The sequence below is a fragment of the Mustelus asterias genome, chromosome 7 (genome assembly GCF_964213995.1).
Source record: "Mustelus asterias chromosome 7, sMusAst1.hap1.1, whole genome shotgun sequence".
NCBI lineage: Eukaryota > Metazoa > Chordata > Chondrichthyes > Carcharhiniformes > Triakidae > Mustelus > Mustelus asterias.
Genome location: NC_135807.1, coordinates 95,360,610 through 95,504,788, shown reverse-complemented (window position 1 = coordinate 95,504,788; position 144,179 = coordinate 95,360,610). Strand labels below are relative to the sequence as shown.

At 42.5% G+C, this 144,179-nt stretch overlaps 1 protein-coding gene across 1 annotated transcript; it reads left to right on the top strand.

Moving 5' to 3' along the window:
• Window positions 1-42,884: 42,884 nt before the first annotated feature.
• enpp2 (ectonucleotide pyrophosphatase/phosphodiesterase 2) lies at window positions 42,885-131,836 on the top strand. Its single transcript, XM_078216508.1, has 26 exons — window positions 42,885-43,454; window positions 43,732-43,828; window positions 47,051-47,206; window positions 47,571-47,612; window positions 51,471-51,596; window positions 54,431-54,491; window positions 58,370-58,467; window positions 62,311-62,390; window positions 64,913-65,032; window positions 71,138-71,193; window positions 72,009-72,074; window positions 79,185-79,257; window positions 81,944-82,052; window positions 88,089-88,214; window positions 88,960-88,991; window positions 93,250-93,377; window positions 97,352-97,439; window positions 100,292-100,379; window positions 107,986-108,155; window positions 109,299-109,347; window positions 109,554-109,693; window positions 111,492-111,627; window positions 120,012-120,089; window positions 121,596-121,728; window positions 128,553-128,706; window positions 131,039-131,836. Exons 1-26 carry the CDS (start codon window positions 43,422-43,424, stop codon window positions 131,207-131,209), a joined length of 2,610 nt encoding a protein of 869 aa, XP_078072634.1. The 5' UTR covers window positions 42,885-43,421; the 3' UTR covers window positions 131,210-131,836.
• Window positions 131,837-144,179: the final 12,343 nt, after the last annotated feature.

Here is a 144,179-nt window from a genome sequence, read left to right as displayed (position 1 = left end):
ATTTATGATGTATTTGGATACAGTGAAAAGTATTGTTTCTTGTGCACTTCACAAAGCATACTGTACATAGAGAAGGAAGGGAGAGAGTGCAGAATGTAGTGTTAGTCATAGCTAGAGTTGTGCTAAAATGACCTGGAGTGAAGGCAAAGTGCTGTGTGAGGAGAGAGCTGATTTTCTTCATACTATTCCCATCAGATAAACTGGATTTTTTTGTGTGTAGTGTGTTTTTGGTCATTTAAATGTTGTTACTCACTTGTAGCATAAAAGCCCAAAGTGACTGAATGTTTTTACATCTATTATCTGAATTTAACTCTTTTCTTAATTATTAACCATACCCTGAGTTGTTTTACAATATTTAAATATTAAGTATTTAAATACTTCTATTGAGTTCTGTGTTTTATAAATAAATGTGTTTATTTGGATGTTGAATATCATTAAGAGATTTAAAAAAAATTTTGTTTAACCACAATTTTAAAGGGAGTTAGTGGGTGGGATATATGATATGTCCTGTTGAGGTTTACAAAATCCCATGATTTGTAAATGCTCATGTTAGTAAAACAAAGCTGTTACATATACTGCATAAATCAATGGTTTTTTTTAAAGAAAAGACCTAATGTGTATTAGAGCCTCAAAATACATCTGCTTTATTGGCCTTCAAATTAATCCCCAAATTTGGATACAAGGTGGAAGTGAATATGTTAGGGACCATTGCCTATGAGATTAATGCCCTGTTCTTGCTCATAATCTGAGGTCAGAGTGCAGTCAACATCTGCTGAATCCTGAGTGTAGTTGGCTTCGGTGGTAATCCTGTAATAAAATGCAAATGCCAGAAGGGCAGTTTTAATGACAGGAGTACATTTCATGGCAATTCAGTGTAAACTGCAAATAGGCTGACTTCTGAAACAATCCTCCAGTTCGCTTTAGTTAAAGTTGTTGTTTTATGATGCCCAATGTAATCACCATATGTTTATAGAGTCATAGAGTAATACAGCACGTAAATGACAAAAGTTAAACATCAATTCCTATCAAGGTGTTTCAGTTTTTAAAAATTCATTCATGGGACATGGGCATTGCTGGCTGGCCAGCATTTATTGCCCATCCCTATTTACCTGAGGACAGTTGAGAGTCAACCACATTGCTGTGGCTTTGGGGTCACATGTAGTCAGCTGAGGAAAGAAATTCTGAATTGTGTAAATGTGAGTTTAATTCAATTTATTCTGGGTTGTGAAAACTCTGCATAAACAAAGTATTGCGCAGCAACAAAATGTCAACAGAGTATACTTTGCTCCTCTTTCCTCTCAGCTTGAAGTGGGACAGAAGTGTTAATAAATTGCATGAGTTATCAAATAGTGAGACAACATGTAGTTTTTTTCTGGAGAGAAACATGACAATATGTACTTTTAAATCATTGTCTGCAGTCAATTTCTTGTTTAGCTGAACTTCACAACTTTGTCCCCTATTTTGAATTGATCTCCATTCAGTGAACCTGCATGTAATAATTTCAGGACATATCTTTCAATGCACTGAAACCCCACAATGCAGAAAAGGGATGTTGTTCATTTAGGTTAAGTGATTTGGATGTGGAATGCATCCACATACCTTGCTGACTGAAATCATAGCATGAAACCAAAGTTGCAAATGGCCTTTGGGACTGTGACCATTGTAAACTATAAATCTATCTCCTTCTCAACCTCTCTGCAGCTTGTGTGATGCTTGACTACACTATCCTCCTCCAAAACTCTCATCTAGCTGGGTGGAACTACCCTCACCTGATTCAACTGCTTTCTATCCAGTCATAAGCAAAGGATCATCTGAAATGGAAAAATCCAGCTCCTCAACCCATCACCTCAGGAGCCCTCCAAAAATCTAAAATTGTCCCCTTCTCTTTCTTATCTGCCCCTTGTCAGGTACACTGACAATATCCAGCTCTACATTAATGTCACCGCTCTTGACCCCTTCACTATCTCTTACTTATCAAGCCGCTTGCTTAACATCCAATATTTGATGTGCAGAGGTTTGCTCCAATTAACTATTGAAGTCATTGTTTTCAGTCTCCACCACCAGCTCTGTTCCCTCTTCACTAACTCTATCCCTCTACCTGGCTACTATCTGACTCTAAACCAGACGGTTCATAACCATGGTGTCCTGTTTTGAGCCTGATCTTGGTCTCCAGCCCCATAGCTTCTCCATCACCAAGATTGCCTATTTTCAACTCCACAATATTGCCCATCTACACTCTGCCTTAGCTTACCTTCTGAAACCCTCATCCATGTCTTTGTTGCCTCCAAATACAAATATTTCTGCTCTCCTCTGGCTGGCCTCCCATTTGCACCTTCTGTGAACTTGAGGTCATCCAAAGTTCTGCTGCCTGTATTTTACCTTGCACTAAATCCTGTTCACTAATTGCCTGTATATGCTGACCCTACATTGGCTCTCTATTCTGTACTCGACCATGACTTGGCCATCCAGCAATGTTGTGCATAATTATTTACTGACGCTCAGATTGAATTCTGTCAGAATCATTTGAATCCAGATCTCACTGCAGCCTTGGACTAAGCAAAGACAAAAGAGTTGAATTGCAAAGGTGTGAGTGACTGTCCTTGGCATCAAGACAGCATTTGACCAAATGTGACATCAAGAAGTCCAAGTAAAATTGGAATCAATGGGAATCAGGGGAAAAGTCACCAAGGCTGGGGTCATATTTGGCACAAAGAAAGATGATTGTGGTTGCTGCTGGCCAATAATCTCAGCCTCAGGTCATTGCTGCAGGAGTTTCTCAGGGCAGTCTTCAGCTGCTCCATCAGCAGGTCAGAAATAGGGATGTGTGATGATTGCACAATGCTCAGTGCCATTCCTGACTCCTTAGATACTGAAGCTGCTCATGCCCACATGCAGTGAGACCTGGACAGCTGACAACCTTGGGCTGATAAGTGGCAAGTAACAAAAACAACACAGGTTCCAGGTAATGACCACAATAGAGAATCTAACCACCTCCCCTTAATTGCACAAGCCATAACAATACTAGTGGCTGCAAGAATCAGTCAAAGGCCAAGAATTCAGTGGCAAGTAACTGACTCCTGACTTCCTAAAGTCTGTCCACTATCTGCACGGCACATGTCAGGGGTTTGGTGGAATTCTCCCTGGTTTCCTGGATGAGTGCAGCTCTAACAACCCTCAAGAAGCTCAACACCATCAAGGACACAGCAGCCTGTTTGCTTGCCATACCATCCATAACATTAAAGGCTTAATTCTTCCACCAATGGTGTTCTGTAGTGTGTACCATCGATAAGATGCATAGCTGTATTTGGTCAAAGTTTCTTCAACAGAACTTTCCAAATTTACCACCTTTAACACCTGGACAAATAAGGATAGTAGGTACATAGATGTATCACCGTCTCCAAGTCATGCACCATCATGGCTTGGAAATATATCACTGTCCCTTCACTGCCACTAGCTCATATTCAGGAATTCCTTCCCTAACAGCATTGTGGATATACTTACACCACACGGACTGCAGATATTCAAGAGGCAACACACTGCTACCTTCTCAAGGTTGATTAGAAATCCCCTTTAAATGCTGGCCTCGTCAGGGATGCCCACATCCCATGAGGGAATAGAAAAAAAGCTCGTAAGATAGTTTACATTCATGTCAACATCAATATTGTGCCATCCCTACATAAATGACAGTAGATGCTGCTTTCAACAGCAGTAAGCTCACAATGACTCAAATCACTGACGTTGGTACATCAGGGACATTGTAGATTTAGCTAGAAGTCTTCCAAATGTTTTACTGTTCACCATTTGACTAAGCAACAACTGCTACAGCCCCTGTCCTAGGGGACCAGTTAGAAACAGCGCACATAAAGGAGACTTATGCAGATATTTATGGCTGGAAATGAGTAAATTCAGTAGTAAAACTCATTGAGCAGAACAACGAGATATTAACCAGCTATACATGATGCGGGTTCAGGGTAAATATTGGCTAAGTTGGGGATGAGGGCTCCCTTGCTCTTCCTTGACATAATCACGACCTCAGGCTAGACAGGTGGCATCATAATGGTGCAGAAATCTTTCAATACTACACTGGAGTACTGCCCTAAACTTCTCACTCTTGTTTCTGGAATGGCATTTGACACACAACTTTCTAACTCAGGTTTATGAATGTCACCACTTTGCGTAGGCTGACACAAGTCATGTCATGAAGTACTTAATGTGCAAATAGATATGTGAATGGAATCTTACGTTAATAACATGTTGGAAAAATAGAACATCTGATAATACAATGTATGTAGGTGTGGAGTTTGAACCCATAGTCTTCTGAGTCAGTGGCAAGAGCATTGCTAACTGAGGCAAGCAGCAAGGACCAAGATATAACTAGGAGATATTTGGTAGAAGTCTGATACTTGATTTTGTTTTTATTGTTGCTTTGCTACAGAATCTGTTTTTAATTTATTTATTTCCCTTCCAATTTGCTGCTCTGCTCATTAATCTTGGTAACGTTTGCAGACAAATTTGAACCTGCCTTTATGCACCGACCATAAACCAGCATTTCCAGTAAGTTTTGCTGGCTGATGATCTAGACTCAGAACCCTGTCCAATTTTTAATCTCCCTAAACCAAGGATGCAAAGCCCAATTGTAACACCCTCCATGTGGCTGCAACCAATTAGTTACAGACAATCTGCTTTTAATTTCATTGCATAAATAAAAAGCTCTGTATTTTCAATTTGAATGTTTTGATGTATTGGTGCCAAGTAATTACATGACTTTCCCCTTGCTTAGAGCCAGCTGGCTATTGCATAAATGGAATGGAGTGTCTTTAGCTCTGAAATTTGGACTTGTTTTTTAGCAGACCAGTCATCTTTCAAAGGGCCACCCCCACTCCTGCAAAAAAAGTAGTGTTGCAAAAAGGAATATGAAAAAAACTATTTAACATGAAGGTAAATATTCTTACACATGGCTTGGGGAGATGTGTGCCTATTAAAGACAGACACACATGTAATAGACAACAAGGTACTGGAAGATTTGTTAAGCATATATCTTAAAATTTGGTTTCAATGGAGAGGAAGAGGATAAAATACTAGTGAAAGAGGGAAACAGAAATAAATCGAAGGGAAGTAATTATTGGATCGAGTATAAATAAGATAATAGTAATGAATATAAAATGGGATTTAAAATAAAGATGTTTAAAGTTTTGAAAGTTTAAAGTCTATTTACTAGTGTCACAAGTCAGTTTACATTAACACTGCAATGAATATACTGTGAAAATCCCCTAGTTGCCACACTCTGGCGCCTGTTCGGGTACACTGAGGGAGAATTTAACATAGCCAATGCACCTAACCAGCACATCTTTCGGACTGTGGGAGGAAACTGGAACACCTGGAGGAAACCCATGCAGACACGGGGAGAATGTGCAGACTCCACACACACAGTGGCCCAAGCCGGGAATCGAACCCAGGTCCCTGGCGCTGTGAGGCAGCAGTACTGACTACTGTGTCACCATGCCGCTCCCTAGATGTCTCCTAGAGTTGATGGTTTCTGCCCAGGATATTGAAAGAAGTAGGTGAGAGAATTGCAGGAATGTTAGTTATAAACTTTCAAAGTCCTATTGATTTGGGAATTGTGTCATTAGATTGGGAAATTGCTACTGCCACCTCATTATTTAACAAAAATGGGAGCGGAGCCAGGTAACTACAGGCCTGTCAGTTAAATGTCAGTTATGAGGGAAGTTACTAGAGCTTGTCATTAAAGATTGAATAACTGTGTGCTGGAACAGTATGAGCAAAACAAAGAAAACCAACAATGCTTTGTTCAGCATAAATCATATCTGACCAATACAGTTGATTTTTTGAGTAAGTCACTAGTTAAATAGTTAAGAGACTGTCTATGGATGTTATCTACATTGACTTCCTGAAGGAATTTAGTAAGGTTCTTTACAAATGATTATTAGTAACGCTGAGAACATGTGAAATTGAAGATAAGCTTTTGGCTTGGGTTGGTGATTAATCAGGATGAAGAGTAGGAATAAAGGGTGACTACACCGATTGGTGGGTTGTGACAAGTGATGTCTGTCAGGGACCTCTACTGCATCTTCTACTTTTCAGCATATATATTAACTTAGATTAAGGAAGAGAGAATTATTTCTCCAAGTTTTATAACTGCAGAGTTAGGAGGGACAGTAAGTATTGCAAATGGGAGTTGGAAGTTGCGAAGGAACATAAGTTAAGTGGATGGGCAAATCAACACCAAATGTTGTTCACTGTGGACAGCATCATGAACGCTGAACTTTACTGAATGTAAAACAGAATTCTGGATCAATACATCCGCTCAGAGACATGCTTATGCGATCCAGTTGCAATGGGAAAGAAATTCAAACAGAAACCTGTTGATGGTGGGGTTCCAGTTGTAACACCTTTCACAGTATTTCACAATAAAAGACACCTAACATGCAGAACACACGGAAAGCAGGCTGAATTGCTTTCTGTTAAAGACCAAGCAGGATGCTTGTAAGAGTTAGGTTTCTGTTCAAAAGAAAGGAAACAAAGCAGATGGGGCTCTTGAATATTTAAGAAACAGGGAGTTGCCAAGTTATGCCTTGCTAATGATAATTGTATCTGGGAAAACTTGGGCTGCATGGAACGATAGCTGAAGGACACTGAAAGTTTCAACCTGGCATGGGGGGGGGGGGGAGTGAGTGAACCTCTGCTGGAGAGCTGGGAGTGTCTGTGGTACTGTTCTATAATGCCACATATCTGCCAGAAGTGCGGGGCAGTGAAATGCTTTTTTAAGACATATTTCAGGTATGTTAGTTGATGTGAAAACACCTTTTCTTTAGTTTGATCAATTAGTTCCTTGTAAATTAATGTTTGATCTTTGTTGATTTTGGTTTGTTTGTTACAGTAACTCTTAAGACGTGGGACCTTGCCCTTCAGCAGTTTCTGACAGTTGCTGAGAAATTCATGGCCTTTTAAAGGTAATTGCTGTCTACTGAGATTGTAATAAATTGGGAGTCCTTGCAGAATCAAATCCAGGGGCTGGAAAACAGATGCATGGAATTCTTCGAGTTTTCACATTGATTTTGCGTTGACTTTTGCTGGATTTAATAGGAAATCAACATGTCTAATAGTCAGGTTTTTATGGAGAGAGGGGGCTTGTCTCTTTGTGCCTTGAAATACTTGACAAAAGGTCATTTGTAGGCTGTGGCAGGGAAATTATGGGTTAGCATGAAAGTAGAAGCTACCAAGGCAGAGATTGTTGTCAGCACTTGAAGCTTGAGGAGAAAGGGGTGATACCAATAACACTCGTTGAGTTAGCTAGAATTTAATTACAAATGAAACAACCTGAATTTGAGAAACAAAGGGGAAAAAAGAGAAATGCAAAGACTTAAATTAAAATTCCAAAAAGAAAGGGAAATGAAAGCACTTGAATTGGAATTCTAAGAGAGAGCAAAGGAAAATTGGATTCCAGATAGAAAAGCAGGGAAGAAAATTGTAACTGGACAGAGGAAAGCTTATGTTACTCAAATAGGGAGTGATGGTAAAACTCGAGGCTGACTCTGAATTTACTCCTGGTTTTGATTTGGCAAGAAATATTTGCTTAATTCAGTAAGGAAAGAGTTGAAATACACTTTGTCATTTGAGAAAATTGCCACAAAGCTGCAGTGGCCTAAAGAAAATTGGGCTATTTTTTTGCAGAATGTATTTGTAGGAAAATATTTGGATGTGTACTCATCTATTTCAGACAAACAGATTGGTGACTATGATATGGCAAAAACAAGTGTTTTCAATGCCTATGAATTAGTGCTGTAGCATACAAACAAAAATTTAGAAATTTAAGGAAGAAATAGTCCAACTTTGGCATTATTTGCTAGAGAAAGATAAATGGTGTTCGATAGGTGATGTAGGTCAATGAAAATAGAACAGCATTTTGAGAACCTTAGAGAGGTGGTCCTAATGGAAGAATAGCGTCCCTTTGGCAATAAGGTCCCACTAGGAAGACCACAAGGTTTCAAAGATCAGGAAAGCTTCAGGACTGGCAGAGAGTTACGGGTTGTCCCATGAACATGTTAGCAACCAATTTTTGGGAACTCAGCAAAAATGGAGAGGTAAGAATACAAATCATAGTGAAGAAAACGGTCAGGGGGAAGAAACAGGCACTCCTCATAGTAGTAAGAGAGAGAGCCCGGAAGATCCTCAAAGGGACCGACCCGACCTGTTATATTTCTCATGACCATGGACATCTGAAGGCTGAATGTTGGAAATTAAATCGGGTTACACAGTGCTCCACTAGAAAATACTGTCCAGTAAGTAAAACTTATGACAAGTTAGAATCCCTAGGAGGCCATTTAGCCCATCGAGTATGCACCAACCACAATCCCACCCAGGCCCTATCCCCATAACTCCACTTATTTACCCTGCTAGTCCCCCTGTCATTAAGGGTCAATTTAGCATGGCCAATCAATCTAACCCACACATCTTTGGACTGTGGAAGGAAACCGGAGTACCTGGAGGAAACCCATGTAGCCACGGGGAGAACGTGCAAACTCCACACAGACAGTCACCTGGGGCCGGAACTGAACCCAGGTCCTTGGCGCTGTGAGGCAACAATGCTAACCACTGTGCCACTGAAGGATGCGGGAAATTATGGAAGCTTTCTGTTTAAAGTTGAATTGCCCTCAGTTTTGTCCGGTGAGGTGGGGAAGTCTATTGTAATTCTTAGAGATACAGGATCAGTCAGTCACTGATATGGGTTGGTGACAGGAACTTCTCTCCAGAAAATTCGCTAAATAAAAAACAAACTGACGTGGATTACTAATGGAAATTGTTTACCCATTCCAAGAATTAATTTAAAATGTGACTTAATTAATTACCAGTTAGTGTTTATAATTTGCCAATAGATGGTGTTGGTTTCTTATTTGGAAATGAGTTGGCTGGTGATAATATGTTGCCATCTCTATTGGTTTCAGAAAAGCCTACTGAGGTTGTTGAAACTGAAGTTGTATTGGAAAAGCTGAGTGACTTAAAATAATCAATGTTTTGACCAAGATCTGTCCATAGAGTCAGAAACTGAGCCTACTAATTTAAAAAGGACACTGGAGCATTCGGCTGAGAAAGGGAGGTTGATGGCAGTTAGAGATTATGTAAAGCTATCTGAATGAAAAATGCAGAAAGAACTTGAGCAAAGTGTGATAAAGCAGATAGCAACAATTCACAAAGCTAATGCTGAAACAAAGGAAAGGGATACTTTGAAAGACAATGGGAAAGCTGAATCCAGTGCTGACACAATAGAGCTGCAAGAAAGGATGCATGCTCGCAAATGTAAATTAGAGTCATAGAGGTTTACAGCATGGAAACAGGCCCTTCGGCCCAACTTGTCCATGCCGCCCTTTTATTTTAAAACCCCTAAGCTAATCCCAATTGCCCGCATTTGGCCCATATCTCTCTAAACCCATTTTATCCATGTAACTATCTAAATGCTTTTTAAAAGACAAAATTGTACCCACCTCTACTACTACCTCTGGCAGCTTGTTCCAGACATTCACCACCCTCTGTGTGAATAAATTGCCCTTCTGGACACTTTTGTATCTCTCCCCCCTCACCTTAAACCTATGCCCTCTAGTTTTAGACTCCCCTACCTTTGGGAAAAGATATTGACTATCTAGCTGATCTGTGCCCCTCATCATTTTATAGACCTCTATAAGATCACCCCTCAGCCTTCTACGCTCCAGCGAAAAAAGTCCCAGTCTATCCAGCCTCTCCTTATAACTCAATCCATCAAGTCCCGGTAGCATCCTAGTAAATCTTTTCTGCACTCTTTCTAGTTTAATAATATCCTTTCTATAATACGGTGACCAGAATTGCACACAATACTCCAAGTGTGACCTTACCAATGTCTTGTACAACTTCAACAAGACATTCCAACTCCTGTATTCAATTAAAACCTCAAAATTAAGATCCAGTCGCTCTTGCTAGAACTAAATTCAACAAAGTTCTAACTCAGTGGGAGGATGAAAATTAAAATTAAATTGCAAAGATCCGTGAACTGAATGAAACTATGTTAGGTGTATCAAGCTTTCTTAGCTGAATATCGAAATAACATTAATGAAGTTCTTAAGGCACTAAGGGGGATTTTACTCAACAAAAAAATGAATCATTTGCACAAAAGGGGGCAGTTTTAAATATATCTCCTGGAAAAGAAAGCCAAACAGACTATGAAAAAGAACTTAAAGTTAGAAGTGATTCTGAATTTAAACAGGATGAGGTTAATTCAATTGTTCTTCACAATAATTATGATGTTTGGTTGATTGAAACTTTTTTTCAAAGACTTGGACATTTAAAAACGTGTAGACACAGAAGAGATGGCAATCTCTTAGGCATTAGAACATCAAAATGGTTTGGAGTCTGTCTTAAAAAGTGAAACCTCTGATGAAGATTTAGGTTGGGCTTTAAGGATAAACAAAGGAAATTACTTAATCATGAGGGTAAGAAGTGGTATTACATGGGATTTCCCCTTGTATTTCAATTCACAGCTGCCAGTACCCAGATGGTTTTCAAACATTTAACCACTTGTCTTTTGAAAATAATTATTAACAGTGGCATTGAGTACAAGAGTAAGGAGGTTATGTTGAACTTGTATAAGACACTAGTTCGACCTCAGCTGGAATATTGCATCCAGTTCTGGGCACCACACTCTAGGAAGGATGTGAAGGCATTGAATAGAGTACAAAAAAGATTCAGGAGAACAGTTCCAGGGATGAGGAACTCCAGTTATGAAGATAGATGTAAAAAGTTAGGACTGTTTTCCATGGAGAGAAGATGGTTGAGAGGAGGTTTAATCGAGGTATTCAAACTCATGGGGGACGCGGGCACAGTAGATTGGGAGAAATTGTTTCCACTTGTGAAAGAATGGAGAAAGAGGAGGGCACAGATTTAAAGTTCTTGGCACAAAATATATGTAAAATCAAAAGTTCCCTACCTTTCCCTCTGGATCTTTTGTCAATTTTCTTAGATCTGTATCCTCTTGTTACCAACCATCCTGCAAATGGAAGCAGTTGCCTCTATCTACTCCTTCAAATCCCCATATAATTTTGAGATACTAAATCTATCTTAACTTTCTCAGCTCTAAGGAGAACAATTCTGGCTCCCCTCATCTCTCTGAATGACTGAAGAATCTGGTACTATTTCAGTAAATCTTCTCTGTGCCTTCTTCAAAGCCTTGATATCTTCCTAAAATATTCTGGCTCAAACCTAACCAGTGATTTGTAAAGGTTTACCAAAACTTCCTTAGTTTTATACTCCATGACTCTATTTAGGCTGTATGCATATCCTATCTGCTTTTGTAACAGTTTTAATAACTTGTCCTGCCACTTTCAAATATTTATGTATAAATGTTAGCCTTTGTCTCAAGGGAGCTGGTATACAAAGGGGAGAAAATTATGTTTCAATTGGTCAGACCTCAACTAGAATATCATATTCAATTTTGGACACACAGTATTTATATATCAGACTTGGCAGGAAGCAGTGCAGATTCACAGGAATTATACTGCTGCTTATAATAAGTTACAAAAACAGGTTGCATAAACTTGGCTTATCTTCCCCTGTAAACTTTCTGTTTCTACAATTATAGCCCCTTGTGCATCCCTGACATCCTTCAGCCCAACACTGACGGCTGTGCCTTCAATTGTCTTGGCCCCAAAGCTCTCGAATTAAAGCTTGAGAATTTCCTTCCTAAACCTGTCCACCTCTCTCCTCCTTTAAGATGCTCCTTAGAACCTATTACTTTAACCAAACTTTTGATCACCTATCCTAATATCACCTTTAGCTTGGTGTTCATTTTCGTCAGATTACGCTTCTGTAAAGGATCTTTTATTACGTCAAAGGTGCTCCAGTCATAACCAGAGAATCACTTGCAATAGCTTCTCTTCCTGATCGCACACTGTAACCTCTGCTTTCTCCTAAGATCTGTCTCTGGCCGCCTCTTATTTCTCATCTACTTGCTGCACCTCAGCAGCATCGTCTGAAAATAGAGCATCCATTTCCACGTGTACGCTGACAGCAGCCAGCTACCTCCCCACCACCTCTCTGGAACTCCTCCACTGTCTGTAAATTGTCAGACTGCTTATCCGATATCAATTGTTGGGTAAGCAGAAATTTCCTTCAACTAGATATTAGGATGAACAAAACTACTGTTTTCAGTCCCCGACACAAACCACACACATGCACGTACACGTTACATACACATGCAAATAGATTACAGAGTGGGGAGAAATAGGTTAGTCAAATTAAAGTCCATAAAAGTTAAAGTAATATACAGTATGTGATTTGATGACCCAACTGGCTTCAGGCTGAATTTGGTGGCCTTTCCTTCAGTGGTCCCAATGCTTTTGATTTAAAGGCGTAGATGGTTGATTTGGCTGTTTTCCTGAGATGATAGTGCTGGGATGAATTCTTTGAAGAAGTTTCTGTCTGCAGTAGTGGTATCCTTGGATGGTCTCAAAACCCGGAGTTCTGCGCTTCAATACATGCTGTTGAGTTTTTAACATTTTAACAGCATGAGAGTTCTGGCTTTGGCAGGTTGCTGGTAAATAATCAACCCGATTGATAGAATTGGCTTCTAGTTGGGCATGGAGCACATTGGTATGGACCCCAGGTTCAGGTAGGTCTGATTCGTGACCCTGGAAGACCTGAAGGAGTTCTAATCCCAGGAGGATCCCATCTCCAACACTAGGGTGTGTCCAATCCTCAGCTCCGAGGGGTTGTGGGGGGGGGGGGGGGGGGGGGGGTGGATTTTGCAGCCTTTGACCCAGATTGGCAGGTCTGATCCTTCTGAAGTAGAGGGGATAGACCGTGGCTTGGGGGGGAGGGGGGTGTTTGCTACAAATGGCACGGAGAGATCATGCAATACAAGAAAGTGTCTGATCCCCAATCTTGAGGATGTCTATTGCGGGTTAGAGTTATTTGGATTGGGGAATAGTTCTAATGGTTGGCCAATAGGAAGCACTTCTGATCCCCCTGCCCACATGGAGTGTGGTGACTCCATTTGTTTTTGCTCCAAGACTGCCCTCACTTGCTGTAGTTGCCAGGTTTCCTGAGGCCTGAGAAAGAAGGCCAGCCACAGTTAAGCCTGCAAAACTGGTCATATCATTGCAGAATTAAAATGCCAACCCACTTCCTGGAAACATGTTTGTGATGCACCCCTTGTTCTTCCTTGGTAAAATCTGAAAGTTGACAAGTTGTAGCCAGCTTTCCAACATGCTTGGAATTTTTGCCCATTTAATCCCAATCCCCACTTAATCTCACCCACTCACCTATGTTAAAATGCCCTGCTGTGTTATTGATATATGCCGAGGAGATCACTAGTCTCCACTTTGATAGACTTTGGCATGCCTCCTCCCATTGAGTCAGGAGACTTGCCTTAGCTTTCTAAGGCTCAGATCATTTAGCCATTTGCCAAATTTAAAAATTATGATTTCAGTATGTGACACCAAAGTGTGATGTGGAAAGTTTGATGGCCAGAATTTAGCAGACAAAAAGAACTTCCAGTTGTACGAAATTTATAAGATAGCTAAGTGAGTCTTGACCGGTTCCAAACTGACCAGAAAAGATTGCTGTTCCTTTAGCTTGCCAGCTTGCCATCATTTTCCAAGAGCATAAATGCAATTGAAAAAGTTTGGCACAGCAATTCTAAGCATAAAAACTTGAATGAGGCAACTTTCCCCCTGAATTTCTCTTCCTCTTTGTGTAACTGATTGTTGGGTGTAGTCCCATAGCTGCTACCAGTCATAAAATCATAGAATAAATGATAACCAAATGGTGACAACTCGCTCATCATGCTTGTGGTCAGCACTTTGAAAATGCTATCTATTAACTCTAACTCCTGAATTTTCCCCATAGTAATCCAACTGTTTCCACTTTGAATGTTTATCCTATTATCTTTTGAAAATTATTATTGAATCTGCTTCCAGGCAGCGCATTCCCTCATAACTCACCAGATAAAAATAATTCTCATTGTTTTGCCTCTGATTGTTTTTCCAAATGCATTTAAATCTGTGTCCTCAGTTTACTGACTCTATCCTACTGAACACTCTCTCCTTACTCACTGTAACAGAACTCTATTAAATTTCACCTTCTTCTCGGCTCTAGGAAAACCAGCTCCAGTTACTACAATCTTTCAACATACTGAAGTCCCACCCAACTGATACCACAACAGTAAACCTTCTCTGCACTATCTCCAGGACCTGACATCCTTCCTTAAGTGTGGTGCCCCAAATTGGCCACAATACTCTAACTGAGGCCCAATCAATGTTTTGTAAAGATTTAAAATAACTTCCTTGCTTTTATACTCAGTCCTTTGATATCCAGTACATGTCCTCATGTATTAGCTTAAATGTAAGTTGTTCATCCACAGTGGGTGTACATAACCAAATCCCAATTTGTCATTATTTCACATACACATACTTATTAGCAAGTGGTCCTCAAATAATGCTCCAGACAGGAGTACTGGCTTATTTTTGTTATTGTGCTCAATTATGGCTACTCCCCAGGCACCTAGTCTAAAAATCACATCCGTTTGCTCAGTATCAAACTACATGATGCAATTACTCATATGCAATAGACAGCTGAATTACTGCGAGTATTATCATGGACTTCACCGTGATATTCCTTTAGTTGATGTGAAGGAACAGTTATGATGCATTTAAAAATGAGCAAGAGCTAAATAATTATTGTGACACCATTTTCCCAGCGGAAGTCAATGGCTAGATTGTTAGTGCATTGGAGATGGAAATCACTATTTTTGCTCGAGCTGAAAGTAATATTTAGACGTTTTAAACTGGCAAAGTAGTGGTAATGCCCATTTATGAAGCATTGAATGATTTAATCAACAATTTTCTTATTATCATTTAAAAAAGGAATACTGTTGCAATGAATGGACTTCTGAAACCGTACCAAACTTGAAGCTACCCAATAACCTTTCACAAACATGTTATCTGTTCTCAGTTCTGTTCCTGTCCATTATTGGTTCTTCGTTCTGGGTTCTAAAGGTCAAGGTATATCGTGCTAGTTCATGCTAAACATCCTGTTCTGTTTGTTGCCCACCAGAACCTTTCTAAACAGTTTGTATTGGAAAGCACTATATCTGATTCAGTTTTACTAAACGCTCAATGGTAGAAATGTTTTCAAAGAAATATTTTTAATGAATGTATACTCAAACACAAACCAAGACGACAGCAAAACGCTTAGATGTGATCACTGTTGTTGCTGATCCTGGTTATGTAAGGCAGGAACAGTTGAGTATTGATAAAATAATGTAACAGGCAAGTGGTTTATAACCGAAATGAAAATAAATGTGCTTAATGCAGTTTAAGATCCTTTAACAGTCCCCAGTCTGTCTCTGTAGCCTCATAGAAAATGTTCAATATTAAATTTGGGTTGTGTTTTAAAGCAAAATTAGTTATAAATTTTGGATAAGTTTAAAGTTACATTGACACATGCAGAGAGGAAGGAAACATGCAGTTAGGGGCTTATGACACTATTTACCAGTGTGTCAGGCACAAACTGCGAGACTGAACTGCCAACTTGGCTTACTCTGTGCCTGTCAGTAATTAAGTAATTCCTGTTTTTGTATCAAGAGGAGAAAGATGATCGGTCTAGTGAAACAAGACCACTCCAAATAAGTTACTTTTAGCCAAAAGGGCAGACATGAATAATCTCCTACTGGACAAAACGAGAAGTTGGAGATTTGATATCTCCCTCTGGTGTTCTTAATTTTGATTATAGGAAAACATTTGTAACTACCTGATAATGTAGATTAAATGTTATACTGACGTCATGCTCAGCTGGATACTTTTAGTCTTCTGAAATTTATTTCACAAAATATTTGTTTTGTTATCAATTAACCTTGAAACTTGCAATTTAATATTCAACTCTTCCCAATTATCAACATTAACTTTCTGTTCTGTTTACTACCAAAAGTAATTCTTTGCTTTAACAATGTATGCTTAATGCCATCCTTGTAGTTGGGAAACTCTAAAAATTGTGCATATGACCTGATATTCAGGACAGTATAAAACAACTGAAACATGTACTATGTGAAGTGTGCAAAAATATTCAAATACCTGAAATTCAAACACATGCATGTTAATTTAATAGCTAAAAACTGTCTGTGATGGTGATATTGCAGAAACAACCTCTTTATATGTACATTTTTCATGTGATGTTCCATAATTTTAAAGTTCATAATGCAAAATTGATAGTATATGAACACATATATCTTACCAACTTGACTGAGTAAAGGGTCACAATTTTGCTGTTATAGTGATGTTTTTATTTATTATTTCTAATATGATATTTAATTAAACATTTGGACATTTTAAAACCTGCTATGAAAATGCTGGATACATATTTATTTTCACCATGATAGTATTAATTTGAATTATTTTTGGGCATATGCCACATTGTCCTGTAATCTTGCTGAATCGTCCTTGTTTGGCTATCTATTTCCGAAAGGAGACAATTTGAACTTTTCTCACCTCCAACAAATACTTGGAACTCTTTCACTGAAATATTCAGAAACTCTTTCTATCTTTTGTCAGTAACAGAGTTCTAGACAATTAACTAACTGCTGCCATCAAACTCATTCTCAATGTAATTATGCATATTTATTATGCATAGATGTTAAGCATTCCAAAAAAGCCAATATTATAATTCTACATTAAGATGGGTAAAATATCATCTAAAATGGTGAGCAGATATTATTTATTAAGGTACTTCACCTGCTTTTGAGGGAGGCACTTTAAGGTCTCAAGATGTTTGAGTTACAGAAATGTTAAGTAACACCCTTTAGAATTCAAGGGATGGGAGAGTCACAGCTCAGGGATACAGCTTAAAAGCAGCAATATTCTGTTTAGCAACAGTATGAACAGATCAGCAACTACTACTTTTATAGTGCCATTAAGGTAATAAAACCTTCCAAGGCACTTCATTGGAGCATTATGAAAAACATAGTATGACACCAAGCCATATCAGGAGATATTTGATCAGATAACCTAAAGCTTGATCAGAGGTAGGTTGTAAGGAGTATTTTAAAGGAGGAAAGCAAGGTTTTGATTTGATTTATTATTGTCACATGTATTAGTACAGTGTGGCCCCGTCATAACGCGATGGTTGGGATCCATAAAATATTATCGTGAAAAAAGCAGGGTTGCGCTAAATCGGGGTTCAAGAAAATCAGCGTTCAAACTTACCCAATGTTGACCTAACATCCTAAAACACCCCTATTATCACCCTATTTGGCCTGTTTTTTGCACGTTTATCATCTGGCAAGTAAATTACTTTTTAATTAAAGAATTCCGCGAATAAATCATTGTTGTTACAGTAGAAATTAAAACAAATTAATTTTTAGTAAAGCTTTTTAATAAACAAAACAACAAGTTTATTTCTTAAAAAAGTGATCGAGTGTTCCTTGCTTGAACGTAGCATTTCGCTGGCTGCGAGCCGGTGCTATAGTTACGTTACGGACGATCTCGGCGTCCGTCAGATGCTCATATGTTGGGCATTTGTCGTCGGCAGAGTGCCACTGCTGTAGCTCCTCTTTGCTGCATTCAGACAGCTTCTCTGCCTCACGCACATCTTCCTCTGTGAAGCCGTACAAATCTGACTCGTCATCATCTTCCATGGTGGATTGGCATGATGAAAAGACTGGCTGCAGACCCTTTTCCCAGAATTCCTCTACACATGACGAGCTGACTGGTGGAGCATGATGGAAACAGCGGGGCGAGTGAGATTTGCCAATCATGAGCGGGAAAAAAAAGGGGTTCAATGATTCATCGCGTTATATCTGAATTTGCGCTAAATCGGGGTGTGCAAAATCAGGGTTCCACTGTATACAGTGAGAAGTATTGTTTCTTGCACGCTATACAGACAAAACATACCGTTCATAGAGAAGGAAACGAGAGAATGCAGAATGTAGTGTTACAATTATAGCTAGATTGTAGAGAAAGATCAACTTAATGAAAGGTAGGTCCATTCAAAAGTCTGACAGCAGCAAGGAAGAAGCTGTTCTTGAGTCGGTTGGGACGTGACCTCAGAGTTTTGTATCTTTTTCCTGATGGAAGAAGGTGGAAGAGAGAATGTCTGGGGTGCATAGGGTCCTTAATTATGCTGGCTGCTTTGCCGAGGCAGCGGGAAGTGTAGGCAGAGTCAATGGATGGGAGGCTGGTTTGCGTGATGGATTGGGCTACATTCGGGACCTTTTGTAGTTCCTTGCGGTCTTGGGCAGAGCAGGAGCCATACCAAGCTGTGATACAGCCAGAAAGAATGCTTTCTATGGTGCATCTGTAAAAGTTGGTGAGAGTCGTAGCTGACATGCCATAGTTCCCTAGTCTTCTGAGAAAGTAGAGGCGTTGGTGGACTTTCTTAACTATAGTGTCAGCATAGGTGTATGCTGTGGAGTGATTGTCCACAGAGTCTCTGTGGGTGGAAGTTCGGAGTGGGAAGGGGTCGATCACTTTGCTGGGAGTTTTCTATAGGCCGCCCAATAGTAACAGGGAGGTGGAGGAGCAGATAGGGAAACAGATCCTGGAGAGATGCAGTAATAGCAGAGTTGTTGTGATGGGAGACTTTAATTTCCCAAACATAGATTGGAATATCCCGAGGGAAAGAGGATTGGATGGGGAGGAGTTCATTAGGTGTGTTCAGGAGGGTTTCCTGACACAGTATGTGGACAAGCCTACAAGAGGAGAGGCTGTACTTGATCTGATACTGACCAATGAACCTGGACAGGTGTCAGATCTCTCAGTGGGAGCATCTTGGGGATAGCGATCATAACCCTATCTCCTTTATGCTTGCATTGGAAAAAGAGAGGATCAGGCAAGCTAGGAAACCGTTTATATGGAGTAAGGGGAAATATGAAAACATAAGGCAGCAAATTAGAGGAGTAAATTGGAAGGAGGTATTCTCAGAGAAGTGTACTGAAGAGAGGTGGCAGTTTTTCAAGGAATGTCTGTCTAGAGTTCTACAGGACAACGTTCCGAGCAGACAGGGAGGTGTTGGTAGGTTAAAGGAACCGTGGTGCACGAAAGCTGTGCAGGACCTCGTCGAGAAGAAAAGGAAAGCATACAAAAGGCTCAGAGAGCTTGGCGAAGATAGGGATCTAGATGGGTATCCAGCTTGTAGGAAGGAAATTAGGAGAGCCAGAAGGGGCCACGAGAAGGCCTTGGCAGGTAGAATGATAGAATCCCTACAGTACAGAAAGAGGCCATTCGGTCCATCGCGTCTGCACCGACCACAATCCCACCCAGGCCCTACCCCCATATCCCTACATATTTTACCCACTAATCCCTCTAACCTACGCATCTCAGGGGCAATTTTAGCATGGCCAATCGACCTAAGCCGGTAGGATTAAGGAAAACTCTAAGGCGTTCTATAAATATGTGAAGAGTAAAAGGATGAGACGTGAAGGAATAGGGCCTATAAAAGGTGAAGGCGGGAAAGTCTGTACGGAACCAGTAGAAATGGCAGAGGTGCTTAATGAGTATTTTGCCTCGGTTTTCACAGAGGAGAAGGACCTGGGTGGATGTACTGCAGGCTTGCGGTGGACTGAAAAGATTGAGTATGTGGACTTTAACAAAGAGGTTGTGCTGGAATCTTTGAATGGCATCAAGATAGAAAAGTCGCCGGGTCCGGATGGGATGTACCCCAGGTTACTGTGGGAGGCGAGGGAAGAGATTGCAGAGCCTCTGGCGATGACCTTTGCTTCGTCGATGGAGACGGGAAAGGTGTCGGAGGATTGCGGATGTGGTTCCTATTTTCAAGAAGGGGAATAGGGATAGCCCAGGAAATTACCGACCGGTGAGTCTAACCTCAGTGGTTGGTAAGCTGATGGAGAAGATCCTGAGGGACAAGATTTATGAGCATTTAGGGAAGTTTAGTATCCTCAAGAATACTCAGCATGGCTTTGTCAAAGGCAGATCATGCCTTACGAGCCTGGTGGAGTTCTTCGAAAATGTGACTAAACACATTGACGAAGGGAAAGCGGTAGATGTGGTTTATATAAATTTTAGCAAGGCGTTCGATAAGGTCCCCCATGCAAGGCTTCTAGAAAAAGTGAGAGGGCATGGGATCCAAGGGGCTGCTGCCCTGTGGATCCAGAACTGGCTTGCCCAAAGGAGGCAGAGAGTGGGTATAGATGGGTCTTTTTCTAAATGGAGGTCGGTCACCAGTGGTGTGCCCCAGGGATCTGTTCTGGGACCCTTGCTGTTTGTCATTTTCATAAATGACCTGGATGAGGAAGTGGAGGGATGGGTTGGTAAGTTTGCCGACGACACGAAGGTTGGTGGGGTTGTGGATAGTCTGGAGGGATGTCAGAAGTTACAGAGGGACATAGATAGGATGCAAGACTGGGCGGAGAAGTGGCAGATGGACTTCAACCCAAATAAATGCGTAGTGGTCCATTTTGACAAGTCAAATGGGATGACGGAGTACAATATAAAGGGAAAGACTCTTAGTACTGTAGAGGATCAGAAGGACCTTGGGGTCCGGGTCCATAGGACTCTAAAATCGGCCCCGCAGGTGGAGGAGGTGGTTAAGAAGGCATATGGTGTGCTGGCCTTTATCAATCGAGGGATTGAGTTTAGGAGTCCGGGGATAATGATGCAGCTATATAAGACCCGCGTCAGACCCCACTTGGAGTACTGTGCTCAGTTCTGGTCACCTCATTACAAGAAGGATGTGGAAAAGATTGAAAGGGTGCAGAGGAGATTTACAAGGATGTTGCCTGGATTGAGTGGCATGCCTTATGAGGATAGGCTGAGGGAGCTCGGTCTTTTCTCCTTGGAGAGACGTAGGATGAGAGGAGACCTAATAGAGGTATATAAGATGTTGCAAGGCATAGATCGGGTGGACTCTCAGAGGCTTTTTCCCAGGGTGGAAATGGCTGCTATGAGAGGACACAGGTTTAAGGTGCTGGGGGGTAGGTACAGGGGAAATGTTGGGGGGAAGTTTTTCACACAGAGGGTGGTGGGCGAGTGGAATCGGCTGCCGTCAGTGGTGGTGGAGACAAACTCAATAGGGTCTTTTAAGAGCCTCCTGGATGAGTGCATGGGACTTAATAGGATGGAGGGTTATAGGTAGGCCTAAAAGGTAGGGATATGTTCGGGACAACTTGTGGGGCCGAAGGGCCTGTTTTGCGCTGTAGTTTTCTATGTTCTATGTTTCATGGGGTACCAGGGCAGGCTGTTGGTGATTTGGGCACCTTAGAGAGGCAGAGGGGTGTAGGTAAGTTACTCCAGAGCTTGCAACCTTGGCACTAATAAAGTAATTAAAATTGGGGATGCATAAGAAGACTGAATTAGAGGAGGTTGTGGGATTGGAGAAGATTGCTGAGACAGGGTGTGGCGAGGGCATGACGGGGTTTGAAAACAAGGATGAGAATCTTAAAAATCAAGCTGTTGTTTGACTGAGAGTAAATGTCAGTCAATGAACCCATGTGTGATGGGGGAACAGAACTTGATGTGAATTAAGACATGGGCGGATTATCTCAAGTTAATGGAGGCTAGAATATCAGAGGCCAGCCAGGAGTATGTTAGAATGATCAAAGCTAGAGGTAGTGAAAACAAGAATGAGAGTTTCAGCAGCAAATCAGCTGAGATGGGTGAAGTTTGATTACATGGAGATGGCAATAGACAGTCTTAGTCATGGCACAGATATATGGTCAGAAGCTGATATCAGCGTTAAATATGACACCAAGGTTACAAACAGACTGGCTTAATCCTACTAGACTGTTGCCAGGGAGATAGCTGGAGTCATTAGCTAGAGGAGCGTTTGGAACAGGGACATAAAGCAATGGCTTATTCTTTCCAATACAGTAAACTTGGTGTTATCCAGCATTCTGCCAACTGGAATTCTCTACTAACTGGAATTTCAGATGTTCCCCTAATATCAATTATCATTTTACAAACTGGAAACTGTGACAGACTTACCCACATCTCAAACCAGTATACTCTATTATTTTGTACTTTGTTTTAATGTAGGGTTGAAGATTTTGAAGTAAAATTAATGCTGTTCTTTGCTTTCCTACATTGCATCATGTTACCAGTATTGTGCTGTACACCATTGGTAAATATTCAGCATTTGGGATTAACCATTCCCCTTGCATGCCAGATAATAACGATTTTGCTGGATTTAATTGGAGAAAATTTCTGCTCATTCCGTGCTGGATGTCAGATAAGCAATCTGATAATTTCGCAACAGAGAAAGCTGAGAGAGGAGGTGCTGAAGTAAAACTGGGCATGGTCAGCATTGATGCTTTCGGATGATGTCACTGAAGGGCAGCTTGTAGGTGAGAAATAGGAGGGGCCAAGGATAGATCTTTGGGGGACACCAGAGGAGGAAAAGAAACTATTGCAAGTGATTCTCTGATTATGATTTGATGGATAAAAATGGAACTGGGTGAGAGCAGTCTCACCTAACTGAACAACAGTGAAGAGGTGTTGGAGGAGGATGACGTGGTCAGTCATTGGAATCAAAGGCTGCAGACAGGCCAAGAAGGGAAAGATTACCTTTGTCACAGTCACATCACATTGGATCTCATTTCTGATTTTGATAAGAGCTGTTTTGAGACTGTGGCAGAGGTGAAAGTCTGATTTGAGTATAGAACATAGAACATAGAACATTACAGCGCAGAACAGGCCCTTCGGCCCACGATGTTGCACCGACCAGTTAAAAAAAAAAACTGTGACCCTCCAACCTAAACCAATTTCTTTTCGTCCATGAACCTATCTACGGATCTCTTAAACGCCCCCAAACTAGGCGCATTTACTACTGATGCTGGCAGGGCATTCCAATCCCTCACCACCCTCTGGGTAAAGAACCTACCCCTGACATCGGTTCTATAACTACCCCCCCTCAATTTAAAGCCATGCCCCCTCGTGCTGGATTTCTCCATCAGAGGAAAAAGGCTATCACTATCCACCCTATCTAAACCTCTAATCATCTTATATGTTTCAATAAGATCCCCTCTTAGCCGCCGCCTTTCCAGCGAAAACAATCCCAAATCCCTCAGCCTCTCCTCATAGGATCTCCCCTCCATACCAGGCAACATCCTGGTAAACCTCCTCTGCACCCTCTCCAAAGCCTCCACATCCTTCCTGTAATGTGGGGACCAGAACTGCACACAGTACTCCAAGTGCGGCCGCACCAGAGTTGTGTACAGTTGCAACATAACGCTACGACTCCTAAATTCAATCCCCCTACCAATAAACGCCAAGACACCATATGCCTTCTTAACAACCTTATCTACTTGATTCCCAACTTTCAGGGATCTATGCACACATACACCTAGATCCCTCTGCTCCTCCACACTATTCAAAGTCCTCCCGTTAGCCCTATACTCAACACATCTGTTATTCCTACCAAAGTGAATTACCTCACACTTCTCCGCATTAAACTCCATCCGCCACCTCTCGGCCCAACTTTGCAACCTGTCTAAGTCTTCCTGCAAACTACGACACCCTTCCTCACTGTCTACCACACCACCGACTTTGGTGTCATCAGCAAATTTGCTAATCCACCCAACTATACCCTCATCCAGATCATTAATAAATATTACAAACAGCAGTGGCCCCAAAACAGATCCCTGAGGTACACCACTTGTAACCGCACTCCATGATGAATATTTACTATCAACCACCACCCTCTGTTTCCTATCCGCTAGCCAATTCCTGATCCAATTTCCTAGATCACCCCCAATCCCATACATCTGCATTTTCTGCAGAAGCCTACCATGGTGAACCTTATCAAACGCCTTACTAAAATCCATATATACCACGTCCACTGCCTTGCCCCCATCCACCTCCTTGGTCACTTTCTCAAAAAACTCAATTAGGTTAGTAAGGCACGACCTACCTGCCACAAAACCATGCTGACTATCACCTATCAATTCATTACTCTCCAAATAACTATAAATCCTATCCCTTATAATTTTTTCCAACATCTTGCCGACAACAGAAGTGAGACTCACCGGTCTATAATTCCCGGGGAAGTCTCTGTTCCCCTTCTTAAACAATGGGACAACATTCGCTAACCTCCAATCTTCTGGTACTATACCAGAGGCCAAACATGAAGATCTGGGAAAGTTTAGAGTAGATGTAAGCAACAATATGTTCAAGGACTTGAAAGAGGAAAGGGAGGTTGGGGAAAGGAGTGTCTGGTCTTCTCGATTATAACTACCATCCCCTATCAGTGTCTCCTGGTCACACTTTAATTATTAAAGGTCTATTGCAAAATCTGATTATGTTTATCTATGATATGCACCTATCCATGAATTCAATCGTTTTCAAAGTTATAACAGTAGCGACCAACTCTCGTGTTTAACTCTATAGCTTCAATTTGCCTGCCACTGATTCTAAACACGTGAATAAATCGGATTTGGTAAAAATGCGGAAAATATCTCCCCTTAAGTAAGCAAAACAAGGTCTGTGAAACACGGTAGCAAACAAGTGTAACCAGTAAGTAATTTATTTCCTTAACTATTCGCTGCTGCTCCTTCTCCAAGTTACCGATTGGGAAGAGTTAGCAGTTCACTTCCCTTCAGAATCTTTTATGTCGTTCCTCTACCCCGTCAGAAACTTGAGCAAGAGCTGTGCCCAAGTATCGGTTCCAGCATTAGAAAGGCACTGGGATTTTACACAGCTCACAACGCAAACATAAACACAGCAGTTATTTCAAATGCTTCTGTGTTAATTTGGGGCATTATTACAAATGTTCTACCAACGCAACTGCACAAATAAGATTTTAAGACAGTATAATACATAGATTATTTATAAATAATTACATAATTTAGAATTGTTTACATGAACGGGAGCAACATTTATTCAAGTTGAGCAGCAGCTGGGATGAATGTCGGTTGTGGGCTTTCAGGGAAGTTGTCGAGGTGAGGGGCAAGAGGCGCAGAAGAAATGCTCAGATTGTGTCAGAAGTGAGATATCTTAATCATCAGGAGAGGCTGGAGAACCTCTGACTTGTTTTGGTGCAGGGAGCAGTTTTCAAGGATATCTGGCAGAGGTGTTGAAAATCAGAAGGGATTTTGATAGCTGCGAAAATAAATCGGGGGTCATCATTCTTAGTCATTCTCAGAAGTTTAGATACTTTTGTGTGGTGATTGTTAGGATATATAATGTCAAAATCCATGGTAGAGACAGGATCCCTCTTAACTTCTAAAAGGGAACTCGATAATAATTCGAAGAGAAAGCTGGGCAGTGGAACTCAGTAGATAGATCTAGGAGAGAGGGATATACAGCATAACTTTTACTGGCGACTTTGAATCAATGGCCTCCCACTAATTTCAGGGAAATTGTTTATGCAAAAGCTCAACCCAGACGATTAATGGTAAATTGTAGGATTTAACAATATCTAGTGAGCTGAATGATGTTTGAAGACCAGCAATTATTCATTCAGTTCACCTTCGCAACCTTCTTGATAAGTTTAGGTGGTTGGCCGGACTAGTCAGTTCAAATTCGGTGTGGAAAAGCAGAATGAGATTTGAACAACATTCAAAGTAGGGGATAATAATCTAAAGATATTCGCTGCTCATAAGTGTGCGAGCATTAACCGTTTCCTACCCTTTAGTATCTGTCCATAAAACTAACCAATGCATCCGCGGTTCTTGTGCTCAGATTGTCAAATTGATAACTTATCCAATTGGCATTGCCTGCATGCATGGTGATTCTCAGGCTTGTCAAAGGGTTAAAGAGCAGCTCCCATCTCCAGCACATGCCAACAAGCTGTCAATGAGAAAATCAGAATAAACGAGAGTTCTGCTAGGGGTTCAGTCACACAGCTTGAAAGAATTGTTGTATTTACATTGAAAGTGTACAAATTGGAGTATAACACAAACAATAATCGCCTTTGTATCGAATGTACGTCAGGGATTAACTCCAAAGCATTGATACAGATATTTAAAATGTATTTATTTATATGACTGGTGCTGTTCTAATCTTTTGTAAACACGAACAATCACAAAACTCTTTGCAGCTTGAATTTATTGCATTATTATTGTGCGTATTAAAGCTTTATGAAATGAAGATGTGTTTTTATTCCTTTTCTTAAAATGAAGTGTCAGATTTTGGACACAGGATTCTTGGATGTTAAAGATCAGCGCAGTCACAGGCGTGGGAGTTTGTGAGGTAGCAGCCTAGTTTGAAGGTCATATCTCTAGTGCAGCCATTGTCCTGAATGCATGCTGCCACTATTCACTCTTCTGCTGTGAAGATAAAGCCAGAAAGAGAAAAAAAGAGCAAACGTCATCGAACAAATAAGCACAGAATGTGCGAGGTTTTGAACCGGTGCCCGGGATGATAGCTGGAGCGAACTGGTATTAACAAATTACTGTATCCAAACAACTCTAATTCAACAGGCAGAACAAAGACGAGTCAACTCAACATTTCTGAAGAACAATGGTTATTTGGAGAGAGCTGGTACGGTAGGCCCTCTCCTAATCCTGTGCTTTTAATTGGATTTTCTTCTCAATAGTGGAGTTCTGCTGCTTTGGTCGTTTGATAATACTGAGTTTTGTGTCTTGCCCTTAAATATGTTTAGGTGCAGCTTTTTTTTATTTCAGACCACCACTGTCACGAAATATTCAAATTCATCTATCGAATGAAAATATTGCCAGTACATCAACCTTTTTCATCTAAGTTATCTAATGTGTTAATTTGATGACAGCAAGGAAGCATTTTTGTTCAAAATAAGAAAAATAATGCAAATTTTCAAAAATATTTACATGATATCACTTTGACCAGCGCTCAGCGATGTCAATGTATGAAATTCTTTGATATGTCCTTTTTTTAAATCAAAGTGGATGTTGATTAGGAATAGTGATGTAATCGGACACCACAAGGCAGGAGAGCAAAGCAAATCCAGATGCGGTTTAGTGACTCAACTTTGTGAATAGGACTTTGGTCCAACAGTGCTGTGGTCTTTCCGCACATCGCCAGAGGACGACATTATCCGAACAAGTTATTCGTTTTTAATGACCTTCAGTTCACTCCTGATCAATTACAAGGGCATTGGAGGCGGATGTGGTTTGTAATGTGATAAACTGAGCGGTTCAGTGTGTGAACGGTCACTGGTGCGTCCTCCGGGCGGGGGGTGGTGGGAAACAGATGTCCTTCAGGGTAAACCATTCGAGCCCAGGGACGGCCGTGTGCGCACCGAATGAAGTTTATTGCAGGGCAGTTTCATAAATTGTTTACACAGTCTAAGGCATCAAGTTTTAAAGCAGAAAATTGCAGTCCAATTTATTTTCAAAGAATTGCTTTTATTTACCGATGAAAAAGACCATTTGCATCTTCCATTTCTTTTTCAAATATTATGGGAAAGCTTGTTGTATGTAATTATCAACAATTATCAACAATCCGAATAGTATTTGGATAAAGCGGGGCCTGCAGTAAGATAACTTTGCAGTTATTTGAAATCTGCAGGAACAGTAGCTTGGTCGGCATAACAATGAGGGGGGGAAAAAATCTCAAACCGGAGGAATAAAGATCACCTGGAGCATGAGGAGGAGATTTTATTAAGGTTATTTTGAAATTTGTACGTAATAATGAACCTTATTGCAGTTCCTGTCAGATGGCCAATCAGTGCTGTAAATCTTACAGACTTGTCTTAATGGGCCGTTCCTAGAAATATTGGCACTCCTGGAACCCTCTCCAAATATCCATATTTCCCAAGTGATGCCCTGCAAATATTGATACACTTCAGGGACCCACTATCTTAATGCCGAGATGACGGTGCTTGTTTTAATTTTAGCATTAGATTAGTTTACTTGTGTACAGTAATAGAACCAGCTACTTAGTATTCAACGACTAGGAAAAGTCAAATAATGTCAGAAATACACTTGATTGCGCGCCGTTTGCCGACCATATGGAAAGTCATGAATTGATAACCTGACAGTGTCTCCGAATTTGAAAAGCTGCTTCCTGTACCAGGCAGTGACACATTTGAAAGTTTCTCTTTAAGGTCAGGATTATTTATCAACGGGACCATAAAGCTTCAATTGTAATCAGAGCGCAGCTAACTTTACCACCACATTATCAACAATAAATAGCAAATTTAAAAGAATACTCCAACCCAAGGATTCAGTTCCCTGCTTGTGGTTGGCGACACCATTCCCACCTTCCAGATGGCCTATTGGCTTCCAATCCATATTTCTAGCTGCGCACTAATCCTGTTCAAAGGGAAATCCGGCACTCGCTGCAAATTCAATTCTGTGAGAATATCATAGAATCCCTACAGCACAGAAAGAGGCCATTCGGCCCATCGAGTCTGCACCGACCACAATCCCACCCAGGCCCTACCCCCATATCCCTACATATTTTACCCTCTAATCCCTCTAACCTACTCATCTCAGGACCCTAAGGGCAATTTTAGCATAGCCAATCAACCTAACTCGCACATCTTTGGACTGTGGGAGGAAACCGGAGCACCCGGAGGAAACCCATGCAGACACGAGGAGAATGTGCAAACTCCACACAGACAGTGACCCAAGCCGGGAATCGAACCCAGGTCCCTGGAGCTGTGGAGCAGCAGTGCTAACCACTATGCTACCGTGCCACCCACTGAGATTTCCCGTGGCCAATTTGTTGGAGTACAAATTGCTGGTTATCTTGAGCGGGGTATTTAAGAACTGAATCAAACCAGTAAGAGTGAATTAAAAATAGGAAGTAATAAGATTATTTATTTTTATTCTCAGAAGTAGGCTTATGTTAACACCGCAATGAAGTTACTGTGAAAACCCTCTAGTCACCACACTCCGGCACCTGTTCAGGTGCATTGAGGGAGAATTTAGCATGGCCAATGCATCTAACCAGCACATCTTTCGGACTGTGGGAGGAAACCAGAGCACCCGGAAGAAACCCACGCAGACTCCGTGCAGACTCTGCACAGACCAAGATAGGAATCGAACCCCGTCCCTGGTGCTGTGAGGCAGCAGCGCTAACTACTGTGCCACCTTGCTGCCTGCACAGTCCAAAGATGTGCAGGATAGGTGGATTGGCCATGCTAAATTACCCCTTAGTGTCCAAAGATGTGAAGGCCATGGTAAATGCGCAGGGTTATGGGATAGGTAGAGGGAGGACCTGGGTGAGATGCTGTTTCAGAGAGTCGCTGCAGACCCGATGGGCTGAATGGCTTCTTTTTGCACTGTAGGGATTCTATTTAAAAGATGAAGCAACCAATGAAAAGGAAAGATATGATTGCACTAGAGGAGATTCACCGGGATGTTGCCTGGGTTGCAGTGGTTCAGCTATGAAGAGACCCTGGATAGGCTGGGGATGTTTTCCTTAGAGCAGATAAGGCTGAAGGGGACCTGATTTAAGGTATATAAATTTATGAAGGACAGAGATAGAGTAGGTAGGAAGAAATTTTACCAGTTAGTAGAGGGGTCAATAACTAGGGGCAAAGATTTAAGGGGCAGGAGATGTAGAGGGGATTTGAGGAAAAACCTTTTGGTGGAAATCTGGAACTCACTGCTTGAAAGAATGGTAGAGACGGGAACCCTCACAACATTTAAGAAGCATTTAGTTGAGCACTTGAAACACCATAGCATATAAGGCTACAGACCAAGTGCTGGAAAATGGGATTAAAATAGCTAGGTGTTTGATGGCTGCCACAGATACAATGGGCCGAAGGGCTGCTTTTTGTGCTGGAAAATTCTACAACAATGAAAAGTGAAATGAAAAAAGGACATTGTAACCATAATAATCAGTTTATTGTTTTCTTAATGCCCATAACTGAGAACACAAAACCTGAAAACAGATGCCTTTTTCTGGTGCACTCTCTATGCACAATGAATAGAATCGAATAATGTACAGATCAATGTGACCTGGACACGGCTTCATGTTTATTATCATATGGATGGATTAAATATTATCCAACTTCTGCAAAATGTCTCAGGGCCGTAACTGATAAACATCTCTCCATATCCAACCCACTGCAGCCACATCTTGTTGGACAAATCTGTAATTTTGATTAATTCACTATTGTTGGTAGGTGTTTTTATTTTTAAAAATGCTCACTAACAGGTAAATTCCTACGATAACAAACCTCGACTTTAAAAGTTAAACGAGTTGCTGGTACTAATTCTTCCCGTGGTTAAATGAATGGCGATTATCTCCTGACACACACGCTTACTAACAATAAAGGGATAGACACGGCGGGTCGGCCCATTAGAATCAGTGTTTGATACTCAATCCCATCGACTTCAATAGAACCGACGAAAGTTCATCCCGACTCGAAACATTGGCTCCATTCTCTCTCCACAGATGCTACCAGACCTGTTGAGATTTTCCAGCATTTTCTCTTTTGGTTACTGAATATCGGACGCTGCATAAAACCCAATCCCATATCGCCCATCACCAGGCCAATTTATTTTACAAACGCAAATTAACCCAGTGATGTTGGCACACAGATGCTAGTCTGGTCTTCTGCTTTAGACTTACTGACCATCAGTGATATCACAATACACTGAGCGGGTAGCTCTGGCCGAGTCCCTCATTCCACTCACGGTCAAAGGTTGTGAAATGAGCTGGCTCTCATTTCACGCGAGAAATGGTATTTCTGTGACGCTGGGTCAAATTGCAATGGTGGCAATAGGACATATGAAAACTATTCTGATCATTTTGGGATTTTTTCCCTATATCCGGAAGTCATTATCCAGATCTTCAGTTTATTTAAATGCAAATTGCATAAGTTATCACGAGCAATATCTCGTACCTTAAATTTCCTAGCAATTTACTAATAATTGTACCTGAATATTTGAATGTTGATGAATATTCACGTCCTTGAATGGCTGGTCCCTGCTGCCTTTGTCAAGGGATCGATGCTTTTGAACTTGGCATTACTATTGTCATCTAATGCTACAACAGATTTAGACTTGGCTGGATGGGAATGGTGAACTGTAGCTGTGCCTAAGCTCCGATGAAAGCTAGAATACCCTTCTTCCGACATTTAATAGTATTATATAGTAATGGGGCGGGGGGGTTGCGGGACGAGAATTTGTTTCCTTAATGCAACATATGCGGTCTCCGGAGCTTGGATTCTAATTAGCTGAAAGTGTCATTGTATTTCTGGATAGGAAATAAGGTAAAGCAGCAGGCTTATCGCTGGGACTGGTTGTGGGCGCATTATACAAGATTTTGGCACAGAACTGGATTTTCATAGTGTTGAGAGCATTGCACTCCCACTGATAACCTACTTGTCTGCCCCGTTGGGCGCTTATTGAGTAATCAACCTTCTAACATTCTCAGCACACTTGGAAGCAAACTTTAAGAAGGCTTAGACATAATTATTTTTAATTAAAATACACAATAAATAGCCACAGAATTCCAGGATATTCTAGCAATCATTTCTGATCAAATCAAGCAAACTTTCTTTGGAGTTAAATCAAATATTAAGCTGGTTGCAAAAGTTTATTTCTACTTCTTTAGAAATCTGGCAAACAATGGTGTAAAATTGAACAGAGAAACTTGATTTAATCTGATTTATTATTGTCACATGTATTGGTATACATTGAAAAGTATTGTTTCTTATGAGCTATGCAGACAAAGCATTCCGTACATAGAGGAGAAGGAAAGGATAGGATGCAGAATGTCATAGAAGAATCATAGAATCCCTGCAGTGCAGAAGGAGGCCATTTGGCCCATTAAGTCTGCACTGAACACAATCCCACCCAGACCCTATCCCTGTGACCCCAGATATCAACCCTGCTTGCCTCCCTGACACTAAGGGGCAATTTACCCTGGCCAATCAACCTAACCTGCAAGTCTTTGGAGTGTGGGAAGAAACCAGAGCACCTGGAGGAAACCCATGCAGACACGGGGAGAATGTGCAAACTCCACACAGAGTGACCCAAGGCCGGAATTGAACTCGGGTCCCTGACGCTGTGAGGCAACAGTACTAACCACTGTGCCACCTGCCATCCCAATATAGTGTTACAATTACTGATAGGGTGAGAAGAAAGATCAGAAAAGAGTTCGAGCACAGTTTTAAGAGCATAGAACGAGAGTAAAAGATAGAATTAGAAGGTATGCAGGGGACAGCTCGTAAGAAGTCGCCACGCTCCGGCGGCTCCTTGATTTCATTTGGTTTTTAGAATAGAGCTCCCACTTTGTGGAAATGTAATGATCACCATTGACCATCAGTATGAGTAGCATTAGTTAATGATTCTATTAAAGATGTAGAACAGAGTTTATGTTTGAGTGCCTTGTATTGAAATAGACAATATTGTTAACCTGAATAATAGGCTCAGAGAAAGCAGCATGTATGAACCAAAAATAAGTACGGGACAATTAATGATAATATTGTGGTAACCTGAGACCACAATAAAGGTAATTGAATGCTTTGTTTCAAAAAGAAGGAACTTCTTTATGCAATAAAATAATGAAGTTTAACAATAACAGTAACTCAGCAGAACAGTAACAACAGTAATAACTATAAAACAGGAGCATCAGTAAAACAGGTCTTGCTTGCCGAATATTCACTTGCAGACTGAAAAGTCCTCCAAAACCCGCACATGCTCAGAACCCTTAATAGACAAGGGCAAAACAATTTAGTGCGGCATGGTTGCACAGTGGTTAGCACAGCTCCAGGGACCCAGGTTCAATTCCAGTCTTGGGTGACTGTGTGTGTGGAGTTTGCATGTTCTCCCTGTATATGCGTGGGTTTCCTCTGGGTGCTCCGGTCTCCTCCCACAGTCCAAGGATGTGCGGGTTAGGTTGATTGACCATGGTAAATGTGTGGGGGGTTAAGGGCAGGAGAGAAGGCCTAGGTAAGATATTCTGTTAGATAGTCGGGTTCAATTCCTGCATGGGCCGAGATTATTCTTGAAGACCTTGCCTAAGGTGTGGTGATCCTTGGGTTAAATCACCACCAGCCAGCTCTCACCCTCTAAGGGGAGAGCAACCTATGGTCATCTGAGACTATGGTGACTTTACCTTGGTAACTGTCATACAATAGAAAATGTAGCATCTCATTGTGCAAATTCCACAATAATTAGATTAGATAATCTGTTTTAATGATATGTGTTGAGGGATAAATAATGACCAGAACATTGGTGGTTGACCTTCCTCCAATAGTGTCATGGGATCTTTTACATGTTGGGAGGTGGTAATGTCACTGGACTAGTAATCCAGCCTAATGCTCTGAGGACACAGGTTCAAATCCCAGAGCAGCTTTAAATTCAAATCTGAAATTAATCTGGAAGAAACAAAATAGCCCGTCTGGTTCACTAATGTCCTTAAGGGAAGAAAATCCACACTCCTTACCTGCTTTGGATTACATTACACATTCCTTACCTGCTTTGGATTACATTACACACTCTTACCTGCTTTGGACGCCAGACCCACAGCAATGTGGTTGACTCTTGCTCTTCTCTGCAAGCCATTCAGTTTAAAAGCAATTAGGGATGGACAACAAATGCTGGCCTTCACAGAGAAACCCTCATTCCTTGAATGAAAAAAAGCAGCCAACTGGGAGGGGACCTTGGTTTTGCATCTCACCTAAAGGAAAAACATTTCCCTGTGTCCTCTGATAGTATCACTACATCAGCACTGTATTAAAATGTCAGCCTGCGTTTCGTGCTCAAAGCTCTGACACGGTACTTGAACCCATGATTTCTGACTCAGACACAAGAGCCCAGCTAAAGGCAATGGCCTGATTGAATTTTCGGGCCACTGCCATCCCATTACAGCAGACAGAGATGCTTTAAATTGGCCTCTCAGGGTTGATGGGGGATAAAATGACCTTTAATATTCTCAGATTGCTCTTTTCAGATTGGGTTTGTAGTTTCTCTCTGCTTCCACAAACCAAATCATCAAGTTGTTCTGTTCATTTTTCCACCTTTTCTAACCACATTTCTGAAACAAAATGTTCTTGTTGAGAAAAATAAACCTTTGGAACCAGCTTAATGTTTGGTTTACTGCAAGGAAAGTTAGCTTGATTGATCAATAATGATGACTAAAACAAATCCTGGAATCCTGTGCCATGTTTATCATATTTCTTAATCAGACAAATTATATGTGAAGTCATCATAATTTTTAAAGCTTGCTTCAAAGTGTGTTCAGAATTCTGAAAGGTTGCAGGGTTACCCAATTAATGATCACTTCAATGAAACACTTATTAAGCTTTAATTAATTCTGGGCATTAATTCCATAAATGAAAGACTTTAGCTCAGCACCAATTAAAAAGATTTACATACCATACCCTGCATGACTTAGAATCATAGAATCATAAATTGGTTCCAGCACAGAAGGAGGCCATTCAGTCTGTCATCTCTTTGCTGGTTCTCAACAAGAGCAACTCAGCTAAGTGCCAGTCTCTGATCTTTCTCCGTAGCCCATTATTTTCTTTTCTGTTTAGATAATTACCCAACTGTCTGTTGAAAGCCATGATTGAAACTTCCTCCAGCACTCTCCCAGGCAGTGCATTCCAGATCCTAACCACATGCTACATAAAGAAGATTTTCCTCATGTCACCTCTAGTTGTTTTGCCTTAAATCAGCATTTGCCTTAAATTACCTTAAATCAGCATTCTGTGGTTTTCAACGTTTCCACTAACGGGAATAGTTTCTCTCTGTCTATTCTATCGAGACCCCACATGGCTTTGAACACCTCCATCAAGTCTCTCTCAGCTTCCCTTCTCTAAGGAGAAAACCCCTAGCTTCTCTGATCTATCCACTTAATTGAGGTCCCTTATCCATAGAACTATTCTTGTAATTATTTCCTGGGCTCCCTCTAAAGTGTTTACATTCTTCCTAGGTTGTGGTGTCCAGACTTGGACTCAATAATTGAGGCTGACATAGTCTTCTGTAAACGTTCGTCATTACTTCCTCGCTTTTGTATTCTGTGCCTCTGTTTTTTCAGCCTTGGATCTCTAATGCCTTTTGAGCTACTTTCTCAACATCCCTCGCCACTTTCAATGATTTGTACACATGTACCTCCAAGGTTCCCTGTTCTTGCATCCACTTTAGAATTCTACCCTTTATTCAATATTGCCTCCCCTCGTTCTTCCTACCAGATTCTCTTGCTTCACATTTCTCTGCCTTAAATTCATCTGTCAAGTGGCTGCACATTCCACAAGCTTTCTCTGTCCACTTGGAAGTCCATCACTAATCTCACAGTTCACACTACTTCCAAATTTTGTATCATCTGCAAATTTTGAAAATTTCCCTGTGCACCCAAGTCTCGGTCATAAATACAGATCGATAAAAGTGACCCTATAAATCACTCCAGGGGAGCTGGTAAAACCTTCCTCCAGTCCGAAGAACAACCGTTCACTATTATCTACTGTTTCTTGTCACTCTGCCAACTTCATTTTCATGCTGCCACTGTTCCTTTTATTCCATGAGTTTCAACTTTACTGGCAAGCCTAATGTGTGACTCTCCTTATCAAATGCCTTTTGGAAATCCATGTATACATCAACCATATTGCGCTCTTCAACCCTCTCTGTCATCTCATCAAAGAACTCAACCAAGTTTGTTAAATACCATTTTTTAAAATCAAATCCATGTTGGCTTTTCCTATTTAGTACACATTTATCCAAGTGTCTGTTAATTCTGTCATGAAACATTATTCTCCAAAAGTTAAACTTATTGGTTTATAGTTGCTGGATTTCTCCTTACATCCATTTTGATCAAAGTTGTTACATTTGCAATTCTCCAATTCTCTGGCACCAACCTTTATCTAAGAAGGATTGAATGATTCTGGCCAGTATCTTTTCAATTTCCACGCTTACTTCTCCCAGCATCCTTAGATGCAACCCACCTAGTCCTGGTGACTTATTAGCTTTAAGTGCAGCCTTTCCATTACATCATTTCTGTTTCAATTTTGAGCTCATCCAGTATCTCAATAACTCCCTCTTTCACTATAATTTTTTCAGCATCTTCTTTCTTCATAAAGGTAAAGGTAAAGCACTCAAAATAACCATGCCACCTGATTCCATGTCTAATTCCCTTTATGGCCCCTAATTGGCTCCACACCTCTTATTTCCTTTTATGGTTTATGTGCCTATAGTCAATTTTTGGATTCTCCTTTACGCTAGCTGCCAGTCTCTTATATTCTCTCTTTGCCTCGCTTATTTTCTTTTGCACTTTTCCTCTGAACTTTCTAAATTCAGCCTGGTTCTCATTCGCATTGTCAACCTAATATTTGCCACATGCACCCTTTTACTTCTTCATCTTACTCTCTATCTCTTTTGTTATCTAGGGAACTCTGGCTTTGGTTGCCCTACCTTTCCCCTCTTGAGAATATATCTTGACTTATACTTGGTCATCTCCTCTTTAAGGACTGCCCAATGTTGTTACAGTTTTGCCTAATCTTTGATTCAGATTTACCTGGGTCACATATGTTCTCACCCAACTGAAATTGGCCTTCCTCCCGTTAAGTATTTTTACACTAGATCACTTCTTGCCCTTTTCCATGGCTAACCTAAATCTTATGATATTATGATCACTGTTCCCTTCCTTACACTTGATCCACCTCATTCCCCAGAACCAAATCCAGGAATGCCTCTTTCTTGTCAGGCCAGAAACATACTGATCAAGAAAATTATTTTGAACACACTTCAAAAACTCATCCTCCTTGCTCCTTTTACAATATTACTATTATTATCCCATTAGTGTTATAGTAGTCTCCCATTATTACTACAGCATAGTTTTTGCACACTCTGTAATCTCCTTGAAGTTATTCCTTTATATTTTTGATTTGTGGCCAACTTACTGTTTATATATTTTTTCCTTCACCATCACTTTTACATGTTGGTTACCATAGTACTGAAGGATATAATACAGAAAGTCCCAGGTTCAATTCCCCTTCTGTGCTGAGTAACCTCATCTCAGTCTAAGCTGTGATCAGGACGCTACAACTGACCTCAACCAGGAAGGGATAAGATCCATTCCACGGATCTGGATCCTAAATTCTATGCAGTAACTCCAGCTAGGAAATTGAACATGGTTTCATGCATCTAACCTAGGCAATCCCTGATGTTTACAGACCAGTGCCTTGAAAATAAATTTTTAAAAATGCATTAATGTGTAACACATTAGCATGAAATTCTTTTGCCCCTTATTTTAACAGCATTATTAACTCATTTAAAATTAATACAGCAATGGCTCTGTTAAAACAATGGTTAAAGGAGCTTCATGTAAATGTTTATATGTATCTCTGCACTCCATCAATTCTGGCCTCTTGATCATCCCTGATTTTATTAGCTCTGCCTTCAATTACCAAGGCCCTAAGTTCTAGAATTCCCTCTGTAAACCTTTCCATTCTGTTCCTCCTCTTTCCTTTAAGAAAAGCTTATCTCTTTGATCGAGCTTTTGATCATCTGTAGTGTTAAATTTTGCTTTGTAACACTCCTGCCAAGTGCCTTGCAACATTTTATTACGTTAAAGGAACAATATAAATACAATTCATTGTTGTTCTGTTCTTTCAGTTTAATTTTAAGTAATTTTGATTTACATTTTCCATACCACTATCTTTTAGATCTCTAAAATGTCACAAACAGGCTCTAAAACACAAACTTTTAATGTCTTTTCTCATAACTCAGACTTTTTAAGACCAGAAAATGAACCTTTTGGCTCCTTTTGGCATTAATTCCAGTACTCTCCCCGGGCCTTATGACCAGATTGAATATAATGCTTAAGTTACATTCTGAAGTAAGAATGCAGTTTTAACACACCTTCCTATGATTTGTACTCTACTGTGTTGGCTTTATAGTTCAGAATTCTGTTGACATTGTTGCTTGCTATCTTCATTGGTTGGACATTTTGAGTCCAGTAAAACTTTCATTTAATTATTTGTTATTTCAAAACCAACATGGAATATATGTGTCACTCTCATGAGCCCGATATATTCTGCTTTCTATTTTCCTGCATTAGATTTTCACTGCTGTTCTGCCTATTTCGATATTTTGATCTGCACATTTAATCATTTCTAAGTTGCACCCTCTCAATGTCATAGAGTCAAAGAGGTTTACAGCATGGAAACAGGCCCTTCAGCCCAATTTGTCCATGCTGTCCTTTTTTTAGCCACTAAGCTAGTCCCAATTGCCTGCGTTTAACCCATATCCCTCGATAGCCACCTTATTCATGTAACTGTCTAAATGCTTTTTAAAAGACAAAATTGTATCCTGCCTGTCTACACTCAATGGTTTGATATTGATGTATGTTCATATACATTCTCAGATGGAATATGTGTAAAAATTGTGGACAACCTTTCCTGAAAGAACTGTATGAGTGTGAGAGTGTGTGTAAGAGTGTGAATGTGATGTGTCATAGAGGTATACAGCATGGAAACAGGCTCTTCAGCCCAACTTGTACATGTGATCCAGTTTTTACCACTAAGCTAGTCCCAATTGCCCACATTTGGCCCATATCCTTCTATACCCATCTTACCCATGTAACTGTCTAAATGCTTTTTAAAATACAAAATTGTACCCGCCTCTACTACTGCCTCTGGCAGCTCGTTCCAGACACTCACCACCCTCTGTGTGAAAATATTGCCCCTCCGGACTCTTTTGTATCTCTCCCCTCTCACCTTAAACCTATGCCCTCTAGTTTTAGACTCTCCTACTTTTGGGAAAAGATATTGACTGTCTAGCTGATCTATGCCCCTCATTATTTTAGAGCCCTCTATAAGATCACCCCTAAGTCTCCTACGCTCCATCCTAGTATGATGTCTGAACATTTAAACAATTTTCATTGAGTTGCATAATCCAAGTCATTGATGTAAATCAGAAGCTCTACTGATTCCAACATTGATCCCTGCGGCATCCTTTTCAGTATTTCTCCCCATCCAACGTATCTCCTCCATCAAATGCTCATTGCTTTCTGTTCTTAAGCCAATTTCTTGTTCACTTACAATATTTATCCCAAATCCCCCCAGATTTGTAATAGTTCTTTGAGTGAAACAATATCAAGTGCCCTTTGCAGATCTATTGTGGGGATTTCCACTGTACACATGTGATGGCACATTCTCAAAACATTCATGGAAATTGACTCCTTTTCTGAATCCATAACTGCTGTTTTGTTAGATGATTGTATAGGCAATACTCAGATTGAACTCCTGATAATCAATTCCATTACTTAACATGGGAATTAAGATTAAAGGGTCTGTGGTTGCCTGTGTCTCCTTTGCCATTCTCTTTGAAAATAGGAACCATGTTAGTGCGTTTTCAATCTCTTCGTACACCCCAGTTTCTAATGACTCTCTCATAATGATCATCATTATCTCACAAATCTCTTTAATCTCTTAGTACTCTGAAAAAGTTGCCAACTATCCCTGGGGTATTACTTGCTTTGAATCCTTTAAACCTGTCAAGGACTCTCAGCAAATGTATTTATAAGTAATAAATGCTGTTCTGTTATTTATGGTTGGGGAGAGCACATTGCTCATGTCTTTAATTTTTAATACTTGAAGCAAATAATTCAAAATATTAACTATCTTGAGCTCATTCCTTATTTCAAGCCTGCTTTCATCTTTTATAATTCTCACCTCTTCTCTGAGCATCCTATTACTGCTGAAATACTGGGGGAATTTATTGCCCTTGCACTTTGCCCCACACCACAGATAGGCCTTTTCGAGGATATTCTTTGCTTCCCTGACGCTTTTAATGTGGTTTTGAATGTTCCTGCATTCATTCTATTCAACCCATTCTTGTTCCTCCTTGCAGAATTTGTGCAGGGTGTTTCCTTCAATATATCCTTTCTGATTAATGTACTAATCCATTTAGTGTTATACTTGTTTAGTCGGTATTGATTTAAAATTCATAGAATCTCTACAGTGCAGAAGAAGGCCATTCGGTCCATTGAGTCTGCACTGATTCTCTGACAGAGCATCTTACCCATCTACCCCTGTAGCCCCCATATATTTACCCCGCTAATCCCCCAAACCTACGTACCTTTGGACACTGAGGGGCAATTTAGCATGGCCAATCCACCTAACCTGCACATCTTTGGACTGTGGGAGGAAACCAGAGCACCCGGAGGAAACCTATGCAGATCATGGGTGAATGTGCAAACTCCACACAAGGTTGGAATTGAACCCAGGTCCCTGGCACTGTGAGGCATCAGTGCCAACCACTTGTCTGCTACTGAAATGTTATTGAAACACCTCTTCCAGTCAATTTGCTTAAACAGATTCTGCCATTGTTGTTCTCCCTTTTAATAATGGCAAACCTGATTCCAAAGGCCCTATTTTACCATTTTGATTCTGCTGGGCGGACTTGAAATTGGGAGTGTTTCAGATCCGACTTTTAAACCCATTCTCTGGTGCTCCCATATGCACTCTGCCTGCAAAAATATCAGCGAGTCCGAATCGCGCCGCACAAGCCTTTGGGCGGTTCTTAAAACACCCAAAATCCTGCAGTTCTGATCGGCACCTCCAACTGCCCAGAAAAAAAAGATAGACTGCAGCTCCCCTGCCACATCCCTCCCGGGCAGGATAATGCCTCCTCCTGGCCCCCCCAACATTACTGACTCCATTAACCCCCACCCCCTCCACCACCCAGACTGATCATGCCCCCCCCCTTCCCCTCACCGATCTCAAGCATGACCCACCCTCCCCCTTCCCCCCCACTGACATCAGGCAGAGTGGCAGCGGACCCACTTTCACCCCCACTGATCTCAGACAGAGTGGCAGCGGAACCCCCCCCTTCCTCCACATTGATCTCAGGCAGAGTGGCAACGGACCCCTTTTCATCCCCACAGATCTCAGGCAGAGTGGCAGCGGATCCCCCTTCCTCCACATTGATCTCAGGCAGAGTGGCAGCGGATCCCCCTTCCTCCACATTGATCTCAGGCAGAGTGGCAGCGGATCCCCCTTCCTCCACATTGATCTCAGGCAGAGTGGCAGCGGATCCCCCCTCCTCCACATTGATCTCAGGCAGAGTGGCAATGGACCCCCCTTCGTCCACATTGATCTCAGGCAGAGTGGCAGCAGACCCCCCTTCCTCCACATTGATCTCAGGCAGAGTGGCAATGGACCCCCCTTCGTCCACATTGATCTCAGGCAGAGTGGCAATGGACCCCCCTTCGTCCACATTGATCTCAGGCAGAGTGGCAGCAGACCCCTTTTCATCCCCACTGATCTTAGGCAGAGTGACAATGGACCTCCCTTCCCTCCCACTGATCTCAGGCAGAATGAAAGCGGACCCACCTCCCCCCCCACCCCTCAACTGATCTCAAGCAGATAGCCGTCGGACACGAGGCACTTACCTCCTCACAAACCCTCACTGATGGAGCGCCTGAATCGGACTTATATGAAGCATGTCTGTTTCACGCCGATTCTGGATGGGCGAACATGATGATAAAGGTGGAAGTGCCGGTAAGGTTGGGCGTGCAGCCCATTAAGTCAATTTAAAAGCATGCAAATGCATTTGAAAATGTTGGAAACACTCCATAACTAAGGCAACATCTGTAGAAAGGAAATATGCTGCTGTTCTTGCATAGCACTTCAAGAGTACATTAGGTAAAGGACTATGCCTGTGATGTCAGTATTTGTCCTTTCTTTGTAGATTCTGCCTGTCCTGCTGAGTGTGTCCTGTACAAAGAACAAAAGAACAAAGAACAATACAGCACAGGAACAGGCCCTTCGGCCCTCCAAGCCCGCGCCGCCCCCTGGTCCAAACTAGACCATTCTTTTGTATCCCTCCATTCCCACTCCGTTCATATGGCTTTCTGCTTCAGATTTCTGCAATATTTGCTTCCATGTGCCTGGCTGTACATTTTGAAATATAAGCTCATTTATGCTGGAATTAGGTAAGAATACTGGTAATGGTGGTGTTTCACCATCTATTATCACCTGATGAAGGAGCAGCACTCAGAAAGCTCGTGATTCCAAATGAACCTGTTAGACTTTAACCTGGTGTTGTGAGACTTCTTACCCCAGTCCAACGCCGGCATCTCCACATCATTATTATCAGAAATGATAGAATTGTTAGTTCCTGGGATTGTTACAGGTCTTCAAAATTAACAGCCATTGATGTAAAGATGATGATTGCAACTTTATTGGGCTAACTCTACTTATGTCATGGCTTGCACCAAAAAACCCAGAATGCTTAGTTACACATTTTAACTTGAGGCCTCTCTTCAGTGGGGGTGGCATGCAGACACAGAGCCCTTGCGCTATCTCTGTCAGTCCTGGACACAACTGATTCAAACTCTGTGGAGCCCACCCATAGTTGCAGAAATTCACATTGATCCCATTCTGCCAGGAACTAAACTATTAAAAAAAGGGACAGCAAAAGTGAGCTTTTCTTGATATATAATGTACTTTTTTCTGGTTTTGAACTTCCACAGCTTTTGCCACTGCTTGTTTTTAGTTTTACTCTGTGCTGCCTTTCCTGTACGACCATCAACGGGTACCAATGCGTGTTCTTGTCGTTAAACCATCCAACTGTCTGTTCAATACAATCTGTGACAAATCTCTTCTGAAAATACTTTGCTCTCCTTTGTCCTTTTATTGAGAGTCACACAGTCACTCTTGCCTTTCTTCCTCAAGTATAAACTTCCTCTTCACAGAACTGTAGGAGAGAGGAGTGAAATGAAGCTTTATGCATAACTTTGTAGCTTTAAAGATGTTCTTATCACTCAGGTAACCAGGAAAGGTCGTGACTTGTTTCGACAGAGGGCGTTAGAAAAGGAAGCAGGCTTTCTCTTGTAACTGCGCTGGGCTGAAGTGGATTCACAGTTTAAGTTGATGTTTACTAACCAGCCTTGGGTTTTTTTCTCTCTCTGTTTGTTGACGGACGCTCTCAGCCCCAACGATTGCGACAGCCTCTATTTTTTCATCTTTACAATCTGTGAGCACGGCAGGCAGGGAGGGAGGGAGGGAGGGACAGAGAGAGGGGCGGGGGAATGGAGAAATCTGCCAGACAGGAAGCTGGTACAAACGCACTCCTACTAAACAAGCGCTGTTTTAAAGAGAGATCTGCTAACGGGGGCAGCTGTGCATCACACAGCTCGCCTTGCCTCTTCCCCAGACAAAGACTCCACTATCTGGTGCTGAAACAAGATGTCTTTGAAAAACAACAGTGAGGACGTTTAGCTGCCTCCACAGCTCAGATCCTCTCCAGCTCAAAAATACACAAAAGACAGGGGGAATCCACGTGCTGTTTCTCTCTTTTTGACAAAGAGAGAAAAACGTGTCAAGTTTTCTTGTTTTTGTTAGCAAGGTGTAATCTTTTTTTGTTTTAAAACAAAAATAAACGAAAACCCCATCTGCTGCTCGATGTGAAACATGTTGAAGTGGAGCCAGTGAGAGAGGGGATTGACAACCTGAACAGGTGGGATCTTAGTTTGGGCGGGTGGGGGGAGTGAAGCCAGTTGCGAGGAAGGAATCCTCTTCACTTGGACTGAAGCACCGCGTTCACAACCATGCTGAAAATCTGTGACCTGAAGTTGTCCCAGGTATGTGCAATGTGGTGTTAGCGGGCCTTTTAAAAAAAAAACAGTAGACTCCCCAGCAGAACCGGTATTTGTTCTCCAGTCGATCTGCCCGGGATTTGGAATTGTGTTTCTGGGAATAGCACCATGTATGCTGTGGGCTGCCACTACACGGGGTCCTGTCTGGGAACATTTGCTGCCGCTTAACAGTCAAAGCTGTGAAATATATAAAAATAGAAGTGTCCCAGCCCTGCTCAGGGTGCTAATCATTACTCTTTTTGATATAAATCTTTGTTTGCAGATCATTTCACTATTGACATTCATAGTCGGGGTAAATGTTTGCCAAGGAATTAGCTTGCGCCGCTTGCAAAGATCAGGAGACACGAGCAATCGTGAAGGTACTTCATTAATTTTATTTTGCATTGTCTATCTATAGTCGGCGTTACAAGGTTTGTAGAGGGGATATTGGACTGGATAGAGTTTGGGTTGTGCTGTGATTTATTCCATGTCCAGTATAAGGAGTTCTACACTCCCTGTATTGCAAATCGTCCACTTCCAAAGTGAGTTGACACAAATACAACTAATATCTGAACCATGCATTAGACTGCAGATGAAGAAAAAACAATATTCTGATGGTCTGGGTATCTGTTTCAGTACCTTTCAGCATTTTCCTGATCATCGCAGGAACTCCAGCCGCAATTTGACACTAAACGGTGCGGAGACCTAGAGGATAGCTTTAGAAACATGTTAGCACATCAAGGTCCATGTTAGCAGTGCGTGCCGCAGAAGTTAAACACAGTGATAACCTTAGTGAAAAATATTACCAAGTTTACACCTATAACCACGATAAATTTAATCATGTTATAGAACCTGGATGCAATGGGAAGTTTCAGTCGATGCAGTGGAACTGTGTGTTCATTTAATTTGTGAAAAGAACTCAAATCACGAGAAGAGTATATGTAAACTGCGAGTAATTTACAATGACACCAAACTGGGTTCATTAAAAGAGAGTTTCATTGCTGTTCCCTTTAATTTTAAGGTGCCTATATATTGTTTCAGACTGGAGTGTTGTCGGGTTGACACTGACCGCTATGCCTATTTCCAAAGAAGCTGTTTCTCACTGAGGTGGCTGGGCATTCAATTATCTTTCTCTACCTGATTCCTGAATGCTCGAGCGAAGAACAACCTAACAGTGACATGAATTTGAATAGGAACTATTGCAACAGAAGGAACTAGAAACATATCTTCCAACACCAACCGTAATGCTGAGGGAAATGACAACAGTGTGTTAATGTACCTAGCATGAGGACCTAGATCATCGTTTAAAGTGTAGACAGATTTTTAAAAATTAGAAGTGTAGGCAAACTTTTAAAAATGAGAAGTGTAGACAGATTTTTTTTAAATATAGGTGTAATTTGGAAATATTTATATATTGAAAACATAGATGTGTCAATTTCCTCAACTGGCTCCTGCACTTGGAGTTTGTGTGTGTGAATTATTGCTCTTTTTCATATGGTAATAAATTCAAGTTAAGAACAAAAAATCTTAGTTTACACACATCCTGGTGATCTAATATATCATCTCTCCTTGTGTCTTACACACTTTATGTAGCCAACTACTCTCTGTATGCTTCAGCTTTTCAAATGCTGGACACTGCACTGTGTTCAACCTACAGATTACTCATCCCCAAACTTCAGTGATACTTCAGTGAACTTTTTGCCATTATGCATAACATTTGGACAGATCAATAATAATGTAAATATAAATCTTGATAAAAGTAATTTTGTACAAAAATGTGCATGCTCCTTTGATGAATAAGTGATATGCTTTCAAATAAAAAGTATATTTTGAAAAATGTTGTGAATATGAAAATTGATGAATTGATGACCAAACAGTTATAATCAGTGAACCACGTGCTAACAGAGTTCAGGTTCATTAAAAATAATTTTAGAAATCTATAGTTTGGAAAGGAAACTGATTTGATTTCCATTTTTCACTTAACTATCAGTTCAGAAAAAAAATCAATAAGTAACTGGAATTAAATTCCTCTTGCATGAAAATGGGCAACATTTGTATATCGACATTTATTGAACCAATTAAATTGACGTTTTGACATTTGCTCATTTTAAAATCAAAAGCAAATTAAGTACATTACTGGGGAAATAGTTCTGAGAAATAATGTAAAAAGTTCTGAATCCGTTTGGAAATGATGACCATCAAACTGTTAAAATAGGGTAACGTATACAGTTTTTGTGGTGTTACTGGTAATCAGATCATTTCTCAATCAGCTTTCAGGCATTGCATCACTGTTGTTAATCATTCATCATACACCAGTTACATGGAACTTCCCAGCCAGTTATGACTGTCATAATGTCCATTACCGGATAAAAGAGAAATGAACTATAACTGCCCCATTAATTTAGTAGCGTAGCTTCAAAAATGCAATTGTGTGCCAATAATATTAATTATTCACATGTTAAAAACAGCCCAACATCCACTTTGTAGATGTCATTTTGTCTGAGGCTCTCAAAGAGAGAATTCCTACATAATCACTATTTTCATTTACTCACTATTTTCACTTATTTCATTAATGCCACAAATGTACATTATATTGATTGCTATTCAGATGAAACTAACTACTGAAATGTATTATTTTTATAAATTACTACTTTATCACAAATACAGATTTCTTAATACCTGACATTAAAAATATATTTAAAAGATAATGAAAATCAAATAGCAAAGACATTTACAGTGTTACTATCACTCAGAGGATACAAAAAGGATGCAGGAGGCACCAACTTGTTCACAGATATTGTGCTGTGTATCTCTGCATGGATGCTTCAAGCTGCCTTCAAGATTAGATTTTCTTATTGTTTTTAAAAAAGTCGTTCTGCTTCCTTACAGGATAGATTAAAGTTTTCCTAAACAGACCATCTGCTCTGTCTCTTCATTCTGTGGTGATAAGCTATACCTCTTTCCAAGAGTCCAAATTGGAAGCAATATTGCCGGTTTCCTTCAAGTATTTGTTTTTGTTCTTGTGGACAGGGAGTACATGACCCTGATGGAGTTTGTTATCGTCCCAAAGGGGATGGACCTTTAAAAAAGAGGTTTTTTTTCTCCTCTTTCAACATTTTAAGCACATCTGAGGCAGAACAGCCTTTTGAATGAACCTAGAACATATGTTATTGATATCTGCTCTGGCCAAAATCTTCTCTTGTTTGGATAATTTTGTTATAATCAAAACCATTTTTGGCCTTGCGTTATGGCTACAGTTTAGTTTCCTAGCATCTGTGAGATCAGTTAATGCCTCATCCCAAGTTTTATGATAACTACCTCCTGCCTGCAGCTGCAACTTAATTTTAGCTACCATCGCCCAGTGTTTGTTGTAGAGGATGTGTAATGTAATTGAATAATACACCACTTAGAATTTTAATCTTTCTTGTTGATGAAGAATTCAACATCACAGCAAAGAGGAACATATTTAATTAGAATTCAGAACTCATTTTGTTGACTATATATGAAGAACACTTTCTTTGTTAGAGAGTTAAATTCTCAGTGATGTTCTGGCTGACTACAGAGTGCTCTCTAACTGATATTTATGTTCTTGCTTTACACAGTTCTTTCAGATTCAGCCCGAGGTCCTACTCCTGGGTCATGCAGGGGCAGATGTTTTGAACTGCAAGAGGCGACCCCACCCAACTGTCGCTGTGACAATTTGTGCAAAAGTTATAACAGCTGCTGTTTAGATTTTGATCAACTTTGTTTGAAGACAGGTACTAAATGGAAGATCAAACGTGCTTTTCACAGTATGTTCAAAACCTTTTGTTTCTAAGGGGACTTACCCTCCAATTATTTTTCCTTGCATCCTTTATTCCGTTATGCCATGCACCATCTGTGGTTGAGAGAATGCTCTGGGGTCTGTCATGGCTTTTCCTTTAGCCCCTCCACTCCATGTGTGGTGATGTGGTTTTACCAACTCCCCATTTTTCCATTTCTGCCCAAGAAAACCAAAATATTTGAACACAAGTTCAGAAGATCGATCTAATTTTGACTCAAGATATCCAAAGGAAAACTTAGAGACCTGTGCATTTTTATTTACTCCTCCATTTCTGTAAGTCTGTTGTCTTCCTTCTTTAGGTCACTCAACACGTCACAATTTTCAAGCAAGAGGTCTGGCAAGTAAGTTAGTTTGATTGAAACTATTTAACCATCGTATAGTGCTGGTGTACTGTGATGTATTACACTGTAAAGTCATACACTTAAAAATGGCTCATTTGAAGGGGCTAACACTTTTAGCAGCAGCATTGTGGTCTTCCAATTAGGTCATAGTTAATAAGATGCAGGTCTGACCATGCCTATTTTACACTTGCCTGCCCTCTTCAGGTGAGTTTAACAAGTTCTCGTGTGAAACTGCAGCAGACCACAGTCATCAGCTTCTCATTCAGGTCAAGTCCAGCTCTGCACAACTGACTGATACCTTCAGTCACTCAGCTGATGATAATTCTGCAAAGGTTTCTGCACCAGATTGCAATGCCCCTGTGGCTGACGGAACATGCCTGTTGATGATTTGATTTGATTTATTATTGTCACATGTATTAGTATACAGTGAAAAGTATTGTTTCTTGCGCGCTATACAGACAAAGTGTCCCGTACATAGAGCAGGAAGTGATGGGCATGTTTGCTTGATTCCCTCTTTAAATGAAACAGTTGTGGGCGTCCAATAGATGGTCACTGACTTGACTTCCAATGAACAGATTAGAAGCCTGTAGGTCTTTATTACTGGAGCTTGTTTTTCAAGTTGGGTCAGCATTGCTGGTTCCTCTTGTGCCATTGATAATGGCATGGGACAATTTACACATTTTATCCACCAAATATTTGTGGTATGATTGAAAGCAACAACATTTCAGATTTTTCTAACAAAATATAACTGTGGTTTGGAACATTTAAGATTGTGATATGGTAGAGTGGTGGAGCATCACTGTGGTATGATATGGTGCTGTGGTACCAATATGGTATGGTGGAATGGTATAGTACCAATGTGCTTTGGTAGCTTGGTATGATACTGAAATGATATGGTGGAATGGTGTGGTACCAATGTGGTATGGTAGGGTGGTTTTGATTTGATTTGATTTATTATTGTCACATGTATTGGGATACAGTGTAAAGTATTGTTTCTTGTGCGTTATACAGAACAAGCATACTGTTCATAGAATACATGGGGAAAGAAGGAGAGGATGCAGAATATAGCGTTGCAGTCATAGCTAGGGTGTAGAGAAAGATCACCTTGATATATTGTAGGTCCATTCAAAAGTCTAACAGCAGCAGGGAAGAAGCTGTTCTTGAGTCGGTTGATACGTGATCTCAGACTTTTGTATCTTTTTCCTGACAGATGAAGGTGGAAGAGAGAATGTCTGGGGTGCATGGGGTCCTTGATTATACTGCTGCTTTGCTGAGGCAGCGGAAAGTGTAGACAGAGTAAATGGATGGGAGGCTGGTTTGTGTGATGGACTGGGCTACGTTCACAACGCTTTGTAGCCTCTTGTGGTCTTGGTCAGAGCAGGAGCCTTACCAAGCTGTGATGCATATGGAAAGGATGGTTTCTATGGTGCATCTGTAAAAATTGGTGAGATTCACAGTGTACATGCCAAATTGCCTTAGCCTCCTGAGAAAGTGGTTGGTTTTCTTAACTATAATGTCGGCGTGGAAGGACCAGGATAAGTTGTTGGTGATCTGAACACCTAGAAACTTGAAGTTCTCGACCATTTCCACTTCATCACCATTGATGTAGACAGGGGAATATCAATGTGCCCCTGTAATACCATTGGTCTGGTACCAACGTGGTATGGTAGGGTGGTGTGGTACCGCTATGGTTTGTTAGTGTGGTATGGTACCAATGTGGTATGGTAGAGTGATTGGTACTAATGTGGCATAGCAGAGTGATAGGTAGTGAGTCCATGTCAGAGGTTCCCCAAACAGAAAACATCTGGGGCCAGATTGTGGGTGAGGAGGCTGGATTTGGGAAGCGGGTTAGTTTCCAGGTTTCTAACCCACCACGATAGGAAGAAGATAAAGTTTAGTGGAGGTGAGGGGTTAGAACTGGCAGCTTGTTAGTGGGTGGGGATGTGGATGGGGAGATGGGCCACCAGGGAAGCAGCAATATTCTGACTAGATTTGACAGCTCCATGTGTGGTTTTTAAAAAGAAAGCATCAGAGTCTTCAAATTGGCCAGGGCAATTGGAGAGCCAGAGCCTCGGAGGGAAATGTTTGTGTATCACAGATTTATTACTGTAGAATAGATTTACTTCAAAACTTCCATTTTTTTTTCCATCAAATAAAACTTGATCAAAGCTGCCAAGCCTATACATTGACAGGCTGGAGCTGTTTAGCTTTACAGTTTCCAGCACCTCCCCCAGAGTTTTGAGACTTTAGAAGGAATACTGTGAAACGGCTGGTTAAATGACCTAGATGTGCCCAGTTAATGCAGGCAATTTCACTCTCCCCCCTTCATCCCTCTGCCCCCCCATGCTCCTCCTGCCCTGGTGAAAATTTGGGGTTGGCGGGGGGGGGGGGGGGGGGGGGAGGGGGGGAGGGGGGGAGGGGGGGAGGGGGGGGAGGGGGGGAGGGGGGGGGGCGGCATCTCCAGTTTAGTCTATGTAGGATTAACCTGTTCCCATTCAGAGGCTTGGGAGCAGCTCACTGAATTACTTTGTCTACAAATATAATGTACTTGATGGGATTGTGGGTTGGAGATGTGTTTTTATGTTTGATGCATATTTAAATAGTTGATAATTAAAGTTGGAAATTTACTGGACTGTTGTCTATTAGCTGATGACGCAATATTTTTAAAGCATTTGCTTTAATTCTAGCCATAAGGAATAAAGCAATTTGTTTAAAAGTCAGTAATATTGTTCATAAGTTCATAAGGTACTCAATACATTTGCCTTATTATCCACATATTCTAAATAATTATTTTTTCTGTCATCATTTTATATTTTTAAACATAGTAGATAGGTCACAGAATTCCATGTAATGCTGGTTATGTATGTAGGTGAAACTGTTGGTGAATTGTATCAATACCTTTACAAGTTGTCAAATTACCCACAATAAAATGCTGAATATTTTAATTGTGCTTTTAACACAGAGGCTATTAGGTGGATTTACATGGATGATCCTATAGCATTCCAAAGGGTTTGTAGGTAGATTGAAATCCTTGGAATTGGAAAAGTTAATTGAAAATTAACCGGAAATTGTCTCAGCAGTTTACCTGATTATCCGTCAGGGATCTCTTACCACGTAGGCACTTTGGCTCATTCTCATCATTCCCTGTAACTCTCCCCATCTCACCTCTGCTCTGCTCAAGACAATGTAACACATTCTCTGTTTATTCTCAAATCTTCTTGCTGGCCAACTTAGGGGGATGTTTCAATTTACCATTCCCTACTACTAGACACAAGGGAAGGTAATGGCCGAACTAAACTTCCTTAAACGAGAGCCGAATTTTAACTCAGCGATGAAAGGGTTTGCATTCCTCAGGGGTTCATTTGCCCATGTTACATTGCCAAAGTGAAAACCCTAGTTGCAGAGTTATGGGGAATAGTGAGAATGAGCCAATATGCATGTGCGGACAGAGATTCTTGACAGATAGTCAGGTATGCTATTGAGACCAACTGCAGGTTAATTTTCAAACAACTTTTCCAATTCCAAGGATTTCAATCCATGTACAGTCCAGGAATGCTGTGGGATCATAACTGAGAAGCCACTTGATGGCCACAGAGTTGAAACCCCTGAAAACTAGAATATTCAGTCGTTGAGAATGTTCTCTGATGCCAGTGTACTATTAAAATAAAACTTTTTGTAAAAGGGAAATAGAGTAACGATTATCGCTTATGTAGTGTGTTATTGACTCATGAAATATATCAGTGCGAAATGAAAATGCTGTTAAAAAACAAGGAAAACAATGGTAATTTGAAAACCCTGGTCTGAATACCTACTGGGTACTCATTTATCTAATGATGTCGCTACTGCCATGTGTTCTAGGTCGAGCATGGGAGTGCAACAAAGAGCGTTGTGGGGAAGCACGGAATGAGGACTTTATTTGTCAGTGTTCTGAAGACTGCATGACGAGGGGAGATTGCTGCACCAACTATCAAGCTGCATGCAAAGGTAATTTCAGACTATTCCATACTTTTTAGGGACTCCAAACACAGTGGGAATCTCGCTCCATGGGCTGAATAATATGTGCTGGCGCATGGGCCATGCACCTGGAAGTGGCTGATGTTCAGATCTCTGAGCCCGCCACTCAAAGATGCTGAATAAGTGCCAATTGGGCCAGTTAGGAGTGCTGCGTGGGTTCTGGGCCTCAGACTGAGAGTATTCCCTCCCCGATCGGGGTAGTAGAGTGAGACATCCGGAGTTGGAGCTCGTCGGCTGTGACTCTCAACTCCTCATTTAAAGGACCACTTTGTCCTCTTTAACAACTCGCTGCAGAAGTGCACTTCTCTGCATGAGGTCTTAGAACAAAGAACAAAGAATAGTACAGCACAGGAAACAGGCCCTTCGGCCCTCCAAGCCTGTGCCGCTCCTTGGTCCAACTAGGCCAATCGTTTGTATCCCTCCATTCCCAGGCTGCTCATGTGACTATCCAGGTAAGTCTTAAACGATGTCAGCGTGCCTGCCTCCACCACCCTTCTGGTAGTGCGGCGACCAGAACTGGACGCAGTACTCCAAATGTGGCCTAACCAGCGTTCTATACAGCTGCATCATCAGACTCCAGCTTTTATACTCTATACCCCGTCCCATAAAGGCAAGCATACCATATGCCTTCTTCACCACCCTCTCCACCTGTGTTGCCACCTTCAAGGATTTGTGGACTTGCACACCTAGGTACCTCTGTGTTTCTATACTCCTGATGACTCTGCCATTTATTGTATAATTCCTCCCTACATTATTTCTTCCAAAATGCATCACCTCGCATTTATCCGGATTAAACTCCATCTGCCACCTCTCCGCCCAATTTTCCAGCCTATCTACATCCTGCTGTATTGCCCGACAATGCTCTTCGCTATCCGCAAGTCCAGCCATCTTCGTGTCATCCGCAAACCTGCTGATTACACCAGTTACACCTTCTTCCAAATCATTTATATATATCACAAATAGCAGAGGTCCCAGTACAGAGCCCTGCGGAACACCACTGGTCACTGGTCTTAGATTCTTAAATCATGAACTGAAGTCAGCGTATGTCTACTTCTTACACGAAGCACTTCCAGCGGCCAAAGAACACTGAACAGCCAAGATTTAACTCTGCCGTCAGACAGCCTACTGGTACAGCCTGCCTTGTGGAAAAACAGGAAATATGGCTGGCGGAAATCCCACTCTGAAAGTGTTTTATTCCATTCTGCAAATATTATGCCAGTCGATTGCCTTTTGAATGAGTACAACTGGTCTATTACCTTCAATAGCGCATGAGGACTCCCGATTTCCAGGTCCTCCCACTAACCATATTATCCCAGACTACATTATGATACCGAGGACATTATCCAACATCTTCAGGCCCAATAATGCATTGGCACGGATGTATTTGCTCCCATTTTCAGAGCGTATTATTATGGCCCACGGGAGCACTGATTGGAGAAGTGGTTGCTATGGTCAGGGCACACAATTTCTGGTTCTAAAGTTTAGTGGACGGAAAATTTGAGCAATTTGATGAGGACTGAATATGAGAAAACCTGCTGTGTAATATGTTCCCTCTTGAAGTTGGCAGAAGTGAAGAAGGTTGAAGACTAGAACTGATTAGGTGGTGTAAACGGACAGCACAAGTGACCAGAATTTCTGCCAGGTCTGTTTTGTGATTGGCAATGTCTCTCATCCCTCAGAAGTTGGCGTTAACACTCATTTCCTGTTCGTCCCACTCTCACAATATTGCCAAAAACCTTTCAATCCAGGACTGGTTTTTATCTGCAGCCTGTCCCCGCTGTGGTCTCAGGCTCCCCCACTGTTTTGCAGTACCATGTTCCCTCAGTGTCGCTCACTAGATCTAAACGCTCCCACACCTTTTGTGAGTTCCCAATACCCACATCACCACAAGATCACCCAGGGAGCTTTCTGATTGATTGAAAGCGTGGAACTCTTAGGCAGCCAGGGTTTCTGGTTAACTGGCATCACCCATTCTCTACACAAGCCGGATAATAGACATTTTGCTGTGTTTTTATATGACAATCTCATGCACATAATTTTAACTTGGGTATTACCCATTTGTTTTCATCCAATAATTGCACCTGAAATAATTTTTAGGCTTTCAAGTTTCTAGAAAAATAAGTTGATGCTTTAAGGATTTTTAAATAGTGAAGCTGATGAATTATTGGGTTGGGGATGGGTTGGCGTACAATTGTTTGACTTGTGTTCTATACACATCAGTAAGTCTCAACAAGTTAATGTTTTTAAGAAGTTGTGGTATCAGTTGTGAAGTTGTTGACCTCCTTCACTGAACACATTTTGATACTTTTACAGTACTGGGAGTTACTCTAGTCAGGTTTCTTGAGGATTGCCTGGTGTATTGTAGGCTTTTGTTAAGTGTTTGAGCTAAAGATATGTTGCGTACTTTAAAAAATCATTGTCATGAAGACATTTTAAGACTCATCTAACCTTTTATTTAAAGATAAATGTTTTGCAGCTTTTGTCAATATTTACTGTCATACTATTAAAAACTTGAAAGATGATTTTACAGATATACTTTATACCTGTAGAGGGTTTTTTTCTATTTTGATGCTTCTACACTTTAATGGACAGAAAATTCAAGTGTTTTGGTTAGGACTGAGTGTGAGAACACTTGCTGTGTAATATGCTACCTCTTGAAGTTGGCAAAAATTAATAAGGTTGAAGAATACCAAAGCCAATGATTAAGTCTGGAATAAAATGTCTTAGATTTTGCTTCATATTTTATTGCGTGTTAGTGCTATAGTCAACATCTTTGTCAGTTATATGATAAACTTTGACACTAGGTGGGACACGTTGGTTGGATGAAGATTGTGAAGATTTGAAGACACCAGATTGCCCAGCAGGGTAAGTACAGTCCAGCATTCATAGTTGAAACTGGGTCCTGCAATAATTAATTTTCTATGGTATTTAATAATGTAGGCTTCAGTAAAAAAATTAGACTTCAGTTATAATAATCTATTTGAATAGGGTCTCTGGTGTATATTACATCTAATTAATTAATTATATCTGATCAATATAATTCAGCAATCAGTGTTTTGGTGGAGATTCAGCCACATGCACTCTGTTACTTTTATCATGTTCCCCTTTAACATTAGAAATGGTAGCGACAGTACATGTTGGTGTCACATTCAACAAATGAGTCCCACCACCAGCACTTGACCGATAGTAGGGTAGTGGATGCAATTGCTGATTTTGGTGCAAGTATTATCCAAAATTGGTTTTGTTCTGAAAAGTGATTTTCCACCCGAAGTTTCCACTTTCGCTCATTTTTTTCTTGCCATTTGCAAAATCTGTCATGAACCATGCAATAGGGTTGTGTTTTAAAAGGCAATTTTAAAAAAGTTGCTTTGAGTAATATTCCTTGATGTATTTATGAGAAATAACTGAGCACCACTTAATTCATACAGTTTACCATGGGTTTATCACAAGAAAATAAGCATTTTGAATCACAATGTCGATGTACCACCAGTGAGAAATCTGATTTTAAGTTGCTAAATCTCAATCAAAATATACAAGAGTTTTTTATTTAGATTGGGGTACAGTTGTTAATTCTTTATTAATTTTGTTTTGAAAAATGCATTTGCAACTTTTCAAAATGTTCCTATTGGTGTCATAGCAACCAAAAGATCCAGTTTAATTTTTGGAGCTTCCTTGAAGGCTTGAAAACACATGCAATTAGCAGAAGTTCTCAGTAATGATTAATTCATCCTGGGGTAATGGGCATTATGCGGGTGAGGCAGGTTTCTAGTGCAGTGCTTATAAAACTAGTGCAAAACATTGCAGAAACTCGTTGTGCTAAATGTGTTTAAAATTCTGTGATCCTTTACACCAGTTATGCTTCTATTGGGTAATTGTACTGAACAAAATAGCAAGATTGAGCAGCAAGTCAGCATGGTGGCATAGCGGTTAGCACTGCTGCCTCACAGTAGCAGGGACCTGGGTTCAATTCTGGCCTCGGGTCACTGTGTGGTTACACTCATTTACAAGAAACACTAGGGATTACATTATGTTGATCAATGTAAGGAAACAAATTTCTCTGTTCATTCTGTGAGCAATCTTTTCAATTCTTTTCTGGCATGAAATCCCAGTTCTCTGCCCACATCTATTGGTGCACTAGGAGTCTCTCCCACTCTTACTGCCAGCCATTGATATGTTGGGAGGATCTTGCAGGTTGACACTCAACTGTTTGGCCATGTTACAGGTGCGCCTTCTATAGAACTCTTAGAATCCCAACAGTGCAGAAAAGGGCTATTCAGCTTACATTCTCCCCGTGTCTGCGTGGGTTCCTCCAGGTGCTCCGGTTTCCTCCCACAGTTCAAAGATTTGCAGCTTAGGTTGATTGGCTATGCTAGATTGATTCTAGTGTCAGGGGATTAGCAGGGTAAATATGTGGGGTTGTGGGAATAGGGCCTGGGTGGGACTGTGATTGGTGCAGATTCGATGGGCCAAATGGCCTCCTTCTGCACTGTAGGGATTTTATGAAAGTCCAGGCCAGTAAAGCTGCTGATGAGAAGATCACATATTGAACCTGTATAAAACATTGGTTAGGCCTCAGCTGGAGTATTGTGTTTATTCCTGGACATCAGACTTTAGGAGGAATGTCAAGGCCTTAGAGAGGGTACAGAAGAGAGTGTAGAATGGTATCCAGGGTGAGGATTGTGTGTAGAGAATGGAGAAGTGGGAGTTGGTCTCTAAAGAGTAGAGAAAATTGGGAGGAGATTTGATCAAGGCATTCAAAATCATGGAAGGTTTTGATAGAGTAAATGAGAAGTAAAGACAGTTTCGAGTGACAGAAAGGTTGGTAGCCAGAGGATACGGGTTTAAAATAATTGACAGAACCAGAGAAGAATCAGTGCAGAAGGAGGCCACTCAGCCCACCAAGCCTGCACCAACAACAATCTCATCCAGACCCTATCCCCGTAACCACATGTATTTACCCTGATAGCCCCGACACTAAGGGGCAACTTACCTTGGTCAATCCACCTAACCCGCACTTCTTTGGACTATGGGAGGAAACCAATGCAGACATGGGGAGAACATGCAAACTCCACAGACATGGTTGTGGGAGAAGAGCAGGCAAGTTGAACTAATTGGAAAGCTCCACCAAAACATGATGGGCTGAATGTCCTGCTTCTGTGCTGTGTCATTGTAAGATAACTGGTTACTGTATGCAGAACAACATGCACTTCTCTCCCAGGATAGCAAAGTACTGTTGTCAAAACGTCATGCACAGTCAGGCAGGTAAGGTAACTGGGAGAGGCTAAGTATTAGAACTATGATGGGTGGGTGAAATGAGATCGAGCAGCAGGTTGTAAACCATAAGCAACCCTTGCTTTCAGTTTGGATATGTCAATCTTTATTTTGCAAATGTAATGCTGTTGATCTGCTTACCTATCTCATTAAAATCTACTATTCCATGCATAGCGTGTAGCATCCCTGCCTCTGAGCCAGAAGCTCTGGGTTCGAATTCCAGCCCAGGACCTGATGGCCAAGGAACTGTGGCATGCTGGTACCGTGGTAAGCATTGTTGCCCCACAGCGCCAGGGACCCGGTTTGATTCCAGCCTCGGGTGATTGTGTGGAGTTTGCATGTTCTCCCCGTGTCTGCGTGGGTTTCCTCTGGGTGCTCCAGTTTCCTCCCGCAGTCCAAAGATGTGCAGGTTAGGTGGATTGGCCATGCTAAATTGCCCCTTGGTGTCCCAAGATGTGTAGGTTAGGTGGATTAGTCATGGCAAGTACGCAGTGTTACGGGGATAGGGCAGAGGGGAGGACTTGGGTGAGATGCTTTTAAGGAGAGTTGGTGCAGACTCGATGAGCTGAATAGCCCTTTTTTGCACTGTTGGGATTCTAAGGGTTCTATAGAAGGCGCACCTGTAACATGGCCAAACAGGTTGAGTGTCAACCTGCAAGATCCTTCCAACATGTCAATGGCTGGCAGTAAGAGTGGGAGAGACTCCTAGTGCACCAATAGATGTGGGCAGAGAACTGGGATTTCATGCTAGAAAAGAATTGAAAAGATTGCTCACAGAATGAACAGAGAAATTTGTTTCCTTACATTGATCAACATAATGTAATCCCTAGAGTTTCTTGTAAATGAGTGTAACCACACAGAATCAAATGGTTCATTGTTATAAGACAAATTGCAACTAAAGTATCATTACTATATAAGATGATAAAGGTTATGGATAAGGTAGACGTGGAGCAGATGCTTCCTCTTCTGGGGCATTCTAGGACGAGAGGTCGTAGTCTTAGGATAAGGGGTAGCAAATTTAAAACAGAGTTGAGGAGAAACTACTTCTCCCAAAGGGTTGTGAATCTGTGGAATTTGCTGCCCCAAAGTGCGGTGGATGCTGGGACAGTGAGTAAATTTAAGGAGGAGTTAGACAGATTTTTAATTGGGAATGGGTTGAAGTGTTATGGGGAGAAGGCAGGAAAATGGGGATGAGGACCATATCAGTCATGATTGAATGGCAGAGCAGACTCAATGGGCCGAATGGCCTAATTCTGCTCCTAGATCTTATGAACTTACTAGTGATGATCTCTGAAGTTTAGTTCAGCTGTTTTTATTCATGCTTTTACAGTTAGATATTTTTGACATTTACAGAAGAAATGCTTAAGTATAATTGATTAATACTTGAAGTTGCTGAATGTAGTAAAGCAAGACCTAGTATAACTTATTTTTATAGGTCCTTTGCTTTAATGTTTACCCATTACACATTTTAGCTTTGTTCGTTCACCACTGATCATTTTCTCTGTGGATGGGTTTCGAGCTTCATACATGAAGAAAGGAGCCAAGGTCATGCCCAACATTGAAAAATTAAGTAAGGCTATTTCTAGAAAATCTTTCCTTTTAATAATTTTCAGTCAATGTGGCGACTGAAAGGTGGAGTATGTCGGCAATCTGTATCAGGATAGATTGGAGCAAATTCACATGAAGTGATGTGGATGAATTTATGCTTGGGAGGTTCGGAGCAGCTTGTTTTGGAGAGGTCCTATACATTTTACGATATCCATTCAGAAACTCACTGGTCTAGATGATTTTCTCACTTTTTAAGGTGATATTTGTAAGCAATTGGCGTCAATGGCACAGTCACATAACAAATTACCACTACTTGTATAAATAGCCGTCACATACCTGGATTTTATACAGTTACTGTCCTAAACAACTATGATTCAAATGATCCCTTCTAACCGTATTAATAAATGTAAGTATTTGAAACAGTAAATATTCATCAAGAAACTTAGCTGTTTCATGTAAATTCATGTAAATGAATTTTAATATTATACAGCTATGTGGAGGCGATGGCCTAGTGGTATTATCGCTAGATCTTAATCCAGTAACCTAGCTAATGCTCTGAGGATCCGGGTTCGAATCCTGTCACGGCAGATGGTGGAATTTGAATTCAATTAAAAGAGATATCTGGAATTAAGAATTTACTGATAACCATGAAACCATTGTCGATTGTCGGAAAAACCCATCTGGTTTAAGGAAGGAAATCGGCCTTTCTTACCCAGTCTGGCTTACATGTGACTCCAGACCCGCAGCAATGTGTTTGACTCTCAGTTGCCCTCAGGCAACTAGGGATGGACAATAAATGCTGGCCAGCCAGTGGCACCCATGTCCCATAAAAGAATAAAAACAACTAATTACTGAATTAACAAATCTATAATATTCTCACAAAGAGAAATAATTTTAAGGTAACAAAAGCAGAAAATGTTGGATAAACTCAGCAGGTGCGGCAGCGTCTGTGGAGAGAAAGACAGAGCTAATCGGACTTGAAATGTAACTCTGTTTCTCTCTCCACAGATGCTGCCAGACCTGCTGAGTTTTTCCAGCGTTTTCTGTTTCTATTTCAGATTTCCAGCATTTGCAGTATTTCGCCCTTAATTAGTTTTAAGATGCCTGATTATACTTTCAAAGTAAAAAAAAAGAAGCTTTATGAATAAAAAATGTTGCTATTTGTTGGTAAACCCAGAGGCTCAGTCCTCTCGAGTATTTTCTTTGATCCCCCCGCCTCACTGAAACTGCTCGATTAAATCGGCTCATTTGTGACTTCAGACAACTCCTTGAGATAATTCTCTGCAAGCAGAAATAATGTTTGAAAATACCAGTGAACATAACGTAATTGCTTCAGGGCATTCAAAATCCCTTTAAAAAAACTGCGATGAATAAATTCTGAGTTGATTCGGACTGACTCCAGCACCATGAATGGTGCATTTTTAAAAGTGGGATCCTCTCCAAACTTAGTAAATCAGCTCTATTTATGCTATCGGACTCTGTGAATCCAGATCACTTTTAATGGTGCCCTATCTATGTAAAGCAAAGTACTTCAAAGTGTCATGTTTATCCTACCCACTCTCTCTAGGCCCTCCATCTCTGAATGGTTTACCATTGAGAAATAATCAGCTACTGAAAAGCTCATGTAGACGTCTGGGACAATCGATAGGATGAAGGTTCACTGACACACAACGCAAAGGTCTTTACTGAGCACTCCAGCCAGGCAGCATTAAGTTCCACACCATTGTTCTGTGCATATACCAAAAAGGCCTGGTGGCAGAGACTAATTTTGTGGAACACAATCTCAGAAAATGGGCATCTTTTAATTTGGAGACCCTCTTCCCAAACACCAACAGATCACTTGTCCCTCACATCTGCCTCAATCAAACTTGAGCCCTTGCTGTAAAGACGAGTGTTTCAGCTGATGATTAGTTTTCAAGCCTTATTCTGTGAAACACAAAAGTGCTTCCTTCTGTGCTGACAGCAGTTTATCTTTCCAAGTGCCCAGAAAGGCCCGGCTGTTTTCCCTGGAAAATAATGAAAGTTTCCAAGTAGGAAAGGGTTAATCCCATCAATGTAAATGTGTCCTCTGCCCTTCGGTTCTGACTGATTTACACAAAGTAATATAACATTCGCAAGTCAAGTTAAACAAATCTGTGGTTTGAATCAAACCCTGTACTCTTTGAAACCTAAAAATAACACAAGCTGTTGGAGAAAATAGAACCCTTCTGTTTCTACAGTGACGGCATAAAAACGTCTTGTATTTTATTTGGTACAGAGCAGATTCCCTCAGAGTAACGATTTTATTGTGACTACTTAAAACATTGCAGGATTCAAGGAGGTTATACAGACACAATAAGGGCAGACCCTGACCTATGCAACTGTGTAAGATAGATGTTATTGAATTGGGCAGTCTGTTTGACATCTCTCCTGATTTTTATTTCAATTGACTTCAATAGAAATGCAAAGCAGGAGAGATGTAAGATGTGTTTCTGATCCCTCCTCACCATCTAAGGCCCCAAAGCCTTCTTCCAACTGAAAGCAGTGATTTACTTGTACTTTTTTCAATTTAATCCACTGTATTCGCTATACATGATGAGGTCTCCTCTGCAGTGAGGAGACCAAATGTACAATGGTGTGGTTCGGGGCTGGAGGGGGTGGGGGGGGAATCATTTTGTGGAACACCTCCATTCAATCCACAGAATGAGCCTCAGATTTCGCTCTTTATTTTAATTCTTCACTTGGCTCTCACTCTGACCTTTCTGTCCATGGCCTGCTACAGGGTTCCAGTGATGCTCAATGTATGCCCAAGGAACAGCATCTCAACTTCAATTTTTTCTGCTTTTTTTGTTGCCTTGTTTCTTTCTTTAGCTCTTCATGGTGCATTCAGATAGCTGCTTTATTCACGCCTCATCTGGAACATCTGTTTCTTTAAAATAACACAAAGATGTGCGGGTTAGGTTGATTGGCCGTGCTAAAAATTGCCCTTAGTGTCCTGAGATGTGTAGGTTAGAGGGATTAGTGGGTAAATATGTCGGGACATGGGGGTAGGGCCTGGGTGGGATTGTGGTCGGTGCAGACTCGATGGGCCGAATGGCCTCTTTCTGTACTGTAGGGTTTCTATGATTCTATGATTTACTATACTCATTACCATTGGTTTTTGCATCAAGAAATCTTTGGTTATTTAATCTCTCCTGCCCTCCACATTATCATCGAGCATCCAGTATGTTTTATCTGCCCTGGCCTAAATTCCACGGGCTTAAAAAACTCTTACATTTCAAACTTTCTTCAGTTCTGGTGAAAGGTCATTGACCTGAAATGCTAGCTCTGTTTCTGTCCACAGATGCTGCCTGACCTGCTGAATCTAGTATTTTTTGTTTATATTTCAAATTTCCAGCATTCACAGTAATTTGCGTTTGTGTTGGCATGCTGATTGGTGGTCATCTGCTTTAGAATGTTGTCCAAAGTTAAGATCTATCCATAAAGGTTTTATTAGTATGTGGATTGTTACTTACATTAATACAGCACAGGAAATATTTTGCATATTCATTTTGTTGATACCTCTCATTTCTACTGTCGTAAGGTTTGGGTTTTACATGGAACGATCAACCTGTCATTTAATGAATTCCAGATGTGCACCTCTTGCCTTCATCCAAATCTGCATGAACTCTGTATCGTGATTGATAAATGAATCCAGATGTAAGAATTCAAATGAAACAGAATTTTTAATGTGCAAATTGATAATTTCTGAGAATTGCATATCAAATTTAAGTGACATGTCGTGGCTTATAAGACACCAGACATTAGTGTTTCTTCCCCGTAGCAGTCATTGTGTCAATGTTGCAACACACTTTTCTGCCGATGTTAACAAACTTCTTTGTTTTAGGATCTTGCGGAATTCATGCCCCCTACATGAGGCCAGTATATCCGACAAAAACCTTCCCAAATATGTACACCCTTGCTACTGTAAGTTCCATTTTGTATCACCAGCTGTGTTTGCAACATGCATTTTAACAGGAAGCCAAATTCTTTATCTGTTGACAAATGAATGGCTTTACTAACAACGTCTTGAATTCAAATTGAATCAATTTTGATTGAGGTGTGTACTTTTGAATGACATAAACTGTTCCTTTCATGTTGTGTGTGAAATGGTGGTCGTTCACATGAAGGTCCTGTAGATGTCTGCACTGCATGGTGTGATATGTGCTCAGAAAATCTCAAGTGTGCCAATTTTGCCAATATTATTTGAGGCAGTAAAGGAAAATCTTCAATTCACCCAAGAATGGGAGATGGAAAACAGAAATTCAGGCCGCAACTCTCCCAAAAGTGCTGAATTGGCGGGAAAACTGTTCTAAATCCCAACTGTTCTGTCAGTTCTGCTTCTCACCTGAATCTCCGCACTCTGTGCACTGAAGAGGCTCCATTGTGAATCTCATTAAAAACCCAGGGGGCGGGGCCTATTCGCACCGGAGTCTGACAGTTCTGGAACTCTACTCATGTGCAGTGGTCCCAATCTGTCAGACTCCCTGTTTGCTGGCCAGCTGGATCACTGACCAGCCTGGGACCCCCATAGTGCTGTGCCTCGAGCCCCCACACGGCCCGATTGTGGCCCCCCCCCCCCAGCAGTTCCCGGGCCAGACCTGACCCTCCCCATCCCGGAGCCCCCCAATGTCCAGGCTCCACCCCCCAGCAGTGGCAATCCCTCCACCCCCTCACCCTGGCAGACCTCCCCCCCCCTCCCCACCCCCCGAGGTCAGACCCCCCGGAGGCAGAACCCCCACCCTGCAGCCCACCCCAATTGCTGCCCTCCCTCCATCCCAGACTGATCCTGTCTGCAGAGTGACAGCGGGATCCCCCACCCTCACCGATCACCCTAGGCCCCGCCCATAATAGGCCACACCCCCTGGGCACTGCCCCATGCCCGAAGGGCAGTGCCAAGGTGCTCCCTGGGCATGGGCACTTTGCCCCTTGGGCAGTGCCAGGGAACACAGGCTGGCAGTGCCAGGGTGCCCAAACCCAGGGGGCACCACCCTCCCACCAGCCGACCCCCTGGGGGGTCCCCGATTGCCCCCCCCCTTCATTCCGGCGGGGTCTCCTGCTAGTTCCCCGAATGTGGGGAGCTAGTCTGAACCCCACCGGAATGAAGTACTCCTGGCAGGGTGGGAGATTCAATTGAAAGGTCCTGATAATTAACTAATATACATATTTAAAACACATTAAAAACAGTTTTAAATGACTTACCTGCCTTCCCGCCGGTTTCTGGCATGGTCTGACTGGTGATTCAGCTCTGGGAGATGCGCATGCGTTCCCGGCGCTTGCACAAGTCCCTGTTCAAAGCCGCAGACGCGTGTCTCCCACAGAAAAGCTGCGGGTCACAATGGGAGAATCGCGGCCTCAGTTGCTGAAATAAAAACAGGAAGTCCCAGCAAAAGATCCATAATTGAAAACTTAACCTTTTCTTCCAGCCGACAGACCTGTTGCTTGTCTCCAGTGTTTTTTATTTTTCTCTTTCTGCTCTGATTGCTGCCAATGGTCCCTGCTGGAAGTTCATGTGTGAGGATGCATCAGGCTCAGTTATGATAACTTTCATGTTAGATAGAATGCATATGGGGTACCAGCATACTGGAGATTTGCAGGCTCCTGTGGTGTCATGCTGCCTTATGCAGTCAATGGCTTCAGCGAGATGATTATTAGAAGGAAAACTGGTCAGAATGGTGATTTGGAGATTCGCTTCTTTTCAATGACACATATTGCCCTGGGGGACTAACAGGGTAAATATGTGGGATTATGGGGATAGGGCCTGGGTGGGATTGTTGAAGGTGCAGCCTCGATGGGCCGAATGGCTTCTTTCTGCACTTTAAGGTTTCTATGATTCTATGAAGCTTAAACAGGAAACTGGAAACGAATCAGGCCTGTGAAAAGTAAAAAAAATCCTCCTTGATTATCCTTCTTCTTCTCCATTTTTGCCTTCTTGTTGAGTACTATGTTCCTGACCCTGATTTAAACTAATTTTTTGATAAACAAGCCTTAAATGTAGTGAAATAGTAGAGACCCTGTCTGTGTAGGGAAAGAAAATATATGGGATTCATTAATGGCAATAGTGTTTTCATTAATGCTGTGTCAATACCTTTTTTCCCCTCTTTTCAAATTTCGGCACATTTTATGTGCAGTATGTCGTCCAGGTTGTGAAATTAGTGAATGAGCAATACATTGGAAACTGAAATACGAGGAAAAAATTATGTTGGGATATTATACTCATTTGAAATTTGTTTTCTCTTTGCCAGCAAACACAAATGTTAGTTTTCCTGCCCTTTGCTACTACATAAATAATTCAGAAATACAGCTTTGAGTTCCAGTACTAATTTGCTGCGTTCGGCCTTTAGATGTATATTTTCCCTGGTGAAATGACTTAGTGTGAAAAGGTTGTGTAAATTCTGACAAGTCACAAACCCACATCTAATCAATTTGCTTTGGTTTTTCATACAAAGGGACTTTATCCTGAATCACACGGAATCGTTGGCAACTTGATGCATGATCCTGTGTTTGATGCCAATTTCAGTCTTCGAGGTAGAGAAAAATTAAATCCTCGATGGTGGGGAGGACAACCAGTAAGTTCTGAGTGTCTCTTATTTTGAAACTGTGGCTGGAGAAAGTAGGACAGTTTGCCTCCTAACTTGCACTTTTATCTTCCAGCGGAAATGTCTCATTAACATTTCATAACCAAATTAGAGAAAGAAAATGAAAGGTAGCAGGATTTTCTTTGATCTGTACACAATAATTCTGAACTGCTGAATACAAAGGTTGACCTGGACTAATCTATCATACTCAACTTCTTATTATTCTTTTGTGGGATGTGGGCGTCGCTGGCCTGGCCAACATTCGTTGTCCATCCCTAATTGCCCTTTCTTGAACTGCTGCAGGTCATCTGGTGTAGCTACACTTTCAGTTTTGTTAGAAAGGGAGTTCCAGGATTTGGAACCATGACAGTGAAGGAATGGTGTGATAGTTCCACATTAGCTTGGTGTTTGGCTTGGAGGGAAACCCGCAGCTGGTGATGTTCTCATGTGTTTGCTGCCCATGCCATTCTATTTGATTTGATTATTATTGTTGCACACACTGGGATACAGTGAAAAGCATTGTTTCTTGTGCGCTAAACAGGCAGAACATACCGTTCATAGAGTACATAGGGGTAAAGGAAAAGGATAAAGTGCAAGAGGTGAGGTCGCAGATCTGGAAGCTGCTGTCAAAGGAGCCTTGATGAGTTGCTGTGATGCATCTTGTAGATTGTACACACTGCTGCCATTATGTATCAGTGATGGACGGAGTGATGGATGGGATGCCAATTAAGTGGAATGTTTTGTTGTAGATGGTGTGGAGCTTCTTGAGTTTTGTTGGAGCTGCACTCATCCAGACAATTGGAGAATATTCCATCTCATTCCTGACTTATGCCTTGTAGATAGTGGACCTGTTGACTTGTAGCCACAGTATTTATGTTGCTAGTCCAGTTCAGTTTCTAGTCAATGGTAACCCTAGCATATTGATAGTGGGGAATTCAGCGATCTTAATGCTGTTGAATGTCGAAGGCTGATGGTTAGATTCTCTCCTGCTGGAGATGCTCCTTGCCTGTCACTTATGTGTTGCAAATATTACTTGCCACTTAACAGCCCACGCTTGGATATTGTCCAGGTCTTGCTGCATATGGATCGCTTCAGTATCTGAGAAGTTGTGAATGGTACTGAACATTATGTAATCATCTGTGAACATCCATTTCTGACCCTATGGAGGGAAGGTCACTGATGAAGCAGCTGATGATGGTTGGGCCCAGGAGGTGAGGAACTTCTTGGTTTTGGTTCAGTGGTAACACTCACTGTCTGAGCCAGTATCTTGTGAATTATCTAGCTCCATTCAAGGCGTTCCAGCACAGAATCCCGACTGTCACGTTAATGATGTGCTGGCAAAGGTGTTGTTATTCAGGTGAGATATTGAAGCAAGGCACATTTGGCCTCTCAGATATGTAAAAGATCCTCTGGTACAATTCAAAGAAAAACAGATCACTTCTCCCAATGTTCTGGCCAACATTTATCGCTCAGCCAACATCATATTTCGTACATTTCCAGAGCATTCAATTGGCTGTGAAACCCTAAGGTCATGAAAAGCACCATATATATAAGATATACACACACACTGTCACACACACTCACTGTCTCACCACACACACACCTCGTCACACACACACACTGACACACACCACACACTGTCACACACACAGTCACATATTTGGAATGCTGTGTACAGTTCTGGTCACCCTATTATGGAAAGGATATTATTAAACTAGAAAGAGTGCGGAAAAGATTTACTACGATGCTCCTGGGACTTGATGGTTTGAGTTATAAAGAGAGGCTGGATAGACTGGGACTTTTTTCTCTGGAGCGTAGGAGGCTGAGGGGTGACCTTATAGAGGTCTATAAAATAATGAGGGGCATAGACAAGGGAGATAGTCAATATCTTTTCCCAAAGGTAGGGGAGTCTAAAACTAGAGGGCATAGGTTTAAGGTGAGAGGGGAGAGATACAAAAGTGTCCAGAGGTGTAATTTTTTCACACAGAGGGTGGTGAGTGTCTGGAACAAGCTGCCAGAGGTAATAGTAGAGGCGGGTACAATTTTATCTTTTAAAAAGCATTTAGATACTTACATGGGTACGATGGGTATAGAGGGATATGAGCCAAATGCGGGCAATTGGGATTAGTTTAGGGGTTTTTTAAAAAAAGGACGACATGAACAAGTTGGGCCGAAGGGCCTGTTTCCATGCTGTAAACCTCGATGAATCTATGACTCTAGAAGGCAGTAAGTAACTCAGCTCAATGGTTTCCACCAGGCACTTCCAGGAACATACATGACATATCATAGAATAGAATCCCTACAGTGCTGAAGGAGGCCATTTGGCCCATCGAGCCTGCACTGACAACAATCCCACCCAGGCCCTTGCCCCGTAACCCCACATATTAACCCTGCTAATCCCCCTGACACTAAGGGGCAATTTAGCATGGCCAATCAATCTAACCTGTGCATCTTTGGAGTCTGGGAGGAAACCCACGCAGGCACGGGGAGAATGTGCAAACTCCATACAGACAGTTATCCGAGACTGGAATTGAACTCAAGTCCCTGGTGCTGTGAGGCAGCAGTACTAACCACTGTAGCACCGTGCCACCCATACATATTTTTACATATAATGTTCATGGTATATAATATTACGTATTCAATTCGAATTAGGTTAACTGATAACCTACAGTGCATTACAGACCAAAATGTTATGAAGTGCTCTTGAATGGTCCTACTTTTTGGGTGCCGTTCATCAGACACTTACAGATGCAACATCTTTCAGTTTGCTTCTCCATGTAATTTCAAACAGCCTGCGAGGCTCCAAACACCCCATGTGAGGCAGCAATTTTCATATACTTCCTCCGATCTGGCCTAATATTGTTGCTCATGATATGGCTTCTCTGTACTGGGGAGAATAAACACAGAGATGTGATTCTCTCTGCTAAGCTTCACTATTCGGTGCTCCTAATCTTGGCTTCCTGCTTCAAATTCCCTGTATTCCCAGTCCAATCCTTAGATCCCTGTTCAAACCAATCTGATTTTAAACTTTAAAAACATTGTTTTTTCTTAGCATTGTACAGCCGTTGTGAAAATTGACATTAGCGGTTTCAGACCATGGCTGCCTTGTCTATTTTCCAGTTTACTTTGTTCAACTAGGTTCCATTTTGGAGATTTTTACTCAGTTAATCATCCTAATATCTTTTCACCTCCTCACAGCCTGATCTTTGTATATGATCCAGCTGACTAGTTTAAAATCAAACCTGATCACAGGTTATTAAACCCATCAACCAATTCTTTGCAGCATTACAAATACCTGATTCAATTGTTCTCTCCACCCTTGCTTGTTTTGTTCAATCTTCTAAAGAAACTCACTTATCTTCAAATTCCAATAAAACATTAACTTGTCTTCTCTTTTGAAGAGTTGATGGAGCCGCACTGTGATGTCAGTTTTATTTTGGGCCTCAGGCTTTAGCAGTTTGGTCTGTTTTTTTATTTTGAGAGGTTTATTAATACCTTCTCAGCTACTTGTGCTTTGGGACACATTGTAGATTAGGATTATTATTTATAATATAAAGAATTAAAGCATATTTCTTTCTTTGTGTTAGTATTACTTTTGCTGTATCACATGCCGCTTGGGTGGCACGGTAGCACAGTGGTTAGCACTGCTGCCTCACAACGCCAGGGACCTAGGTCCGATTCCTGGCTTGGGTCACTGTCTGTGCGGAGTCTGCACATTCTTCCCATGTCTGCATGGGTTTCCTCCAGGTGCTCCGGTTTCCTCCCACAGTCCGAAAGATGTGCTAGTTAGGTGCATTGGGCATGCTAAATTCTCCCTCTGTGTACCTGAACAGGAACCGGAGTGTAGCGACTAGGGGATTTTCACAGTAACTTCATTGCAGTGTTAATGTAAGCCTACTTGTGACACTAATAAATAAAATAAATTACCGTTCTCCAGTTTTTGCTGCTACAGGGGGTGTCAGGTTATATAGGAATGGCTGATTCACCTCTGTTAATTTTTGGTTTGATTAGGTCAGAGGTTTATAAAGAAAATAACTTTACTGTCTATAATTGAAAATCACAACTTTTGATAAAGATTTAAGTGGCAGACCAGACCCAAGACCTTGTCGTATTGTGATCCACTATGGTGCAGACAGCTACTTATACGATCTCCCTGCCAGTCTATACTGGCTGAGAAAATCAGGTTAATGCCAGAATTTAATGATGAGAGAAAGTAGGAGGGCTGGGTTTCCATGCTTCTGTCATGTCGGAATGGAGATGGGGGATATGTAAAATGGTCCCTGGAACTAATTCCAGGATTCTGGCCCTCTATTCCTGTTTGTGGGATTTTATATAGCTCAGTTAAGGGTGAGATTAGTGAGCAGATAGGCAGCAATCTTGTCCTTGCTGACTCCATTGCCTTTTAGACAACTGTCAAAGGGGCTGAGAATTTTATTTGACAGTTTTATAAGCACTTAACCTTTTTTCAAGAGCTTTCGTGACATTTCAAAGACTTCCCAGTATTATCAGAGGGCTCATGAGTTCTGTTCACAGTGGATACTGGGTGAGTGGGGATGGAGGTTGCATGGGGGCCTGGGTGGAGGGAGTGAGGGAGTATTGTGCCTAATATTCAACCACAGAACTAGTTCGGTGTCCCTTTGGACCTTACTGCCTTGGCATCAGCCTGCCTCTCTACCACTTCCAGAAGTAGCGGCTCCAACTCCAGCCCATTCCCCCACCTATGGTTAAAATACTGTAGGCAAACATTGTCAAGCATGAGATAGGAAATGACCAAATTCCCACTTCGAGGATGAATCCAGGCCCAAGTATCTGTGTGGTGGCTAGGGGCAATATTCACTCAAGTTAATTTGTAATTTAAGTAGAATGCCTCCTAAAATTTGTACATCTGGGAATGACTGGACTAGCCATGTAAATACAAAACAATCAGAGGTTGGGCTCTCTGTGGCAGATGCCTCACCTTTAGACTCTCCAAAGCAGTGACAGGCAACCTAGGCTGGTGAGTGGGCCGCACGAGTGGCTCTCCCTTCATCTCAGTGGGCCACAAGATTGAAACCAGGCACGTTCACTTACCACGACCCCATGAATAAGATTAAATATATTTAATACATGCCAAATATTTCTTAACAAGTTATAGAAAATGGTTAATCATTTATACATGAATAGCACTGTCATCAACTTCAAATTGTGAAAACAGAAGAAACCTTTACACTTTGGACAGAGCGCACGTCTCTCACAGTCACTGTTTTGTGCAATCAACATGCACCTCACTTCACTTGTCATTGCTTTACACGTGTATCACTTCAGTCACAGCGCCAGGAAAAAAAACCACCCGGACAGAAATCAGTGGACTGTGGCAACCCTGTGCATGGGCGATGGTCAACAAAATGTCTTGTGGGCCACAATCAGAATCCAGATGGGCCGCATGTGGTCCCTGGGCCACAGGTTGCCCATCACTGCTCCAAAGCCTCTCCACTACCCAAAAAGCACCGATCAAGCATTTGATGGAATACTCTCTACTCCCCTAAGTGCGGCTCCAACTACACTCAGGAATCTCAACGCAAAATAAAGCAATCCCCTTGATCAGCAGTCCATCCATCACTTAACATATTGGTATACAGTAGCTGTGTGTGTACCATCTACAGGATGTACTACAACAACTCGCCAAGACTTCTTTGACAGCGCCTCTGAACGCTACTTTTACCACCTAGAAAGCTAAGGGCTGCAAGCAATTGAAGCGCCACCACCTCCCAGGTCCCATTTCAAATCTCACACCACCCTGACTTGGAAATACATAAATTTTCCTTTATCGTTGCTGTGTCAAAATCCTAGAACTCTCCCTATAACAGCACTGTTAGAGGCCCTTTACCATATCGACTGCAATGTTCAAGAAAAAAAACCATCACCACCTTCTCAAAGGAACAGGGGATCCATGCTGGGCTTGGTAAGAAAAAGATTTATTAGAATCAATTTAAAGAAATAAAAAGCTATGCAATATAAGAAAAGGCTTACTTTTGTCATTTAATGTTCATAAAAATATGTCACCTTGGTAACTTTTTTTACATTTTTCAATCGGATTTGTTTCCCATATTACACTAGATCTGGGTGACCACTGTCAATCAAGCGGTAAAGGCTGGCACATTTTTCTGGCCGATGTAAGTAATAGCTTGATTCGATCTCAATTGGCGCCTTTAAATGACTTAATGATTTAAGAAAACAAATGAAGAGAACTTCAGTATAGGATGTGGATATCTTTTGGGTGGGATTTTCTGTGCATCCCGTTGCGTGTTTCGTGGCCGCCAGGGAGCCCGCGGTGGGGGTTCACTGTCATCATGACCAGAAGATCCCGCTGGCGGGAACAGCCAGAACATTCCGGCCATTGGCTTTCGTCTTATTGTTCTATTGTAATATTTCCTGTCCTGGTAATTTAGAGCCAGGAAATCATTTTGCCGATTTTCAATTTTAATTGTACATAGATAGGTACTTTTTGCTGACGTGCTGGGTTAAAATTCCATCTGTGTGACACTACATCAAAGCAGTGTTACCTAGACTATGCTGATTTCTTGGGACAGACAGTGGCACCAGCAGCTCCCTGTGGCACTGTGTGTCCCTGTGGAATCAGCATGCTGCACAATGTTAACAAATTTTCATCCCATAATTGATTGCAATTTACTTTCATTGATCTCCTATACGTCTTCTCTGACTCCTTTGCCCTCTCTAACTTGGCTGTGTGGCAATCTGCCAACATTGTTTTGCATGCTGTATTCTCAGATATGTGCAATCACTTACTGTTGCCTGAAAAGGACAGTGAATGATCTTTAACCCCACTCTTGCATATTTAACGTCTGTTAACAGATCACAAAGGTGGTATCTGGACATTTCTCCTGCAATTTATTTTAAAGGCAGGATGTAAAATGTTTGTCTTTTAAGCTGGGTAAATCAAATGATATGTCTTTTTTTCTGGTTACAGTGTCATTCCCTATGAGCAAAGGGTATTCACAATACTTCAATGGCTGAAGTTGCCTGATAACGAAAGGTAAATATTATTCAGCAGATTAAAATTAACTCACGTGATCTGTTGCTTTATTATAACTTTTTAATGGAACAAAAAATAATAAAACAAGCATTTCCTAACTTTTTCATCTTAAACATAAAAATCATCTGCATGGCTGTGGTTTAATATTGTGAACCTTATAAAGCTAAACAAAGTTATAATCATTTTTCCAAATAAAAATGATTAATCGGCACAAGATCCTCTCCTGCTTTTCTGGAGCCAATTCAATTCCCAAGCACAGCGGTGAAAATGAGGGATGAGCCCAATAATGCCAGCCATCCTCTCCCCTAACATTGCCCAGAGAGTTCCTGGGAGACCAGTTGAGCAATGATGATGGGGGTGATGGGGCAGGGAGCGGTTGCTGCAGAGGAGTTCAGGGTGTTTTATCAGGGACAGGAAAGGAACAGTAGGAAAATGAGGTGGAAGGGTCCAAATGTAAGATGCCCAAGAGATGATTGTGGGAGTGCTCATCATAAGACTATAAGACGTAGGAGCAGGAATAGGCCATTTGGCCCATTGAGCCTGCTCCTCCATTCAATGAGATCATGACTGATCGGATATGATAATCATCAACTCCACTTTCCCACCTTATCCCCATAACCCTCGATTCCCTTACTGAATAAAAATCTGTCTATCTTGTACCTTTCACATTGGAGGATCTGACAGTAGTGGGCAACAAGCAAGGAAGGCCCTTTTTTATTTGACAGATTCCCAGTAGATAGAGTCATAGATCTTTGGCTAATGTGTTCCAACAGCAACCAGAGAGCATTTGGTGCCTATTTCTGCTGCTGTTTCTATCCCACCCTTGGGAACAGGATGATGATTTGAGTTTGAGAGTTCAGAGATCCTCACATCATGTCAGTCTCACTTATAGGATCATAGAATCCTACAGTGCAGAAGGAGGCCATTCGGCCCATTGAGTCTGCACCAACCACAATCCCACCCAGGCCCTATCCCTAGAACCCCATGCATTAACCCTAGCTAGTCCCCCTGACACTAAGGGATCAATTTAGCATGGCCAATCCACCTAACCTGCATATCTTTGGAGTGTGGGAGGAAACTGGAGCACCTGGAGGAAACGCACGCAGACACTGGGAGAATGTGCAAACTCCACATATTCAGTGACCCAAGCCAGGAATCGAACCAGGGTCCCTGGTGCTGTGAGGCAGCAGTGCTAACCACTGTGCCACCCATAATGTGGGTGTAGGTGAGGAGAAAAAAAACCTGACATAACAGGGGAAATTTTCCCATCCCGTCTGTTATGGAAATCATAGTGGGGGGGGGGGGGATGCAGACCATGGAAAGGTCCATTGACCTCGGGCAGGATTTTCCGGATTTGGGGTGAGCGCAGCCAGAAAATCCCTCCAATCTTGTCTTTGCTGCATTGTCTGCATGGACAAGGTCTGCTATGATGAAAAATTCATGATGAAAAATGGTTCGAAATTACCACCATAAGTAATCAAAATAAGGTCTTATGGTCTTATTTTGAAACTTTATTTTTGTTCTTTAAAAATGTACTTAAGTTTTCTAATAAACTGTCCTGTACATTATGATTGTCAATTTTCCTCATCCTCAAACTCTAAGTTTTTAAAAATCATTTTCTAAATGAATATTCCTACTTTGATTATTCATCAATCATGTCATGTTAAACCTCTCATCAAACATTTTCCACCAATAATATTTCTACCTAATTTAATTCTATCAAGTAAATTTCAGTTGATTTCTCTTTTGATGTTTCTTCCTTCTGCTTTCTGACCACAGTACTGGGAATTACAATTCCCAGATACATTCCCCAACAGAACTACCATAACTCAGACTCAGTTTCCTATTTCTCACCAATTCTGAGGTCTCTCCACTCCCCACCGACAAGATCCCTGTCCAGCCTTGTGGAAGCTTGAAGACATTGGGGGTTGGGGAGGGTTGGCTGGTGAGGGCAACTGCAAGTGGAAGTGGGGTTGGCGATGGGAACAAACAAATAGACAGGTATATTTCAAGAATATCGGAAGGGAGAAGGAGAAGTCGGTCAGCATACATGAACTCAGTCAAGACTGGAAAGCAAGAATTAGACCTCAGTGGAGAATATGGGAGTGGAAGAGAAAGAGAAGAGAACCTGAGTGGGAATGAGATGACAGAAGGACGTACACTTATTATAAGCAAAATAGTGCGGATGCTGGAATCTGAAGCAAGAACAGAGGATGCTAGAAAACCTCAGCATGTCTGCCAGCATCAATCAGAAGAGAGATAGAATTAACATTTGAGTCCCGAGACTGCTCATCAGAAGTGAAAGGAGAGAGAATGTGGAAACTACAACAAAAAGTAGCACAAGTAAGAACAAAAGCCAGATGGCCCGGAGTTAGAGGGGGCTGTTTGCACTGAGGCAATACATGTTTGGGATATTTAAAAACAGAGAAGAAATAGGGGATTTCAGATGGAGGAGAAAGGAGAAAGCTGCTGAACTCAATGTTGAGTCCCAAGGGCTGCAATATACCCAACTGGAGGATGAGAGGCTGACCCTCCAGTTTGCATTGGGCTTCACTGGCACACTGCAGCAGGCCAAGGGCGGACATGTGGGCCTGAGAGCACAGTGCTATTAGTGTTGGAGGTGGAGAAAGAGAGCTGGTGGCAGAGGAAGTCCCAGTTTTATGATGAGTGCAGGAAGAGAGAGGGAAAGAAAAAATCTCTTGAGGGTGGGATCTCTGTCTGATGTGGCAGTGGGGGAGGAGTTGCTGTGGACAAGTAAAACATTGCAGGATGAATTTTATGGAGCTTCACCTCCTCTCGCTTTGTAGTTTTGCTAAATGCACAGATTTGCTGCAAGCCCAACTTGTGCCATATTCGATTTTCCAGTTTTAAAAGTGAATGATTAAAAAAAGGTAGAGTGTTGAGTTAGCTATATTTATGCCCACTCTATACTCCTGTGAAAATTCACTTGAACAGATGAATTAGGAGCAGGAGTAGGCAACTTGGCCTCTTGAGTATTCTCCGCCATTTAATAAGATCATAGCTGATCTAATTTAACCTCAACTCCACATTCCCACTAACCCCCGGTAACCTTTCAACCTCCTGTTATCAAGAATCTATCCACCGCTGCGTTAAAAGTATTCAAAGTCTCTGCTTCCACTATCTTTTGAGGAAGAGAATTCCAAAGACTCATAACCCTCTGAGAGAAAACATTTCTCCTCAGCTCTGTCTTAAATGGGTGACCCCTTATTTTTAAACAATGATCAGGATTCCCCCACAAGAGGAAACATCCTCTCCACATGCACCTTGTCAAGACCCCTCAGGATCTTAAAGGTTTCAATCAAAGTCACTTCTTACTCTTCTAAACTTCAGAGGATACAAGCGTAGCCTGTCAACTTGTCCTCATAAGATAATCCTCCCATTCCAGCTATTAGTCTAGGAAACCTTCTCTGAACTGCTACACATTTACATCCTTCCTTAAATAAGGAGGCCAGTATGGTACACGTACTCCAGTTCTGATCTCAACCAGTGTCCTGTATAACTGAAACATGACCTCCTTTTTAATCAATTCACCTTGCAATAAAAGATAACATTCTATGAGCTTTCTTAATTACTTGCTGTACCTGCTTACTAATCTTGTGTGATTCATGCACTGGGACACTCAGATCCCTCTGCACCTTAGAGCTCTGCAATTTCTCACCATTTAGATAATAAGCTTCTCTTTTATTCTTCCGCGACAACTTCACTTTTCGCACACAATATTCCATTTGCCAGATCTTTGCTCACTCTCTTAAATCTATTTATATTTCTTAGTAGCCCCTTACGTCCTCTTCCCAACTACTTTCCGATCTATCTTTTGTTTTAATCTTTGTCTCCTTCATCCAGTTCATTTATATAAATCATAAAACATTGAGGCCCCGGCACTGATCCATGTGACACACTGCTTGTCGCATTTTGCCAACCAGAAAATGACCCACTTATGCCTACTCTCTGTTTCTTGTTAGCTAGCTAGCCAATAATTTTCTATCCATATCAACATGTTACCCCCTACACCATAAGCTTTTATTTTCTGCAATTAATGTTTGATGTAGCATTTTATCAAATGCCTTCTGGAAATCTAAGTACAGTACATCCACCGATTCCCCTTTATCCACAGCACATGTTACTTTTTCAAATAACTCCAATAAATCAGTTAAACATTATTTCCCTCTCTGCAAACCATGTTGTCTCTGCCTGTTTCCCTTGCATATATCCAAGTGTCTTACTCTAGCATTTTTAATAATAGCTTCTAGCATTTTCCCTATGACAGCTGGCCTATAGTTTCCTGTTTAGTGGTTCCCTGACATTTTGAATAAAATGGGGTGATCTTACCTTCTCATCCTGCCAGTCGATGGGGCGGGATGTGCCCGTAAGATTGCGCAAGGCAAATAATTGTGTTCGTGGCCGATTTTTCACCTCTTGCGATCTTACCGGGAAAAGGGTGCAAGGCTGATTTCAATATTTAAATATATTTTAAATTGAAATTAAATTTAATTAGTGAGCCTGGGACTCAATTGCATGGACTCACTTGCCTTAGCGACCTCACCAGTGAAGGTCCTCACAGGCAAGGATTACGTATGGTCCTCATCAACGGGGACTTGATGTGATAGCCTCGCTGATAGGACCAGTGGCCATTGAGGACGTCCAGGAAGTTGGGGGCAGGAAGGCAGTTCTCATGGGACAGTGACAGCCTGGCATCTTGGCACTGCCTACCAGGCACCGGGCAGTGTCAAGGGAGGCAGGGCCTGAGGGGGCAGGGCCTAAAGGCAGGTGGTGGTCGAGCTGCCAGCCCCATCCAGGTCTGACACCTGCCATACCCCACTCTGTAACCCCATCCCCAGACTGTCAAGGTAGGTGTGACTAATGATAGTAAGCAAAATCATGAGGAACATAAAAGGTGCAGTGGGGTACTGAGAAGGAAGTTTTGAAATTTAAAAAGGATATTTGAGAGAAAGCAAATAGATGTAAGGAAGGATTATCTTTTAGAGAAAAAAGGCTAAAAGGTGATTTAACAGAATGTTTACTAAGAGTCTACAATGTGTGGAACACTTTATTCCGTGGAGTAGTGGGCAGCATTCTGTCCTTTAAAGGAGAATTAAATAAATATGATGCCGAGAGAAACTTGGCTACTGGGAGAGAGTATATTGGTTGGATTAATTTTGGATTATTCCAGCAGAGAGGCTGCACAGACATGAAGAGGTGAATGACCTTTTTCTGTCCTGTAAAATATTTTTGGTTCTGTGGCTCTCAGTCAAGCTTTGTACAAGTAATTATGGTCATCATCTCTTCTTGCTCACTTAACTGTTGTCAATTCTCGCAAAGTCGAAATATTGATAACTGACCTACCTTCCAATGCTTCTGTCATCAACATTTGTGCTCTTAACAATGGCAACATAATCAGATAAGACTTGGTGCTAGAGGTAACCGTGCGTTCTAGAAACCGTAAGACTGAATGATACAACTATTTGGTACAAAAAAGTGAAACATTTCTGCATTGCTTGGCCTGCCCAGGCTTTTCTCCCATTGTAGAAGAAGATAGAGAGTGGTACCCATTCAAAAATAACCCTACTTGTACCGGCATGGTGTTTTATGTTGCTTGGGCGTCTGTTAGAACCTGACTTGCACATTGCACTCTGTATTCAATCTACATTGGGATTTTAATAGCACTCAAAGCATTAGGTACTAAGGTAACACTTTCCAAAGTGGTTCTACAATACAAATGCTCCATAAGTTACAAGACCTCACACCTTAATCAATGCAATTCATTTACCAATTAGTGTTTAGTGTAAGATGTAACCTTTCTCAACCCCCTCCCAGCACTGTCTCACGAAAATAGATGAGTTGGTTAGTGGAAAACAGGAAACAGGAAGTACCAGTTGTTGTTTATATGGGTTTATCTTTACATAATGTATCAGTTTATGGACTAACTAACTGAGTTGCAGCCACATTGAGAAGGATCTTTCCCACCGAAATATGTTTTCAGACACTGGTGTCAAGAAAGGTCTTTTGTGTAACAACATTGTAAATGATTTGGAGAAGATATTTAGTGAAATCTTATTCACATTTTTAAAAATTGTACTTATGTCTTTGCTAAAAATAGTGAACAATGAAAGCTTCACTAACACGTTAATGATTTTGCTGCATATAAATGACATGAAGAATTTATATCCTCAAGTTTCTTTAGAATGTTCAAATTCTTATCCTTTAAGGAATTTGCATATGTTATAATAATGATTTGATAATGCTTCTCCCCTGATTATGCTCTTCCTCAGAATACATGAACTTTTTCCTCAATATACCAAACAATTATTTTTCAGCGTTGTACTTTTGTTACACTATTTTGCCTGGTTACTCATACCAATAAAAATTGTCCCGATTTATGAAGATGAAATGATTACTTTCTTTAATTTCTCCCTGGATACACCCCACCCCCTTCCCCACTTATAAATACTCCACAAAAGCTCACCCAAACAAACATCGAAGGATAAAAGGCAGAACATTTTGGAAATACACAATAGGTTAGTTGGAATATGTAAAGGAAAAAAGCAGACCATGATTTTTGGTGTCTGTACCCTGTTCTGATGAAGATTTCTTTTGGGTACCTGATGCAGGCAAGGGCTTCTCAAAGGGAAATGGTGTCGAAACTTGCAAGGATTGTATCAGTATTTGCAGGGATTCTCCAGTGAAAGGATTTGAAATGCCCCAATTTAAGAGAAGTAGAACAAAGGTGAAAAGTATATATATTGGATGACCGATTGGAAAAGTAGTTTATGTAACAATTGTAAAGCGGTTTGGATTCTTTTGAAGACCAAAAAACCTGAGGAACGACTGGTTTTACCACAATTCAAAGAAATAGGTGCTTTTACATCCTTTCTTTCTCTGAGGTGGGGACAGAGAGCTAAGGTAGAATGTGGGAGAAGAGATAAATTGCTGGATAATTGAGCTTAATGGAAATCGAAATATCCAATATCAACTTCCTCTGTTTAAACCTTTGGCAGAAACTCCTCTCGTAAAGAAAGTGGAACCAGATTTTCCTGAGTGACTAGTTCAACAAACAAAACTATTCATTCTTAACATTTGCTTCAATTTCAGGCCCTATGCCTATGCCTTCTATTCAGAACAACCAGATGGTTACGGTCACAGATATGGACCATTCAGCTCAGAGGTTAGTAGAGCATGTTAATACTAAGATGGGGCACCGAAAGAGTCCAGCCTTTCCATATGTACAACACCTGTTGTTGCTGAAAGGAATTAACTGCTAATGTCAACCAGATGTTGGTGTTTTGTTTTGGGAAAAAAAAGCCTTTTTGTTCTTGCTTGTTCTCTGATGGATTTCCAAAGGTCCAGATTGCAAAAAGAAAAAAAGTAATAACAGAATAATAAACCAGAAGGGCATGTCAATTTGGGAATGACCTAATGATAAGCAATCATGTTCTGAATTTCTCTAACTTTTTTAACTTAACCTCCTGCGTAATGCAATATACTTCTCTTATGATTAAACATTGCGCTACATTTTTGATGCATCCTGTTTTATTTATTGCTGACCAGGTCAAGAGGGACTTTTCATTGAAATAACGTGAGGATTTTCAACTGTTGGCTGTCCATTTTTCACCTTAAAAACAGACAACCAGCAAAACACCTCCATCCTAAGCCCCCTTCTAACTTTGGGCAATCTCTATCCCTACTTAACGTCTGTGGCCACTGGACCTCAGACCTCCCTCCCCACACCCTCCTCCCACTCGCCCCAGCCTCTTGTCCAGCACCCCAGTCACCCACTCCCCCACCCCCCAAAACCCTGCAAGGCTTTTCCTACCCTCTGTACCTGGTACTCCTAAACATTACCTTACCGTCCGCTCCCAAAACATGGGCTCTGGCATGTTGAAACACTTCCTCTTCTGTTTGTGCAGGGACTAGAGTACTGCCAGCCAATCAGGTTGGCTGACAGCTGTCTAAGGCGGAACTTCATCCTGAGTGAAGGCAGAGGTTCTCCCGCCCTACAGCCAATTAACACTCATTCGCGATTGTTCTCCGCCAATTGGATGACAGAAAGGGAAACCTCATCATGTAAAATATTCATGTTGTTGGGTAGTTGGGCTGTTGTCATTGAGAGTGAGCAAAAAGTGATGACTTGATGGAAGAGCTAATCAGGTGGGATGTAAAATGGGCTGCTGAGTTACTATGAACCTAACTGTCCAAGATCAACTTCACCTCCAGATTTTAATTTTGCATCTTCAAGTAATCATTGATGCTAGCAGCTTTAAGTCTTGTTGCTTAAGTGAAAGTAAATTATTTGGTGTTTATACACTGCTGTTTTATAGAGATAGATGAGACAATGTCACAATATAATTAGGTTGACCTGACCCAGAACAGGACATTATCCACGAATCACCCTATAAAATATGAACTGACTTAATAATACTGTTCCCATTTATGGTATTGAATGAGGAAAGAATGTTGCCCACAGCATTGGCTCTTTTCATGAACAGTCGGGTCGTTCAGCCTCTGGGATTGTAACTCTCCAGGAATTGAAGACAACTCTCCAGGACACTGCTGCACCCAGCTCAGGAGAACAATCACAGGAACAGTAACAAAATACTTCCAATCACTTTCCATACTTTATTCATGATAAAAATATTCGATGATGGGGATATTGCTGTTTTACTGCACAGGCCTACCAGAGGCAGGAGACCTCCAGGAATATGTTAAACCGGAGTTGGTAATCCTATTGTTTGAGTGATCTCAAAGCTTTAACTTTCACCTCAACCATCGGAGCAGACAGTTTAAAGCTTCAATGAGAGGATTGTTGTTAATGATGTAATAAAACTTGTTTGAATAGTGGCATTTAATATTGGCACGAATTTAGAATTCTATGGCTATCAAAATTATGGTTGAATTCAGTGAAGCTGTGATATATCTGAATGTGTTTTGATAATTTAGTTCCAGTGGTGAGATTCCCAGTTTTTGGCAGCCTTCCACGTCATGCCTTGGTGGTCAACATCACCTGCTGTGGCTCAGGAGCCTCACTCTGAAATCGCGTTAAGACAGTGGGTTGAAAAGGTGCAGGTTTCGCTGGTCTCTGTTTGCTCTGGGCCTCCTTCTCGGCCAGATGAGCTTTACATTTCTGCTGGCTTCTTCCAAACAGTCAGCCTCCAGAAGTCACGGACATCATCGACTATCTCCCAGTTGTCAGCGTCAATGTCTGCCATCTTCATATCTTGATGCATGCCTTCTAGCGGAGTCCCCACGTTCTCCCCGTGTCTGCGTGGGTTTCCTCCGGGTGCTCCGGTTTCCTCCCACAGTCCGAAAGATGTGTTTGTCAGGCGCTAAATTCTCCCTCAGTGTACCCGAACACTAGGGGATTTTCACAGTAACTTCATTGTAGCCAGATGTGAATGCCCAGGAGATCGTGACCGCCCGCCCGCAGGATTCTGAGCTGCTGACGCATCATACACTTGTACATGCATTCTGTAGCCTGGATCAATTGTGGGTGATGATGAAAGCTTCAGTTTCCATCAATCACATAGTTGACCAGGAATCTCTCCCTCTCTTAATCCCTGCCATTGTTGTATGTTGGAAGGATTTATAAGTTGATACCCAACCTGTTTGGCTGCATTATGAACTCACATTCCTTGGCCATCAGTGGGACTCAAACCCGAAGCTTCTGGCTCAAAGTAAGGGACGCTACCCACTGCGCCACTAGACTGCCTTCAAAGCAACTGTGCATCTTATTTCAAAATGTTTGTTTATTTTCTTCCCTTATTAATGTATTAGTGATTAGTGCAGCATTAATGATTCTTCCAACAATATTCACAAATTGAGAAGTGTTCCTTTGCTTGTGTTTACATGTTTAGGTGACTGATGTTCTCCGAATGACAGACAGAATTGTCGGGCAGCTAATGGATGGACTCAAACAGATGAAACTGCACCGTTGTGTCAATATCATCTTTCTGGGAGACCACGGTAAGATGTCAGATCAGCTGAACTTTGAGACGTTCACATTCTTATTTTTCTCAAGAAGTAGCAGAGATGCCGATTTACTTTGTCACCATTAAGGACTGACTAATCATTGCTGTAATGTAGCTTCCTGAGATTGCAGTTTCATTAGAACGAGGAAACAATCAACCACGAGGCACTGGCAGAATTGACCTTTTAACAATGTGTGGTTTAGTTTGTGAAATGTGTCATGCAGTTTTGGAATTGTATACATGGGGGTGGATCTTATGGGCCACCCACAGGTAGGAAAGCAGGGCGGATGGACCTACAAATTACACCGGTGTGTCCATTGGTGGGTAGACCACTGGTCCACCCATCCCGACCCCTGGGTGACTGGCTCACCCGCCCCTAATTGGGGACTTTAAATGGGCAATGACTGCCCAATTAATAACCTCACCCCAGCATTGCTACAATAGTGGGAGAGACCTAGAAACCTGCTCCCTAACATGTTGCCCAGCAGGCTTAACCCTATGTGCTGCTGGTCAGTGAAAGTTGTGGGGTGGGAGGGCTCCATTCCAGACCACGTATCAATAGGAGCTCCTGCTCCTTCCGTTTTGCCTCCCCCTTGGCCACCCTCCCCTACCCTGTGCAACATAGCCTCCATGCCCCTCCACCCCCTTCGGGTCCTGTCAGCCTGGCCCCAGTCAGACCTACCTGCATGTCCGGGCCAAGCACTGAATTCCATCTCCTTGGGCTACCTGTAGTGCCAGCAGTGACCACAGCTTGTGATTGGCATTGCCAGTGTGTGCAGGGACTGGCAGCTCCACCTGGAGATTGATGGAAGTCTCACCCCGAAATAACTAAAACGTTTTAGCCCGAAAAACTGAAATGGGGCAAGCTAACTAAGCGGAGGGAGGCTGACCCTCCAGAGTTTACCCTTTGGTGCAGGGAGCTCATACTTGGCACTCTCCTTCGGCATTCTCCTCATGTCTGCGTGGGTTTCCGGCGGGTGCTCCGGTTTCCTTCCACGGGTTAGGTTGATTGGCCATGCTAAAATTGCCCCTTAGTGTCCTGAGATGCGTATGTTAGAGGGATTAGCGGGTAAATATGTAGGGATATGGGGGTAGCCTGGGTGGGATTGTGGTCGGTGCAGACTCGATGGGCCAAATGGCCTCTTTCTGCACTGTAGGGTTTATTTGATTATTTGATATTTGATGACATCCAGTCCCATAAATATATAAACACTAATCGTGTCTGATTTTGCAGCATCTGTGGAGAGGGAATGAGAAATAACTTTCCAGGTCTGTGATGTTAATGTGAATTCTGCTTCTCTCTCCGCAGATGCTGCCAGATCTGTTGAGTATATCTAGCTTTTTCTCTCTTTGTTTCAGATTTCCAACATCCAGAGCATTTTGCTTGTATGTCAGTCTCATTGAAGTGAAGCTTCACTCTAACTTCTTGTTAACCGTGTTCCAGATCTGTACCACATTTTGCTTTTGGTCGAGGGTGAATGGCCTGCCATGTATGTGAGCAAAGTTACAGGCGTAGGAGTGTGTGGTGGTGAACATCACATCAAAACCAAAGGGCTTTGGCAGAAGTGAGAAAAACAAAAGTCAACTGATTTAAGGAACAGCATAGATGTAAGGCAGCAATATCACAGTGAAAGGTAAAATCGCCATAATCCCAGACAACCATAGGCTGGTGGTGATTTAACCTGAAGATCACCACACCTCAGGCGAGAGGCAAGATTGAAAGGGTGGGGAATAACCTCAGCCGGTACGGGAATTGAACCCACGCTGTTGGCATCGCCCTGCATCATGAACCAGCTGTCCAGCCAACTGGGCTATTCAGCCAATCCAATCTAAAGCAATGTGACCTGCCCAAAAGTAAAGAATATAAAACTGCTTTAATGATCAGAAAACAATTTTTATTGCAAACTGACATAATGTCAACAAATACAATAAAATTGCAGCAGAAGTATGAACTGTAGAATTATTAAGACACTTCAGATTATAGTCAGTCAATTAAAAGATGTATGACTGTTCGTCCAAAAAGGATAACAAAACAGTCGAATGGAAAGGTCAGGTGACAGATCCACTCTTATCTATTTTACATCCTGTGGAAATTAAAAAGTTTAGTTCAACTTTTTCTAAACCACACAGAAATATAATATGTTTGAGGTCTTATTTAAGAATAATACCAGATCATGAGGTAAGTGGAAGTAAACCATTGGAACTGTTTGTTAATACGTCTGTCCCCTAGCACAGTCAGCACAAGATGTCGAGGCAAGCTCCACCCAGGGTCGAGCTCGAGTCCCAGGTCACCTGAGCCATTCTCTTAAAGGGGCACGCCCCAACATACGTAACAAACCGATTAACATTTGTTATGTGCTAGTGACAATAGTTTTTTGTTCACTGAGGCAAAATGTTCAGTTTTCCATATTTTCCATAGCTGGTTGAATAACCTTCATCAGAAGTGATACTATCAAATGCTTATTAACCTGTTTGAGGTGTGAGAAATAAATATTATTATGGGTGCATTATGATTGGCTGGGTTTCTAATAAGTCGAATAAAAACACTGAGTTAGAAATGCCATTTTAATTTGTTGCTATTTAGTTTTATAAAAATATTCACAACCTCAAAAAGATATGTGGTTGAATATTTGAAATGTCACAACATTCAAGACTGTGGGTCAAGTGTTGGGAAGTGTGATTAGTGTAGATTTAGTGTAGTTTTGTCAGTGCAGACTCGATGGGCTGAAGGGCCACTTTTGTATTGTATGACTCTATGACACTTGGCGATGGCACCGACTCCAAAAGTGGACAATGTAATCCCATATAATTCCTCAACCCAGCAGTCACGTTTTTCAGTCTAAACAGGGTGAATATTACAACCCCATCCAAATCTTCTGAAGGAAGGGTGGAAAACCCAACCGAATTTGTAAGACTCTGAATTTATAATTCTGAAAGGAACCTTGAAATAAGCGGAACACACGACAAGAAAAGGCAATTAGGGAAGAAATTAAGATAAACCACCGATGCCGTAAGCAGTCATTTATAATTGAGGTATTTGGATTTAAGAGATAATGTCAGAACCTGAGGCCCTGAACAAACTCAATTAACTTATCTTGAGTTAACTATGAAATGAACCTTTTGCAGTTGAATAACTATTGAATAAATGTCATTGATGTTGATTAGAATCTATTATAAAGGCTAGTGTGAGCTCTATTTTCCAATTTATCAGTTTAGGTTACTTACCCCTTATAGCTGCGCAATAGCTAAAGTACAAGTTAATGTGGAGAAAGTGAACATTAAAAGCAAGGCCAGTTCTAAAGCCTTTGCAGAAAAAGAATGTTGGAAAATTTTCAGTAGTCTTTGTGCCCCCTGTTTGCAACCTTCATGTAGAATGTTAAAGTTAAGGTTTATTTATTAGTCACAAGTAAGGCTAACATTATCACTGCAATGAAGTTACTGTGAAATTCCACACTCTGGCGTCTGTTCGGGCCAATGCACCTAACCAGCACATCTTTCAGACTGTGGGAGGAAACCGGAGCACCCAGAGGAAACCCACACAGACACGGGGAGAACATACAAACTCCACATGGACAGTGACCAAAGCCAGGAATCAAGCCTGGATCCCTGGCACATTTGAGGCAGCAGTGCTAACCATTATGCCGCTGTGCCATCCCCTGAATGAATGTGTAGTTAGATGTTGTTGAATTTCATTTCAAGTATTTCTTGCCACTTTTACTACACGAGTAAATTTGCGCATGTTGCAGAAATACCAGGCACCTGCCTCTGCTCCTGGAGACTTCTTTCTCCAGGTATAAGGGGAGGCAGTCCAAACAACCTGAGTAGCAGAACTGATGCAACATCCTGCTTCCAAACCTACATGATCCTGGTCAGAATGCACAGCCAGTGGCCTCCTGCACAATGACGCAGCCAAACACCTTTTCCAGTTCCCTGATGTATAAGATGTACAACCTTAGTAATACCCTCAGCAGCCAACTAGAAATCTTTAAAGGTCAACAGAAAGCCACAAAAAAAGCCATTAAGAAAAGTAAGATGGATTATGGGAGTAAACTAGCTCAGAATATTAAAACAGATAGCAAAACTTTCTACAAATATATAAAACGAAATATAGTATATATAGTAAACATTGGTCCTTTAGAAAATGAGAAGGGGGATTTAATAACTGGAAATGAGGGAATGGCTGAGGCATTGAACAGGTATTTTGTGTCGGTCTTCACAGTGGAAGACACAAATAACATGCCAAAAATTGATGACAGGAAGACTATGGCAGGTGAGGACCTAGAAACTATCATTATCATGAAAGAGGTAGTGTTGGGCAAGCTAATGGGGCTAAAGGTAGACAAGTCTCCTGGTCCTGATGGAATGCATCCCAGGGTACTAAAAGAGATGGCGGGAGAAATAGCAAATGCACTAGTGGTAATTTACCAAAATTTGCTGGACTTTGGGGTGATTCCCACTGATTGGAAAACAGCAAATGTGACGCCACTGTTTAAAAAAGGAGGTAGACAAAGGCAGGTAACTATAGGCTGGTTAGCTTAACTTCTGTAGTAGGGAAAATGCTTGAATCTATCATCAAGGAAGAATTATCGAGACATCTGGATATAAATTGTCCCATTGGTAAGACACAGCATGGGTTCATGAAGGGCAGGTCATGTTTGACTAATTTGGTGGGATTCTTTGAGAACATTACATGTGCAGTGGACAATGGGGAACCTGTGGATGTGGTGTATCTGGATTTCTAGAAGGCATTTGACAAGGTGCCGCACCAAAGGCTGCTGCATAAGATAAAGGTGCACAGTGTAACGGGTAATATATTAGCATGGATAGAGGATTGGTTAACTAACAAAAAGCAAAGAGTGGGGGTAAATGGGTGTTTTTCTGGTTGGCGATCAGTGACTAGTGGTGTGCCTCAGGGATCAGCATTGGGACCGCAATTGTTTACGATTTACATAGATGATTTGGAGTTGGGGATCAAGTGTAGTGTGTCAAAATTCGCAGATGGCACTAAGATGAGTGGCAGAGCAAAGTGTGCAGAGAATGCTGAAAGTCTGCAAAGAGATATAGATAATCTAAGTGAGTGGGTGAGGGCCTGGCAGATGGAGTACAATGTTGGTAAACGTGAGGTCATCCATTTTGGTAGGAATAACAGCAAAATGCTTATTATTTAAATGGTAAAAAATTGCAGCATGCTGCTGTGCAGAGGGACCTGGGTATCCTTGTGCAAGAATCACAAGGAGTTGGTTTGCAGGTGCAGCAGGTAATTAAGGCGGCAAATGGAATTTTGTCCTTCATTGCTAGAGGGATGGAGTTTAAAACCAGTGAGGTTATGTTGCAGCTGTATAAGGTGCTGGTGAGGCCACACCTGGAGTACTGTGTACAGTTTTGGTCTCCTTACTTGAGAAAGGATACACTAGCACTGGACAGGGTGCAGAGGAGATTCACTAGGTTGATTCCGGAGTTGAGAGGGTTGGCTTATGAGGAGAGACTGAGTAGACTGGGGCTATATGCATTGGAATTCAGAAGAATGAGGGGAGATCTTATAGAAACATATAAGATTATGAAGGGAATAGATAAGATAGAAGCAGGGAAGTTGTTCCCACTGGTGGGTGAAACCAGAACTAGGGGCATGGCCTCAAAATAAGGGGGAGCAGATTTAGGACTGAGTTGAGGAGGAACTTCTTCACCCAAAGGGTTGAGAATCTGTGGAATTCCCTGCCCAGTGAAGCAGTTGAGGCTACCTCATTGAATGTTTTTAAGGCAAGGACAGATAATTTTTTGAACAGTAAAGGAATTAAGGGTTACGGTGAGCGGGCGGGTAAGTGGAGCTGAGTCCACTATCAGATCAGCCATGATCTTATTGAATGGCGGAGCAGGCTCGAGGGGCCAGATGGCCGACTCTTGCTCCTAGTTCTTATGTTCTTATGAATATATCAGTCAGTGAAGCACTGCTAAGCTGACTGATCCCAATAAGCAATTGCGTATTAAACTTAAAGAACATAAAAAATAGTGGTACTTCTGATTTCTCTGAAAGGAATGGAAGATGCAAGCTGTGAGAAAACAGAGTTTTTGAGTAACTACCTCTCTACAGTTGATGACATCATTCTGTTCCCTGGATCACTGGGACGGATTCGCCCCAGAAATAGGAACAATGCCAGATGTAAGTACACTGCAGATAAATCTGATTTATTTGTTCATATTTGACTTCAATTTTCAAGCATGGATCAGTAGCACCACTACTGACTGAGAAGGCTGATTCCTGTAGGCCATATTTACCATTTAGGGCCTGTGGCAATCATGTGTGAATGAACAAGAGAGTAAAAACCTATTTAACCTTGTCCACACCAATCTATCTGTCACATGCATCTTTCCATGACAGAATTGATAGGAGTGACCATTGTACAGTCCTTGTGGAGTTGGAAGTCCCATCTTCACACAGACGATACCCTCCATCGTGCTGTATGACACTATATCGCTGTCTTCACAGAGGATACTCTCCATTATGTGTGGCATACACTGCCATCTTCACAGAGAATACCTTTCATTGTGTTGTGGCGGCGGAGGATGCGGGGAATGCAAAACCCTGTAGACATTGGCAGAATCGGAAGATTCGGTCAATGGCGGGCTGCATCCACCACCGGAAAATATGGCGCATGGGTGAGGGGCGGTTCTGGAAAATCGTGGCCAACTCTTGTAACTTGCTGTAACCATTGTTTAAATATGGTGCTTCTTGATGTAGTCTAATTGGAGTATGAGAGTTTGATATATTTGTGACTGTCATCCCTTGGTTTGTGATCAGTTGTTAATATAATTAGGGTTGGGGAAAAGTTGTATCTTTCAGTAACCCATGAGCATCTCTTCATTATACAGCTCTCTTTTAAAACTGCAATTACTTTTCTTTACAGATGACCCCAAAGCACTGGTGGCCAACCTTACTGTGAGTATAAAGCACTGCATTGTTGGAAGGCAATATTTAAAACAAGGATGTAGATTAGAAGATACCGGGATTTTCCACAACCCTCGCGACATGTTTTTTGGCAGCGGCGGCCTCCCCCCCCCCCCACCATTGGCCACTGGCAGGATCTTCCACTCCCACCGCTGTCAATGGGTTTTTCCAATTGTTCACACTTCCCCATCGCCAGGGAATCCATGGCGGGGAGGTTGCTGCTTCCGGGACCAGAGAATCCTGTCAGCAGGAACAGCTGTAAAACTTTGGCCACAATATTTTGAATAATAATGCAATCTACTGCTAATATAGATCCCAGAATTCCCTGCTTCTGCACTCGTTGACCCTTCTGTCCACTGAAGTGAATGGACAGAAAATGGAAGGCCAGCAAGTGCAGAAACAGAAAATGTCGATCTAATCACTCCAAGGATTACATTAAATGGGCGGCATGGTGGCACAGTGGTTAACACTGCTGCCTCTCAGCGCCAGGGACCCGGGTTCAATTCCAGCCTTGGGTCACTGTCTGTGGAGTGTGCACGTTCTCCCCGTGTCTGCGTGGGTTTCCTCTGGGTGTTCCGGTTTCCTCCCACATTCCAAAGATGTGCAGGTTAGGTTGATTGGCCATGTTAAATTGACCCTTAGTGTCAGGGGGATTAGCAGGGCAAACACGTGGGGTTATGGAGAGAGGGCCTGGGTGGGAGGGTAGTCGGTGCAGGCCCGATGGGCCAAATGGCCTTCTCCTGCACTGTAGGGAATTCTATAATTCAATTCTATGATTTTGAGGATTTTAATATTGTTTGTTTAAATTATAGCAGTTACCTTTTCTGCTTACTAAAGAATACTATTCAGCCAAAGTAGAAGCTGCGAATACTGTTTCTAATTATTAAAATTGATTTCCTCTTTAATTACTGTAACTGATATCCCAGTGTGGGTTGGAAGTGATAATGTGGGGCTAGAATTTACAACATGTTTTTGGCAGTGGAGTCAGTAGGGTGGGGGGGAGGAGGAGGAGTGCACGTAAAATTCGAGGGGTGGTAAGCCCACCCCTTCGGTTCCACCCCCAAACGATCTCCCATAATATGGTGGTTGGATGAATGCCGAAATTGGTAGCTAGCCCACCATTTCTGAATAACTAATTAATGGGCAATTGAACCTGTTTACAAGGTAAGTGCCGTGAATATTATTCTGCCCACGTCATCATATGGGTTGGTGTGGGCAGGCAGGTGGGAGTGGAATGGCGGTTATTTTAAGGAACCTGCTTAAAAGGTGGGTGGGAAGGGGTGGTAAATCCTTTGTGAGGGGGGGTTAGGGTGAGCCCTGTGCATTTCAAGGGAACCTTTCCCTTTGTTCCATTTGTTCGTCCCTGCCTAGTCTCCCAAACCACCCACCCCTCCCACTTGCCATCCTTCCTGGGTATCCTGATTCCTGCCTGACAAATATGCCCGACTCTCTCCTGGATCCACGTCCTCTTCGGCCATCTGCCTGCCCAACCCAAATTCAGCATTCTTGGACTTGAATAGCCTCCTGTTACAATTTGACAGCCGAGCATCTGGATCAGGTTTTGCTCTGGTAATCCACAGATCCACTGTCCACGTTCAGCTGACATCCTCAATAAATTTGGTCTCAAATGTTTTCACGGTTTAAACAGACTGGCAGCCGTTGTCTGACGGCATTGCTAGAAACTGAAGTACCCGAACTGGAATCATCCAAAAGGACCAAAAATTCATCCAATTGTCCCAAGTTGCATAAAGAATGGTGCATGCACACAGAGTGACAGAGGTTTGTGTCATTACAACATGTGGCTGCCACTCTGGAACGGAGATGCTTAATCTATTATCTGTGTTAACAACTGATCAGCTGCTATCCTTTTACTTGAATTAACAGGAAAAAGGGGAGGGCAGGATCTTTGGAAATTTAAAAAGCTATTGAAAATAAATGTTGGCAGCACAATAGGAGAGGGAAGCTTCCAGTACTCAATGGCAGTATTAGAGTTGGAAATGATGAGGTGTTGAAGAACATGGTAAACATCTTCTTTCCCTGATGATTTGGGCTGGAGATGGAGATGGGACTGTTTGGCTGAATGTGTGTTCAGCTGAACAATGTTAAGAGACAGTGTCATCTGGAACACCGAGCGCCAAGGTGGCAGATAGAGTAAAATTAATGTGTGATGTTATGATCTGCCTGCTCTGCATTAGCTTTACACACTCGAGGTGTCCAGCGTGGTGAAGTCTGTACGTGAACTGAGTGGATGCCATTTTAGTTTGCAAACAGCACCCTTAGCAACCAAAGAGCTGGTGCTACCAAGCTCAATTTCATGCCTCAAGTCTCTGAAGTCACAGAAAATCTCACCTTTCATTCCCGATTGCAAAAACACTTGCCAACCTTCCCAGTGATCCACAAAATACTCCCCACCTCCCCCCACCAACTTCCCAATATTTATTTTTCTTTGCTTTTGCCTTTGTTTCATTCCTCTCATTATTCCCCAGCCAGAATTGTAGGGCAGGTGACATGCTGGAAACTTCTGTCATTGTAAGATTCTGAGGTAATATTCAAGAGCTGTTCATGTTGATATATGTTCAGACTGTATTGGTTCCCTAGGTCACTGCTTCATTTAGATTCCCCCTCTCCCCACATGAGCCCTGATGGTCCTGGCAAGTTTGGAATTTCTAGAGTGGTGAGCTGTCTGCATAAATCTTTGCCGTATTATCTACAGGACCAGCCACATCCTGCTCATTACCCTGGAGCAAAATTTGCCTTTGAGTGTCAGGAACCCAAGCTACAAATTCCACACACGGCATGTCACAGCAGCCTGATACCACGGTATAAAAATCTATTCTAGAAATGCCATCTCCTAATGCGACGACCATATAGCATCACCATATGGAAAACCGTTTTTGGAAGGTGAAGTTAGCTCTCCAGGAGGGCGATAAAGCAGATTGTGATTTATTTCTTTTAAAGCTGTTTTCTCCTTAATGGGTCAATCTGCTTGAGGCCACTCCACCACAGGGAGGATCTGAAAAGGGCATATCCCAAACTTCCATAGATGCTGGTCTGAAATGAGCCACGGGGAAATGCTGTAAATTGGATAGGGATGATTCTTCCTGTTTATGACCTTCCTTCTTGTTCAGAACCTCCTCACAGTGAACTTGTGGAAATTGGGAATCTGTAATGTGGGATATATTTTGTAGAAAGACGAATCCGACACACTGGGGTATATAGTGATGCTGCTTCTCACTGAACCATCAATAGTGGGATTTTTCAAACTGATTGTGCAAGTTAAAGTTACAACAGGGGCGACATGGTGGCACAGTGGTTAGCACTGCTGCCTCACAGCACCAGGGACCCAGGTTCAAGTCCGGCCTCAGGTCACTGTCTGTGTGGAGTTTGCACGTTCTCCCTGTTTCTGCGTGGGTTTCCTCCGGGTGCTCTGGTTTCCTCCCGCAGTCCAAAGATATGCGGGTTAGGTTGATTGGCCATATTAAGTTAATCCTAGTGTCAGGGGGATTGGCAGGATGAATGTGGGGGGGGTTGCGGGAATAGGGCCTGGGTGGGAATGTGGTCGGTGCAGACCCGATGGGCCGAATGACCTCCTTCTGCACAATAGGGATTCTATTCTAACAGGAATATGAACTTTCCTGTTTGCTTGGATTAAATGAAGCTAACCAATAATGTATCTTGTAAAATTTGAGATCTGCTGCTTGTATATAGGGATAGAAAGATGTCATAGAATCCCTAAGAGTGCAGGGGGAGGCCATTCAGACCATCAAGCCTGCACTGACAATCCCACTCAGGCCCTTTCCCCATGTATTTACTCTGCTAGTCCTCCTGCATTAAGGGGGAATTTAGCATGGTCAGTCAACCTAACCTGCACACCTTTGGAGTGTGGGAAGAAACTGGAGCACCCAGAGGAAACCCACGCAGACACTGGGAGAACGTGCACGCAGGCAGTGACCCAAGGCCGGAATTGAACCCAGGTCCTTGGCGCTGTGAGACAGCAGTGCTAACCACTGTGCCATCCAATGTGTAATAATAGGGTTCCTATGTCACCTATACTGTGCCCGACTGGATTTTGCTCAAGTGCGGGATCTGTGTTGAGTGACGCAATTTGCTTTTTCCACAGTTTCCACTCACAAATGAGAACTAATTCAAACGCTAAAGCAACACTAACTTACTGATAAATCCTTGCAAGAGCTGTTTTTTAATAGAGTTCCGAGTACTACATGATCTGTTCAACTATTTTTATTTTTAGTGTAAAAGACCTGACCAGCATTTCAAGCCCTATCTGAAGATGAACCTCCCAAAGCGTCTACATTATGCGAACAACAGAAGGATTGAAGATGTCCATTTAATGGTTGAGAGGAAGTGGCTGGTAGCAAGGTACTTGATTAAATTACATACAAATCATAGACTGCTTCTTTCTGGTTTAATGTAACTATTTTATCCCTATAACATGATTACTACATTCTTGCACAACTAATTATTTTCTGTAAAGGATTGTCCATTCAAATCTGACTAATTCTTAAATTGCATTATGGATTTAATTATTTCCCTTTGTTTGGAAATATAATACATCAGTCTCTTAATTCCCTTATACTCCCGTGAATTATAACAGTTCGATTTATCAGTCATATTATAATAACCTCACAATAATTTCAGCTTTTCTTCCAACTGTTACTACTAATATTTTCATTTTGTAGGGACTACAATCTTGTTCATAAAGAGTGGAAGATTATAAATCACTCTCTGTTCAGATAAAAGATGTGAACCATGTGGGCCTTACCCTCATGGTCGCGAGCGCGACCATAAAATCCCGCCCATCGAGTCTGAGAGAGACATATCATGACCGACCATGAGGGTAAGGCCCACATGGTTCACGTATTTTATCTGAATTGTAGTCTATTGTACTCTATTGTAGTCCCTGCAAAATGAAAATATTAGTAGTAACAGTTGAAAGAAAAGCTGAAATTATTGTGAGTTATTGTAATATGACTGATAAATCGAACTGTTATAATTCACGGAGAGTATAAGGGAATTAAGAGACTGGCGGGAGCAATGGGAAAATTTGCCCCAGTGTGGTTAACTCTCAAATGTCCTCTGAAATGGAGGGCAATTAGGGATGGGCAATAAATTCTGGCCCAACCAGTGATGCAGAACTCCTGGAAATGAATTTTTAAAAAATTATGTGGCAGAACCCTCATGTATTCAAATAAGTTTCACTAAAACTGTTCAAGGGTTGCTGGTTAGCCTCACATTGTGATTACAGAATGTATGACATGGTATTGTTATCGCTAACACTTCCATGTCAAGATTATGGTACTTTGTTACTTATAACCCAAGATAATATGTTAAATCTACTTTGCAATACCACTTTATCACAGCCATGTCACATCTGTAGGACCACTAAGTATTACTTTCAGTGTTGTTTATCCATAGAGATCATTAATAAATATCTTATAAGCTGAAAGTGCACCAAGGCTTGGAATTCCCTCACTAGCCAGTTTATCAACTCCTCAAAGCACCTGTTTTAGGATGACTTTGAAATGTACTTTTCAGAAGATACGCACAAGGAAGTAGTTTGCTTTCTAAAGTATAGAATCGAAGTAAAATGAATTTGTGCTGAGTATAATTAATACTCCCACTTCAGGAGATAGACTCTGCAGTTGTGTGACATGGTTTGCACCCCTGGTTAGATGATACATGATGGGAACTGCATTGATATTGGGGATACTGACCCAGAACCTCCTGGCTCCCCAGTGTCAGATTTGGGGGAACCATAAAGATGTGCTAGGGAATCGCTCTCAGAGGTAAGGGGTTTAACATGGTAATTGTTTAGAAGCGTTAACTTGCCCTGGACAATTGCTCTGGGCTGGGAACCATCTGACAAAGCGATTTAAATCATTAACTCTGGATGATTTTGCCAGTGTTACACTAATAGTTGCTCTGAAGAAGTTAGATGGAATAAAACCACTTCTAATTTCAGTGTAACTATTTTAAACACCCAGATTGGTCCCCACACGGGACATCCCACATACTCCCAACCCCACAGGGTACCCCACCCCATAATATTCCCCACCTGCATGGGATTCCCAAACTCTCCCGACCTGACCCTGCTTGACCCAACCTTCTGACCCCACCCCACCTGATCTGACCCAAACCCCCCCCCACCATCCTACCCTGACTGATCCAACTCTTCATAGCCCTGATACCTGACCCTCCGCAATGTCTGAACCCCTCTCCCGGTACACCCCAATGTCCGAGTCCCCCACCCCTTCCCGATGTCTGAACCCACATCACCCTACTTTTTGTTTAGTTGTTTGAAAGAAAATGGTAAAAATGTTTTGTGGTATTACACAAGACAACTTATATTTACATAGCACCTTTTATAATAATGTCCGAAAGTGATTTACAGAGGAATTGTCAGACAAAATATGCTGCTGAGACACAAGAGCAGATGACCAAAAACTTTCTCAAAGTAGATTTTATGGAGCATTTTAAGGGGATGAAAGAGGGGTAGAGGGGTTTAGACAAGAAATTCCGGAGCTTAGAACCCAAGGAGCTAAAGAAACTGCCACCAATGCTGGAGCAATTAAGGTCAGGGGTGTTCAAGAGGGGGAAGCGTGTAGACATTCTCAGGGGGTTGTGTGGCTGGAGGAGATTACAGAGATGGGGAGGTGTGAGACCATGGAGGAATTTGAAAGCAATAATGGGAATTGTAGAATTGAGGTGTTAACTCAGATGGGAACCAATGCAGCTCATTGAACACTGGGTGATGATTGAATGAGATTCGATGCAAGTTTTAGCATGTAGGTAACAACAGCTTGGATGACATTGAACAGAAGATCCACCTGTATCTTTCTGCAGACAGATTGCAATGTTTGGATGTTACACCTTGGCCTGAATTTTCACTCCTGGGTCAGTTGAGCAGAGTCGGGGCATTTCCCAGCTCCACAAACTGAACCGAAGTTCTGAAAAAGTGCCCTGGAACTTCTGATTTTTGGTCTGGGGTTGGGGTGAATTGGAAGTCGTGGTGGGCAGAGTGTGGAGGCAGTGCAGCTGTTGCCTTCGTATTCTGGCACTTCGTCTCAAATATGAAAAAAAACCAATTAATCAATAAAAGCCCTCCAGTACTCACCCTTCGCTCCCCCATACACTTCCCATGCCCCATCCATGTTGCTTCACATCCCACCCACCCTTTATAGCCCCATGCCAATTTAGTACCAACTCATGCCAACCCATGCTCCTACCCACCACCTTTCCCCTTTATAGCCTCCATGCCAACTCACCCAGTATCCACCATTGGCAGACCTCACGAACCATGCCGAGATAAAGTTCTTAAGTATCTATTAATTAATTCACATTGTTAAAAACCCATTTACTATATTTAATTTTATTCTAATAATTAATCCCTTATAATAAGCATTTATATTCACAGTCCCACTTTAAACACTTTATACACACTTGGAGGTGCCAATCAAACTATGAACTGACAGTCATCCCACTGTGATAATGATAGGTTGTGAAATCAGTCATGCAGCACTAATCCTGATAACCCGGAGGCTTATGCCAATGGACAGACAGTGAAATTGCAAGCACTGATTTTGTTTATTCAAAACAACAGAGTTTTTCCCCAAATATTTAAAGGGCAGGTTTTTGGCAGTTCCTTTTGACAGTTTCAGTGCTTTTATTGGCTCTTTTGCACATTTATGTCTGTTATTAACACTCCCAAAAGGCACCTTATATCCCAAAGTTGGCTTGGGACAATATCCAAAAGGATACTCTACATCTCAAACAATTCTGCGAACTTTAGACTCTCTTTTACAGGTCAAAAGTACACAAGTTGTGTTTTGGACATCCTTTTAGCCAAAATCAGATTAGCCTGCAGGCGGCTGCCCTTTAACATGTGCAGGTGCCTCTGTGAACAATGGGTCTGTAAAATGTGACCCACTCCTGTATCCCGCCCTCCCCCCCCCCCCCCCCTCTCCGTCTGCACAAAAGTTCAGGGTCATGTGTTGTCTTTTGAAATTAGTGTAGGAGAATAATAATATCTAAAAGTGAGTGGATACTTTGAGAACTAACTTGACTAAAAGAACTCTGCAGAATGCCATTCTGAAAAATGGCTTGTGATAAACATAGATAAAAACTGTTTGACCTCACTTCACACTTCTTATAATACTGAATAATACAATGGGTCATTCAAGGGATGTACAGGAACAGAAATGTATTTTACGGTCCATTTCAGCCCAATGTGCTTTACAATGTAGGGAATAAGCCTATGAATGTATTGTGTGTGTGTGTGTAATATTTCTTAATTCTTTAAGAAATCATATGTTAATGGATCTTTCTGTATTCAGAAAACCAATGGATGTTACCAGAAAACTCTCGGGAAAATGTAGTTTTCAAGGTGACCATGGCTATGACAATAAAATCAATAGTATGCAGGTAGGAATGGTACAGTCATAATTACTACATTCTGAATGATTCTTTACTAAAAACTTTGGGTAGAACTTTCAACTTCAGTGGGGGAAGGAAAATTGTGAGGGTGTATCAAGGGTCTTCACTTTTTCAACCTCAGATTAATGGAATAAAATAATATTTATGCCTGAACAAGTTGTCTTTCACTCCTTTTCCGAAAACGATACAGTTTTCTCTGCCATGGTTTGCCAGTCATTCAACTCCAACTTTCGAACAAGTCATATCAAATGATGTTACTGTTCTGTATCTTGTTTTTCATGCTGAATGTATCATTCTGAATATTATATGGTGTGGATGCATTACAACAAAGGTCCACAGCAGACCCGCTTCTACATCTAGCGTTCTGACTCTGTCCTTGACCTGCCCAGTCATTCTAGCTGTCAGTGGAATTTGAGCGTTGGATCTAGAGCAACCCAGGGCCCACAACTGAAGTGTTAACTATCGTTCTTCGTAGGAATACAGCCTGCAGTTGTGATTGACCTCTGTGCTGGTGGTCTAGATATTAGATTAGCCCCACCACTTTTCCTTGCCTGGACAGAAGGACTGATGAAGGACTTGGGCTGTGAGCTGAGTTATAAGAAAAAAGGAGAGTAAAGTCACACAAAATTCTTTTTCCTGTTCCATTTATTTCCTTTTTCCTATAATAAAGTTCAGTACAAAAGCAATAACTACCTTTAATACACCCTCAAATAGTTATCAATGACATCATTCAAAGATATCCATAAAGGGAGAGTTGCCCATTATCAATGGACGGCACGGTGGTGCAGTGGTTAGCACTGCTTCCTCACAGCGCCAGGGATCCAGGTTCAATTCCAGCCTCGGGTCACTGTCTGTGTGGAGTTTGCACTTTCTCCCCGTGTATGCGTGCGTTCCGGTTTCCTCCCACAGTCCAAAGATGTTAGGTTGATTGGCCATGCTAAATTGACCCTAGTGTCAGAGGGATTAGCAGAGTAAGTGAGGGTTATGGGAATAGGGCCTGGGTGGGATTGTGGTCGGTACGGACTCGATGGGTCGAATGGCCTCCTTCTGTACTGTAGGGATTCTATGATTTTATAATTGTATATGTAGGAATGTGAGCAGGGGGCTAGATGGTGGCACAGTGGAATTGTCACTAGTCTGGTAACCCAGAAACCCAGGGTAATGCTCTTGGGGCCCAGGCCGATGGTGAAATTTGAATTAAATAAAAAATCTGGAATCAAAAGTCTAATGATGACCGTGAAACCATTATCGATTGTTGTAAAAACCCGTCTGGTTCACTCATGTTCTTTAAGAGGGAAATCTGCCGACGCTACCTGGTCTGGCCTACTCGTGACTCCAGATTCACAGCAATGGGGTTGATATGTTAACTACCCTCTGAAATGGCTATTCAGTTCAAGGACAATTGGAGATGATCAATAAATGCTAGCCCAGCCAGTGATACCCACACACCATGAATAAATTAAAAAACAATATTTATGTGTGCTGGTTTTCCTACTGATTCCCGGTGTTCGCACTCTCTGCCACCGGGAATTGAATTGAAGTTTTTTTGTGCATTCGGAAAACATCTTGATAACTATTGCACATCAGAGAGATACCATTTGATTCAATGGTCCAGGTTTTCCGATCTCCAGATGGCTGTACCCCAAAAGTACCCTGGTGGGTGTGCTGGGGGTCTGCCTCGGAAGGCCCAACCAAGGACTCTGTGGGAATTGCCCAGGAAATTTCAACGTCCAACGTAAAATTCACCTTTTGGAGCCTTCTGAAATAGTCACCAACTCTGGTTTAAGTTTGTTGATTTCTGGTTCAGATTTACTTTCCAAAATAGTTATCAGGGAAATGTTAGATAGGAATAAACCATATCTAACTCCTGGGTAACTATAGAACTGATCCTCTTAGACACCACACCCACCTTCCCTGACTATCTGATCCACCCCCTGATCCTCTGACTCTCCCCTCTGACTCCCCATAACCTGACCCAAACCTACCTCACCATCCTACCCAGCTATCACACTCCTACCGTACCCAATTACCTCATACACTCATTCGCTAACACAATGAAAAGCTATTTAAATATCCCAAAGCTTTTTACTTTCTTAGCGAATGAAGACCGACCAAAATATAACAGCTAGTCTTGGAAAAAGTGGGTGTGACTTTGCTTTCCATGACAGTCCTGCCCTATGAAGAACAGGTGAGCTCCGCAAAGGTACAGTTTGGAAGCCTGGGCAAGAAATGAGGAGCCCTGCATCCTGTTAAAATACTAGGAGTGGAGCGGCAATCCAACAGTGATTGCCAGCGTTCAGAACATTCAGCCCAATAATGGACAGAAGATTCAGCCCAATAATGAACAGAATCCATGCTGTCCCAGTAGGGATAATGATGTAAAATTCTGTACTTCCTTCATCTTCTCTTGCCTTTCTTTCCCTTCCCGCCAACCGAAGCAAAACGCTTGGAAATGGTTGGTTGATCTTTAATGATCTACTAACAGAGGAAAGACTCAAGATTGACCTTTCTCATCTACTCGTATCCCTCTGTTCTATGAACATGAGGTCAAGATCAGGCAACCTATTCCCAGTCCTTTTCTTATACTGTCTTATTACAATTAGGATAGCGATCCAGATGAACTCAGTTCCTGATTCCTCTCTACTTCATGGTGGAGTGCTTAACTCTCTCTATGATTGCTTGACTGAGATGAGGAACTCACCGTGTGATGAATTTGAGGAATAAGCTAGTGCCCTCTCACCCTACTTGAATATCAACAATAAATTCCATATTTTTATGCACTGTATGTGTTATCCTGGTGCAATAATGTTTTAATTGTTCTGGTTTTGTTGCTTCTCTAGACTGTTTTTATAGGCTATGGGCCTAGTTTCAAATATAAAACCAAGGTTCCACCCTTTGAAAACATTGAACTGTACAATGTTATGTGCGGTAAGTTCTTTCAAGTATTTATAAGCATAAGAATGCTATTGGGAAGTTACTTAATATATGTCGAACTTGTACCTTGAATTGTTTCCTGTCCCAGAACTGTATTCTGTCCCAGAAAAAGAGAGGCTAAAGAATATTAAACACGAGTTGAAAGCTAAATTTATTTTTATTTCAGGAATAAGGTGAAGGTGAAAGAATTAATTAATAATTGTCAGAACAGTTGTATGTATGTGACGGAATAAAATAATTTCACTTTAAAAAGGCAACCAATTATCAATAATAAATCCTCTAACTCCCTCTTTCCTCTGCCGTCTAATTACTATGAAGGCCCCTCAGTTACTTCTGTTCTGTTGAACAAATCATGCTGTGCAACTCCTTTAGTCTATCGGATTGTTACCCATGGCATCTTTATTCCTGCTAAAATTGTAGGTGCTCTTTAATCTGGAGATGAATAAATTGGCTGAAATTTGATGGTATGGTTGTAACAAGTATGATATCAGAATTAAGATGTGGTTACAACCATCAGGAAAAACAGAAGAAGCTGGGGTTCTCTCCTCTAAGATGGAGAAGGCCAAAAGGTGACCTGCTAGAGGTCTACCAAGGAGTTAGATAGGGTGGATGTTGTGCAGAGTCCAAACCTGGGGGTCACAAACAAACACCACATTGAGACAAGTGGCACAGATATATTTTAGAGGGATCTAGGTGAGTGCATGATGGCAAAAGGATTAGAAGGGTTTGTCAAAAGAATGAGATCAGGTAAGGTGGGAGGAGGGTTGTGAGGAGCATGAACTCCGAAATAGACTTGTTGGGTTGGACGGCCTACTTGTGTGATGTAAATATTATATAAAAATTCAGACTCATTTCAACATTTTAAAACGAGGGCCCAGACTTTTACTACTGAGGTAGGTACGCAGAGTTGGATCATTTCCCAACTTGGCACACGTACCTCGGGAGAAGCTGCTCCGAATGGCCGGATTATCAATCCGGGCCTCCCATTCCCAGGGACCGTTTGACAGACTGCCGCAGTTTAAGAAGGGGGTTCACCTTCAACCTCTCGAGCGGCAATCAGGGATCAGCAACTAATGCTGGCCTTGCCCAGGAATGTTCATATCCCATGAAAGAATAAATAAAAATGAGGAAACTATGGCTGGGAATTTTCTTGGAATTGTGGGGTTTCCACTATTCTGGATGCAGCAGAAAGTGAGCAGCTCCAAGGATCTGCCATAGGTCAACTTTCAATATTTGATCAGATGGATGAATTAAGACAAAGTGGATAAAGGAGATACAGGAACAGAGGTTAATTATGATGTGGACTATTTTCTTTTCTTTGTAGGGAAGTTGTTGGAGAGGATTCTTAGAGACAGGATGTATGTGCATTTAGAACGGAACAATATCATTAGTGACAGACAGCATGGTTTTGTAAGAGGGAGGTCGTGCCTTACAAATTTGGTGGAGTTTTTTGAGGAAGTGACAAAAACGGTTGATGAAGGAAGGGCCGTGGATGTCGTCTATATGGATTTCAGTAAGGCATTTGACAAAGTCCCACATGGCAGGTTGGTTAAGAAGGTTAAGGCTCATGGGATACAAGGAGAAGTGGCTAGATGGGTGGAGAACTGGCTTGGCCATAGGAGACAGAGGGTAGTGGTCGAAGGGTCTTTTTCCGACTGGAGGTCTGTGACCAGTGGTGTTCCGCAGGGCTCTGTACTGGGACCTCTGCTATTTGTGATATATATAAATGATTTGGAAGAAGGTGTAACTGGTGTAATCAGCAAGTTTGCGGATGACACGAAGATGGCTGGACTTGCGGATAGCGAAGAGCATTGTCGGGCAATACAGCAGGATATAGATAGGCTGGAAAATTGGGCGGAGAGGTGGCAGATGGAGTTTAATCCGGATAAATGCGAAGTGATGCATTTTGGAAGAAATAATGTAGGGAGGAGTTATAAGATAAATGGCAGAGTCATCAGGAGTATAGAAACACAGAGGGACCTAGGTGTGCAAGTCCACAAATCCTTGAAGGTGGCAACACAGGTGGAGAAGGTGGTGAAGAAGGCATATGGTATGCTTGCCTTTATAGGACGGGGTATAGAGTATAAAAGCTGGAGTCTGATGATGCAGCTGTATAGAACGCTGGTTAGGCCACATTTGGAGTACTGCGTCCAGTTCTGGTCGCCGCACTACCAGAAGGACGTGGAGGCGATAGAGAGAGTGCAGAGAAGGTTTACCAGGATGTTGCCTGGTATGGAGGGTCTTAGCTATGAGGAGAGATTGGGTAGATTGGGGTTGTTCTCCTTGGAAAGACGGAGAATGAGGGGAGATCTAATAGAGGTGTACAAGATTATGAAGGGTATAGATAGGGTGAACAGTGGGAAGCTTTTTCCCAGGTCGGAGGTGACGATCACGAGAGGTCACGGGCTCAAGGTGAGAGGGGCGAAGTATAACTCAGATATCAGAGGGACCTTTTTTACACAGAGGGTGGTGGGGGCCTGGAATGCGCTGCCAAGTAGGGTGGTGGAGGCAGGCACGCTGACATCGTTTAAGACTTACCTGGATAGTCACATGAGCAGCCTGGGAATGGAGGGATACAAACGATTGGTCTAGTTGGACCAAGGAGCGGCACAGGCTTGGAGGGCCGAAGGGCCTGTTTCCTGTGCTGTACTGTTCTTTGTTCTTTGATGGGGGTGAACACTGACAAAAGATTAGGCTGAATGGCTTATGTCTGTGTTGTAGTTTCCATGCACATACATGAGGTTTCAGTCATTCACAGATGTACATACACAAAATCTCGCTCTAATCTTTCAGGCCTTCCAAACTAGGAGAATGGTGTCAAGTCTCTGCATGTGATCCATTTGCAGACAAATGCTCCAATTAACTACCTATCTGATGTTCCTGAAGAAGTGGTATCTCAGGTGCATTGTGCTGTATATTGTCTTATAAAAGAGTATTTGACAATGTTATGCATAATGGGCTGCTAGTTAAACTTAAATTGGTGGAAATTCAAGTTAAAAATTGAGGATGGTTAAGAAACTAGCTAGAATCACCCCCATCAGAGTGGGTGTTTCAAACCTTATTGCTACTAATTTACATTAATAACTTTGATTCCGAACTCATTGCAAACTGATACCAAGTTAGGCAGGCAAATTGGTTCTTGAGTAGGCCCTTTAAAATGAGTCAGACAAAATAGGTAGGTGGTGACTAATTAAATTTGATGGATTAAATGCAAACTACCTCGCATAAAGGGAAAAATGAACAAATTTAACGGAGGCAAAATGGCTAACAATGCGGTTCCAATCATCCGAACATGATAGGGAGATTGATATTCTGGGGATTATTCAGACACAAAGTTTGATTCCTGGGGCTCCTCCCACTGGCGGGATTTACTGGTCCTGCTGAAGTCACTGTACTTCTGAATGGCTCGCTGTATTTTACAGCCCCACCCCCACCATTATGGGGCCATAACATTCTGCCCCTGATAATGGATTGATATTATGTGGAAAGATTGTAGAAATGTTGGCTTTTTGACATTACAAGGAAGCAATTGAGTGGTTACATTATAGAGATACATAAAATAACAAATAGTATGGAAAGTTGGATCCAGAATATTCCTATAAACCATGGGGCACCGTGTCAAACTGACATTTAGTAATGTCAGGAGGTCCTTCTCCACACAAAACAATTACACCTGGAATGGATTTCCAGATAAAATAACGTGATAACTTTGAGAGAAATTTCTTAAATATCTGAAATATCAACAGTTTTCAATAGCTGGTCTACCAAGAGGTTCAAGTATACACATGTGATCAACAACATTCAAAGTTTACACAACTGCATTCTCATGCACAGCATGGTTGAATCAAAGCTTTCCTCCTTGGAACAGGATTACCTATCTTGTTTGGATTTTCACTTCTTACTGACCCTGCCTTATGTGAGATATGATGGCCTGAATTTTGTTGGTGTGGAATGAGCCCCGACAACGACTTCAAAATCCATAGCTGTTTGTGGGACCCCAGCCATATTTTTTGGCCTTCCTGCAACTAATAGTTGCCGTTGGGGATTCTGTTGCTTTAAGTGATGGCTGTCCACTCCCAGGAGCTACCAATTAATCTGAGGGCCAGCAGTCTCAGCAGAATCTCCAGCAGGAACAGTGCCTGGATGTGAGGATACCATTGAAACTATGTTGGGCTAAGGGACACCAGAGCTAGTCAGACAGGTAAAAGTTTTCCCTTTAGAAATCCATGATGACTCTTCCTAGTCAACCCACATTTTTCCATGTGACTATTAATTCTCTCCCGTATAATTATTCCTAGAAACTTCCTCACCACTAAAGTTAAACTAACTGGCCTATCATTCCTTACAAACCTTTTTGAACAAGGGCATAAAGTTTGCAATTTTCCAGTCCTCTGACACCTCCTGAGTCGAGGGAAGACTGAAAGATTATGGCCTGTAATTTCCACTCTCACTTCCTTCAAGCTCCTTGGCTGCATCTTATCTGATCCCAGTGCCTTGTTAATTTTAAGTAGCAACAGTTTACCCAACAGTTTCTCCTCCATCAATTTCGAACCATTCAAGTAACAGAGATTCTCCTCTGTTATCATGGCTTAGGTAGCATCTAACTTCTTGGTAAAGACAGATATAGAGTATTTATTTACTATCGCAACCTCCTGTCTCAATGGAAATTCCCTTTTAGCTCCCCAATCAGCTCTATTCCTTTTACCACCCTTTTACTATTTGTGCCTATAGAAGACTTTGGGATTCATCGTTATGTTGGATGCCAATTTTCTTTGCATAATCTCTTTTCATAATATGTTTTTTCACCTCTCCCCTGAACCTTTTGTATTCCTCTTGGTTCTCAATTGTATTTTCTACCTGACACCCGTCATAAGCATACCTTTTCTTCTTTATCTAAGGAGCTTTGGATTTGTTTGCCCTACCTTCTCCTTCAAGGAAATATACCTTGACTGTGCCTGAACCATTTCTTTTTTGAAAGTAGCCCATTGTTCAGCTACAGTTTTTCCTGCCAACCTTTCATTCCAGTCTATCCAGCCCAGCTCTGTTCTTGCCCCATTGAAACCAGCTCTCCCCCAATTAATTATTCTTCTTCTGATTGCCCCTTGTCTTTTTCTACCATATTCCTAAAACTTATGATTCAATGATCACCGATTCCTAAATGTTCCCCCACCGACACTTGACTTGATCCATCTCATTTCCAAGAGTGCCTGAATTAGATGGCCCCCTACCCCCAGCTTGCAAAGAGGCTGCCGGGATTCACTTAGTTGTCTCCCCATCTCGAGGAGAACCCATCCACCGTTAGTAAAATGCCAGCAGCAGTGGCAAGTGGCCTGCAACTGGCCAGTAAGTGGCGCAAGGCATCCTCCAACGTCCCCATGACAGGCAGCCCAACCCAACCACTGCCACCCTGGAGAACTGGTAAAACTGGTGGAGGGACAGGTAGTATTGAGGAAGCAGGGAGGCTGCAGAGGGAATTGGATTGGTTAGGAGAGTGGGCAAAGAAGTGGCAGATGGAATACAATGTGGAAAAGTGTGAGGTTATGCACTTTGGAAGGAGGAATAGAGGCATAGACTATTTTCTAAATGGGAAATGCTTAGGAAATCAGAAACACAAAGGGACTTGGGATTCCTTATTCAAGATTCTCTTAAGGTTAACGTGTAGGTTCAGTCGGCAGTTAGACAGGCAAATGCAATGTTAGCACTCATGTCGAGAGGGCTAGAATACAAGAGCAGGGATGTACTCCTGAGGCTGTGTAAGGCTCTGGTCAGACCCCATTTGGAGTATTGTGAGCAGTTTTGGGCCCCATATCTAAGGAAGGATGTGCCGGCCTTGGAAAGGGTCCAGAGGAGGTTCACAAGAATGATCCCTGGAATGAAGAGCTTGTCATATGAGGAATGGTTGAGGACTCTGTGTCTGTACTTGTTGGAGTTTAGAAGGATGAGGGGGGATCTTATTGAAACTTACAGGATACTGCGAGGTCTGGATAGAATGAATGTGGAGAGGATGTTTCCACTAGTAGGAAAAACTAGAACCAGAGGGCAGAACCTCAGGCTAAAGGGATGATCCTTTAAAACAGAGATGAAGAGGAATTTCTTCAGCCAGAGAGTGGTGAATCTATGGGACTCTTTGCCGCAGAAGGCTGTGGAGGCCAGGTCATTGAGTATCTTTAAGACAGAGAAAGATAGGTTCTTGATTAATAAGGAGGTCAGGGGTTATGGGGAAAAGGCAGGAGAATGGAGATGAGAAAAAAATCAGCCATGATTGAATGGTGTAGCAGACTCAATGGGCCGAGTGGCCTAATTCTGCTCCTATGTTTTATGGTCTTTCTGGTCTAAAATGTGGTCCAATATGTCAGCTGGCTTTCTTGCCTTTCTGAATCTCAGACTACTTGCAAGTAAGTGACACTCTTGGTTCTTGCAGGAGTGAGGTGGTGTAGTCACAAATTAGCCTGTAACCTCTGTTCTTAAAGATACCTTGTCCTGGTGAGAATATCTCTTAGGTGTGATGGGTAAAAGTTTACAGAGATGAAGAGAAAAAATATAAGTCATCGCCTGACTGACAGAGAATTGAGCAAAGGTGAAGAAAAACTCTGCTCCTGCTCCATGTGTGAGAAGTATTTGTCTCTTTTTGTGTCAGCCACCCTAACAAGTCAACCCTGAAACATTGACCTCCAGACAGGTCGTCTCCACTTTTCCTCCTTAACTTACAGTCTTACTTTTAACAAAGGGAGGCATACAAGTATGAAGAATCATGACTTGTTTACAACTCACTAAGTACTTCTTCGTTGGACCTGAGCCAGAGTTAATGACTTTATAACTTAATTGCATACAAACCCCTACACTTCAACACAAACCTCATACACTTCCTTGTTCTCAGCTCAACAGCCAATCTCTATGTTATTTCATTAGCAATATACAGGGTACCTCTTTTACAAAACGCTACCGGCAATTTTAGAAGCACTGTTCCCACAAACTATCCATCAAAAGATCTGGAGTAATGTCTAGAGAAATGTCTGCTTTGACGTCTAATTTATTTTAATTTGAGGTTAGCACTATGGCCTTGTCATTGTTTATCTGCATAGAATTAGGTTAATTTTGAGGTCTAACGGAGTCTTGCTTTTTAAAACTTTAATACGCTTTAAAAATAAAGGTAAAGTCTCCATAGTCCCAGATGGCTACAGGCTGCTCACCCCTTTGAGAGGGAGAGCTGACTGGTGGTGATTTAACCTGAGGGTCACCACACCTCAGGCGAGGGGCAAGGTTGAGAAGGTGGGGTCTTCATGAATAACCTCTGCTGTTATGGGAATTGTACCCATGCTGTTGGCATCGCTCTACATCACAAACTAACCGTCCAGCCAACTGAGCTAACTAACTCCACTTTGAAAATATACACAAGTTGATTCCAGAATAGAGATCCACTATCATGCCCTAACCGTTTGTGCTTAACTATGCAGACCACCACAATTCAGTTTTTGAGATTTGAAAAATTCATATGGATTTAGCGGGAAAATGTGTTTTTGGAAAGGTATCTTGGTTATGTTCTGTGGTTAGTCATTTTCAACAGGAAAATTACACCAGTCAATTTTTTTTTCGTTTTCAGATCTTCTTGGACTGAAACCAGCTCCTAATAATGGAACCCATGGCAGTATGAACCATATTTTGCGGAGCCCCTCATTCAGGCCGTCCATCCCAGAGGAAGTGGCTAAACCATCCCACATTGCTGCTGCTTCAGCAGTTCAGGATGATTTGGGTTGCACATGTGATGAGAGGGTTAGAAAATAACACTTACATTTTCCAACCAATTGCTCATTTTGAGTTTGCTGAGATAACATGTAGCCTGGTCAATTATCTTGATGTGAAAAGCTACCCTTTGCAGCTTTGGTTTTATTGGAAGTAAAAAATACCAGAGGCAATATCTTTCATTTCCTCATGAATATGACACTGCTCTTATTTTCCGTTGCTCAGAAATGAAAATCCTGATTTTAACCCCACCTGCCTGATGCGGGTGGAAGGGGAGGCCTAAAATGGCAGAGGTCATTCCTTGCTGCGTTCCCAACATGTTGCACCCACAGCCACTATTTTCACTGTCTCTGGAAGCAGGCCATTTAATATTGAAATGTTAATAAATGTAATTTTGACCCTGATCCGACATTAATTCGGGATCATGTTTGTGATGACCAGAGCCAGAATGAGGAAATCTAGTGGCAGGTAGAATCGTGACTGAAGAATCCCAGGTAAGTTAGTCCAGGAAATGTTTTCTAATAGTCTCCTTGTGAGAGGAGCATCAGGAGCACTTCCCTCAGTATCTACAGGGAAATTTTGGGAGTCCTCTGCCTCCCTCTTGACCACGATTGTTTCAGAATGCTCCCAGCTTGCCCCACCATCATCCCTGGCTGATCACTTAACATACGCTTGGATAGCAATCCTCTACCATCCGAAATCCAGCTCCACATCATTCCGACCAGATTCAGACTGGAGTCACTATCTTCATATATAAATAAGGGCTGGGTGTTAAAATAGCCTTGGCAATCATGATGTCCTTCCCTTTTACCCCAGTCCTTGCATCTTGAGTTAAAATTGAGGCTGAAATGTTTGCCCTCGATTCTTTCCATATGTAATGCTGATATAAATAAATGTAGAAAATAGGAGCAGGAGTTGGCCATTCGGCCCTTCGAGCCTGCTCTGCTAATCACCATGATCATGGCTGATCCTTTAGCTCAATCCTAATCTCCAGCTCTCTCCCCATACCCCTTGATACATTTAGAGTCTAGAAATTTATCCATGATATTTAATAATTGCAGTTTAAGATTATTCCAACTGTCAAGAAGTGTAGCATAATCTCATAAGCATAAATGTTAGTATATTCAAATCTGCTATTACATTGACTTTATAAATTTATTTTAATCATTTTAGAATAAAGGAGATGATCTGAACAGACGGCTACAACACAGGGGAACAGAAGGTAAGGCTTTTCGAAATATAAATACATTCAATTTCAGTGCTACTTTGAGTTTTTATTTGTAAAACAGATCTATTTATGAAAATGACCCCTCATTACTCATGGGCATAATTAAAGTTGCAAGTTGTAACATTCCCGGATTTGTTTGGGATCTCTGCTGGTATGGAACTTTTGTATTTATCTAATTGCCTTTTTGGTTTCCCTGATAGAAAACAAGCACCTACTTTATGGTCGTCCTGCAATTCTGTATCGTACTAAGTACTATATCCTGCATCATCAAGGTTATATAAGTGGATATAGTGAAACATTCTCCATGCCACTGTGGACTTCATACACTGTTCCTAAACAGGTTTGTGCTCACCAGTTTATAAAGTATTTGTCAAGTGCTGTAAATGATACCAATTTGAACCTTTTTGATGTTGCCATGAGATACGTACATGAATGGAAACAAGTTTTTACTGCCCCAATAATAAAACCTTTCAGTCTGATGGACACAAAGGTGCCACGGTCCACACCAATCCTCCATAAGATGATTGTCAAGTCTCCAAACTGTATGCTGCTCGGGTCTTTTGGACCAGAACTATTTATTTATAGTAAGTATTGACATGTTTGAACCTCCACTCGAGGCAAGAGCTTCTGCTCTCCAAGATCTCTCTTACTTTTCAGTCATGTGATACCAAAATACTTAGATTTTGAATTTGGCCCATGTGGGCCGAGAGGGACATTGGGCAGCAAGACAACTGCCACTGACCCTGCTCCATCACAATCTCTTTCACTACAGCCCAGGTGGTGTCCGACCTTGAGAGGTTCTCCTTAAATGTACTTCATCATTGGCCAGTCCCATCATCTTCTTCCGCCTGGTGGTGTCCATTCTACTGTCACTCTGGCTGGGTGTACATCCGGGAGGTGAACGATGTGTCCTGCCAGCCTCAGTCATCTCTTAGTCATCATGGGCAGAACTTTACCTTTGGCCATGCGGCAGGTGGGCAGTGGGAGGTCCAAAAATCAGTTTCACCCCGAAAGGTGGGATCTACTGCTTCCCCCGGCATAGCAGGTTGCAATTTCCAGAGGCCAATGGGAAACCAATTTGCATCCCGCTAATGGAGTTGAGATGAAGGGCCGACTGGAATGACCCTCCCACCTGATTGTCTGTGCTGCCAATGGGGAAATCACCGATCCAGAATACCTTTGGACCAATGTGACATGTACATCGGCATCTAACTGAAGATTGCCTGGGCCTGCCTCCAGGGATTGGGATGGAGGCCTCTAGCGACCGTGGATCCTGGAATACCCCACATCTATCAGGTGGATCTTCGAGCTTCAGTGTCTCTGAGAAGGTCAATCTTCCAGCTTCAGAGAGTTCCTAGTGATCCATTTTCTTTCATCAGTTGTGGGTCAGCTATGTCCAGGTGCCTTTTAAAAATAGCGCCCAGAGACGATAGCAGGGAGTGAGGCATTAAACCCAATCTACAAAACCCCTCAGTGCCTACTTAATGAGGGCAATAGGGTGCAAATTCCCAACGACATTCATAGAAACCCTACAGTACAGAATGAGGCCATTTGGCCCATGAAGTCTGCGCCAACAACAATCCCAACCAGGCTTATCCCCGTATCCCCACATATTTGCCCCACTAATCCCTGTAACGTATGCAGCCTGCGACACTAAGGGGCAACTTAGCATGGCCAATACACCTACCTGCACATCTTTGGACTGTGGGAGGAAACCGGAGCACCCGGACGAAATCCACGCAGACACGGGGAGAATGTGCAAACTCCACACAGACAGTGACCCAAGCTGGGAATCGAACCCAGGTCCCTGGAGCTGTGAGGCAGCAGTGCTAACCACCGTGCCACCCCGTGCATTGGGAAACACTCTCCATCCCCGGCCCTGCCCCCAAGAGACTTAGTCCCGAGAGGGAAAACTCTGCCCCATGTCCCACAGGCGCCCCTGACCAGTACTCTTTAGCACTTCATTGGTGATGTCGTCTCAACATGTGATGCCCAGAATGTGAAGGCAGCGCTCTGGATGGTCCAAATAAATCAATAAAATATTTTTCTAAATGTTTATTTTGTCAGAATAAAACTGCTCGAGAGACTTGAGAGACTGACTGGTACCATAGTAACAGAGTCTTTTAAACCCAATACAGGTGGAGCTGTTTAACATCCCAGACTTTCTGAGCAACTGTGTGAGACCCGATATCCGCATCTCTGCAACTCACAGTCAAACCTGTTCAGCTTATAGAGCAGACAGACACATTTCCTATGGATTTCTTTATCCTCCCAGTAAGTTCATTTATTTTCTGTAACCTTCATGAAAGTGAATTGATAAATTTAGATGATAAAATACAAAACATTCAGTAAATCTGCTGACTGGGAGCTCTGACTCCCCTCACCCCAGTTCACACCAAGCTTGTCATGGCCCTAGCATGGTTCCTGGCCCTCTGTCACAATCCTGTTGACACAGTAAGAAGTCTCACAACACCAGGTTAAAGTCCAACAGGTTTATTTGGTAGCAAAAGCCACACAAGCTTTCGGAGCTCCAAGCCCCTTCTTCAGGTGGAGCTCCGAAAGCTTGTGTGGCTTTTGCTACCAAATAAACCTGTTGGACTTTAACCTGGTGTTGTTAAACTTCTTACTGTGTTTACCCCAGTCCAACGCCGGCATCTCCACATCATGACAATCCTGTTGACCATGTGGCCACAATGCAGCAGTAGAGCTGCTCATTTTCAGCCATGATATCGTTTAATTTAATTTGTTTTTATTGCTTGATGATCAAATTGCTTAAATTGATAAAAGTTTTCTTCCGAATGTTTATATTCATTGAGTTATAGAATCCCTACAGAGCAGGAGGAGACCAATCGAGTCTGCACCAACTCTCTGACAGAGTATCTTAACCAGGCCCTCTCCCCGCCCCATACCTGTAACCCTGTACATTTAGTGTAGCTAATCCACCTAACCTGCATAACTTTGGAGTGTGGAAGGAAACCCACGCAGACACGGGGACAATGTGCAAACTCCGCATAGACAGTGACCCAAGGCTGGAATTGAACCTGGGTCCCTGGTGCTGTGAGGCAGTAGAGCCCCTTTTGTCAGAAAAAACTGATTAAAGTTATAAAAGTACCTCCCTAACCAATAAGTGATCTTTTAGTACAAAATTTCACTTTTATTTCTAATATTTAGATTGCTATTGAATTCTTCAAGTCTGTCGTGCTTCATAACGGGTTTAAAACTGGAGGGGAAGAGGGAAAATTAGGACACTCGGATACAAATTTCTGTATGATTTGTTTAACGACGTGATTGGAGGTTCCTTTGAATTTAGAAATTGGATAAATTCATGAAGCTTCAGTCAGCACTTTGGAAATATTTATCAGCCTGCACGTCTCAAATTATTCTGCTTGATTTGGAGCATTTGAAATAAGATTGAAGAAAATTTAGCTGCAACTGACAATTTCCATAGTTGTTGATATATAACTATATATAATATATATACACACACATATAAGGGTAATTATAACAATATTTTAGCACAACAGGTGCAAGTAATTTGTTATTTTGCACTTTGGGGAATTAGCAATATTTGACAGCTTCTGTAAAAATCTATATTTTGTTATTTATTTGTGATTTCTTGCTCCATTACTGTCTCATATGTTATAATATGAGATTTCAACTCATGGACTTAATGAATGTTAAAAAACAGGGTGCCTTTATTCCACCAGCATCAACGCTGTATAAATTCTTGAGGAAAATTATATTTTCAAGGAACAAACTATTTACAATGAATATCCACAATGGATACTCAGCTCTCTGCTCTTCTTGTGGTCTCAGCTCCTCAATGCAGTGACTAACCAGTCTTGCTGCTCCAGCTCTTGGCTGCAGCCCTGCTCTCCTGTCTCTCTATGAGACTTCTCAGACTCTGGGATGCTGTCAGTCTGACAGCAGTCTCCAATTCTCCTCCCTGGCGCTTCATCCATCCTCAGGGGCTTCACGTTGCACTATTCGCGGTCTTGATTCTGGCCACACTGCCACTCAAGTCCTAGACGAGTCCTTGCTGCTTTCTCCCTCATCCCATTGCATCTGGGGCTATCTCTGCCCCTCAACTCCCCAAAGATACTGCTCCCTGCAGTGAGGGGCCGACCAGTTCCCTTGCTCAGTGCTCTCCCCCACCACCGCCACCTGCTGCCAGAGGCCCCACTACACACTTTCCTGCTTGTGATTTGTTTTCGGGGCATTTACACATTTCAAGCGATGATTGTTTGCTGAACAATTGTGTGATCGGCACCGACTGAGCTACAACAGCTGGTATATATGTTGGTGACACCTTTTCTTTTGCTCATCCCCAATCTGGGCAAATGGTATGGGTGGCAGGTTATCCATTTCGGGATGACCTTCTCAGCTCTTCTCCTGAAGCAGCACTTTCAATCACACCCAGACTTTGTGATGGGTCAGCCTTGTAGGGACTAGATCTGTCATGTCTCCAGGGACCGTATGATCAGTCGCCCTGGTTACTCAGGGCGCATCCTCGCTGTCAGACACCTCAGCATCTCTTTCTGGTACTGGAGTCGGCCTCCACACCCTGGCTACAACCCTGGAATCTCTGACACACGCATTCCAGGACTCCCCATCATTATCTGTCTCCTCTTCAGCCAGGACACTGCTGGCTGGTGCTTCCATTACATTGTTAAGTGGGCTGCTTGCCTCCATATCATTCACCAGACTTCTGGCATTGAAGAACTCCCCTCTGGGAATGGTCTTCTGAGATGTCCCTTTAGCTACAGGTTCGACATCGTGGGTGTGACCATCGGTGTTGAGTTGCTTCCCTGCTTTGGCTAAAGTGACACCTCACAGCTCTGGTAGTAGTTATTAATATTGGCAGCCATCCCTGGCTCTGATGTAGTGGTAGTGTCACTGGACAATAATCTGGTGACCCTGGTTAACGCAGTGGAAACATAGGTTCAAATCCCACCATAGCAGCTAGTGGAGTTTGAATTAGAGCAAAAATAAATCTGGAATATAAAGCTAATCCCAGGAATTGTGCCCATGAAACTATCATTGATTGTTGTAAGAACCCACCTGGTTCACTAGTGTCCTTTAGGGAAAGAAATCTGCTGCCCTTACTTGGCTTGGCCTCCATGTGACTCCAGACCCACAGCAATATGGTTGACCTTTAAATGCCCTCTGAAATGGCCCAGCAAGCCATTAAGTTCAAGGGCAATTAAGGATGGATAACAAATGCTTCCCCAGATGGCAATGCCCATATCCCATGAAAGAATAAAGAGGAAAATGGTAATCCCGCCTTCTTGCCAGAGCAGCTGCCTTTTCCAATGCTCAGTGTCCTGCCTGATCATGCACCACAGTCAACACTTGATGCTAGAGACTGCCAGGAAAGACGGGTTGCTTCACCTCACTCCCATTGTCATGAACCAGCTGATAGAGACCTCCACCATCCTCCCTGATCCTCTTCCAGCACCTCAGCAGTTTACATGCCCATTTAAATTCCTTCATTAGGCAGCGTCAGGTCATAGAATCATAGTGCAGAAGAGACCATTTGGCCCATCGAATCTGCCCCGATTCCCTGGCTTACCCTATCATACCCAAGCCCTCTCCTTTATCGTATCCCGGTACCCCACACATTTCCCATGGCTAATCCATTTAACCTACACATCTTGGGACACCAAGGGGCAATTTAACTTGGCCAATCCAACTAACCTGCACATCTTTGGAGTGTGGGAGGAAACCGGGGCACCCAGAGAAAACCCATGCAGACACGGGGAGAACATGCAAACTCCGCACAGACAGTGACCTGAGGCTGGAATCGAAGCTGGGTCCCTGGCACAGTGAGGCAGCAGTGCTAACCACTGTGCTACCATGCCGCTCAGTCGGTGATTATACAGTCTTCCAATAGAAATGAACTCTACTGATGTCTTCATCGACTAGTTGAAGTTGTCTGAAGTGCTCTTTTGAAATGAATGGTAAAGGTGAAACTGTACATGGCTCTACTCCTCTGGATTGAGTTTGGATCTCCCTCATTAGCACGTTGATGATACTTGGATGACTCCCTGCCTGGATCTGCAGTGGATTGGGGTGGGAACGCTACTGTTTCCCTGAGACGTGGGTGTGGCATCAGCTGCGACCCTCTCCAATCTGGCAGAAGCCAGTTTTCTGTGACGAAGATGATTGATGAGAGTAGGGCTTTGGATGTTGTCTACATGGACTTCAGTAAGGCCTTTGACAAGGTCCCCCATGGCAGACTGGTGCAGAAGGTGAAGTTGCATGGGATCAGAGGTGAGCTAGCAAGGTGGATACAAAACTGGCTCGGTCAAAGAAAGAAGTTTAACAACACCAGGTTAAAGTCCAACAGGTTTATTTGGTAGCAAAAGCCACACAAGCTTTCGGAGCTCCAAGCCCCTTCTTCAGGTGAGTGGGAATTCTGTTCACAAACAGGGCATATAAAGACAGACTCAATTTACATGAATAATGGTTGGAATGCGAATACTTACAGCTAATCAAGTCGCCGGCATCTCCACATCGGTCAAAGAAGACAGAGGGTAGCAGTGGAAGGGTGTGTTTCTGAATGGAGGGCTGTGACAAGTGGTGTTCCTCAAGGATCAGTGCTGGGACCTTTGCTGTTTGTAATATATATAAATGATTTGGAGGAAAATGTAACTGGATTGATTAGTAAGTTTGCAGACGACACAAAGGTTGTTGAATTTGCGGATAGCGACGAGGACCATCAGAGGATACAGCAGGATATAGATCAGTTGGAGACTTGGGCGGAGAGATGGCAGATGGAGTTTAATCTGGACAAATGGGAGGTAATGATTTTGGAAGGTCCAATACAGCTAGGAAATATACAATAAATGGCAGAACCCTTAAGAGTATTGATAGGCAAAGGGATCAGGGTGTACAGGTACACAGGTCACTGAAAGTGGCAATGCAGGTGGAGAAGGTTGTCAAGAAGGCATTCAGCATGCTTGCCTTCATTGGCTGGGGCATTGAGTTTAAAAATTGGCAAGTCATGTTGCAGCTTTATAGAACCTTAGTTAGGCTGCACTTGGAATAGAGTGTTCAATTCTGGTCGCCACACTACCAGAAGGATGTGGAGGCTTTGGAGAGAGTACAGAAAAGATTTACCAGGATGTTGCCTGGTATGGAGGGCATTAGCTATGAGGAGAGGTTGGAGAAACTTGGTTTGTTCTCACTGGAGCGACGGAGGTTGAGGGGTGACCTGATAGAAGTCTACAAGATGATGAGAGGCATGGACAGAGTGGATAGTCAGAAGCTTTTTCCCAGGGTGGAAGAGTCAATTACTAGGGGGCATAGGTTTAAGGTGCGAGGGGTAAGGTTTAACGGAGATGTACGAGGCAGATTTTTTACACAGAGAGCAGTGGGTGCCTGGAACTCGTTGCTGGGGGAGATAGTGGAAGCGGATATGGTAGTGACTTTTAAGGGGCGTCTTGACAAGTACATGAATAGGATGGGAATAGAGGGATATGGTCCCCGGAAGGGTAGGGGGTTTTAGTTAAGTCAAGCAGCATGGTCGGTGCAGGCTTGGAGGGCCAAAGGGCCTGTTCCTTAGCTGTAATTTTCTTTGTTCTTTGTTCTTCCTTGCTGAGCGCCTCAGCATTTCAACTCCTTTGCTGAGCCTATATCCTCTCTGGTGAGGGAATTGTGCTGAACGGGGTTGCCATGCCTGCCAGCTATGGGTTTGTTGTCATTGAGGGCAGCATAGTTGGAAGTGCCCGACCCTGTTACAATTCCACCACTCCTTTGGAGTATCCCTTGGGCATGTCGTGAAGTAGGACAGCAGAGACTGGATTTGTGCTTGTCATGCAGCAACCTGCTCCGTCTGCCTCTACCGCTCCCCCCCCCCCCCCCCCCCCGCCCCCACCCACCTCTCCCCCCCACCCTTGACAATAGTCACCTCCCTGATGGTGGCCTCTTCCCTGGTCTTAGTTCAGCTCTCCCTCATCTTCTAGATGCTGGAATCTCATAGAGATTAAAGAAGGACAGTCTGAGTTTGCTACTGTTGAGTCTCCTCCACTTCCTCCAGACATCTCCGTCCTTCACCACTTTGGCTCGGTGATTTCCCATAGAATCCCTGCAGTGCAGAAAGAAGCCATTCAGCCCATCGAGTTTGTACCGACTCTCCGAAAGAGCATTCAGGATGAAGATGCAGTTCAATAACTTCACCAGCTCCAGAGATACGGAGACCAGCTTCTCTCCCTTAGCTTGCTTGTACTCCTGGAGCCTCATCTGTAGCTGTGACAGGCGACTGCCACCTCCAAACACGTGCCATGACCTCAAAGATCTGCCATGGACACCGTTAAATATCTGCAATTCTCCCCAATATTTCCCAGCGAGTTTTCCTGCACAGACATTCCATTAAGAATGTTGCCTGCTCCCCCTCATTGAGGGCTCGGGATGCCATGTAAATTAAAAATCCCGAAGACTACTTTGTTCCTTTTTAAAAGTGCAACTTCACATTGAAACATAGGAAATGGGAGCAGCAGTAGGCCATTCGGCCCTTTGAGCCTGCTCTGCCATTCAACGTGATCATGGTGAATCCTCTATCTCAACACCATACCCCCGCGCTCTCCCCATAACCCTTGATGCCTTTGGAGTCTAGAAATATATCTAGATATATAAATATATTAAATATATCTTAAATATATTCAGTGACTTGTCTCCACAGCCTTCTGTGATAGAAAATTCCACAGATTCACCGCCCTCTGAGTGAAGTTCAATGCTAATTGGTCTACCCTGTATCCTGAGTCTGTGGCCCCTGATTCTAGACTCTTGCAGCCAGGGGAAACAATATCCCTGTATCCCACCTGTCCATTCCTGTCGGAATTTTCAATTAGAACCCTTTCATTCTTCTAAATTACAGTGAATACAGGCCTAGTCTTCCCAATCTCAATACTTCACAGTACTTTATAGTGAAAGAGCAACAAAAGTTTTGCAGTAAAGTGTAAAATATGCAACATTTTAAACAGTTAATCCTCTTCACAGACAGACAGTTAAAATTGATGGATGGCAGATCGAGAATGGTGGGGCTAAAAGTATTCTGTACGATTATTTGAATTGAGGCCTTGTCCCAGATCAGCCGATTTCAATCTGACTTTCCCTTTTTAATTTAGAATGAGGGACTGCAGGGTAGAATTTTGTCTGCATTGAATGGCTGGTAACTTGACCTGAGTGGTTAGCACTGCTGCCTCACAGCGCCAGGGACCCGGGTTCAATTCCGGCCTAAGTGACTGACTGTGTGGAGACACATTCTCCCCATGTCTGCATGGGTTTCCTCTGGGTGCTCCGATTTCCTCCCACAATGCAAAGACGTGAGGGTTAGGTTGATTGGCCATGCTAAACTACCCCTTAGTGTCAGGGAGAATGGCAGGGTAGATATGGGGATGGGGACTGGGTGGGATTGTGGTTGGTGCAGGTTCGATGGGCCGAATGTCCTCCTTCTGCATGGTAGGGATTGTGTGATTCTATGATAAGTCAACAAAATGAAAATCCGGTGGATTCTATCACCAGATTTCTGTCCAGGCAGTGAAAATGACAAAGGCACATTACTACTGATGCTGGCACTCACAAAAATGCTGGAAATATACAGCTGGTCTGACTGTATCTGTGGTGAGGGAAACTGTTCACATTTCAGGACAATGACATTCCCTCAGTGAAAGAGACAATCTGCCCCTACAGCATTTGAGTATTAGATTAGAAAAGAGGATACCTTTCATACTGTTTTGCTACAATATTATAGCTTTTGAGTAAGCCTGTGATTGAGATTAACTCCTCCCTACCTTTCATGACATTGTGACTTTGAGACTCGCCATTAGCCACCTCTTTCCAAGACTAAAGAATCCAGTTTCTGCAATGGTACCTCATAACCGAGGCTTCTGACCCTGTCGGAAGGGAAAATTCTAATTCTCTTCCCACACCTAGTGGGGCACTAAGACAGACTTCCATCTGTTTTCATAACTAGTTATTCCTGGAAGACGCCGCTAGTCTGTCACCAGGGCTTATAGCTTGAAGAGCGCCACTCCACATCAAGCGCGGCTGACCAGGAATCTCTCCCGTTCTTACTGCCAGCCACTGGCGTGTTTGGAAGGATTTGCAGGTTGGTACGTTCTAGCTGTTAGACCGTGTTATGAACGCACCTTCCTTGGAAATCAGTTCCTGGGCTGAGACTTGAACCTGGAACCTCCAGTTCAGAGACAGGGACGTCACCCACTGCACCACAATACTTCCCAGAAGGAACATGCTCCTCTCCTATGTAGATATGGAAACTGAGACAGAAAAATGTTTCCCTTTAAGTGTGAGATGAAGGTAAGCGTCAGATTGAGATTGAAACTCGGTTCACCTCATCTTGTTTGGTATTTTAACCACCAGTAAGGAGAATTTAAAATATAATTCCTCTCGACCACTACTACCCAATTCCACTGCCCAAAAATCATCCTTGGAATTTTTCTTTTACCAAGAAAGGATATATTCCAAAACACTTGGGATATCTAATTTGATCATCGTTATGCTTAATTTCTAAATATGAATATTTAAATACTAGACATGTTACAGAAAAATATGCAATTTTTTTGCAAAACATTGTATAGATGTACTTCACTGTAATTCCATCAGATCAAAGTTCACCCTTTGCTCTTATTTTGCAGCTCTTGGTTTCTCACTTGAAGCTAAATATGATGCCCTCCTATCTTCAAACATTGTTCCAATGTATCCTGCTTTTAAAAGTGAGTATTTGTGTTTGTAAAATCAAAAAGGGAAAACAGGTGAAGTAGCAGAACCTTAGGGCTGGATTTTGTGGGACTGATTGTGTCTCACCCGTGGAGAGTCAGCGGGCAACCCCTGTTAGTTGTGTGGGGGGAGGCCCGACAGAATCAAGTTCCCTTCAGGCATTTAAGTGGCCACTGTTAGGCCTCCACTGTAGTTGAGGCCCCTGGTGACAGAGCTCCCACCTGCTTAGAGCTGCCTGCCAAACAGGAGATGGTAGTTATTCACTGCCACCAGTGGCAGAAGGAGCAGTGGCTGCTGACGGCACTGCACCCCCACCACAGGGACTCAGCAATATTGTGGAACCCCAAACCAAAGGTAAGTGATGGTAGGATGGGGATCGTGGGGTGGGAGTCATGAGAAAGTTGGAGCAGTGGGTTGGAGGCAAGGCAGAGGGTTGGCTTTCGATAGCACCCCGCCCCGCTTCCCCCCAATGCCAGATCCCCCGATCAGGCACAGATGAAGGACATCCCTCAGGGAAGCACTGGCAAACTTGATGGGGTATGCTGGATGATCTTCCAAGGGTGTGGGAAAAGTTGTGTGGCATTTCTTTCGATACCACTCAAGTAAACGAACTCAAAATAACTTAGGGACAAAGTAAAAGGGGCGGCTCCCCAAAAGGAAGGGGGGAACAGCCCGAACCAAAAACAAAGTCGAAAGGAAACTTAAAATGTCAAACCAAAAGGTGATTATCGGGGTCGATAATACACCCCAGCCCCTGCGGCGCCCAGCGGTCGCGGAAGGTGTGTGGCACCTGTTAAATTCCTCAGGCATCAATAAATTGCAGTTGCCTCGGGATAATGGATGCCAATTGTCTCATTCATTAACCTAATTGACATCCTGCCATTGGTGGCTGGGAATCCTGCATAAGCCCCTTCTGTCCTCTGACCCAATTGGGAATGGTCCTGCCTCCGGAAGACTGCCTCTCCTGGGATGAAGTGGGCCTGGTTGCCATGGTTCCCTCTGCATTAAATCCAGCTCTTGGTTCCATGTTTTTGTATTAAGGAGGTAGTAATTTGGTTTGGCCACTAGATGGGGTCAGAATCACTCCTTTGTCCGACTGGTTAACAACTTGGAGAATGTGACCACTTGTTAATTATCCCTTGCTTACCGATGATGTCGGCTGGACTACCAGCTTTGGAGCCCCTCACACTAGTGAAGATGAGCTTTTAGCTTTGCTAATGCCAGAGCACAGCACGAAAATGTATAAAGCTATCGAACTGTTGCCAATTGGCTGCTGTACAATCCTTCAATAGTATTGGTAAACTGACAGATTCAAGTTACTTTTACATTGATATATATATCTGTGGAATTTTAAAATATATATCTGTGGCTATTACGGACAGAAGCTATTATAAACAGAGGCGCACCTCGTTGCAAAATTTATATTTGAAGCTTTGGTGTTTGTTCATACTTGTATTATTTTCGTCAGCTGCTATTTTTCTGTTCTGATTACTGTTGTGCAGAAGTGTGGAATTACTTTCACAAGGTGATGGTGAAAAGGCTGGCCACAGAACGGAATGGAATCAATGTTATAAGTGGTCCTGTGTTTGATTATGACTATGATGGTCTCTATGACACGCTTGATAAAGTAAAACGGTAAGCCTAGCCTTTTTGTTTTTGCCCTGTTTAAATATAAGGCAATGCATTTTATTTACACTTTGATAGCTTGACTCTGTGTTGACCTGAGATTAGTTATTTACTTATACCCTTACACTCGAGATTAACTATACTGACCCCGCTTAACAAGTATGACATCTAATACAGGGGCCTGAGGAGCTGAGTTTTAGCAATTCTCAGGACACAAAGTTCTTTTGTAACATCCTCATGCAACCCTTCATCTATCGTGGAAGAAAATTGAAAAGGGTTGCTGATCAAAGGCAGTGCTGCTCCAAATCACAGCACCCATATCATCAAAACTCATTAAATAATGAACAAAAAATTACAAAGTCCCAATTGTAAAACAACCATGATTTTCAGGCCTCAGGGCGAGTGCGGCTGGAAAATCCGAGGTCAACAGACCTTTGCATGGTCTGTGTTCCACTTGCTAAATATCACATGGCGGCCGGGACAGGAAAATTCCACCCCATGAAAGGAGAGCAAACTCCCTGCCTCTCCCTCTCAGTCTATACTTTTAGCTTGGCCGGAAGATTTGTTAGAGATTCTCCCTCTCTAGCGGAATTACCTCAGCAGTAATTTCCACTTACCTGTGTTAATGGAAATCTGCCACAATTCGGGCCGTGTATTTCCCAATTATTACTTTTCACGTGAAGAACTTTTCATCCATAAGATGTGAGTGTGAAGCTAGATTTTCCACCTTCAAAGCCTGTTGCGACACAATAATTTGCAGGAGCAGATTGGTTCATGGGATGTCAGTGTTGCTGACAAGGCCAGCATTTAATATCTATTCTTAACTGTCCTTACCTGTTAGGAAGGGAGTGCTGTTAGGAAGGAAGGGAACCCCAGTCCAACGCCGGCACCTCCACAGGAAGGGAGTACCAGGAATTTGACTTAGCAACAGTGAAGGAACAGCGACATCAGGGTGGATTTTACAGGGGACGGCATTTAATTTGCCCCATCCCCAGTGGAAAGTCTGGTCAGCAGCTCGCCCTGCTGAGATAATACACTTGGAAAGGGGGAGGGTGGATGGCTTTAACAAAGCCAGATGAGAATTCCACCCCTCGGGGATAGGAAGCCACACCTTTGAGAGCTGCTGGCCAATCAGATTGTCTGGCTGCTCAGTAGTGTCAGAGTGGTGAAGTGGGCCAAAGCTGGGACTACAAGGCCATCCCTAAAAGAAGATCATGGATACCAAACTCTAAAGTAAGTCCAGGGTTTTTGGTTTGGGAGGGATCGGGGATCCTAGCAAGGGGAGGAGGAGAAGTCAGGCTCCAGAGACCCAGGGAGGAAGGAATGGCACAAAGGAGGGTTTAACATCTTGGGCGGGGAGGGAGAGACAGGGGAACCTCCACCACCACCATCCCTAAGGGAGGTACCCTCCCTTCCTTCCCATCTTTGATCCTGAGTTGGGAAAGTAGTGGGCTGGCCACTTTCCTTCCACCTTCCCCTGCCTTTCATTGACACCTTAAGGGGCCAGCCACCTGTTTTAATTTATATTTCCCCTCTCTTTCCCCCCCCCCCCCCCCCCCAACCCACAACTCCCACCTTCACATACACCAGCAGGGGGTTGTAAAACTCCCCCCATAGTTTCACATCAGGATGAATCTTGCAGGTGATGGTTATCCCATGGATATTGGAGCTTGAGGAGCTAAAGAAAAAGGACCTCCAAATATTTAAAGGCACAAACAGCATGGAAAGCTGGAATAGAGCGTACAAAGTTAAAAGAAAATTGAGGTGAGGGCTTCAGCACTTGGTGGCCACAAAGATGTGTTCATAACATAGCTGAATGGGTTGAGTATTAGCCTGCAAATCCTTCCGATACACCTGATGACAGGCGATAAGCGTGGGAGAGTTTCCTGTTCAGTATTACTGCAGAAGGCAATGGCAAACCCCAGCACAGCTCTGCTACGCTGAACCATGGACCAGACCAATGGAAGTCCCTGGTCACCTCTGGGGGCACGTTCCCTGTAGGCAGAGTAGAGGTGAGGGAGAATGAAGAAACAGAACCAGAGGAGGAAAGGCAAGGAGAAGCAAAATGTTTCCAATCTCTTTGTAGTTAATTTTTGTACTACTATTATGTAATAAAGTAACTCCTGATATCTGATTTCACAGAATCTTTACAGTGCGGAAAGAGGCCATTCGGCCCATCAAGACTGCACCAACAACAATCCCACCCAGGCCTTATCCCCATAACCCCATGTATTTATCCTACTAATCCCCGCTGACACTAAGGGACAATTGAGCGTGGTCAATTCACCTAACCTGCACATCTTTGGAGTGTGGGAGGAAACTGGAGCACCCGGAGGAACCCATGCAGACATGGGGAGAACATGCAGACTCCACGCAGACAGTGACCCAAATCAGGTCCCTGGCACTGTGAGGCAGCAGTGCTAACCACTGTGCCACCCAATTATTAATTATTAATGTAATGCTAATCATTATTTCAGTATCATAGTAAGTGAGGTGAAAACATCTTTAAAAATATTGTTATAGAGTCATAGAAGTTTACAGCATGAAAACAGGCCCTTTGGCCCAACTTGTCCATGCGGCCCTTTTTTTTTAAACCCCTAAGCTAGTCCCAATTGCCCTCATTTGGCCCATATCCCTCTATACCCATCTTATCCATGTAACTGTCTAAATGCTTTTTAAAAGACAAAATTGTACCCACCTCTACGATTACCTCTGGCAGCTTGTTCCAGACACTGACCACCCTCTGTGTGAAAAAATTGTCCCTCTGGACCCTTTTGTATCTCTCCCCTCTCACCTTAAACCTATGCCCTCTAGTTTTAGACTCCCACACCTTTGGGAAAAGATATTGCCTATCTAGCTGATCTATGCCCCTCATTATTTTATAGACTCTATAAGATCACCCCTCAGCCTTCTACACTCCAGAGAAAAAAGTCCCAGTCTACCCTGCCTCTCCTTATAACTCAAACCATCAAGTCTCAGTAGCATCCTAGTAAATCTTTTCTGCACTCTTTCTAGTTTAATAATATCCTTTCTATAATAGGGTGACCAGAACTGTATACAGTATTCCAAGTGTGGCCTTACAAATGTCTTGTACAACTTCAACAAGACTTCCCAACTTCTGTATTCAATGTTCTGACCAATGAAACCAAGCATGCTGAATGCCTTCTTCACCACTCTGTCCACCTGTGACTCCGTTTTCAAGGAGCTCTGAACCTGTACCCCTGAATCTCTTTGCTCTGGAACTCTTCCCAAAGCCCTACCATTAACTGAGTAAGTCCTGCCCTGGTTCAATCTACCAAAATGCATCACCTCGTGTTTATCTAAATTAAACTCCACCCGCCATTCGTCAGCCCACTGGCCCAATTGATCAAGATCCCGTTGCAATCCGAGATAGCCTTCACTGTCCACTATGCTACCAATCATGGTGTCATCTGCAAACTTACTAACCATGCCTTCTATATTCTCGTCCAAATCATTAATATAAATGAGAAATAACAGTGGACCCAGCACTGATCCCTGAGGCACACTGCTGGTCACTGGCCTCCAGTTTGAAAAACAACTCTCTACAACCACCCTCTGGCTTCTGTCATCAAGCCAATTGTTGATCAATAGAGACTAGAAAATCTTTGGATTCTCCGGCAGTCTAATAGTTAAATGATCTAGTATGCGGATACGTCCAAAGATGTGCGGGTTAGGTGGATTGGCCATGCTAAATTGCCCCTTAGTGTCAGGGAGATTAGCTAGGGTAAATGCATGGGGTTACGGAGAGAGGCATGGGTGGGATTGTGGTTGATGCAGCTGCGATGGCCTCCTTCTGCACTGTAGTGATTCTATGATTCTTTGATTACCATAAATCTCTTACTGTTTCTCTACACAACTCTGACAATATATTTTTTAATCTATGACACATAGTGGACGGATTTGAAATGTTTACTTATTTAGACCGTAACATAACCTACCTAGCATCCTCAAAAGGCATGTTCAAGGTATATTTACAGAGTTAATGCATCATGTTTTTAAAAAAAATACAGCTATGAGTTACTTTAGATAAAGGTACTAGAATTTCCATGCTGCCACTTGTCATTTGAGAGTTCATGTGGGGGCTTGGAAAGTTCCACTCGGTGATGTTAATTGAAACCAATATCGACTGGTAGTCAGCTAGCAATTAACTGAGGAACATTACCTTCTGTACACTGATACTATTGCCTCGCTGCTATGTCAAATATTTACAGAACAATTTTCAAGGAAAGGGAGTACTTCAACTTAATGCTGTTATATTGGAGCCAACTCTAGTGTTTGCTCGTAAATGCTGATTGTAATGTAGTAACTGTGGAGCTCTGTGCATGCTTAGTGAGAAATTATTTTCTCCCAGTACTAAAAACATTACATTCTAGTTTTTAAAAATAAATTCACGGTGAACCAAGCCATGCCCGAAGGCTCTTTTGAAATGTGATGTTGCACTGGGCTGGAGTTATACTACAGCTGCTGCAAACTCCTTTGTCTCAATTCCTGGAAAGCCAACTTATGGATTCATAGAATCCCTACAGTACAGAAGGAGGCCATTTGGCCCATTGAGCCTGCACCGACAACAATCCCACCCAAGCCCTATCCCTGTAACCCCATGTATTTACTCTGCTAATCCACCTGACACTAAAGGTCAATTTAACACGGCCAATCAACCTAACCCGCACATCTTTGGAATGTGGGAGGAGACCGGAGCACCCGGAGGAAACCCACGCAGACACGCCACTTGGCACCATTACATCTGGTTGAGGAGCCGTGACAATTTAAACTGGTCACTAAGAGAGCATGAGAGGGATTAGCCTTTACACTGAGTCTCATTGGAGTGCGGGACACAGAAGAAGTAGTTGAAGAAGAGAGTATCACATCTTTGACAGAAATTGGAGAAATATTGGAAGTAGCAGAACATGGAGGCTTATGGGAAATGAGTGAGGCGGTAGAATTTTGAATTGCTCTAGAAAAGGGCCGGCACTTTTAGTTTGTAAATGAACTTTTAGTTTGTAAATGTTTATGGTTTTACCTGCCCCCCACCACCAAAAAAATGTTTAGAATATCTGCTACCAGAAAAGGAGATGCCCATATTTCTAATTCATAGAATCATATAGTGCAGAAGAGGCACTTCGACCATCGAGTCCGCACCGACACACCTGAACTCCCACCTAATCCCATCTGTCTGCACTTGGCCCATAGCCCTGAATCTTATGATGTGTCAAGTGCTCATCCAGAGGATGTGAGGCAACCCACCTCTACCACCCTCCAAAGCAGCGACTGTCACCACCCTCTGGGTAAAAAAGTTGTTCCTCGCATCCCCCCAAACCTCTTGCCCCTCACCTTGAACCTATGTCCTCTCGTGACTGACCTTTCAACTAGGGGGAACAGCTGCTCCTTATCCACTCTGTCCATGTCTCTCATAATCTTGGACACCTTTATCAGGTCGCCCCTCAATGTTCTTTGCTCCAACGAAAACAACCCAAGCCTATCCAACCTCTCTTCATAACTTAAATGTTCCATCCCAGGCAACATCCTGGTGAATCTCCTTTGCACCCCCTTCAGTGCAATCACATTCTTCCGATAAGACCAGAACTACACACAGTACTCTAGCTGTGGCCTCATACAACTCCAACATGACTTCCCTGCTTTTGTAATCTGTGCCTCGATTAATAAAGGCTAGTGTCCCATATGCCCTTTTCACCACCCTACTAACATGTCCTTCTGTTTTCAGAGATCTATGGACAAACATGCCAAGGTCCCTTTGTTCCACAGAACTTCTTAGTGTCCTACCATTGACTAATTTACTTGAATATCTTGAGAAGTAATGGAGATGATGGATAGGCCAGTGTCTATGGATGTGGTCTGTATGAATGTCCAGATGGCTATTGATGAAGTTCTTCACAGAGGTTATTAGCTAACATAAGAATGCATGGGATTGGAGATAACCTTACGATATGTGTCGATAAGTGATTGGGAGGTAAGAGACAAAGGTCAAGATAAAGGATTCAATCTCTGATTGGCAGGATTTGATAAATATGCTCCCGGGGGCTACAACCATGCAAATGTTAAAAACTTGGATGAAAGAGTGAAGAGTTTGGGATATGGGGTAGGGCCTGGGTGGGCTTGTGGTCGGTGCAGACTCGATGGGCCGAATGGCCTCTTCCTGCACTGTAGGGTTTCTATGATTTCTATGAGTTTTCTGGCGACACTAACTTTGGATGCACAATAAGTTGTGCAGATGGAGGCAGGAAGCTACCAAGGGCCATACACAGACTTAATAAATGGACAAAACTAAGGTAGAAAGTGTTCAGTGTGGAGCAATGTGAGGGCATCAACTTTGGACTGGAAAAAGTCAAATTGGTATAATCTCTTGAATCAGTGAAAGAGCAAAGGGATTGAGCCATCTAGGTAAGCAAATTGTGAAAAGTTGGTGCACAGGTACAAAAGATAATTAAAAAGCTGATTGAAATATTGGCCTTTAAAACAAAGGGGGTGGGGTTTGGAATGTGAAGTGAGGAAGTGATGCTTTGGTTGGATGCAGTCTTGGGTCAGACTGTGTCTGGAGGACTGCATTCAGCTTTGTATACCAATTGCCAGCAAGGTCCTGGAGAAATGCAGTGCAGATTCATCAGAATGATAAAGTATTAAAATATGAGGATAATTATACCACAAGAACAAAATCTTGGCTATATTGACTTAGCTATCCCAGGACAGTGGGACAGGACTTTAGAAAAGGCACCAATGTTATGAGTCGCTGGGTTACACTGTTGACCTCCTCTGAAGAAGATTGAAAAACATTTGAATTTTGGTTTCTCTTCTAGGCAAGTTGACGGGTCGATCCCAGTCCCAACTCATTACTACAGTATTATTACCAGCTGCCTGGACAGCACTCAACCTGTGGACAAGTGTGATGGACAACTGACCGCGTCATCATTCATTCTCCCACACAGACCAGACAATGATGAAAGTTGTAATGTAAGTGTAGAAAACAGGGAATAGACAATACTCTGAGATTATACCAATATTTTAGTGGTGTACTGTGAGCCAATATCAGAGTTGGGGAGGACATGGGAGTGGTGTTAAATTGATGGTAAGTTGAGTCCCCCCCCCCCCTCACTGCCACCAAACTTCTTGGAATTTCTTATTTATAGCAGAACTTTAAGGGTATGTATTATTATTTGTATTCTTTTCTCTAAGCCTTTGAGGATGTGGTAACGTTGTACCATAGATTGTGGCATATCAGAGGATACAATTTTTCTGACCTCAAATATGATGATGTTGCATATAGTCTTATGTATAGTCAAATTGCCTCCTTTCAGCCAATGACATGCTATACTTGCTCTAGTAGTAAGCCTGAATTTCACATTCCACAAATGCATGTTTTACTTCCTTTATAATGGGCACAAGAAACTGAGCAGGGATTACAGAGCAGGCGATTAAGACACACGTGGCAAATAACAGAGAGGAATGAATTCCCCAATAGAACAAAGTACAAAGCTGATTTCAAGGCAAAAGTCGTATGTTTGCTAACTTGTCAAATAGTCGTGCAGCAAGGTAATCCGGAATTAGTGAAAAACTTGTGGGAGAATGGAAGACGAAAGAATCCGTCGTGAAGAAGACGCCCAAGACAAAATGTGCCATCAGAAGAAGGAGCAGCTACTGGCCTGATCTGGAGAAGCCTGTATAAGGAATGGTTTATTGTCCCCAGAAATGCAACGTGAATATGCACACTTGGGTGGGCCAGATCAAGCCTTGAGTCCAGCAGAGATTTCAGAGCTGCAGCTAGTTGGTGTAGCTGCTTTATGGAACAAAAATGTCTAATGTTGTCGCAGAAGACCAAGATCACTCAGACTACCAAAATACCTCAAATGTCAAAATCAGTTTCCAGCATTTCATCAGATAGTGGCAAAAAGATTATTACTCATTATACCACATTGCAAGATGGATGAAATGTCCAATTATTTCAACATGCACAGCAACTTAAGTGGAGTGGGAAGGTTCGAAAACAGTTCTAGTGCAAGCCACAGGACATGAGAAGACAAAACTCATGGTGGTACTCGTCTGCATGGCTCATGATTGTGCCAAACAGAATAGATGAATGGGTGAAGGAGAAAAACTTGCACAAGGAGTCGAAATATGCACACTCCCCCAATTAATGTTTTGTCATCAAACCATCATCAGATCATTCTAAAATATGGAATATTCACTTCGGTGGATGAAGAGGAAGATGGTTTATTGTGCTGGGATGTTTCCGAAACTGAAAGCACCGGATTTGATTCTGAGTGGGAGCCTTGTGATACCATAGCCTAAGTGACTCAGAATGATTTTGATGAACTCTTTGCATCTCATGCTGAAGACAAATTAAAAGGTTTAGAAATGCTTTCATTGTGGTTAAAGGTATCTTTGGGGGTAGACGGTGGTATAGTGGTATTGTCACTGTACTAGTAATCCAGAGGTCCAGACGAATGCTCTGCAGGCATGGGTTCAAATCTCACTATGCCAACTGGTGGAAGTTAAATTCAACCAATAGAAAAATCTGGAATGTAGAGAAGCTAGTTCCAGTAATGGTGTCCATGAAACCATTGTCGATTGTTATAAAGACCCATCTGGTTTGTTAATGTCCTTTAGGGAAAGAAATCTGCCACCCTTACCCGGTCTGGCCTACATGTGACTCCAGCCCCTAGCAATGTGGTTGATTCTTAAATGCCCCTTGAAATGGCCTCGCAAGCGATTCAGTTCAAAGACCATCAGGGAGGGGCAGCAAATGCTGGCCTTGCCAATGATGCCCACATCCAATGAAAGAGCATTTTTTAAAAAATGAATTCATTCAATAAACCATGCCACATTAATTTACATTGAATTACCAGTATGTTTTATTTTAACATTTCCAAATGGCGAAATCCACACCAGTGGTTTGCATTTTACACCCAGTTTTGGAGCGTTCTTTGGAGGCTTCGAAGGTTGACTTATACGTTGACATCTACGGTATTTTGTTACACGATTTAAAACATTTTGGATTGGTATACTCGTTAGCTGCTGAACACAAGTTTACAGTTATCGTCTTGTAGCTAACTATGAATACAACAAAGACTGATAGGGTGAAAGTTTCTTCGCTGTCTGCAAAGAGTTTGAAAAAACGATACACACATTAAGAAGATGAGAAGGGATTACCAGGCTCGATAAAGGCTCATTGTATCAATTACATGGAGCACTGACCTTTCCAACTTACTAGTAATACATTCACGGAAAAGAAATACATTTGGTCCAGAGACAAATAGAAAGTAATCTCATGTTTTGCATCTTTCAGAGTAATGATGATGAATCAAGATGGGTTGAGGACCTCATGAAGTTACACACAGCACGTGTGCGTGACATTGAACACCTGACTGGTTTGGATTTCTACCGCAAGACCAGCAGAGCTTATCCTGAAATTCTCTCTTTAAAGACATTCTTACAGACATTTGAAAGTGAAATCTAAACCTCTGGTCTATTTGTTGTTCTTGCAGTACATCTTTCACTTACAGGTGTATATTTTTTTAATACTCTTTTTTTTTGTATTTATTAATTCAAACCATAGAATATTTTTAAGGCAGTTTCCTTAAAGCTTTGCACCTAATATGTCACGCTTAATAACAAGCATGCGTCTTTCTTCCCGTCCTTTGTCATTATTTAGCGGATTGAGTGATGTTTCTGTTTAAACTGGTTATACTACTGCAGCTTTTGTTCTCGCCTAAGATTAGGATTGGGACGTACGGGATTGAAACTGGCATTGCTAGAAATCCGAGCTTGTTCAGTGCATTGTTTCTTCTGTAATTTCTGTCCTGCATATTAAAAAAAAGATATGTAAAGCTACATTTATACTTGATTGTTGCTGAGATGAGGCAGACTTACATTTATGCTTTATTTGCAAATCAAGTCGCAGATATAATAAACCTTCAATCAAATTGCAACAATTCAATTGTTCTTTGGTTTGAAAATAGATTATTTGCCTGTTGTTGGAGTAAAATGTTGTTAAATGCCAAATAAACAGGCTCTTACTTACACTTTCATGCACATTACATTTCACTCATCTGAAAAGATGTCTGAGACCTGAGAGGACTAAAGGAATAAAACAAACAAAAATAGTGTAGTGGCTCCTTTTACCTTCCTTTGTTTTTCAATTATAGTTTGTGTATAAATATGTTCTGGAATAAGTTGCAATCAATACATTTTTTTTCTCTTTAGATGTGGGCTTTGAAGTTAGGTTTTGGCATGATAGTAAATCTCCTGTTTTCTTTTGAGGTTCAAGAATTATTCCCCATTTAAAACGCCACAATAGCTTCTGTATGGATAGTCCAGGTCCAACTCAACCCCTGGTTCACTGGTCAGTCCCAAAATTAGTGCAGAATGGGATAGGACAAAAAAGTATGCAACAAGTAAATGCCATCTCAAAAGTCAATGCATTTTTCCATTATAGGAAGTGCCCAGAGTTACTGCCCCGATTTTTTAATACAATGTAAGCGTTTGCTATGAATTGGGTACTTGTTAACATTAGAACTGTGCATACCAACCCTGTTTTTTAATCATCCGTGTTAATGTATCAAGTACAGGAATGACTGTATTTGCAAGAGTCACTGGCACATCTCAATGAAATGTCTCACCACAAGCAGCCCAAAGGCAGAGAAGTTGACTGATTATTGAAAATGATTTTTTCAATAAGGAATTCAGTTTTAAATCTGTAGCTTGGATAAGAGATCATGTACATACTTAATTTTCTGAAAGTGTACAGGGAGTGAATTTGAGCGAGGGCGATCACCATGGTTTGCTCTAACTTCAGTGGAAGAGCCATAGAAACAGTGGTTTAATCACGTTTTCCAGGGTCACCATAACTTTTTCACCAAAGGACAATGGAAGTAATTCATCTCCATACTCTTCTTAGGTGTTTTTTTTAAAGAAATGTGAATCTAAAATTAAAATTTCAACTGGGGGGGCGGCAAAGTGGCTAGCATTGCTGCCTCACAGCGCTAGTGACCCAGGTTCGATTCTGGCCTTGGGTGACTGTGTGGAGTTTGCACATTCTCTCCATGTCTGTGTGGGTTTCCTCCAGTGCTCCGGTTTCCTCCCACACTCCAAGTATGTGCAGGTTAGGTGGATTGGCCATGCTAAATTGCCCCTTTAGTGTCCAAAGTGTGTAAAAATGAATAAAGTAGCAGTACTTTAACAAGAATAGAACCAAGATGGTGCAAAGTAGCACAGATTAGCAGGCCATTCTTCCGGGTGGCAAGCTCAGAGTTGGGACAATTCCTGGCTCAGCAAATCTCATGCCTGAAAAACTGCTCTCAACCCCTCAAACTTCTAATTTTCATTCCAGAGGCACGTGGTATAATGGGAGTCGGGCCCACCAATCCCAGGAACAGTTTTGAGATGGCATGGGCTGTCGGGTATTGAGGCAGCCTAGGTGAAAGGCTGACCTCGGTGATCCGGTACTTTGGGCGGGATTTTCCAGCCGCAGTCACCCCAAGATTGGAAAATCCCATCCGAGGTCAACGGACCTTTGCATGGTGGGCAGGACGGGAAAATTCTACCCTTTGTCTCAGCCATACAAATATTAATGGACTGCTGGAGCTTGCTGAAACTGACCATTAAAATGTCATCAAAATGTAGATCTCACTGCGCCATCAACTTACAGTGGGATCATTCCTGAGGGATATTCCAATTGTGCTGTCACCAATGTTCCTGAGGTCTTCCTTGGAAATGGAGCTAAATACAATCCTCAAAGCAGTCATGTCTAATGGTGTAGAGTATGAAGGTCACGGTGCGATCTGTAAAAAATCACTTGGCCATTCAAAAGGAAATTCTATACTTATAAAGTTGGAATCAAAATGTCATTAAACAAGGCCTGTGTCAATACTAAGCCTCCATCAGGAACAACCAGTTATTCTTCGGCTGTCACTCAACTTGGTCAATGCCTGGTGATGACACTGAATGTTGTGATAAAGTTTGTTGCTGAACAAAAATAGCCCTCTAGTCCTCAGCCTCCCTACACATTCCCATGCCAATGCATTCCCATGCCAACCCATTCCCAACTGATGCCCCATCACACACACCCCATGGCCTCTCATACCTACCTATGCTCCTCTATCCACTTCCTATTGCCCTTTATAGCTCCTTTGCCATGTGCCGATTCATGCCAACCCATGTCCCCCACCCACTACCCTTTCCCCTTCAACCCTCTATGTCAATTTACCCAATATCTACCATGGACAGAACTCAGGACTTATGCTAAGTTCTAAATGCCTATTGATGAATTCACTATATTTAACAAAAAACACTTTCACGGTTAATCCCTTATAACAACAAGCATTTGTATTCACAGCCCCACATCAAAGTGGGGGGGGGGGTGGGGATGGGGGGTGGGGATGGGGGGTGGGGGGGTGGAGGTGGGGATGGGGGGTGGGGATGGGGGGTGGGGGGGTGGAGGTGGGGTGGGGGTGGGTTGGATGGGAGGTGGGGGTGGGATGGGGGGTGGGGGTGGGGTGGGGTGGGGGTGGAGTGGGGGTGGGTGGGATGGTGGGGGGTGGGTGGGATGGGGGTGGTGGGTGGGATGGGGGTGGTGGGGGTGGGGTGGGGGTGGGGGGTTAAAATACAACTCCACATCGATGTGGATCCTGTTTCAACTGCAATATGCACGAATTCCAGAACAGAAGAAGTACCATAAAACTATCCAGATAGCGTCTACTGTATTTTTAAAAATTTATCCAATTCAATCAAATCAAGTCCAATTCAGAGTCTCAACAAGTGAGACATTCCCGATCCAGGCTGACAAGACAGGGCTCTCACCTCCTGTCTTGGGTTTGATCTACATGATCCAAGCTGATTGGAGAAGGGGGAGGTTCCTCCTCCAAGGCTCGATCTCATTTGCATCTTAGCCAAAAGGCCGAGATGCCGCTTTTAAAAATTGCTTCAAATGAAGCCAAAATGTAACCTAATGACTTCAGCCAAGTACAGCATGTTGATACTACACTTGATCTTAGCCAAAAGGCACTGTATTTTCAGGCAATGAACTGACTACATCATATTTTGATCATTTTGTGCTGATCACTCTATGTTCTCCAGTGACAAGTTTTATAATGAATGGGAGGGAATCTCGATACAGAATGTACATGCAGTTGAATTGCCCTGGCACTGCAGGTCATTTGTATGTATCGGTTTTGTAAAATAAAATGGAAACAAATAAATCTAATCTTGTAAAAGAAACTTGATCATCCTACTTTACTATTTACTTTATTACAAAAACAATGAGAAAATGTTCAATGTTCGAAACGTAATGTGCAGCCAAGGGTCCCAGAAGCATATTCCAGTAAATACATTTCGACTTTGACGTTTTGGTTCATTGCACATTGACTCATGTCGTCAAGGGTTGTGGTAATGTAAGAGGTGAAGGCTAGTAACACTGATTCATGTTTACTCAAGGCTTCAGTCACGATATTTGGACATGCTGTAGGAACCATGGTCAGCTAGACCTTGTCACTTTATTCCTCTGCTTGTCTCTTCTGCCTCCCCCACCCCCTATTGTTTCCAGAAAAAATATCAAGCTGCTGCTTCATCTGCATTCCAGCTAACAATCTGTCTAAGGTCAAAGGGGAATATGGATCTGAGACATGTGCAGCTCTAGGGTTTGAAATCTCAACCTTGAATAAGGTGATTGAATGGTGGAGGACAATTAAACGACCAACATGTGAAGGAGGTTCCATGATTGCCTCTGTCTGCAATGTTTGGGGAAACCAACATGTGAGTGCAAAAGGCAAGTCTGAAACATTTGCAACCACCTTCAAACAGAACTGCCAAATGGATAATTCATCTTAGCTTCCTTGTAAGATCCCCTCCATCGCAGAAACCAGTCTTCCGCCAATTCAGTTCACTCCAATTTATATCAAGAAGCGGCTGAAGTCACTGGATGTGGAAAAGGCTATGGGCCCTGACAACATTCGAGCTTTAGGGCTGAAAATCTGCGCTCCAGAACTGGCCACAACTCTAGGCAAGCTACAACACCGGACATTTGCTCAGGTATGTCCTGTCCCCAAAAAGCAGGACAAATCCAAACTGGCCAATTACCGCCCCATTAGTCTGCTCTCACCTGTTGAAGGTCAATAAATGTTGACCTTGCCCTTGACGCCCACGTTCATGAATGAATTGAAAGAAAAATGATTAAAAAGGGAGCAGCATATTATTCTGTGCATAAATTATCCTTTATGAAGGTTAAGGATCAATGACATGACTGTTTTATTTCTGATACACAAAGACATTCCTGCTGATCTACACAATAACCCATTAATTAAAAACAGAAAATTGTGGAAATGATCAGCAGGTCTGACAGCATCTGTAGAGTGAGAAGCAAAGTTAACTGTTCAGGCTGGTGACCTTTGATCTGTTCTGACAGATCATTGACCTGAAACGTTATCTCTGTTTCTCTCTCCACAGATGCTGCTTGTCCTGCTGAATATTTGGAGCATTTTCCTCTTTTATTTCAGATTTCCAGCATCTGCAGTATTTTGCTTTTGCGTCCATGATTTTGCTAGTTGTTCCTCAAGGTGGCCTCATTGCCTGGCATCTCACTAATCGGCAACATTGCAGATAGAGGCAATTAACATTTTTCAGACGATCTTTTTAACCTGCCCTCTCACTAGCTGTGCCATTGTGAATATTTGTCTTGCAAACAGAAACACCCACTCACTTGTTCTGCCACAGATTCTCTGCTGATAGAGACTTACCCCAGTTGTATCAAACATGAAATGGGAGGACTAAGAAAACAAATATTTCTCTTGCAATCAGTCCTTACGTCAGAGGAGTCTTTTCTCAGCTCTTGATCCAATAGCCATCCAACAATGCTTAGAACAAGGTTGCATTTTGCAACTTTGTCAACCTGATCTTTGACCTCCCTGAATTTTAGGATAAGGTATACAAAGATCACTTTGTCAAAAAGAACCAAAAGATTCATTATGCAAGATGCTGAAGTGAAAGCAAGTTGGTGAAATGTTTTCTTTTGCCCCTGTTCCCTCCCAATGCGCTGTGAAATGCCCAATCAAAGTGGGTTTGATAATGGCACCAGCATTGAGTCATTTATAGAGTTATCTGCAATGTGTTTTTGATGGTTCAGGCAACAATGAGCAATAAGTGCATAGAATCCCTACAGTACAGCAGGAGGCCTTTCAACCCATCGAGTCTGCACCAACCACAATCACACCCAGGCCCTATTCCCGTAATCCCACATATTTACCCTGATAATCCCCCTCACACTAGGGTCAATTTAGCATAGCCAATCAACCTAACCCACACATCTTTGGAGTGTGGGAGGAAACTGGAGCACCCGGAGGAAACCCACGGAGACACGGGGAGAATGTGCAAACTGTACACAGTCACCCGAGGCCGGAATTGAACCCAGGTCCTTGGAGCTGTGAGGCAGCAGTGTTAACCACTGCTGCCTCACAACGCCTGCTAAGTGCAGTAAGAATTAATTCTATTGTGTGAGATTAATAGCAATAAAGTACTTAGGAGACTGAGGTTTGGATGAATAAAAACTTGTGTTTATGTAATAGCTATAATCTAATAAAACATCCCAAAGTGTTCAAAGAAACACTATGGGTGGGATTTCATGCACCCCCTCATCACCCCTCCCCCACCTCAGCAGCATGTTTTTCAGCAGCAGAAGTGGTCATCCATTGGCCTGTAGTGGGATCTTCCAGTCTCGTCACTGTCAACTGGTATTCCTATTGATTGCGCCCTATGCTGTTGGGGAAATCCATGGCTGTGGGTCACTCTTGTTGGGATCAGAAGATCCCGCTGGCAGGAACAGTTGGGAAATTTTGACCTATAAAGGAAAGTTTGACACTGAGTCACACAAGACATTATTAAAGCAGATGATCTAAAGCTTGGTCAAAGATGTAGAGTTTCAGGAAGAAAAAGACGCAGAGAGGCAGTAAGGGTTAGGGAGGAAATTCCAGAGTTTAAGACCTTGGCAACTCAAGGCACAGCCAGTAATGGTGGAATGATTAAAATTGGGAATCCTTCAAAGGCCAGAATGAAAGGAGGACAGGTAACTCAAAGGGATGTGAGGTTGGAGGTGATTACAGAGCTGGAAAGGGATGGGACCATGGATGCATTTGAAAACACGAATGAAAAATTTAAAATCGAGATGTTACTTAACTGGAATTCACTGTAGGTCATTGAACACAGAGCTGATGGATGAATGAGACTTAATGTGAGTAAGAATAAGGACACAGGCATCCCAATTTTGGATGATCTCAAGTGTACAGAGGGTAGAAGTGGGAGGCTGTCCAGGAGAATGCTGGAATAGGTTTGACTGGAGGTAACAGAGGCTTGGATGAAGGTCTCAATAGGGTATCAGCTGAGGCGGGAAACCTCTTCAACCACTTCACCCACGGGATTGGCTGAGACAACCTTGGCAAAGAGTACATAGTGACTTTACGGGACCAATTGAAGGGTATATGTTACTCATCCTAGAAGGCGCACTTTCAAATGGCCCAAAATCATGATGATGAAGTCAATGACTACTGAAAAGACAATCGAATGATTAAATGAAGTATTTCCATGGTTTGGCAGACCAGAACAATGAGTTAATGATAATGGAACTCAGTTCACAGCAAGGAAATTCATGGACTACCTCAGAAACCATGGCATACTGCATATCAGAACTACACCTTATCATCCTTCCACCAGTGGACTGTCGGAGAGATTGATACAGTCATTGAAGAATGCCATTAAAGCATCAAAGTATGAAAGACCATTAGCCAAAAGAGTAAACAACTTTCTCAATCTCCCACAGAAACCCAACCCATCCAAAGCTCACGGCAATATTGTTTTTAAAAAGGAAGTTGGGAATCAAATTTAATTTGCACTTACTGCCTGACATTTCTACCATAGAGAGTGACAACAACAAAACCTAGTTTCCCGCTGTGAACAGACATTGAAACCAAGATGTTTTGATGAAAGATTAAGAGTTTTAGCAAGAAACTACTCTTCAAGTGAGAAGTGGGTACCTGCCACAATACTCACAAAGGTGGGGCCTGTTTCTTACACAGTGTAAACTGTTGACAAGAGAGTTTGGAGGAGGTATACAGATTAAATCCTCGCTTCAAAAAGAGAATTTGCAGAGTTGCTATCTGTATCTGAAAGACCACAATCTGACACTGAAGGTTTGGAAATCCCCGAACTAATGACCACGATTGAGTTGAATTCAGATTCTACACCAGTTGAACCAACAGCATCTGCAGAAGCTGAAGAAGAACCAACTTTATCAGATAATGTGCCTCAGCCAAGTGGTGAACAGACTACCAAGAGCAAGGAAGCAAAGATTCCTGATGGATTCTGCCTAAACGGAACCGACGTCCACCTAAAAGACTCTTGTACTGATTGTATGTATAAAATTGTATGTGATAATACTCGGTAAAATAACTACTGTTCATAGTGAGAAAGAGTTAAAGTTAATATTAGTTGTCATATTACTGGAGTAAAGGGGGACGGATGTTATGTTTTGTAAACCAATCTCTGTGTAGGGTGTCACATGATTACCCAGTGACATCATCAGAGGCATTGGGAGATCTTCCCTCTCTTCAATCATGGACTGTAGGAAAGTAACATCGATCTAATGAAGCTCCACTAACTGGTTCAGCAACCCAACTTTTTCATTCTTTATCTTTGCTGTGTAAGTGAGCTGACCATTTTAATATACAATATGCCATTATCTTTGATTTTTTCAGCTCTGCGGCTAACCATGGCCTCAATCCTGGTCGCACAACTGCAGTATCCTCCATTGTGGTGAGGACTGGAGATGGGCCTCCACCCCACCACTTAGTTCCTGCTGCCTGTGGTTGTGCGGTACCAAGTCTTCATAGAATAGAATCATAGAATCGCTACAGTGCAGAACGAGGCCATTCATCCCATCGAGTCTCCACCGACTCTTTGAACGAGCACCTGATTCAGGCCCTCCCCTCCACCCTATCCCCGTAACCCTGTTCATTTACCATGGCTAATCCACCTAACTTACAATCTTTGGACTCTAAGGGGCAATTTAGCATGGTTAATCCACTTAACATGCACATCTTTGGGCTGTGGGAGGAATCTGGAGCACCCGGAGGAAACCCACACAGACATGGGGAGAACATGCAAACTTCACACAGTGACCCGAGGCCAGAAAGGAAATTGTGCCAGTGAGTGTGGTGCAATATGTTTGGTGATGCTGTAGGCAAGCTGTGAGCTGTGGGTGTGAGGCTTGTAGTCATGGTAAGTGTGTGAGGGTGTAGTGCAGCATGTGGATGTCAGGTATGAATCCTGATTGACGGGAATTGTTGGTAAGTGGGTAATTGGGCCATGGTGAGTTGCACAGTGTGTGAGGTTACTGGCTCAGATACATTCACTGATCTCAATCACTCAGCTGAGGTCATTGATCTTCCTCTGGTTCTGCAGTCTTCTTCGATGCTAGACCTTTTGCACTGGCTGTGATGGCTATCTGTTCCCAATGCATTCACGGTGTTAGCCTGAAACACCACCTGGTCCCCATGAATGGAGGATCTATCTTCTCATCACCTCTGGCACCAAGGCCTCCAGTGCTATGTCAGAGAACTCCCGAGGCATGGTACATTGGGGAAACTATGCAGATGCTGCGACAACGGATGAATGAACACCGCTCGACAATCACCAGGCAAGACTGTTCTCTTCCTGTTGGGGAGCACTTCAGCGGTCACGGGCATTCGGCCTCTGATATTCGGGTAAGCGTTCTCCAAGGCGGCCTTCGCGACACACGACAGCGCAGAGTCGCTGAGCAGAAACTGATAGCCAAGTTCCGCACACACGCGGACGGCCTCAACCGGGATATTGGGTTCATGTCACACTATTTGTAACGCCCACAGTTGCGTGGACCTGCAGAGTTTCACTGGCTGTCTTGTCTGGAGACAATACACATCTTTTTAGTCTGTCTTGATGCTCTCTCCACTCCCATTGTTTTGTTTCTTAAAGACTTGATTAGTTGTAAGTATTTGCATTCCAACCATTATTCATGTAAATTGAGTCTGTGTCTTTATAAACTCTGTTTGTGAACAGGATTCCCACTCACCTGAAGAAGGGGCTTAGAGCTTCGAAAGCTTGTGTGGCTTTTGCTACCAAATAAACCTGTTGGACTTTAAACTGGTGTTGTTAAACTTCTTACTGTGTTTACCCCAGTCCAACGCCGGCATCTCCACATCAGAGAACTTGCGAACATGGTCTCTCCTTTGATGCATTATTGTCACTCTTGGTGCAACGCATGGGATTGGAGGAAGTGTATTGAAATGGATAGAAAACTGGTTGGCAGAGAGGAAATAAAGAGTAGGAATTAATGGGTCCTTTTCAAATTGGCAGGCAGTAACTTGTGGGGTGCCACAGGGATCGGTGCTGGGACCCCAGTTATTCACAATATATATTAATGATTCGAATGAGGGAACAAAATGTAACATCTCAAAGTTTGCAGATGATTCCAAGTTGGATGCGGGGATGAACTGTGACAAAGATGCAGAGATCCTTCAGCATGATCTGGACAGGTTGGGTGAGTGGGCAAATCAATGGCAGATGCAGTATAATTTGGATAAATGTGAGGTTATTCACTTTGGAAGCAAAATCAAGAAGGCAGATTACTATCTGAATGGCTGTAAATTGGGAGAGGGGAGTGTGCAGCGGGACCTGGGTGTCCTTGTGCACCAGTCGCTGAAGGTAAGCATGCAGGTGTAGTAGGCAGTAAAGAAGGCAAATAGTATGTTTGCCTTCATTGCAAGAGGTTTCGAGTACAGGAGCAGGGATGTGTTGTTGCAATTATACAGGGTCTTGGTGAGGCCACAGCTAGAGTATTGTGTGCAGTTTTGGTCTCCTTTTCTGAGGAAGGATGTTCTTGCTCTCGAGGGAGTGCAGCGAAGGTTTACCAGGCTGATTCTGGGGATTGCGGGACTGATGTATGCGGAGAGATTGACTAGGTTAGGATTGCTTTTGCTGGAGTTCAGATGAATGAGGGGATCTCAGAGTCTTATAAAATTCTAACAGGACTAGACAGGGTAGATGTAGGGAGGATGTTCCCGATGGTGGGGGAATCCCAGAACCAGGGGTCACAGTCTGAAGATTCGGGATAGACCATTTAGGATGGAGGTGAGGAGACATTTCTTCACCCAAAGAGTGGTGAGCCTGTGGAATTCATTACCACAGGAAGTAGTTGATGCCAAAACATTGAATGTATTCAAGAGACAGCTATATATAGTAGTTGGAGCGAATGGGATCACAGATTATGGAAAGAAAGCAGGATTAGACCCTGAGTTGGACGATCCGACTCATAAATGGTGGATCAGGCCCGAAGGGCCAAATGGTCCCTTCCTGCTCCTATCTTTTATGTTTCGATGACCATCTTCCACAGCCACTTCTAGCACCTGCTCCACTCAAAATGTATTTCCCCTCTAAGTATTGCAGGCTGCATTAAACTTGAGCTAATCTCTCACCACATACTGTTGAGCCATGCAGGCACTGACTGCACGCTGCGACTGTGTAAATGGGCTAACAGCACAGAGTTTGTGTACTGCCTACACTCAACTAAAGGATTAACCACACATTGTCAGCACCAAGCCTGTCTTTAGGTCTTACTGAGTTTTGCCCTGTCCCGTTTCTTCCTCTCCTGAAGAAAAATGAAGATTTATCAGGCAGCTGAAGTGGTTGTTGATGAATTTTATGGAAAACTTTGTTTGAAATATTTTAAACATGCACATTAGCACAAATTGGACAAGTTTAAAAAAAACCTTTAAATGTTATTGTCTGCAGTATGTCATGAACCTTATGTAATATTTTAAAATTATTTAAGGAATAGTTTAAAAGCACTAAAGTTGTTCATAACTTCACACACTTTTGGAAAGTAGTGGGCATGATTATCAATCTGTTCAATACCACAACCGCTACTGACTAAGCCACAAGACCACCAGCAACATGACCTCTATCAAGAACAAACCTATCTACAACCCCATCTTGTGGTTAGAGCTGGAACAGCAGAAAGTGTGACACTGAGCTTCCTGTTGCTTGTCATTTCAATTGTCCAGCTTGTGCCTAAAGTCTCTCTGTGCTGGCTCTGTTACAGTGTTTCAGTGAAGCTCAACACAAGCTCAAGGGGCAGCACCTGATTGTTCAACTTGTCACTCTACTGAGTTCAACATTTTTGTTTCTTCTTTTCCCTTGTTTGGTCTTGTCTTGTTTCTTTCTTCATTCTCTTGCACACATTCAGAGGGCTACTTTCCAGCCATTCACACCTCATCTGGGCACATCTTTTGTTTATTTACCCTTTGCCACTCCATCTGGATTTTGTACCATAAACACGTTTGACACTTAATTTCTCTGGCCCCATCCTATTCCAGATCTTCCCTTTTACTCTTCTTCCCACCCCCCGCCCCCCCCCCCCCCCCCCCGCCCCCGTCACTTGCTCAAAGCCTATTTAAGTTTTAACCTCTCCTCAGTTCTGATGCAGAATCATCAACCCAAAACCTTGGCCCAAAACTTCCTCGGAGTGGTGATCCCTGGAGGATTTCCACTCTGGAGGGACTAACTTTCGCGGGGATTCAGAAGCCCCTGCCTCGCCCGACCTTCCTCACTCAGGCTGGGGCAGTGAAGCAAGCCCCCAACTGCATCAGCGTGATGGTACAAATGAAGCACAGCTCCCATGGACACACCCCTTTTTACAGCACTGGCTGCCGTAAAGCAGGTGCTTATTGAAAGGGAGAAGTAAGTTTCAAAAGTAAGGGGGGGTTCAGACATTGGACCGGGGTGGGGGGCGGGGGGGAGTCGGAACCAGATTGTGAGGAGGCCGGAGTTGGATCTGAACTAGGGGGTTGGGGGTGCGTGGGGAGGTGCTGGGGTGGTCAGAGTCAGACTGGGACGTGGGGCAGATGGTATGTTACGATTGGATGGGTTGGGGTGGGGGGCATTGGTCAGCCAGGGACGGGGAGCTGGTCCAGCCAAAGGCAAGGGTTTGGTGTTGAGTTGGGGTGGTGGGTGGGGGGGGGGGATGGTGTGTGCTATCTGACCGAGAGGAGGGCGGGGAGGCAGGTATCAGGCTGGGGGTGCAGTTGTCCAGTATCGAGTCAAGCTGGTGGGGAGGTGTTGGACCAGGCCAGTGGGCTGCTTGGTTGAGGCCTGGTTGTGGGGGGTTGTGCATGGGGATGGACTGGGGGCATGGTGTAAGGGGTCCCCTGGAGGGTCAGGGGTGTGCGGGGCTCAGTCTTGGTTTTAAAATAGTTACTCTTAAGTTAGAAGTGCTTTTCTTCTCTCTAACTCTTCCAGCCTAACTATGAGTGTAAACCATCTGAAGTTAGTGATTTAAATCACTTTGTCAGATGGTTCCCAGGCCTGTGCAATTATCCAGAGAAGTTAGCATATCTGAACAATTGCAGGGTAAA

Coding starts and splice junctions, on each gene's coding strand:
- enpp2 (XM_078216508.1), top strand. CDS start 43,422: ATGCTGAAAATCTGTGACCTGAAGTTGTCCCAG. Junction 47,207..47,570: donor TCAACTTTGTTTGAAGACAG/GTACTAAATGGA, acceptor TTCCTTCTTTAG/GTCACTCAACACGTCACAAT. Junction 88,215..88,959: donor AAATAGGAACAATGCCAGAT/GTAAGTACACTG, acceptor TTTTCTTTACAG/ATGACCCCAAAGCACTGGTG.